The sequence below is a fragment of the Chiloscyllium plagiosum genome, unplaced genomic scaffold (assembly GCF_037043375.1).
Source record: "Chiloscyllium plagiosum isolate Xiang-an unplaced genomic scaffold, Cpla_swu_hap1 HiC_scaffold_48, whole genome shotgun sequence".
Classification (NCBI taxonomy): domain Eukaryota; kingdom Metazoa; phylum Chordata; class Chondrichthyes; order Orectolobiformes; family Hemiscylliidae; genus Chiloscyllium; species Chiloscyllium plagiosum.
Genome location: NW_028270186.1, coordinates 44,820,944 through 44,965,122, shown reverse-complemented (window position 1 = coordinate 44,965,122; position 144,179 = coordinate 44,820,944). Strand labels below are relative to the sequence as shown.

At 47.4% G+C, this 144,179-nt stretch overlaps 1 protein-coding gene across 1 annotated transcript; it reads right to left on the bottom strand.

Annotated features, from left to right (window-relative positions):
* Window positions 1–31,798: 31,798 nt before the first annotated feature.
* LOC148135899 (putative G protein-coupled receptor 139) lies at window positions 31,799–90,615 on the bottom strand. The gene is made up of 2 exons (XM_087984432.1): window positions 90,486–90,615; window positions 31,799–32,712 (listed from the first exon to the last, which is right to left on the bottom strand). The coding sequence occupies exons 1-2, from the start codon at window positions 90,613–90,615 to the stop codon at window positions 31,799–31,801; spliced, it is 1,044 nt and encodes a 347-aa protein (XP_087840558.1).
* Between the last annotated feature and the right edge of the window lie 53,564 nt (window positions 90,616–144,179).

Genomic DNA, 144,179 nt, shown 5'->3' with positions numbered 1-144,179 from the left:
TTTCCGTCCGCTCTATCTGACCCCATCTATTACCCACACTCTCCGTGCCCCTCTCTGTCTGTACCTTCTCTCTGCCCCCTCTCTCTCTGTCCCCGCACTCTGTCTCCTCTCTCTCTGTCCCTTCTCTCTGTCCCCCCTATCTCTGTCCCCCCTCTCTCTGCCCCCTCTCTCTCTCCCTCTCACTCTGCCTCCTCTCTCTCCCCCACTCTCTGTCCCCTCTCTCTGACCCCCACTCTCTGCCCACCACTCTCTTTCCCCCACTCTCTGTCCCCCTCTCTCTAACCCCCAATTTCTGTCCCCCACTCTCTGTCCCCTCCTCTCTCTGACCCCCTCTAACTCCCTCACTCTCTGTGACCCTCTCTCTGTCACCCACTCTCTGCCCCCTCTCTCTCTCTGTTCCCGCGTCCCTCTGTCCCCCTCTTTCTGTCCCACTCTCTCTGTCCCCCCTCTCTGTCCCCCTCTCTCTGTCCCCCCTCTCTGTCCCCCTCTCTCTGTCCGCCTCTCTCTCTGTCCCCCTCTCTCTCTGTCCCCCTCTCTCTCTGTCCCCATCTCTCTCTGTCCCCCTCTCTCTGTCCCCCTCTCTGTCAGCCCACTTTCTCTGTCCCACTCTCTCTATCCCCCCTCTCTGTCCCCCCTCTCTGTCCCTCTCTCTCTCTGTCCCTCTCTCTCTGTCTCCCTCTCTCTCTGTCCCCGTCTCTCTCTGTCCCTCCCTCTCTCTGTCCCCCTCTCTCTCTGTCCCCCTCTCTCTCTGTACCCATCTCTCTCTGTCCCTCCTTCTCGCTGTCCCCCTCTCTCTGTCCCACTCTCTCTGTTCACTCTCTCTCTCTGTCCCGGTGCTCTCTCTGTCCGCATCTCTTTCTGTCCCCCCTCTCTATCCCTCCTCTCTCTGTCCACTCCCTCTCCGTCCACCCCTGCTCCCCGTTCCCCACTCAGTCCATCCCCCTCTCTCTGTCCCCCAGTCTCTGTCCCCGGCTCACTGCCCCCTCTCCCTGACGGACTCTCTCTCCCCAACTCTGTACCCCTCTCTCAGTCCCCCACTCTCTGTCACCCCTCTCTCTGACCCATCTCTCTCTGTCTCCCCCCTCTCTGTCCCACTCTCTGCCCCCTCTCTGTCACCGTCACTCTGTCCCCGCTCACTCTGTCCCCCTCTTTCTGTCCCCGCGTCCCTCTGTCCCCCTCTTTCTGTCCCACTCTCTCTGTCTCCCCTCTCTCTGTCCCCCTCTCTCTGTCCCCCTATCTCTCTGTCCCCCTCTCTCTCTGTCCCCCAGTCTCTGTCCCCGGCTCTCTGTCCCCCTCTCTCTGACGGACTCTCTCTCCCCAAATCCGTACCCCTCTCTCAGTCCCCCACTCTCTGTCCCCCTCCCTCTATCCCGCTCTGTCTGTCCCCCCTCTCTCTGCCCCATCTCTCTTTGCCCCCACTCTCTGTCCCACTCTCTCTGCCCCCTCTCTGTCACCGTCTCTCTGTCCCCGCTCACTCTGTCCCCCTCTTTCTGTCCCCCTCTCTCTGTCCCCCTCTCTCTCTGTCCCCCTCTCTTTCCCCGCTCACTCTGTCCCCTTCTCTCTGTCCCCCTCTCTCTGTCACCCTCTTTCTGCCCCCTCTCTCTGTCCCCCCTCTCTCTGTCCCCCTCTCTCTGTCCCCCTCTCTCTGTCCCCCTCTCTCTCTGTCCCCCTCTCTCTCTGTCCCCTTCTCTCTGTCCCCCTCTCTCTTTCCCCTCTCTCTGTCCCACTCTCTCTGTAGCCCTCTCTCTCCTCCTCCCTCTCCCCCACTCTGTCCCCCACTCTCTGTGCCTCCACTCTCTTTCCCCCCCTCCCTATGACCCCCTCTGTCTCCCGCTCTCTCAGTCCCCCCCTCCCTCTGTCCCCATCTTTCTGCCCCCACTCCCTGTCCCAGTCTCTCTGTCCCCATGCTCTCTCTGTCCCCATCTCTTACTGTCCCCCCTCTCCCTCCACTCTCTGTCCTCTCCCCCTCTGTACCGCACGACCTCATCTGTCCCCCTCTCTCTGACCCTCTCTCTGTCCCCCTCTCTCTGTCCCCGCTCTCTGTCCCCCGCTCTCTGTCCCCCTCTCTCAGTTCCCCCTCTCTCTGTCCCCCCTCTCTCTGTCCCCCTCTCTCTTTCACCCTCTCTCTTTCACCCGATCTCTGTCCACCCCTCTCTGTCCCCCTCTCTCTGTCGCCCTCTCTGTCACCGTCTCTCTATCCTCCCTCGGTCTGTCCCCCTCCCTCTGTCCCCCTCTCTCTGTCGCCCTCTCTCTGTCCCCCTCTCTCTGCCCCTCCCAGTTACCATCTCTCTGTCCGCCCTCCCTCTGTCCCCCTCGCTCTGTCCCTCTCTCTCTGTCCCCCTCCATCTGTCCCCCTCTCTCTGAACCTCCCTCTCTGTCCCCCCTCTCTCTGTCCCCCCTCTCTCTGACCTCCTCTCTCTGTCCCCCTCTCTCTGACCCCTCTCTCTGTCCCATCTCTCTGTCCCCCTCTCTCTGTCGCCATATCTGTCACCGTCTCTCTGTCGCGCTCTCACTGTCCACCTCTCTCTCTGTTCCCATCTCTCTCTGTCCCCCCCTCTCTGTCCTCCCCTCTCTGTCCTCCCTCTCTGTCCCCATCTCTCTGTTCCCCCCTCTCTGTCTCCGCTCACAGTCCCCCTCTTTCTGTCCCCCCTCTCTCTGTCCCCCCCTCTGTCCCCCACTCTCTCTGTTCCCCCCTCTCTCTGACGTCCTCTCTCTGTCCCCCTCTCTCTGACCCCTCTCTCTGTCCCATCTCTCTGTCCCCCTCTCTCTGTCGCCATATCTGTCACCGTCTCTCTGTCGCTCTCTCTCTGTCCACCCCTCTCTCTGTTCCCATCTGTCTCTGTTCCTCCCTCTCTGTCCCCCCTCTCTGTCCCCCCTCTCTGTCCCTCTCTCTGTCCCCCCTCTCTGTCCCCCCTCTCTCTGCCCTCCTCTCTCTGCCCCCCTCTCTCTGCCCCGTCTCTCTCTGTCCTCCCTCTCTGTCCCACTCTCTCTGTCCGCCTCTCTCTCTGTCCCCCTCTCTCTCTGTCCCCCTCTCTCTCTGTCCCCATCTCTCTCTGTCCCCCTCTCTCTGTCCCCCCTCTCTGTCCCCCTCTCTCTGTCCGCCTCTCTCTCTGTCCCCCTCTCTCTCTGTCCCCCTCTCTCTCTGTCCCCATCTCTCTCTGTCCCCCTCTCTCTGTCCCCCTCTCTGTCAGCCCACTTTCTCTGTCCCACTCTCTCTATCCCCCCTCTCTGTCCCCCCTCTCTGTCCCTCTCTCTCTCTGTCCCTCTCTCTCTGTCTCCCTCTCTCTCTGTCCCCGTCTCTCTCTGTCCCTCCCTCTCTCTGTCCCCCTCTCTCTCTGTCCCCCTCTCTCTCTGTACCCATCTCTCTCTGTCCCTCCTTCTCGCTGTACCCCTCTCTCTGTCCCACTCTCTCTGTTCACTCTCTCTCTCTGTCCCGGTGCTCTCTCTGTCCGCATCTCTTTCTGTCCCCCCTCTCTATCCCTCCTCTCTCTGTCCACTCCCTCTCCGTCCATCCCTGCTCCCCGTTCCCCACTCAGTCCATCCCCCTCTCTCTGTCCCCCAGTCTCTGTCCCCGGCTCACTGCCCCCTCTCCCTGACGGACTCTCTCTCCCCAACTCTGTACCCCTCTCTCAGTCCCCCACTCTCTGTCACCCCTCTCTCTGACCCATCTCTCTCTGTCCCCCCTCTCTGTCCCACTCTCTGCCCCCTCTCTGTCACCGTCACTCTGTCCCCGCTCACTCTGTCCCCCTCTTTCTGTCCCCGCGTCCCTCTGTCCCCCTCTTTCTGTCCCACTCTCTCTGTCTCCCCTCTCTCTGTCCCCCTCTCTCTGTCCCCCTCTCTCTCTGTCCCCCTCTCTCTCTGTCCCCCAGTCTCTGTCCCCGGCTCTCTGTCCCCCTCTCTCTGACGGACTCTCTCCCCCCAAATCCGTACCCCTCTCTCAGTCCCCCACTCTCTGTCCCCCTCCCTCTATCCCGCTCTGTCTGTCCCCCCTCTCTCTGCCCCATCTCTCTTTGCCCCCACTCTCTGTCCCACTCTCTCTGCCCCCTCTCTGTCACCGTCTCTCTGTCCCCGCTCACTCTGTCCCCCTCTTTCTGTCCCCCTCTCTCTGTCCCCTCTCTCTCTGTCCCCCTCTCTTTCCCCGCTCACTCTGTCCCCTTCTCTCTGTCCCCCTCTCTCTGTCACCCTCTTTCTGCCCCCTCTCTCTGTCCCCCCTCTCTCTGTCCCCCTCTCTCTGTCCCCCTCTCTCTGTCCCCCTCTCTCTCTGTCCCCCTCTCTCTCTGTCCCCTTCTCTCTGTCCCCCTCTCTCTTTCCCCTCTCTCTGTCCCACTCTCTCTGTAGCCCTCTCTCTCCTCCTCCCTCTCCCCCACTCTGTCCCCCACTCTCTGTGCCTCCACTCTCTTTCCCCCCTCCCTATGACCCCCTCTGTCTCCCGCTCTCTCAGTCCCCCCCTCCCTCTGTCCCCATCTTTCTGCCCCCACTCCCTGTCCCAGTCTCTCTGTCCCCATGCTCTCTCTGTCCCCATCTCTTACTGTCCCCCCTCTCCCTCCACTCTCTGTCCTCTCCCCCTCTGTACCGCACGACCTCATCTGTCCCCCTCTCTCTGACCCTCTCTCTGTCCCCCTCTCTCTGTCCCCGCTCTCTGTCCCCCGCTCTCTGTCCCCCTCTCTCAGTTCCCCCTCTCTCTGTCCCCCCTCTCTCTGTCCCCCTCTCTCTTTCACCCTCTCTCTTTCACCCGATCTCTGTCCACCCCTCTCTGTCCCCCTCTCTCTGTCGCCCTCTCTGTCACCGTCTCTCTATCCTCCCTCGGTCTGTCCCCCTCCCTCTGTCCCCCTCTCTCTGTCGCCCTCTCTCTGTCCCCCTCACTCTGCCCCTCCCAGTTACCATCTCTCTGTCCGCCCTCCCTCTGTCCCCCTCGCTCTGTCCCTCTCTCTCTGTCCCCCTCCATCTGTCCCCCTCTCTCTGAACCTCCCTCTCTGTCCCCCCTCTCTCTGTCCCCCCTCTCTCTGACCTCCTCTCTCTGTCCCCCTCTCTCTGACCCCTCTCTCTGTCCCATCTCTCTGTCCCCCTCTCTCTGTCGCCATATCTGTCACCGTCTCTCTGTCGCGCTCTCACTGTCCACCTCTCTCTCTGTTCCCATCTCTCTCTGTCCCCCCCTCTCTGTCCTCACCTCTCTGTCCTCCCTCTCTGTCCCCATCTCTCTGTTCCCCCCTCTCTGTCTCCGCTCACTCAGTCCCCCTCTTTCTGTCCCCCCTCTCTCTGTCCCCCCCTCTGTCCCCCACTCTCTCTGTTCCCCCCTCTCTCTGACGTCCTCTCTCTGTCCCCCTCTCTCTGACCCCTCTCTCTGTCCCATCTCTCTGTCCCCCTCTCTCTGTCGCCATATCTGTCACCGTCTCTCTGTCGCTCTCTCTCTGTCCACCCCTCTCTCTGTTCCCATCTGTCTCTGTTCCTCCCTCTCTGTCCCCCCTCTCTGTCCCCCCTCTCTGTCCCTCTCTCTGTCCCCCCTCTCTGTCCCCCCTCTCTCTGCCCTCCTCTCTCTGCCCCCCTCTCTCTGCCCCGTCTCTCTCTGTCCTCCCTCTCTGTCCCACTCTCTCTGTCCGCCTCTCTCTCTGTCCCCCTCTCTCTCTGTCCCCCTCTCTCTCTGTCCCCATCTCTCTCTGTCCCCCTCTCTCTGTCCCCCCTCTCTGTCCCCCTCTCTCTGTCCGCCTCTCTCTCTGTCCCCCTCTCTCTCTGTCCCCCTCTCTCTCTGTCCCCATCTCTCTCTGTCCCCCTCTCTCTGTCCCCCTCTCTGTCAGCCCACTTTCTCTGTCCCACTCTCTCTATCCCCCCTCTCTGTCCCCCCTCTCTGTCCCTCTCTCTCTCTGTCCCTCTCTCTCTGTCTCCCTCTCTCTCTGTCCCCGTCTCTCTCTGTCCCTCCCTCTCTCTGTCCCCCTCTCTCTCTGTCCCCCTCTCTCTCTGTACCCATCTCTCTCTGTCCCTCCTTCTCGCTGTCCCCCTCTCTCTGTCCCACTCTCTCTGTTCACTCTCTCTCTCTGTCCCGGTGCTCTCTCTGTCCGCATCTCTTTCTGTCCCCCCTCTCTATCCCTCCTCTCTCTGTCCACTCCCTCTCCGTCCATCCCTGCTCCCCGTTCCCCACTCAGTCCATCCCCCTCTCTCTGTCCCCCAGTCTCTGTCCCCGGCTCACTGCCCCCTCTCCCTGACGGACTCTCTCTCCCCAACTCTGTACCCCTCTCTCAGTCCCCCACTCTCTGTCACCCCTCTCTCTGACCCATCTCTCTCTGTCCCCCCTCTCTGTCCCACTCTCTGCCCCCTCTCTGTCACCGTCACTCTGTCCCCGCTCACTCTGTCCCCCTCTTTCTGTCCCCGCGTCCCTCTGTCCCCCTCTTTCTGTCCCACTCTCTCTGTCTCCCCTCTCTCTGTCCCCCTCTCTCTGTCCCCCTCTCTCTCTGTCCCCCTCTCTCTCTGTCCCCCAGTCTCTGTCCCCGGCTCTCTGTCCCCCTCTCTCTGACGGACTCTCTCCCCCCAAATCCGTACCCCTCTCTCAGTCCCCCACTCTCTGTCCCCCTCCCTCTATCCCGCTCTGTCTGTCCCCCCTCTCTCTGCCCCATCTCTCTTTGCCCCCACTCTCTGTCCCACTCTCTCTGCCCCCTCTCTGTCACCGTCTCTCTGTCCCCGCTCACTCTGTCCCCCTCTTTCTGTCCCCCTCTCTCTGTCCCCCTCTCTCTCTGTCCCCCTCTCTTTCCCCGCTCACTCTGTCCCCTTCTCTCTGTCCCCCTCTCTCTGTCACCCTCTTTCTGCCCCCTCTCTCTGTCCCCCCTCTCTCTGTCCCCCTCTCTCTGTCCCCCTCTCTCTGTCCCCCTCTCTCTCTGTCCCCCTCTCTCTCTGTCCCCTTCTCTCTGTCCCCCTCTCTCTTTCCCCTCTCTCTGTCCCACTCTCTCTGTAGCCCTCTCTCTCCTCCTCCCTCTCCCCCACTCTGTCCCCCACTCTCTGTGCCTCCACTCTCTTTCCCCCCTCCCTATGACCCCCTCTGTCTCCCGCTCTCTCAGTCCCCCCCTCCCTCTGTCCCCATCTTTCTGCCCCCACTCCCTGTCCCAGTCTCTCTGTCCCCATGCTCTCTCTGTCCCCATCTCTTACTGTCCCCCCTCTCCCTCCACTCTCTGTCCTCTCCCCCTCTGTACCGCACGACCTCATCTGTCCCCCTCTCTCTGACCCTCTCTCTGTCCCCCTTTCTCTGTCCCCGCTCTCTGTCCCCCGCTCTCTGTCCCCCTCTCTCAGTTCCCCCTCTCTCTGTCCCCCCTCTCTCTGTCCCCCTCTCTCTTTCACCCTCTCTCTTTCACCCGATCTCTGTCCACCCCTCTCTGTCCCCCTCTCTCTGTCGCCCTCTCTGTCACCGTCTCTCTATCCTCCCTCGGTCTGTCCCCCTCCCTCTGTCCCCCTCTCTCTGTCGCCCTCTCTCTGTCCCCCTCTCTCTGCCCCTCCCAGTTACCATCTCTCTGTCCGCCCTCCCTCTGTCCCCCTCGCTCTGTCCCTCTCTCTCTGTCCCCCTCCATCTGTCCCCCTCTCTCTGAACCTCCCTCTCTGTCCCCCCTCTCTCTGTCCCCCCTCTCTCTGACCTCCTCTCTCTGTCCCCCTCTCTCTGACCCCTCTCTCTGTCCCATCTCTCTGTCCCCCTCTCTCTGTCGCCATATCTGTCACCGTCTCTCTGTCGCGCTCTCACTGTCCACCTCTCTCTCTGTTCCCATCTCTCTCTGTCCCCCCCTCTCTGTCCTCTCCTCTCTGTCCTCCCTCTCTGTCCCCATCTCTCTGTTCCCCCCTCTCTGTCTCCGCTCACTCAGTCCCCCTCTTTCTGTCCCCCCTCTCTCTGTCCCCCCCTCTGTCCCCCACTCTCTCTGTTCCCCCCTCTCTCTGACGTCCTCTCTCTGTCCCCCTCTCTCTGACCCCTCTCTCTGTCCCATCTCTCTGTCCCCCTCTCTCTGTCGCCATATCTGTCACCGTCTCTCTGTCGCTCTCTCTCTGTCCACCCCTCTCTCTGTTCCCATCTGTCTCTGTTCCTCCCTCTCTGTCCCCCCTCTCTGTCCCCCCTCTCTGTCCCTCTCTCTGTCCCCCCTCTCTGTCCCCCCTCTCTCTGCCCTCCTCTCTCTGCCCCCCTCTCTCTGCCCCGTCTCTCTCTGTCCTCCCTCTCTGTCCCACTGTCTCTGCCCCCTCTCTATCACCGTCTCTCTGTCCCCACTCACTCTGTCCCCTTCTCTCTGTCCCCGCGTCCCGCTGACCCCCTCTTTCTGTCCCACTCTCTCTGTCGCCCTCTTTCTGTCACACTCTCTCTGTCCCCCTCTCTCAGTCCCCCTCTCTCTGCCCCCTCTCTGTCCCCTCTCTCTGTCCCCCTCTCTCTGCCCCCCCTCTCCCACACTGTAACCCTCTCTGTCCCCCAATCTCTGTCGCCCCTCCCTCTGACCCCCTCTATCTCCCCCTCTCTCTGTCATGCTCTCTCTGTCCCGCTCTACCTCCCCCTCTTTCCGTCCCCACTATCTGACCCCATCTATTACCCACACTCTCTGTGCCTCTTTCTCTCTGTACCTTCTCTCTGCCCCCTCTCTCTGTCCTCGCACTCTTTCCCCTCTCTCTGTCCCCTCTCTCTGTCCCCCCCTCTCTCTGTCACCCTCTCTCTGCCCCCTTCTCTCTGTCCCTCTCTCTCGGCCCCCTCTCTCTCCCCCACTCTCTGTCCCACTCTCCCTGTTGCCCTCTCTCTGCCCACTCTGTCCCCCTCTCTCTGACCCCCACTCTCTGTCCACCACTCTCTGTCCCCCACGCTCTGTCCCCCTCTCTCTAACCCCCAATTTCTGTCCCCCACTCTCTGTCCCCTCCTCTCTCTTACCCCCTCTAACTCCCTCACTCTCTGTGACCCTCTCTCTGTCGCCCACTCTCTGCCCCCTCTCTCTCTGTCCCCGCGTCCCTCTGTCCCCCTCTTTCTGTCCCACTCTCTCTGTCCCCCTCTCTCTGTCCCCCTCTCTCTCTGTCCCCTTCTCTCTGTCCCCCTCTCTCTGTCCCCTCCTCTCTCTGTCCCCCTCTCTCTCTGTCCCCCTCTCTCTGTCCCCCTCTCTCTCTGTCCCCCTCTCTCTCTGTCCCCCTCTCTCTGTCCCCCCTCTCTCTGTCCCCCCCCCGTCCCCTCTCTCTGTCCCCCTCTCTCTCTGTCCCCGTCTCTCTGTCCCTCCTTCTCGCTGTACCCCTCTCTCTGTCCCACTCTCTCTATTCACTCTCTCTCTCTGTCCCGGTGCTCTCTCTGTCCGCATCTCTTTCTGTCCCCCCTCTCTATCCCTCCTCTCTCTGTCCACTCCCTCTCCGTCCACCCCTGCCCCCCGTTCCCCACTCAGTCCATCCCCCTCTCTCTGCCCCCCAGTCTCTGTCCCCGGCTCACTGTCCCCCTCTCTCTGACAGACTCTCTCTCCCCAACTCTGTACCCCTCTCTCAGTCCCCCACTCTCTGTCCCCCCTCCCTCTGTCCCGCTCTGTCTGTACCCCCTCTCTCTGCCCCATCTCTCTCTGTCCCCTCTCTCTGTCCCCGCTCACTCTGTACCCTTCTCTCTGTCCCCGCGTCCCTCTGTCCCCCTCTTTCTGTCCCACTCTCTCTGTCCCCCTCTCTCTGTCCCCCTCTCTCTCTGTCCCCTTCTCTCTGTCCCCCTCTCTCTGTCCCCTCCTCTCTCTGTCCCCCTCTCTCTCTGTCCCCCTCTCTCTGTCCCCCTCTCTCTCTGTCCCCCTCTCTCTCTGTCCCCCTCTCTCTGTCCCCCCTCTCTCTGTCCCCCCCCCGTCCCCTCTCTCTGTCCCCCTCTCTCTCTGTCCCCGTCTCTCTGTCCCTCCTTCTCGCTGTACCCCTCTCTCTGTCCCACTCTCTCTATTCACTCTCTCTCTCTGTCCCGGTGCTCTCTCTGTCCCCCTCTCTCTGTCCCCCTCTCTCTGTCCCCCGCTCTCTCTGTCCCCCTCTCTCTGTCCCCCTCTCTCTCTGTCCCCCTCTTTCTGCCCCCCGCTCTCTCTGTCCCCCCTCTCTCTGTCCCCCTCTCTCTCTGTCCCCCTCTCTCTGTCCCTCTCTCTCTGTCCCCTCTCTCTGTCCCACTCTCTCTGTAGCCATCCCTCTCCCCCTCCCTCTCCCCCACTCTGTCCCCCCTCACTATGACCCCCTCTATCTTCCGCTCTCTCGGTGCCCCCCTCCCTCTGTCCCCCTCTTTCTGCCCCCCTGTACCCGTCTCTCTGTCCCCATGCTCTCTCTGTCCCCATCTCTTACTGTCCCCCCTCTCCCTCCACTCTCTGTCCTCTCCCCCTCTGTACTGCATGACCCCATCTGTTCCCCTCTCTCTGACCCTCTCTCTGTCCCCCCCTCTCTCTGTCCCCCGCTCTCTGTCCCCCGCTCTCTAACCCCCAATTTCTGTCCCCCACTCTCTGTCCCCTCCTCTCTCTTACCCCCTCTAACTCCCTCACTCTCTGTGACCCTCTCTCTGTCGCCCACTCTCTGCCCCCTCTCTCTCTGTCCCCGCGTCCCTCTGTCCCCCTCTTTCTGTCCCACTCTCTCTGTCCCCCTCTCTCTGTCCCCCTCTCTCTCTGTCCCCTTCTCTCTGTCCCCCTCTCTCTGTCCCCTCCTCTCTCTGTCCCCCTCTCTCTCTGTCCCCCTCTCTCTGTCCCCCTCTCTCTCTGTCCCCCTCTCTCTCTGTCCCCCTCTCTCTGTCCCCCCTCTCTCTGTCCACCCCCCCGTCCCCTCTCTCTGTCCCCCTCTCTCTCTGTCCCCGTCTCTCTGTCCCTCCTTCTCGCTGTACCCCTCTCTCTGTCCCACTCACTCTGTTCACTCTCTCTCTCTGTCCCGGTGCTCTCTCTGTCCGCATCTCTTTCTGTCCCCCCTCTCTATCCCTCCTCTCTCTGTCCACTCCCTCTCCGTCCACACCTCCCCCGCCGTTCCCCACTCAGTCCATCCCCCTCTCTCTGCCCCCCAGTCTCTGTCCCCGGCTCACTGTCCCCCTCTCTCTGACAGACTCTCTCTCCCCAACTCTGTACCCCTCTCTCAGTCCCCCACTCTCTGTCCCCCCTCCCTCTGTCCCGCTCTGTCTGTACCCCCTCTCTCTGCCCCTTCTCTCTCTGTCCCCCTCTCTCTGTCCCCGCTCACTCTGTCCCCTTCTCTCTGTCCCCGCGTCCCTCTGTCCCCCTCTTTCTGTCCCACTCTTTCTGTCCCCCCTCTCTGTCCCCCTCTCTCTCTGTCCCCCTCTCTCTGTCCCCCTCTCTCTGTCCCCCGCTCTCTCTGTCCCCCCTCTCTCTGTCCCCCTCTCTCTCTGTCCCCCTCTCTCTGTCCTTCTCTCTCTGTCCCCTCTCTCTGTCCCACTCTCCCCCTCCCTCTCCCCCACTCTGTCCCCCCTCACTATGACCCCCTCTATCTTCCGCTCTCTCGGTGCCCCCCTCCCTCTGTCCCCCTCTTTCTGCCCCCCTGTCCCCGTCTCTCTGTCCCCATGCTCTCTCTGTCCCCATCTCTTACTGTCCCCCCTCTCCCTCCACTCTCTGTCCTCTCCCCCTCTGTACCGCATGACCCCATCTGTTCCCCTCTCTCTGACCCTCTCTCTGTCCCCCCCTCTCTCTGTCCCCCGCTCTCTGTCCCCCGCTCTCTATCCCCCTCTCTCTGCCCCCCCTCTCTCTGTCCCCCCTCTTTCTCCCTCTCTCTTTCACCCTATCTCTGTCCCCCTCTCTCTGTCACCGTCTCTCTGTCCTCCCTCTGTCTGTCCCCCTCTCTCTGCCCCCCTTTATCTGACACCCTCTCTTTCCCCCACTCTGTAACCCTCTCACTGTCACCCCCTCTCTGTCCCCCCATCTCTGTCCCCTTCTCTCTGTCCCCTTTCTGTCCCCCTCTCTCTCTGTCCCCCTCTCTTTCTCTGTCCCCCTCTCTCTGTCCTCCTCTCTCTGTCACCCTCTCTCTCTCTGTCACCCTCTCTCTGCTCCCTCTCTCTGCCCACTCTCTGTCCCCCTCTCTCTGCCCCCCTCTCTCTCTCCCACTCTGTACCCCTCTCTCTGTCCCCGACTCTCTGTCCCCCTCTCTCTGTACACCTCTCTCTCTGTCCCCCTCTCTCTCTGCCCCCCCCCCCCTTCCCCCCTCTCTCTGTCCCCGCCTCTCTCTGTCCCCCTCTCTCTGTCCCCCCCACCCCCCGGCCGCCTCTCTCTCTCTGTCCACCTCTCTCTGACCCCCTCTCTCTCTGTACCCCCTCTCTCTGTCCCTCCTCTCTCTGTCCCCCTCTCTCTGTCCCCCTCTCTCTGTCCCCCTCTCTCTGTCCCCCTCTCTCTGTCCCTGCTCTCTCTGCCCCCACTCTGTCACCATCTCTCTGTCCCCTCTCCCTCTGTTCCCTCTCGCTCTGTCCCCCTCTCTCTGCGCCCCCACTCTGGTCCCCCCGTCCCCCCTCTGTCCTCTCTCTCTCTGTCCCCCCTCTCTCTGTCCCCCTCTCTCTCTAACCCTCTCTCTCTCTGATCCTCTCTCTCTGCCCCCTCGCTCTGTTCCCCGCTCTCTGTTTCCCCATCTCCATCGCCCTCTCTCTGCCCCCTCTCAGTCTCCGTCTCTCGCCCCGCCGTCCACCCCTCTCTGTCACCCGCTCTCTGCCCCCTCTCTGTCATAGTTTCTCTGTACCCCTTCTCTCTGTCCCCCTCGTTCCCCCCTCTCACTGTTTCCCCCCTCACTGTCCCATCTCTGTCCACCCTCTGTCTGTGCCCCCATCACTGTCCCCTCTCAGTCACCGTCTCTCTGTTCGCCCCCCCGTCCCCCCTCTCTCTCCCCCCCCCCCTCACTGTCTCCTCTCTTTGTTGGCCTCTCTCTGCCCCTCTCTGTCACCGTCTATCTGCACCTTCTCTCTCTGCCCCCATCTCTCTCTGTCCCCTCTCTCTCTCTGTCCCCACTCTTTCTGCCCCCTCTCTCTATCCCCATCTCCCTGTTCCCTCTCTGGTCCCCCCCTCTGCCCCCCCCCCCCTCTGATCACCTCTCTCTCTGTACCCCCTCTCTCTCTGACCCCCTCTCTCTCTGACCCCCTCTCTCTCTGTCCCCCTCTCTCTCTGTACCCCCTCTCTCTCTGACCCCCTCTCTCTCTGTCCCCCTCTCTCTCTGCCCCTCTCTCTCTGTCCCTCTCTCTCTCTGCCCCCGTCTCTCTCTGCTTCCTCGCTCTGTTCCCCGCTCTCTGTCCTCCCATCTCTACCGCCCTCTCTCTGCCCCCTCTCTGACACTGTCTCTCTGTCCCCACGCTCTCTGCTCCCGTCTCTCTTCCCCCTCTCTCAGTCCATCCTCTCTGTCCCAAACCTCTGTCCCCCCCTCTCTGTAGCCCTCTCTCTGCCCCCTCTCAGTCACCATCTCTCTGTTCACCCCCGTCCACGCCTCTCTGTCGCCCGCTCTCTGCCCCCTCTCTGTCACAGTCTCTCTGTCCCCCCTCTCTCTGTCCCCCTCTCTCTGTCCCCCCTCTCTGTCTCCCCCTCTCTGTCCCCCCTCTCTGTAGCCCTCTCTCTGCCCCCTCTCAGTCACCATCTCTTTGTTCCCCCCCCGTCCACCCCTCTCTGTCCCCCTCTCTCTGTCGCCCTCTCTGTCCCCCTCTCTCTGTCCCCCCTCCCTCTGTCCCCCTCCTTCTGTCCCCCTCTCTCTGTCGCCCTCTTTCTGACCCCCTCTCTCTGTCCCCCTCTCTCTGTCCCCACTCTCTCTGTCGCCCTCTTTCTGACCACCTCTCTCTCTGTCCCCCCCTCTCTGTCCCCCTCTCTATGCCCCCTCCCAGTCACCATCTCTCTGTCCCCCCTCCCTCTGTCCCCCTCCCTCTGTCTCCCTCTCTCTGTCCCCCTCTCTCTGTCCCCCCCCTCTCTGCCCCCCCCTCTGTCCCCCTCTCTGTCCTCCTCTCTCTGTCCCCCTCTCTCTGTTGCCATATCTGTCACCGTCTCTCTGTCCCCCACTCTCTGTCCCCCTTCTCTCTGACCCCCTCTATCTCCCTCACTCTCTGTGGCCCTCTCTCTGTCGCCAACTCTCTGCCCCCTCTCCCTCCCCGCCTCTCTCTGTCCCCCTCTCTGTCCCCCTCTCTCTCTGTCCCCATCTCTCTCTGTCCCCCTCTCTCTCTGTCCCACCCACTCTGTCCCCCTCTCTCTGTCCCCCCTCTCTGTCCCCCTCTCTCTATGTCCCTCTCTCTGTCCCTCTCTCTGTTTTTTCCCTCTCTGTCCCTCTCTCTCTGTTTCCCTCTCTGTCCCCCATTTCTCTGTCCCCCTCTCTCTCCCACCTGCCTCTCTCTGTCCTCCTCTCTCTGCCCCCCTTTCTCTGACACCCTCTCTTTCCCCCACTCTGTAACCCTCTCTCTGTCCCCACTCCCTCTGACCCCCTCTATCTTCCCCACTCTCTGTGCCCCACTCTCTGTCCCGCGCTCTCTGTCCCTCGCTCTCTGTCCCCCACTCTCTGTCCCCCTCTCTCTGTCCCGCGCTCTCTGTCCCTCGCTCTCTGTCCCCCACTCTCTGTCCCCCAGCTCTCTGTCTCCCCCGCTCTCTGTCCCCTCTCTCTGTCTCTTTCCCACCCTCTCTCTGTCCCCCCTCTCTGTCCCCCTCTCTGTCTCTGGCCCCCTCTCTCTATCCCCCTCTCTCTCTGCCCCCTCTCTCTATTTCCCCCCACTCTCTGTCCCCCAGCTGTCTGTCTCCCCGCTCTCTGTCCCCTCTCTCTCTCTCTTTCCCGCCCTCTCTCTGTCCCCCCTTTCTTTCCCCCTCTCTCTCTGTCCCACTCTCTCTCTGTCCCCCTCTCTCTGTCCCCCTCTCTCTCTCTGTACCCCTCTCTCTGTCCACCTCTCTCTCTGTCCCCCTCTCTCTATCCCCCTCTCTCTCTGCCCCCTCTCTCTATTTCCCCCCACTCTCTGTCCCCCAGCTGTCTGTCTCCCCCGCTCTCTGTCCCCTCTCTCTCTCTCTTTCCCGCCCTCTCTCTGTCCCCACTCTCTTTCCCCCTCTCTCTCTGTCCCGCTCTCTCTCTGTCCCCCTCTCTCTGTCCCCCTCTCTCTCTGTGTACCCCTCTCTCTGTCCCCCTCTCTCTCTGTCCCCCTCTCTCTCTGCCCCCCTCTCTCTGCCCCCTCTCTCTGCCCCGGTCTCTGTCCCCCTCTCTCTGCCCTCTCTCTGCCCACTCTCTGTCCCCCTCTCTCTGCCCCCCTCACTCTCTCCCACTCTGTCCCCCTCTCTCTGTACCCCTCTCTCTCTGTCCCCAGTCTCTCTGCCCCCCCTCTCTTCCCACTCTCTCTGTCCCCCTCTCTCTCTGTCCCCCCTCTCTCTGTCCCCCTCTCTCTGTCCCCTCTCTCTGTCCCCTCTCTCTCTGTACCCCCTCTCTCTGTCCTTCTCTCTCTGTCCCCCTCTCTCTGTTCCCCTCTCTCTCTGTCCCCCTCTCTCTCTGTCCTTCTCTCTGTCCCTCCTCTCTCTGTCCCTCTCTCTCTGTCCCCCTCTCTCTGTCCCCCTCTCTCTCTGTCCCCCTCTCTCTGTCCCCCTCTCCCTCTGTCCTTCTCTCTATCCCTCCTCTCTCTGTCCCTCTCTCTCTGTCCCCCTCTCTCTGTCCCCCTCTCTCTCTGTCCCCCTCTCTCTGTCCCCCTCTCTCTGTCCCCCTCTCTCTCTGTCCCCCCTCTCTCTGTCCCCCTCTCTCTGTCCCCTCTCTCTGTCCCCTCTCTCTCTGTAACCCCTCTCTCTGTCCCCCTCTCTCTGTCCCCCTCTCTCTGTTGCCCTCTCTCTCTGTCCCCCTCTCTCTCTGTCCTTCTCTCTGTCCCTCCTCTCTCTGTCCCTCTCTCTCTGTCCCCGTCTCTCTGTCCCCCTCTCTCTCTGTCCCCCTCTCTCTGTCCCCCTCTCTCTCTGTCCTTCTCTCTGTCCCTCCTCTCTCTGTCCCTCTCTCTCTGTCCCCCTCTCTCTGTCCCCCTCTCTCTCTGTCCCCCTCTCTCTGTCCCCCTCTCTCTGTCCCTCCTCTCTCTGTCCCCCTCTCTCTGTCCCCCCTCTCTCTGTCCCCCTCTCTCTGTCCCCCTCTTTCTCTGTCCCCCTCTCTCTCTGTCCCCCTCTCTCTGCCCCCCTCTCTCTGTCCCCCTCTCTCTGTCCCCCTCTCTCTCTGTCCCCCTCTCTCTCTGTCCCCCCTCTCTCTGTCCCCCCCTCTCTGTCCCCTCTCTCTGTCCCCTATCTCTCTGTCCCTCCTCTCTCTGTCCCTCCTCTCTCTGTCCCCCTCTCTCTGTCCCCCTCTCTCCCTGTCCCCCTCTTTCTTTGTACCCCTCTCTCTCTGTTCTCCCTCTCTCTGTCCCTCCTCTCTCTGCCCCCTCTCCCTCTGTTACCTCTCGTTCTGTCCCCCTCTCTGGTCCCCCCCTCCCCCCTCTGTCCTCTATCTCTCTCTCCCTCTCTCTCTCTGTTCCCCCCTCTCTCTGCCCCCTCGCTCTGTTCCCCGCTCTCTGTTCCCCCATCTCTATCGCCCTCTCTCTGTCACCCCCCGCACCGTCTCTCTGCCCCCCTCTCAGTCACCGTCTCTCTGATCCCCCCCCGTCCACCCATCTCTGTCGCCCGCTCTCTGCCCCCTCTCTGTCACAGTTTCTCTGTACCCCCTCTCTCTGACCCCCTCGTCCCCCCCTCTCTCTGTCCCCCCCTCTCTGCCCCGTCTCTGTCACCGCCTCTCTGCCCTTCTCTCTCTGCCCCCCTCTTTCTGCCCCACTCTCTGTTCCCACTCTCTGACCCTCTCTATCTCCCCAACTCCCTGTCACCCTCTCTCTGCCCCTCTCTCTTTCCCCTCTCTCTCTGACCCCCTCTCTCTGTCCTCCTCTCTCTGTTCCTCTCTCTCTGCCCCCCTCACTCTGTCCCCATCTGTCTGCCCCCCACTGTCTGCTCCCATCGCTCTCTGCCCCTCTCTCTCTATCTCCCCCACTCTCTGTTCCCCCTCGCTCTCTGCCCCTCTCTCTGCCCCCCTGCCTCTGGCCTCCTCTCTCTTTGGCCCCCTCTCTCTCTGGCCCCCTCTCTCTGTCGCCTCTTTCTGCCCCTCTCTCTCTATCTCCCCCACTCTCTGTGCCCCCTCTCTCTGCCCCCTTTCTCTGGCCCCCACTCTGTGTCGACTGCTTCTGCCCCCTCTCTCTCTGCCCCACTCTCTCTGTCCTCCTCTCTCTGTCTCCTCTATCTCTCCCTCTCTCGCTCTGCCCCCTCACTGCCCCCCCCTCTCTCTGTCCCCCACTCTTTCCATCCACCCACTCTCTGTCCCCCTCTCTCTGACACCCCCTCTCTGACCCCCCCGTCTCCCTCACTCTGTACCCCTCTCTCTGTTCTCACACTCTGACCAACTCTAACTCCCCAACTCTCTGTCACCCTCTCTCTGCCATTCTCTCTTTCCACTCTCTCTCTGCCCCCCTCTCTCTGTCCCTCTCTCCCTGCCCCCCTCACCCTATCCCCCTCTGTCTGCCCCTATCCCTCTCTGCCCCACTCTCTCTGTCCCCCTCTCTCTGTTCCCCCCTCTCTCTGTCCCCCTCTCTCTCTGTCTCCCTCTCTCTGTCCCCCTCTCTCTCTGTCCCCCTCTCTCTGCCCCCCTCTCTCTGTCCCCCTCTCTCTGTCCCCCTCTCTCTCTGTCCCCCTCTCTCTCTGTCCCCCCTCTCTCTGTCCCCCCCTCTCTGTCCCCTCTCTCTGTCCCCTATCTCTCTGTCCCTCCTCTCTCTGTCCCTCCTCTCTCTGTCCCCCTCTCTCTGTCCCCCTCTCTCCCTGTCCCCCTCTTTCTTTGTACCCCTCTCTCTCTGTTCTCCCTCTCTCTGTCCCTCCTCTCTCTGCCCCCTCTCCCTCTGTTACCTCTCGTTCTGTCCCCCTCTCTGGTCCCCCCCTCCCCCCTCTGTCCTCTATCTCTCTCTCCCTCTCTCTCTCTGTTCCCCCCTCTCTCTGCCCCCTCGCTCTGTTCCCCGCTCTCTGTTCCCCCATCTCTATCGCCCTCTCTCTGTCACCCCCCGCACCGTCTCTCTGCCCCCTCTCAGTCACCGTCTCTCTGATCCCCCCCCGTCCACCCATCTCTGTCGCCCGCTCTCTGCCCCCTCTCTGTCACAGTTTCTCTGTACCCCCTCTCTCTGACCCCCTCGTCCCCCCCTCTCTCTGTCCCCCCCTCTCTGCCCCGTCTCTGTCACCGCCTCTCTGCCCCTTCTCTCTCTGCCCCCCTCTTTCTGCCCCCACTCTCTGTTCCCACTCTCTGACCCTCTCTATCTCCCCAACTCCCTGTCACCCTCTCTCTGCCCCTCTCTCTTTCCCCTCTCTCTCTGACCCCCTCTCTCTGTCCTCCTCTCTCTGTTCCTCTCTCTCTGCCCCCCTCACTCTGTCCCCATCTGTCTGCCCCCCACTGTCTGCTCCCATCGCTCTCTGCCCCTCTCTCTCTATTTCCCCCACTCTCTGTTCCCCCTCGCTCTCTGCCCCTCTCTCTGCCCCCCTGCCTCTGGCCTCCTCTCTCTTTGGCCCCCTCTCTCTCTGGCCCCCTCTCTCTGTCGCCTCTTTCTGCCCCTCTCTCTCTATCTCCCCCACTCTCTGTGCCCCCTCTCTCTGCCCCCTTTCTCTGGCCCCCACTCTGTGTCGACTGCTTCTGCCCCCTCTCTCTCTGCCCCACTCTCTCTGTCCTCCTCTCTCTGTCTCCTCTATCTCTCCCTCTCTCGCTCTGCCCCCTCACTGCCCCCCCTCTCTCTGTCCCCCACTCTTTCCATCCACCCACTCTCTGTCCCCCTCTCTCTGACACCCCCTCTCTGACCCCCCCGTCTCCCTCACTCTGTACCCCTCTCTCTGTTCTCACACTCTGACCAACTCTAACTCCCCAACTCTCTGTCACCCTCTCTCTGCCATTCTCTCTTTCCACTCTCTCTCTGCCCCCCTCTCTCTGTCCCTCTCTCCCTGCCCCCCTCACCCTATCCCCCTCTGTCTGCCCCTATCCCTCTCTGCCCCACTCTCTCTGTCCCCCTCTCTCTGTTCCCCCCTCTCTCTGTCCCCCTCTCTCTCTGTCTCCCTCTCTCTGTCCCCCTCTCTCTGTGAACCCCTCTCTCTGCCTCCCTCTCTCTGCCTCCCTCTCTCTGTCCCCCTCCCTCTGTCCCCCCTCTCTCTGTCTCCCTTTCTCTGTCCCCCCCTCTCTCTGAACCCTTCTCTCTGTCCTCCTCTCTCTCTGTCCCCCTCTCTCTGTCTCCTCTCTCTGCCCCCTTATCTCTCTGTCCCCTCTCTCTCACTGACCCCCACTCTCTCTGACCCCCTCTATTTCCCCCACTCTCTGTCCCCCTCTCTCTGTCGCCGTCTCTCTGTCACCCTCTCTCTCTGTCCCCTCTCTCTCTGTCCCCCTCTATCTGTCCCCTCTCTCTCCCACCCTCTCTGACCCCCTCTCTCCCCAGCTCTCTGACACCCTCTCTGTTGCCCTCTCTCTGCCCCCGCTCTCTCTGCCCCCCGACCACTCTCTCTGTTCCCCTCTCTCTGTTTCCCTCTCTCTGTTCCCCTCTCTCTGTTCCCCTCTCTCTGTCCCCCTCACTCCTGTCCCCCTCACTCTGTCCCCTCTCTCTCCTCGCTCTTTGAGCCCCTCTCTGTCGCCCTCTCTCTCTGCCCCCTCTCTCTGCCCCCTCTCTCTGTCCCCCTCTCTCTATCCCCCTCTCACTGCCCCCTCTCTCTCTCCCGCTCTCTGAACCCCTCTCTCTCACCCTTTCTCTCTGCCCCCTCTCTGTCCCCCCACTCTCTGTCCCCCTCTCTCTGACCCCCTCTCTCACCCCCACTCTGTACCCCTCTCTCTGTCTCCCTCTCTCTGCCCCCCTCTCTGTCACCGTGTTTCTATCCCCCCTTCTCTCTGTTCCCCCTTTCTCTGTTCCCCCTCTCTCTGTTCCCCCTCTCTCTGTCCCGCTCTCTTTGCCCTCCTCTCTCTCTGACCAGCTCTATCTCCCCCAGTCTCTGTACCCTGCTCTCTGTCGCCCTCTCTCTGTCCCCTATCTCTCTCTGACCCCCTCTCTCTCTGACCCCCTCTATCTCCCCCGCTTTCTGTCCCCCCTCTCTCTGCCGCCCTCTCTCTGACCCCCTCTCTGTCACCCTCTCTCCCTGCCCCCTCTCTCTCTGTCCCCCTCACTCTGTCCCCATGTCACTGCCCCCTCTCTCCCTGCCCCCTCTCTCTCTGCCCCCCTCTGTCTGAACCCCGTCCCCGTCTCTGTCCCCCTCTCTCTTTTCCCCTCTCTCTGTTCCACTCTCTCTGTCCCCCCTCACTCTGTCGCCCGCTCTCTGTCCCCTTCTCTCTGTCTCCCTCTCTCTATCTCCTCTCTCTGACCCCTCTCTTTCTCCCCCGCTCTTTGACCCCCTCTCTGTCGCCCTCTCTCTCTGCCCCTTCTCTCACTGCCACCTCTCACAGGCCCCTCTCTCTCCCGCTCTCTGACCACCTCTCTGTCACCCCCTCTCTCTGCCCCCTATCTCTCTGCCCCCTCTCTCTGTCCCCCTCTCTCTGTCCCCACGCTCTCTCCACCGCTCTCAGACGCCCTCTCTGTTGCCCTCTTTCTGCTCCCTATCTCTCTGCCCCTTTCTCTGTCCCCCTCTCTCTGTCCCCCTCTCTCTCTCTGACCCCCCTCTCTCTATCCCCTTCTCACTGTCCCCTCTCTCTCCCGCTCTCTGTCCCCCTCTCTCTGTCCTCCTCTCTCTGTACCCCCTCTCTCTGTCCCCCCTCTCTCTGTTCCGTCCTCTCTCTGTTCCCCCCTCTCTATCCTCCTCTCTCTGTACCCCCTCTCTCTCTCCCCCCTCTCTCTGTTCCCCCCTCTCTCTGTTCCCGCTCTCTCTGTCCCCCCTCTCTCTGCCCCCCCCCTCTCTGCACCTCCTCTCTGTCCCCCCCTCTCTGTCCCCCTCTCTCTGTGTACTCTCTCTCTCCCCGCTCTCTGACCCCTTCTCTGTCGCCCGCTCTCAATGTCGCCCCTCTCTCTGTTGCCGTCTCTCTGTCCCCCTCTCTCTCTCCGCCCCCTCTCTCTCTGTCGCTCTCTCTATGTCCCCGTCTCTCTGTCCCCTCTCTCTTCCCCGCTCTCTGACGCCCTCTCTGTCGCCCTCTCTCTGCCACCTCTCTCTCTGCCCCTCTCTCTGTCCCCCTCTCTCTCTGTCCCCCTCTCTCTCTCTATCCCCCACTCTCCATCCGCCCACTCTCTGTCCCCCTCGCTCTCTGTTCCCCCCTCTCTCCCCCACACTGTACCCCTCTCTCTCTCCCTCTGCCCCCTCTCTCTGTCACCGTCTCTCTATCCCCCCTTCTGTCTGTCCCACCTTTCTCTGTTCCCCCTCTCTTTGCCCCCCCTCTCTCTGCCCCCCCCTCTCTCTGTCCCCCCTCTCTCTGACCCCTTCTCTCTCTGTCTTCCTCTCTCTCTATCCCCCTCTCTCTGTCTCCTCTTTCTGTCCCCTTCTCTCTCTGTTCCCCTCTCTCTCACTGACACTCTCTCTGACCCCCTCTATCTCCACCACTATCTGTCCCCCTCTCTCTGTCGCCGTCTCTCTGTCCCCCTCTCTCTCTGTCCCCTCTCTCTCTGTCCCCCTCTATCTGTCCCCTCTCTCTCCCACGCTCTCTGACCCCCTCTCTCCACCGCTCTCTGACCCCCTCTCTGTTGCCCTCTCTCTGTCTCCACTCTCTCTGCCCCCCGACCCCTCTCTCTGTCCCCCTCTCTGTTTCCCTCTCTCTGTTCTCCTCTCTCTGTCCCCCTCTCTATGCCCCTTCCCAGTCACTATCTCTCTGATCACCCCTCTCTGTCCCCCCTCTCTGCCGTCCCCCGTCCCCCTCTCTCTGTCCTCCTCTCTCTGCCCCCCTCTCTCTGTTGCCATATCTGTCACCGTCTCTCTGTCCCCCACTCTCTGCCCACCTTCTCTCTGACCCACTCTATCTCCCTCACTCTCTGTGGCCCTCTCTCTGTCGCCAACTCTCTGCCCCCCTCTCCCTCCCCGCCTCTCTCTGTCCCCCTCTCTGTCCCCCTCTCTCTCTGTCCCTATCTCTCTCTGACCCCCTCTCTGTCCCTCTCTCTCTGTCCCCCACTCTGTCCCTCTCTCTCTGTCCCCCTCTCTGTCCCCCATTTCTCTGTCCCCCTCTCTCTCCCACCTGCCTCTCTCTGTCCTCCTCTCTCTGTCCCCCTTTCTCTGACACCCTCTCTTTCCCCCACTCTGTAACCCTCTCTCTGTCCCCACTCCCTCTGACCCCCTCTCTCTTCCCCGCTCTCTGTGCCCCACTCTCTGTCCCCCTCTCTCTATCCCCCTGTCACTGCCCCCCTCTCACTCTCCCGCTCTCTGACCCCCTCTCTCTCCCCCACTCTGTACCCCCCTCTCTGTCACCGTCTTTCTATCCCCGCTTCTCTCTGTTCCCCCTTTGTCTGTTCCCCCTCTCTGTCCCCTCTGTCTGTCCCCCCCCTCTCTCTGTAACCCCTCTCTATGTCCCCCCCTCTCTCTCTGACCCCCTCTATCTCCCCAACTCTCTGTCCACTGCTCTCTGTCGCCCTCTCTCTGACCCCCACTCTCTCTGTCCCCCCTCTCTCTCTGACCCCCTCTCTCTCTGACCCCCTCTATCTCCCCCGCTCTCTGTCCTCCTCTCTCTGTCTCCTCTATCTCTCCCTCTCTCGCTCTGCCCCCTCTCTGTCCCCTCTCTCTCTCTGTCCCCCACTCTCCATCCACCCACTCACTGTCCCCCTCTCTCTGACACTCGCTCTCTGACCCCCCCCCCCGTCTCCCTCACTCTTTACCCCTCTCTCTGTTCTCGTCTCTGACCCACTCTATCTCCCCAACTCTCTGTCACCCTCTCTCTGCCACTCTCTCTTTCCCTCTCTCTCTGCCCCCCTCTCTCTGGCCCCCTCTCTCTGTCCCTCTCTCCCTGCCCCCCTCACTCTGTCCCCCTCTGTCTGCCCCTATCCCTCTCTGCCCCACTCTCTCTGTCCCCCTCTCATTGTCCCCCTCTCTCTCTGTCCCCCTCTCTCTCTGTCTCCCTCTCTCTGTCCCCCTCTCTCTGTGAACCCCTCTCTCTGCCCCCATCTCTCTGTCCCCCTCTCTCTGTCCCCCCCTCTCTGTCCCCCCTCTCTCTGTCCCCCTCTCTCTGCCCCCTTCTCTCTCTGCCCCCTCTCTCTCACTGACACCCTCTCTCTATGAACCCCTCTATCTCCCCCACTCTCTGTCCCCCTCTCTCTGTCGCCGTCTCTCTGTCCCCCTCTCTCTGTCCCCTCTCTCTCTGACCCCCTCTATCTGTCCCCTCTCTCTCCCACCCTCTCTGACCCCCTCTCTCCCCCGCTCTCTGATCCCCTCTCTGTTGCCCTCTCTCTGCCCCCTTGCTCTCTCTGCCCCCCCGACCCCTCTCTCTGTCCCCCTCTCTCTGTTTCCCTCTCTCTGTTCCCCTCACTCTGTCCCCTCTCTCTCCCCCGCTCTTTGAGCCTCTCTCTGTCGCCCTCGCTCTGCCCCCTCTCTCTCTGCCCCCCTCTCTCTGTCACCCTCTCTCTATCCCCCTCTCACTGCCCCCTCTCTCTCTCTCCCGCTCTCTGACCCCCTCTCTCTCACCCTTTCTCTCTGCCCCCTCTCTCTCTGCCCCCACTCTCTCTGCCCCCCTCTCTGTTCCCCCACTCTCTGTCCCCCTCTCTCTGACCCCCTCTCTCACCCCCACTCTGTACCCCTCTCTCTGTCTCCCTCTCTCTGCCCCCCCTCTCTGTCACCGTCTTTCTATCCCACCTTCTCTCTGTTCCCCCTTTCTCTGTCCCGCTCTCTCTGTCCCCCACTCTGTCTGACCAGCTCTATCTCCCACACTCTCTGTCCCCTGCTCTCTGTCGCCCTCTCTCTGTCCCCTCTCTCTCTCTGACCCCCTCTATCTCCCCCGCTCTCTGTCCCCCCCTCTCTGTTGCCCTCTCTCGCTGTCGCCCTCTCTCTGTCGCCCTCTCTCTGACCCCCTCTCTCACACCAGCCTCTCCCTGGAACACCTCACTGTCCCCCTCTCTCGCTGTCGCCCCTCTCTCTGTCCCACTCTCTCTGTCCCACTCTCTCTGCGCCCCCCGAACCCTCTCTCTGTCCCTTCTCTCTCTCTGTTCCCCTCTCTCTATCCCCCTCTCTCTGTCCCCTCTCTCTCTCCCCCGCTCTTTGACCCCCTCTCTGTCACCCTCTCTCCCTGCCCCCTCTCTCTCTGTCCCCCTCTGTCTATCCCCATCTCACTGCCCCCTCTCTCTATCTCCCACTCGCTAACCCCTTATCTGTCATCCTCTCTTTCTGCCCTCTCTCTCTGCCCCCTCTCTCTCTGCCCCCCTCTCTCTGTCCCCCTCTCTCTATCCCCCTCTCTCTGCCCCCTCTCTCTCTCTCCCGCTCTCTTACCCCCTCTCTGTCACCCTTTCTCTCTGCCCCCTCTCTCTCTGCCCCCACTCTCTCTGCCCCCTCTCTGTCCCCCCACTCTCTTTCCCCCTCTCTCTGACCCCCTCTCTCTCCCCCACTCTGTACCCCTATCTCTGTCTCCCTCTCTCTGCACCCCCTCTCTGTCACCATCTTTCTCTCCCCCATTCTCTATGTTCCCCCTTTTGCTGTTCCCCCTCTCTCTGTACCCTTCTCTCTGTCCCCCCTCTCTCTGTCCCCCCTCTCTCTTCTCCCCCTCTCTCTGTCCCCCCTCTCTCTCTGATCCCCTCCATCTCCCACACTCTCTGTCCCCTGCTCTCTGTCTCCCTCTCTCTGACCACCACTCTCTCTGTCCCCCTGTCTCTCTCTGACCCCTCTCTCTCTCTGACCCCCTCTATCTCCCCCACTCCCTGTCCCCCCTCTCTCTGTTGCCCTCTCTCGCTGTCGCCCTCTCTCTGTCGCCCTCTCTCTGACCCCATCTCTCACACACGCCTCTCCCTGTACCGCCTCACTGTCCCCCTCTCTCGCTGTCGCCCCTCTCTCTGTCCCACTCTCTCTGTCCCACTCTCTCCGCCCCCCGACCCCTCTCTCTGTCCCTTCTCTCGCTCTGTTCCCCTCTCTCTATCCCCTTCTCTCTGTCCCCTCTCTCTCTCCCCCGCTCTTTGACCCCCTCTCTGTCACCCTCTCTCCCTGCCCCCTCTCTCTCTGTCCCCCTCTCTCTATCTTCCGCTCTCTAACCCCTTATCTGTCATCCTCTCTTTCTGCCCCCTCTCTCTGCCCCCTCTCTCTCTGCCCCCTCTCTCTCTGCCCCTCTCTGTCTGAACTCCGTCCCCGTCTCTGTGCCCCTCTCTCTCTGTCCCCCTCTCTCTGTTCCCCTCTCTCTGCCCCCCCTCTCTGTACCCCCTCTCTCTGCCCCTCCTCTCTGTCCCCCCTCTCTCTGTCCCCCTCTCTCTGTCCCCCTCTCTCTGTGTACTCTCTCTCCCCGCTCTCTGACCCTCTCTCTGTCGCCCCTCTCTCTGTTGCCGTCTCTCTGTCCCCCTCTCTCTGCCCCCGCTCTCTCTGCCCCCTCTCTCTCTCTGTCCCCCCTCTCTGACCCCCTCTCTCTCCCCCACTCTGTACCCCTCTCTCTGTCTCCCTCTCTCTGCCCCCCCCCTCTATGTCACCGTCTTTCTATCCCCCTTCTCTCTGTTCCCCCTTTTCTGTTCCCCCTCTCTCTTCCCCCCTCTCTCTGTCCCCCCTCTCCCTGTGTCCCCCTCTCTTTCCCCCCTCTCTCTCTGACCCCCTCTATCTCCCCGACTCTCTGTCCCCCGCTCTCTGTTGCCCTCTCTCTGACCCCCACTCTCTCTGTCCCCCTCTCTCTCTCTCTGACCCCCTCTATCTCCCCCGCTCCTGTCCCCCCTCTCTCTGTTACCCTCTCTCGCTTCCGCCCTCTCTCTGTCGTTCTCTCTCTGACCCCCACTCTCTCACACCCGCCTCCCCCTGTACCACCTCACTGTCCCCCTCTCTCTCTCTCCCCTCTCTCTCTGTCCCCTCTCTCTCTCCCCCGCTCTCGTACCCCTCTCTGTTGCCCTGTCTCTGCCCCCACTCACTCTGCCCCCGACCTCTCTCTCTGTCCTCCTCTCTCTCTCTGTCCCACTCTCTCTGTCTCCCTCTCTCTGCCCCCCCTCTGTCACCGTCTCTCTATCCCCCCCTTCTCTCTGTTCCCCCTTCTCTGTTCCCTCTCTCTCTGTCCCCGTCTCTCTGTCCCCCACTCTCTCTGTCACCCCCTGCCCCCTCTCTCTCTCTGCCCTCTCTCTCTGTCCTCCTCTCTCTCTGTCCCCCTCTCTCTCTGCCCTCTCTCTCTGACCGCCTCTGTCTCTGACCCCGTCTCTCTCTGCCCCCTCTCTCTGTACCCTCTCTTTCTGTCCCCCTCTCTCTCTGTAACCTCTCTCTGTCCCCCTCTCTCTCTGTACCCTCTCTCTCTGTCCCCCCCTCTCTCTTTGTCCCGCTCTCTCTGTTCCACCCCTCTCTGTCGCCCTCTCTCTGACCCCCCTCTCTCTGTCCCACTCTCTCTGTCCCCCTCTCTCTCTCTGTCCCCCTCTCTCTCTGTCCCTCTCTCTCTACACCGCTCTCTCTCTGTCCCCTCTCTCTCTGTCCCCTCTCTCTCTGTCCCCTCTCTCTCTGTCTCCTTCTCTCTCTGTCTCCCCTCTCTCTGTCTCCCCTCTCTCTGTCTCCCTCGCTCTCTTTCTCCCTCTTTCTGCCCCCTCTCTCTCTGTCCCACTCACTCTCTGTCCCCCTCTCTCTATCCCCCTCTCACAGTCCCCTCTCTCTCCAGCTCTCTGACCACCTCTCTGTCACCCCCTCTCTCTGCCCCCTCTCTCTCTGCCCCCCTCTCTCTGTCCCCCTCTCTCTGTCCCCTCTCTCTCCCCCGCTCTCTCTGTCCCCTCTCTGTTGCCTTCTTTCTGCCCCCTATCTCTGTGCCCCCTCTCTGTCCCCCATCTCTCTGTCCCCCTCTCTCTCTCTGTCGCCCTCTCTCTGTCCCCTTCTCACTGTCCCCTCTCTCCCGCTCCCTGTCCCCCTCTCTCTGTCCCCCTCTCTCTGTCCTCCTCTCTCTGTACCCCCTCTCTCTCTGTCCCCCCTCTCTCTGTTCCCCCCCTCTCTGTTCCCCGTCTCTGTCCCCCCTCTATCTGCCCCCTCTCTCTGTTCCCCCTCTCTCTGTCCCGCCTCTCTCTGCCCCCCATCTCTGTCCCCCCCTCTCTCTGCCCCCCTCTCTCTGTCCCCCCCTCTCTCTGTCCCCCTCTCTCTGTCCCCTCCCTCTCTGTCCCCCTCTCTCTCTTCCCGCTCTCTGACCCCCTCTCTGTCGCCCGCGCTCTCTGTCGCCCCTCTCTCTGTCGCCGTCTCTCTACCCCCTCTCTCTCTCTGCCCCCTCTCTCTCTGCCCCCTCTCTCTCTGCCCCCATCTCTCTGCCCCCTCTCTCGCTGTCGCCCCTCTCTCTGTCCCACTCTCTCTGTCCCACTCTCTCTGACCCCCCGACCCCTCTCTCTGTCCCTTCTCTCTCTCTGTTCCCCTCTCTCTGTCCCCCTCTCTCTGTCCCCTCTCTCTCTCTCCCGCTCTTTGACCCCCTCTCTGTCACCCACTCTCCCTTCCCCCCTCTCCCTCTGCCCACTTCTCTCTGTCCCCCTCACTCTATCCCTCTCTCACTGCCCCCGTCTCTCTCTCCCGCTCTCTGACCCCATCTCTGTCACCCTTTCTCTCTGCCCCCTCTCTCTCTGCCCCCACTCTCTCTGCCCCCCCACTCTCTGTCCCCCTCTCTCTGACCCCCTCTCTCTAGCCCACTCTATACCCCTCTCTCTGTCTCCCTCTCTCTGCCCCCCTCTGTCACCGTCTTACTATCCCCCCTTCTCTCTGTTCCCCCTTTCTCTGTTCCCCCTCTCTCTGTCCCCCTCACTCTGTCCCCCCCTCTCTCTGTCCCCCCTCTCTCTGTCCCCCCCTCTCTGTCCCCCCTCTCTCTCTGACTCCCTCTATCTCCCCCACTCTCTGTCCTCCGCTTTCTGTTGCCCTCTCTCTGACCCCCACTCTCTCTGCCCCCCCTCTCTCTCTGACACCCTCTATCTCCCCGCTCCCTGTTCCCCCTCTCTCTGTTACCCTCTCTCGCTGTCACCCTCTCTCTGTCGCCCTCTCTCTGTCGCCCTGTCTCTGACCCCCTCTCTCACACCCGCCTCTCCCTGTACCACCTCACTGTCCCCCTCTCTCGTTGTCGTCCATCTCTCTGTCACCGTCTCTCTGTCCCCCCCTCTCTCTGTCCCCCTCTCTCTCTGTCCCCCTCTCTCTCTCCCCTCTCTCTCTGTCCCCCTCTCTCTGTCCCCTCTCTCTCTCCCCCGCTCTCTGACCCCCTCTCTGTTGCCCTCTCTCTGCCCCCTCTCTCTCTGTACCCCCCCTCTCTGTCCCCCTCTCTCTCTGCCTCCCTCTCTCTGTCCCCTCTCTCTCTCTCGCCCGCTGTCTGACCCCCTCTCTGTCGCCATCTCTCTGCCCCCACTCTCTCTGCCACCCGACCCCTCTCTCTGTCCCCCTCTCTCTCTCTGTCCCCCTCTCTCTGTCTCCCTCTCTCTGCCCCCCCCTCTCTGTCACCGGCTCTCTATCCCCCCTTCTCTCTGTTCCTCCTTTCTCTGTTCCCCCTCTCTCTGTCCCCCCCTCTCTCTGTCCCCCTCTCTCTGTTGCCTCTTTCTGCCCCCTCTCTCTCTGTCCCCCTCTCTCTGTCCCTCCCTCTGGCTCCCTCTCTCTCTGCCCCTCTCTCTCTGTCCCCCTCTGTCTCTGCCCCTCTCTCTCTGACCCCCTCTGTCTCTGACCCCCCTCTTTCTGCCCCCCTCTCTCTCTGCCCCTCTCTTTCTGTCCCCCTCTCTCTCTGTACCCACTCTCTGTCCCCCTCTCTCTCTGTCCCCCTCTCTCTTTGTCCCGCTCTCTCTGTTCCACACCCTCTGTCGCCCTCTCTCTGACCCCCCTCTCTCTGTCCCACTCTCTCTGTCCCCCTCTCTCTCTCTCTGTCCCTCTCTCTCTACACCTCTCTCTCTCGGTCCCCTCTCTCTCTGTCCCCTCTCTCTCTGTCTCCCCCACTCTGTCCCCCTCTCTCTGTCACCCTCTTTCTGCCCCCTCTCTCTCTGTCCCCCTCACTCTCTGTCCTCCTTTCTCTGTCCCCCTCTCTCTGTTCCCCTCTCTCTGACCCCCTCTCCCTCCCAACTGCCTCTCTCTCTCCCCCGCTCTCTGCCCTCTCTCTCTGTCGCCCTCTTTCTATCCCCCTCTTTCTGACCCCGTCTCTCTCCCACCTGCCTCTCCCTCTGCCCCGCTCTCTGCCCCCTCTCTCTGTCGCCCTCTCTCTGTCCCTCTCTGTCTCCTACCCGCCTCTCTCTATCCCCCCTCTTTTTCACACTCTCTCTCTGTACCCCTCTCTCTGTTTCCTCTCTCTCTGTCCTTCTCTCTCTGCCATCCGCCTCTCTCTGACCCCCTCTCTCTCCCACCCGCCTCTCTCTCTCTGTCCCCCTCTTTCTCGCCGCCTCTCTCTCTGTACCCCTCTCTCTGCCTCCCCTCTCTCTGTTCCCCTTTCTCTCTGGCCCCCTCTCTGTCACCCTCTCTTTGCCCCCTTCTCTCTGCCCCCCCTCTGTCCCCCTCTCTCTCTGTCCCCCTCTCTCTCTCTGTCCCCCACTCTCTCCATCCCCCCACTCTCTGTCCCCCTCTCTCCCCCCACTCTGTACCCCTCTCTGTCCCCCTCTCTCTGTCCCCCTCTCTCTGTCCCCTCTATCTCCCCCTCTCTCTGTCCTCCTCTCTCTGTCCCCTATCTCTCTCCCCCGCTCTCTGTCCCCTCTATCTCCCCCTCTCTCTGTCCTCCTTTCTCTGTCCCCTATCTCTCTCCCCCGCTCTCTGACCCCCTCTCTGTTACCCTCTCTCTGCCCCCCTCTCTGTCCTCCTTTCTCTCTGTCCCCCACTCTCTCCATCCCCACACTCTCTGTCCCCCTCTCTCTGACCCCCTCTCCCCCCCACTCTGTACCCTCTCTGTCCCCCACTCTCTGTCCCCCTTTCTCTGTCCCCTCTATCTTCCCCTCTCTCTCTCCCCCTCTCTCTGTCCCCTCTATCTCCCCCTCTCTCTCTGTCCCCCTCTCTCTGTCCCCTCTCTCTCCCCCCCGCTGTCTGACCCCCACTCTGTCGCCCTCTCTCTGCCCCCAATCTCTGTCCCCCTCTCTCTGTCCCCCACTCTCTCTGTCCCCCAGTCTCTCCATCCCCACACTCTCTGTCCCCATCTCTCTGACCCCTCTCTCCCCCCCACTCTGTACCCTCTCTGTCCCCCACTCTCTGTCCCCCTCTCTCTGTCCCCTCTATCTTCCCCTCTCTCTGTCCCCCTCTCTCTGTCCCCCTCTCTCTGCCCCCTCTATCTCCCCCTCTCTCTCTGTCCCCCTCTCTCTGTCCCCTCTCTCTCCCCCCGCTGTCTGAACCCCACTCTGTCGCCCTCTCTCTGTCCCCTCTCTCTGTACCCCTCTCTCTGTCCCCCACTCTCTCCATCCCCCAACTCTCTGTCCCCCTCTCTCTTAACCCCTCTCTCTCCCACTCTGTACCCCTCTCTCTGTCCCCTTCTCTCTGTCACCATCTCTCTGTCACCATCTCTCTGTCCCCCCTTCTGTCTGTCCCCTCTCTCTCTCTCTCCCCCACTCTCTCTGTCCCCCTCTCTCTGTCCCGTCGATCTCTCCCCCGCTCTCTGCCCCCCTCTGTCGCCCTCTCCCTGCTCCCTCTCTCTCTGCCCCCTCTCTCTCTGTCCCCCCTCCCTCTCTGTCCCCCACTCTCTCCATCCCCCACTCTCTGTCCCCCTCTCTCTGACCCCCTCTCTCCCCCCCACTCTGTACCCCACTCTCTGTGCCCCTCTCTCTGTCGCACTCTCTATCTCTCCCCTTTTCTGTCCCCCTCTCTCTGTCCCCCTCTCTCTGTCCCCCCTCTCTCTGACCCCTCTCTCATTATGTCCTCCCCTATTTCTCTCTCTCCCTCCCTCACCTTATCTCTCCCTTCCCTCTCTCTCTCCCTCTGTCTCTCCCTGCTCCTTCGCTCTCTCTCCATCTTCTCCCACTCTCGATCCCCCTCCCTCGGTGTCTCTCTCTCTCCCCACCTCCCTCCGTTTCTCTCCGACTCAATCTCTCTCCCTCCTGTCCTGCCTTTCCTCTCTCTCTGACACACTCTGTCTCCCTGGTCCTTCACTCTCCCTCTAACCTAGAGACTGGGGGCTGGTGGTGAGGCTGCGTGTGGGGGGTGGGGGTGAGATGATCGAGAGATGTGGGAAGTGGGGAAATTGGGGTAGAGACGGAATTGTGGGAGGGAGACAGAGATGGCAGTAGAGAGAGAGTGAGGGTGAGGGGGAGAGAGAAGAATGGAGGCAGGTGGAGAAACTCATGTTGGGGGTGTGAGAGAGAGAGAGGGAGAGTGAGGCAGAAAGAATAGTGGAGGCAGGTGGAGAATCCGGGGTTGGGGGGGAGGGGTCTGAGAGGGGACCAGAGAGAGTGAAAGGGACAGGAGGTGAGAGAGAGACAGTGTGCAGAAAGAGAGAGAGGGAGAGAATTGAGGAGGAAGAATCGGGGAGAGGAAATGGGGAGGCCAGGTTGGAGTGGGGGAGGGGACAGAGGGAGTTAAACCCAGCTCCTGAGCTCAGGGCGCGGTGCCCTCCACTTCCCTGAGGACCAGGACTTGGAGCTGAGTCTGTCTCTCACCAGCTCTGCTTCTCCAACACAAAGACACCCAACAACATCAGTCATTCTGCTGCTCGGCACGCTTTAATCAACATTTTTATTGGTTACAAATGGAAGTGATGGATACAGTCAGTGGGATGGTGCCTTTTCTCACTGGCCCCTGAGTTGTGAGAAACATTGAAATGTTTCCCTGTAACCCCCCTGTGGGATAAGGATGGACAACCCAGCGCTACCCTCAGTCTGTTACCATAGCGACAGGCTGCCCCATCGCTGAAACACTGAACTGAAATGAGAAAATCCCGGATGGATTGATTAATGAGGGAATTTGATTGATGGATGGATCTGGGTGAAGGGATATTTCAGCACATTCTTCAGCTGCTGCCTGAACTTAGTCTGGGTCACGGCATAAATCGCGGTGTTTGTGCAGCAACTGAGGAGCTGCAGCATGAAGCCCAATTCCCCCACAAAGTCATGGAGAGACAGAGGGGTATCCACAATCCAATACATTCGCCTCCATATAGAATACAGCATTAACGTTGACCATAACAGGATGAAATTGGCCGAGATCACAAACAGTAAAATGATGGATATTTTTCGGTTTCTCATTTCAGTGTCAGACTGAGCGTCCCCATTGGTGTGAGCGCGGAGCCTCCTGCGGGCTCTGCTGGTCACTACAATGTGTCTGACGGTGAGAACATTGAGCAGGAGAACCAGGAGAAATGGGACACATGGGGTTAGAATGTGGTGGAGGAACTCGATTGTGACCCAGACACTGGAGAATCGAACAGCGTCTGTTACATCACAAAACCAGGGGTCGTTCACCAGGTAATACCGAGCCGTGAGCATAAAATACCAGGAAATGTTCTTTAAACAGCTCAACACAGTCACTGCTCCCAGAACCACAGCCGCCGTTTTCTCACTGCAATATTTAGTTTTCAGCTTCTGGCAACAAATGGCCACAAACCGATCAAAGGTGAAAGTGACGGTGAACCAGACAGAGCAGTCAGTGGCTGCATAAAGCAGGACGGCGTGGATATTACAAACGGGGACAGAGTCCCTCAGGAAATAAAACGGTTCCCGATAAACAATGGGAATGTGTCTCAGTATCAGGTCGAGGATAATGACCAGGAGATCTGCCGCTGCCATGGCCCCCAGGTAACGTCTGACACATGGAGACAATCCACAATCTTTATAAAGCAGGACGTAGATGGTCACTACGTTAACTGTGAGGAAGGAAAACATAGCTATTATCCATCAGCCTGGAGGCAAAGGGACCCGTTTGATCAGGGACCCAGTGAGATTTTCAAATGTGTCCTTGTATTCAGGGATTTATTAAAATAATTGGAGCTGGAGTAACAAATGGGAAGTTCTGAAATATTGACAAAAATGTCAGTTTTGGAATGTTGGGGACAGAACGTTCCGGGGAATGTCAGTTATAGAATGTTGGAGACAGAACGTTCTTGGGAATGTCAGTTATAGAATGTTGGAGACAGAACGTTCCAGGATCTCCTCCAACTGTCCATCACCTTTCCGCTCTATACACCCCACCAACATGATGTACTGTGCACCGGCTACATATCTGTCCAGCACGGGGAGCTGTGAAGACCACAGCAGGGCACTAATGTGTGAACCTGAAACAAATATCCATCCAGCATCAGGGGCTACACAAATCACATCATTGCATTATCCATAAACCTCAATCAGATAGTCTGACCAGCACAGCGACCTGTGCAGTGATCACTCGTGAATTAATCTGTAAACCAGGAGCAGTTACCCTCCCAACATGTAGGACTGTGTACACCACCCCAGTGCATTGATCTGTAAACCAGGAGCAGTTAACTTCCCAGCATTTAGGACTGTGTACCCTACCCCAGTGCATTGATCTGTAAACCAGGAGCAGTTACCCTCCCAGCATGTGGGACTGTATACACCACCCCAGTGCATTGATCTGTAAACCACGAGCAGATACCCTCCCAGCATGTAGGACTGTGTACACCAACCCACTGCATTCCTCAGTAACACTGTGTTAGATCCCTGCACAGTGTGGGGAAACTTGCAGCACGTGCTGGAAGTGACAGGATGTGGACATCCCACCCATTTCCAGCTCAATATCTCCATTGTACCATGACAAGGGGGTGTTGTGGGTGTCAACATCACTGCCAGAGCGAAATGGCGGGGGAATCAGTTTAAATACCACCACATGGGAGTGGTTTTGGATATAGACACAGAGGGGGAGACTGAGATACATTGTCATGGAAGGATGTGTTCCCAGGTTTCAGAATGCTGATATGTTGACACTTCGATAACATCCTGTAACATGAATCTGTCTTCCCAGGAAAGATGGAAAAAAAGGATATTGGTGTGAGGCCAGATGAGCATTTGTTCTGCATCTTTGTTACTGGAATTGCTTTCAACCCAATCTATGACTTATTGGGCAGATTCTAACAATAATTTTTCATTGTTTGATTTTCCTTGAGTGTGACAGAGGGATCGTCCGCACGAGGCTGAAATAGTTTCCTGGTGCTATCGTATCGGACTCACCTCATTAACTACCCAGCCCAGCCCATGATGTCTCTCTCATTCAATATCAGCCCGATTCTCCCACCCATCATGGCGGGTGGTACTCACCATCCCCCGGATGCCCCTGGGTATTCTGCGACCCCTGGCACTGGTGCCACATTTAAAAGGCCAATGGGCACACGGTTGAGCTTTCTCAGTTCGGATCTGCCCTGCACAGTTTACCTCGAGCATGGCAGATCATGGGCAATTACACTGCGGTTTGTCGACAGGGTCACGGAGGTGCTGGTGGATGAGCTAGTATAGAATGAGACCATTGTCTTTTCAGAGGAGGCCACACCACCAGACCCACCAGGCATTGTCTGAGTTCACCATCTACCTTAGTGCAGTATCTGTGGTCTGACGAAATGCCCAGCAATACATGACAAGCTTCAATAACCTTCCCCGCTCTTTCAGGATAAGGGTCACCATATTCTCTCTGCTCTCTCACACTCACTGTATATCTGTTATAGCACCAACCCCCGAACAAGGCTCATGCTCCACCACTCTCACTGCTGCATGTGGCACCTTCGCCCCTCCCTTCCCTCCACTTTACCCCACCCCCCTACACAAATAATGCTGCATGCATCCAACACTGTGGGACTGACTCCCTCCGGACACCTCACCATGACACCGTCCCCCACCTACACCAGCACTAACAGCAGGGCCACCCACTCCCACTCTCACTCCAGCCCTCCCTTTCTCCCATTCCAGGAGAAACAGCCTGGAATAGGAAAGAAAGGGCCAAGCCGGGTGGTGGAGTGCCCGATATCCGTTCCCTCACCCCCTCCCCCTGCCATGTGGGGAGGACCCTGGTACGAGCCGGAGAGGACAGGGACACCTCGTGTGGAGATTCTGAAACATCCACGTCCCACCGACCGAGTAAGGAACAATGTTCAGTGAAGGGCAATTCTCACTTTCAACCCATTGACAGCTCGGTTTCCCCCCGGCACAACTTAGAAGCCGTGGCCCTGATGCCATCTCCCTTTTGCGCCGAGCTGGAACAAATGTAATTCCCACGGTCTCGGTGGGCAGGCGGGTGGGCTCACAACACATCGTCACCACCACCTCCCATGAAGGGAGCACCGAGACTCCCTCCTACACCTCCCCCTGTAAACAGCTCAGATACTGAAACTAATCTGTGATAGTTACTGCTCTCCCCACTTGTCCTGACATCTTCAAAAATCTATGCTCATATACACCCAGCGCTCTCTGCTCCTGCACCACTTATTTAACGGTACGGCCTGTTTTATATTGTCTTTCCTACCAAAGTGCATCACCTCACACTGCTCTGCATTGATCCCCAGCTGCCATACACCTGAACACTACATCAACGTGTGATTGTACTGTTAGAGCTCCACACTGTCCTCCATAGACTTTACAATTCTTCCAGGTTTGATGCCATCTACAAACATTGAGATTGTTATAGCGTCACAGTTCCCATACAACAACTGAAATTCTGCAACACTCACTAGTGTGAGCAAGTGAAGTACCGCTATATTCCCACGGACACAATCGAATAATGACATGCTGTCATTGGAGCAACAAATATCCTGACACAAACCAGACGGAGTGAATGAAATATTGACAAACCATAGAGAAGAGAATTCCAGATTGGCTCCAAGTTTCTGTATTGACATCAGGGTATTAATGTCATTAAGTTGAAAGTGTGTATGTACTTTTAATAGAGAGGGAAAGCTGTTCTGAACTGAGAGCTTCCAAGCACCTGTGATATGAGAGGATGGCAGACCCAGAGTGTGAAGGACAACTGAAAATATGTCACATTTGGGTGTGAAATAGATCCCTGAGATGGTTGGTCCTTGGACAACAATTCTAATTTTACCAATCTGTTTAAATTATGCCACAGGATACTAAAAATAAATTAAGTTTGAACGTATTGGTTTTCGGAAGTTGGACCAATGAGATGGTCCGACATTGTACATATTAAAAATGCAGGCATTTAGAAAATTGCAGACAGAGTACATCTTACACCCGTGCTACCCTCAGTGCTTCCTCCAAGTGTTGATCAACATGGAGGAGTTCTGATTCATCAGTTGAAAAAGGCTGGTACATGCTAATCAGCAGGACGTTTCCTTTCCCATGTGTAAACTAATGCCATTAGACTTCATGGGATACGGAGTCACTGTTGAGGACTCCAAGAGCAATTCCCTTTCAACTGGCGCCACTTCTGCTGTATCCGTCCTGCTGATGAGACAGGAGATATCCGGGGAAGGTGATGGGAGTCTGGGACATCGTCTGAAATAGATCATCCACTCAGTACTGCTGACTGAAGATTGTTGCGAATAAATCAGCCTTATCTTATACACTAAAGTGCTGGGCTCTTCCAACATGGAGGAAGGGGTTATTTGTGGAATCTCTTCCTACAGTGAATTGTTTAATTGTCCCCAACGTTTCTTGACTAGATGTGGAAGGACTTATACCTTACAGAATCATACCTTACAGACAATGTCAGGCTGTAGCTTGACGAGTCTGTTTATTTCTATTCACTGTTTCCTGCCAGCTGTCCCATTCTAGAAACATGCCCATACACTAGCCCCAATCCACTAAGATTTGATTTTGCAAACTGGGCTTGGAGCTTTACCAAAACTTTTCTAAAAATCAAAATGTTTAACATCCATTGCTTCTCTTTCATTTGTCTCCCAGTCTGTTTCTCAAACATAATTCCCATTTCAAAAATTATGTTAGTGTTGTTTATGACCATGACTTTCAGCCCCAATAATTTCTCCTAAACCATTTACTTACTATGTTCTATGTTGCACGTACTCTACAATTTTCCCACACCAGACTTGGTTTTCCTTGTATTGTTTGAGATTTCTGTGAAGACAGAACGGAAGTAGTGGCTTCATAGTACTGCCATTTCCCTGTTCCCCATTCTCCATTCTCTTGTCTCAAACTGTAAGGAAACTGCACTTGTTTTCTCATATTTCTCACATTGTCATGATTTAACAAGTTATTACAGTTCACTCTTATAACCCTTGTGAATATACTCTTTAGAAGCTCATCAATTCTTGCCTTGATAATTGACCTTCCACACCATACACTCACAGGGGCATAGACTCTGTGCCCACAGAAGTACAGCACGATCTATATTAGTTCGACTTTCCTACAGCAGGCCCATAGCCTGGAATGTTATGACACTTCCACGTGCTCGTCCAAGTACCTTTTAATGATTGTGAGGTAACCGATGATGAATTCCCTCTCAGGAAGTAATCCCAGAACACAATTCCCTCTTGCTGAAAAGAAAATGTTTAAATCCTCTCTGAACCTCAAACGTTTCACTTTAAAAGTGTGCTCGCTTGTTCTTGACCCTCTGACTAAAATGAACATCTGCTGCCTATCCAACCTGTCTGTATCGCTCATAATCTTATCCTCCTGAATCACATCCCCCCGAGCCTTCTCTGCTCCAAAGTAAACAACCCGAGATTAGCCAGCCTCTCTCCATAGCTGATATGTACCATCCTAGGGGACATCCTGGTAAATCTACTCTGCAACCTCTCCAGTACAATCACATCCATCCTGTAATGTGGCTCCCAGAAATACATACAGTACTCCATCATGAACTAAACAAAGTCCTGTATAGCACTTATAATCTACGTCCGATTAGGAAACACAACACCCAAGGTCTAATTCTTAACTAGCCCATTACCCTGTCCAGCCACGTTCAGGGATGTGTGGAGAAGCACACTCTGAGGTTACCAGTGTGCTACCATTCATTGAGTCCCCTCCTGCCTGGTTCCTTCTCCCAAAGTGCATCACCTCATATATATCAGGATTACATTCTATCTACCATTGATCTGCCCATCTGACCATTCCATCTGCATCTTCCTGTAACTTAAGGCTTTCCTCCTCACTGCTAACCACCCAGCCAATCTTTATGTAAAAAATACACGTACTTATCACACCTCTCCCACTCGCCAGCTCGCCCCGTCCACATTCACATCTTTTTTTTATGAATAACACAAGCAATAAGGGACACAACACTGATCCTTGTGGTACACCAGGGGACACTGATCTACAGTCACACAAACAGCCTTCTCTCACCACACTCTGCGTCCTGCCACTAAGACAATTTTCGTTGTAACTTGTCAAGTTATCCTTCATATTGTGAGGTTTTACTTTATTTTTCAGTTTTCCAGGTGGAATTTTGTTCAAAGGCCTTCCTACAAAACAAAACAAGTGACCACCTCAAACTAATGCAATCAAACCCATTGGATGGGACGTCCTTCTGATAAAGTCATGATGATTATTCCTGAAATAACCTTGCGACTCTGATTGGAGTTCAATTTTCTCCTCCCCTCTTTTCTCCAGTATTTTCCTTAACAGTGATCGAATACTCGCTCGTCTGTAGTCACCCGGTCTATCTCTCCCGACATTACTGTGAAGTGGAATCGTATTAGCAGTTCTCCAGTCCTCTGGCACGTCCCTCATGGTCAGATTCTAATTAAAATATTCAGTCAGGGTCTTTCGTCCCTTGACCCCAACAGTCGACTGTGATACAACTCATTCAGACATGGAGAGTGGTCCAAATTTATACAGAACAAAACCTCAAATCCCTGCTCGTATTTTACATCAATCTGTTCAAGAGCTTCCTAGTCCATCTTCTTGAATTCTGTACCTGCTTCCTCCTTCTCCCAAGTAAAATAGACGGGAAGGTCTCATGTAACAAACCATCAATGTTCTCCAGCTTGACACACAGATTGCCCCTTTGGTTTCTAATGGACCCTAACTGTTTGCTGATTATTCTGTCCTACTTGTCCGTGTAGAATATCGTGGGATTCATCCTGATCTCGCCTACTTGTACTTCTCCATGTCCCTCTGTTATTCAGTCCCCGCTATGTTTCTAAGTTTCACTGCAATCACCTCTCATGTTTTGAAACTCGAGAACACAGGCTGAGTTTCCACATCAGAACATCTTGCCAATTTAGGGATTAATCTGGATGATACCTTTTGCAGTTATTTTATCGTCAGTGTATTCTTTCTGAGATTGGGACTCCGAACGATACACAATAGTCTAAGTTCATTCTCACCAACACTTGATACAACTGGTTCACTGCATCCTCTATATTCCAATTACATTCACAAGAATGTAAACCTATTTTTTACTTTCCATTTGCATATGTTCTTCCCACTACTTCTCACTTTAACATTTTTCTGAGCTTACACTGTGAGTTCTTAAAAAAAAGCTCCTAAATATCCAGCTCCACGTTATCCATTGGTTCTTCATTGCCTAAGTCGCCAAGAATCATCTTCAAACCATTCCAAAAATGTTTGCCACTCCTGGTTTTCCTTTCATCGGTACATTATCACACTCCCCAGTTATGTTATTACCTTCTAACTATCTAGTAGCATGTTCTTTGTTATCGAGTCCAACAGATACCTGACTGCGGATGACAAGATAACTGGTTTTCAGTTCACCATTCTCCATCTTCATCCTTTCATAAACTGTTGGATAATATTTATAACCTTTGCCTTATCCAGATTTCGGGAATGTGTCGGAAAAAAAAAGGGAAAATCCGCAATGCAATCAATATGACTATTGCTGCTTCCACTGAAATTCTTGTATGCAGTACATCTAGTCTGTCAGATTTATAAATACTCAATACAGCTTTTTTTTCAAAGATGACCTCAACACTGATAAGAATGACCTTAGACTTTACTTACAGAAGTCCCATGGTCACTTGGTATTTCTGGACGAAGTTCTGGACATTCTTCCATGAAGATAGACACAAAGAAACTGTTTCTTTTACCTGCGATTTCTCTGTTCTCTGTAATAAATTATCGTGAACGCACACCAACTGTTCCACATTTGATCTCGTTTTTATTTTTTTTTTCATACATTGATAGACGCTTTTTAGCAGTGTTTATGTTTTTCTTTCATTTGCACGCTTTTTCTCTTTTTGATTTTCTTCTCAGTTTCTTGGTCATCCTTTGCTGGGTCCTACATTTCTCTGAATCCACTGGCTTACTGCAACACTTGGCATTTTTCTAAGCTGCCTCCTTTCATCCAATAGGTAGATGAAGGTGTGGTTGAAAGTGATAGTCGGAGAGGAGGGTGGCCCAGATTGATTGGAAGGAAGGTGGACACATAGGAACATTTAAAAGGACGATGCAGTCTTGGAAGGTTGGAGTGGGATCAGGTGGGATTAGGGGAAATTGGGAAATGGGGAAATCCACTATGAATCCCTGTGGTTGGAGGGTCCAAAGGCAGAATAGGAGGCTTTCTTCCTCCAGGCCTCTGGTGGCTCGGGTTTGGCGATGGAGCAGGCTCGGGATCCTCAAGTCCTTGGCAGAGTGGGAATGGGAGTTAAAGTGCTCAGCCAAAAGGCGATGGAGTTGTTTAGTGTGGCTGTCCCAGAGATGTTCGCTGAAATGATCCACAAAAGTTGACCTCAATGCCTCGCCACAATGTAGAGAAGACCACATTGGGTTTAATGGATGCAGCAGATGAGGCGTTCTGTCTCCCTTAATCACCTATCACTTTCATCCCACCTTCATCTACCTATCGAAATCCCAGTTACCTCCCCCCGCCTCACCCCCTTCTCATTTATCTCTCAGCCCCCTTGGCCCATAAGCTTCATTCCTGATGAAGGGCGTATGCCCGAAACATTGATTTATCTGCTCTTAGTCTGCTGCCTGACTGTGCTTTTCCAGCACCACACTTTTCGACTCTCATCTCCAGCATCTGTAATCCCCACTTCCTCCTCACACTTTCATGTCTTGAATGACTCAGATTTCTAACGGTTTCTTCAAATAAAACAAACATTGTCGTGCACTCAAACAGCATAAAAGAAAACCAATACATTGTGGGCACTGTTCCCAAAAGGTCCTTTCCTGCAAAACTTTCAATTAGCTGTTCTGATCACTTAACACCAATTCCTAAATAACCGGATCTCCAGCTCAATGCTCGACATAATATTCATGTAAACCATCTGACACGTAGTCATGAATTCCATTTTTCCCAGCATTAGCATTCAATTGGGTTAACACAGTTTAGATATAACACAAACAGTAAATAATTACTGCAGTACCCACAAATGTGTATATATCATTTCCTGTTTTATAACATGTCCAGCAGTTGTATTGCAGCTTTCACTTTGATATGTAACCCCCATCAATGTTTGCTCCTCCTTGCTGTTTTTGCGCTCCACCTTACTAGATTCTGTGGAATCTGAGCGACGTGGGCTCTGGGGAGATTAATGGCAGAGACCATTTCACCACATCATTTATGATCTTCTCCAACTTTAATTTCTCCAGATCTCCCGTTATGCTGTGGAGTAGAGAAGGACAATGATCTTCCCCCAGAGAGCTGAGACTGCTCTAACGTGGGTGGGAACCTTACAGCAGGCTGGTAAAGTGTTGCTGCTGCTCTACAGGGTCTTCGCGAGATCACATCTTGAGTAGCGTGTACAGATTTAATCTCTTCAATGAAGAAAGGATGTTGTTATATTGGAAGCAGTTCAGAGATGATTCCTGCAATGAAGGTGCTAGCTTATCACGAAAGTATGATCAGGTTGACCCAGTAGACATTGGAGTTCACAAAACTTAAGGACGATCTTATTTCAACATAGATGACAGAATGAGTCAACAAGTGAAGCGAACTACACAGATAGTGGAGGAACCATTCCGTTCTCCAGTCTGTTACACAGGAACAACAGGAGGATATTCAGGCCTTCGAGCCTGTTTCACCAAAACAGGATGAGGCTATTCAGCCCCTGAAGTCTGATATACATTTACAGAAGGAGGCCAATCAGCCACTCGAGCCTATAACAGTAGGCCATGCTGCATCAGTATCCTGTTAAACAGCAACAGGATCAGTCCATTCAGCCTCCTCAAGTCTGTAATATAGGAACTGGAAGAGGTCACACAGTGACTGGAGATCGTTACACTGGGATAACAGGAGGCCATTCAGACTCACCAGGCCAATTGCAAGGGAATTGGATAAGGATAAAAACTATCTGAGACTTCTTTCATGAAAAAGGATGAGGTAATTTAGACACGTGTCTGTTGTATGGGTGCAAGAGAAGACCAATCAATCCCTCGGTCCCATCTCCGGCATACATGAGGAGACCATTCTGTATATCCACATGTTATGGAGAACTATGAGAAGACCCGTCAGCCTCTCAAAATGGTACACAGCAACAGGAAGATTCCATAGTCTCCCAATCCTCTAAAGCATCAACAGGAGGAGGTCATTCTGGCCTTGGAGATGGCAACATGGGAACACCAGAAAGACGTCAGCCTATCGAGTTTGTATACCAGCAGGATGATGAGTCCATTCAGCCACACATGGCTCTTACCGAATATTTCGAGCAGATTTCTTAAAAAAACGTTTGCTCATTAAATAGGAATTCAAAGAAAAGGTAAAGGCTTTTGAAAGGGAAGAACTTATAATAACGGTATACATTAGGGACTAAAGTGTAACAATAAACTATTGCAATTTAAGGCAAATTGTTAGAGTCTATAATTCAGGACATTTGCAAATTGAAAGCACAATCCGTCAGAGTCAACATGGTTATACGAACGCTAAATCGTGTTTCAATTGTTTGCTTGAGTTATTTGAAGATGTCACAAACAATATGGATAGTGGGAATCCTGGAGATGGAACATATCTGGTCTTCCTGAAGGCATTGGATATGTCGCTTCTCCAAAGAGTAAGTGGTAAGATCAGACAACATGGGTTTAGGAGTAATTTATTAGCTTGTATGGAGGATTGGTTATCCAAATAAATGCAGTCAGATGGAATAAATGTGTCATTTTCATTTGGCAAATGCAATTTGTGGGGTGCCATTGATTTCAGTTCTCATGCCTCAACCATTTGCAATCGATGGTATTACCCTAGTCGGGGTTGATGGGATAGAAAATACTATGCCACATTTTCAGATGGCACTAACATCGGTGGGAAATTACTTTGGAATGATGATGCAAGAGATTTTAAAACTATTTGGATAGGTTGGGTGAATGGGCCAACATTTGGCAAGGAAAATTAAAGTGAATAAATATGGGGCCATTCAAGTTGGCCAGTATATTAGAAAGACAAACTATTATCTAAATGGAGAGAAAGTTTAAAGTGCTTAGGTGCAGAGGGATCTCGGTGTCTGCTTGCATATCACAGAAAACCTGTCTGCGGGTACCGCTAGTAATGAGAAATGCAAGCATAATTTCAGTGTTTATTTATAAAAGGATAGAGTAGAAAGGTAGGGAGTGTTGGTGTAGCTATGTGAGGATGCAACTGGAGTACAGTTTGGATGTCCTGCAGAATGAGGTATTTGCATTGGAGGCAATTCAGTAGAACTTCATTAGAGTGATTCCATATTTGAATTGTTTGTTTTATGAAGAGTATTTGAGCAGTTTAGGCCTATACTCTCGAGTTTATAAGAATGAAAGGAGATTTCATTGAGGTCTGTAAAATGCTAAAAGCAATTGAATGTGCAGATGTGGAGTGGATTTTTTTTCATGTGGTGCAATCTACAACAAGAGACTAGAGTTTTAGGATGGAGAGATGGCAGGAAAGTGGAACAGAGGCCGCGTTGACATCAGCCTCATTGAGGGGTTGGATACCTCACAGGTGCTCACTGTTCTTATTCAACCCTTCGGCTGTGTTGCACAGGAATGGGGGAGGACGGGGTATCATACAGGAAGCAGGCACTCAGGATAAATCAATCTCAATCAGTTAGAGAGAACGTAACCTGTAAGGTCACACAGTGACCAGTGCAGGGCCCTCAACGATTTACAATCTATATCAATGATCAGGAGGATGGAACAGATATACAGATGCTGAGTTTGGTGATATCGCTGTGATAAGCAAGAGATTAAATTATCAAGAGAGGGTGGAGAGTCTGCAAATAGATTCAGAGAGGTAAAGGCAATAGATAATAGTTTGGCAGGTGAAATTTAACATGTTATAATCTGTTATTTCATTTACAAGAAGGCAGTACGTTACTGAAATGGAGAGGGATTACAGGACTTAATGATGCTGTTTACGGGGGCGTTCACTCAGACCCGTCCAGACATGGGAGGTTTTGCTCCATCCCTGGTCGTCTGCTCCTTGATGGTCCATTGCTTTCCGTACACATGGAAGACTTTGATGTGGTTGGTTGGTGGTGGGCATGGTGTTTTGAAACGTGCATCAAGAGGACGGCATCTTTCCAAGATATATTCATTGCTTTCTACGTGGAGACCCGATGACGATGGGAATGGCTGACTGCTTCTGAATGAAGAGGCCGTAACTGCTGCCAGGACAGTGGGTATTCACCAAAACGATGTACCGTGCATGGGTACACTGTAACATGAATAGAGAGAGAGAGAGAGCTCATACAGTTCCTCTATCTGTCCCCATTGACATGGGTACTCTGCAGATGCAATGGACATCATCGGGAATCCCATTATACTGGATACACACGGCAGTTCCCTGCTGTGGGGGAATCAATGTATTCACCTCATCCACCATATATATCCTCCATTACTGAATGGTGACATTGATGTTGAGATACTGGGAGATGATGGATATATCACCTAGTCCTGCCTGGAAAGTTCTGGATCATAGAAGCTGAATGAAACAGTGACCTTAACAGCCACTGGCAGCACCATTCTCCTCCTGGTGTGAAGCTGCAGGTCGTGTTGAAGGAGTTGACACCGTTCTGTGACCAGCTCCTTGTTCAATCAGTGTCCCTTCACACTCTACTCCAGGCTTAAGTGAAGCTTGGGAAGCTGTTCCTGGAAAACCCGGGGTGGATCCAGCAGATCCCTTTACCTACACACACTCTCTGCGTGGTTTCAGAGCTTCCCCTCTCTGCAGCCTCTGCTCCATTTGTTGTTCATGTTGCAGACCCAGATGCTGTAACTACAGTCCCCAGGCTCCATCCAGAGTTGGGTTACCACATCCTCAGGTCTCCCTGAATATCTGAGGCAGCTCACAGCACAACCTCCAGCAAACCATCCCCAGCCCCTTCATTAACTTTTCAATTACAGGAGTCAATCAGAAACCCCTCGGCTACAAGTGTTGTGGACCAGTCCAGATCCCCACAAAGTATTTTAAGAAGGCCGCTGAGACCAAACCTTTCCTTATTTTGAATATAGATGGGAAGTGTGCCTTACAGGTATGTTGTGGCTGGTCAAACCACTCGACATAAAGCAAAATATAATCTATTCAAATGCTTTAGTTAAAATACAATCAAAGAAAAGAATATTTTGGGATAATTTATATGTTGGAATACTTACAGAAACAATAGAAACACACACTCTAGAAACAATAGATACAAGCCTTTTTGGTTTACACCACTTGGCACAAAGATATATTCAAATACAGATCCTTCCAGCAGTTTTCCACTCCAGGTGGAAACAACATCAACAGAGATCTCAGAGAAAAGCAGCCGGGTATCCTGTAATAAAACTTCCAACCCTTTTGGGATCGCCAGCAGCTTTTGAATGCTGCAGCTAAAATCAAAATGAGGAAACCTGGTCTGGGAGAGCTGGCCACTGCCCTTCCATTGTTACCACCGTTTTAATGAAACTTAAAATCTCAGGTTTTTATTTAAACTGTTTTCAGACAGATGTTCTGCACCTCTGCCTTTAAAACCTCTCTTCAAAAAAAAGAGAAAATCACCTTTTTACAGTGATAGTATCTTCACAACTCCACCTTTAATATAATAATTCATCAAAATACTACAGTGGATTCATTTTAGACCTCCCAATCTTTCTCTATTAGTGGACTGAAATGTATACATATTACATTGACTCTGAGCATACAAATGTTCACAACTATTTCGATTTCTGTCATTTTACTCTTACCACAGAATGCCGTTGTCTTTCTTCATGCAAGTCTCCACAAAGTGTCAAAACTTAAGTTTTCTCGCCCTTTCACCTGTGTAGTTTCAAACTGAATGGCAGCAATAATAAGCTCAATTGAACCAGACTGGGATTTTTCTCCCTAAACTTCTCCAAAAACTTTAAGGGGTCGCGATCAAGGAAAAAATATTTTTCCCATGTATGTTATTGGCAATGTAAATCTGAAATGCTGTAACGCCAACACCAAGCTCAAGGCCTCCTTCCCCTTTGTGGAATAAATCTGTTGATGTTTCCACTGGACACTCCAACCACACGTTACATAATGGAACAATTCTCATCTTTCCAATCGTCCTTTTGAATGACATAGCTCCTCATGTCTCAGCATAAAATAATTACATGCTTCTGCAACTCTTCATGCTCTCATCTCTTTACCTGCTTCTCCTGGCCTATGCCAGTAAACCTTAAGAAGACCTCGTACATTCTTCTCCATCTCTCACAGAAACCAAACTTTGATTTCTGAACTCAATCATCATTATCAGCCATTTCAGCTTCTATTCTTGCAATGTTATCTCTCTGCTCTTCCACACGAGTTCTCACGACTGCAGGAAGTGAATTTTTGAACTTTTCCAAAATAAGAATCTCTTTAAGAGTGCCATAGGTTTGCTCAGTTTTTAATACCCTTCCCCATCATTCAAAATTACTTTGTTTGATCCTTTCAAACTCAATGTGCGTTTATCCAGGGACCCTTTTTTAGATTCCTGAAATTCTGTCTGTCGGCTTCTGACCCAAGCTCATATGTACTTCAGATGGCTTTCTTCACCTCCTCATACTCCCCAGACACCGCCTCCGATAGGGATGCAAATACCTATCAGCTTTGTTTGGATCAACTAAATCCACATGGTAACTGGTGTCTGCATTTGTTTCGCCACTTTCTCAAAGGAAATTCAAAAGGCTTCCCCATCCTTCTCATCAAATTTAGATAATGCCTGGATGCATTGAAACAGAACCCCATTAGACCATTGGTTACAATAGGGTTGTTCAACCTCACTATCCTCCTCATCCAGCCGACCGTCTACCTTCATCTCCGCCCTCTGTGTCAACTTTCTTCTCGAATTGCTAACTTTTTAAGTTGAAACTCTCTGTTTTTCTTCTGTCCTTTTCTCTCTTTCTTCTTCATTTCCCTTTCTTTTATTTCTACTTTTCATCATAATTCATACTGTTTCAATTCCTTCTCATGTTCAAAGTGCCACATTTGAAATTGAATTCCAGCCATTTCGAAAGCGTCTGATGGCGGTTCCACCAAATGTAATTCCCGAGCTATAGCTGTAATTATCTCTCATGTTCTCACAATTAACCACAACCCCAACTCCAGCTTGTCTGCCAATTTCTACAGCTTTGCCTTCATTCTCTTTTGTAAAACCCTCAACTTCACTTTTCCACACCCAGAGAACTCTTAGTGACTGAATCTTTATGCAGAAAACACTGTTTAAACCAAATGAATTCAACATCCGGAACAAAAGACACTAACAACTACCATACGTGACCTTTGAACCCAATAGCCTCCTGGTGCACTTTACTGCAGTGTCTGCGTGAGCTTATTCTGGATGATTTGGTATCTTCCAACAACCCAAAGATGTGCATATCAGGTGTATTGGCCATGATAAATTGTTCATAGTTTTCAGGGATGTATGGGTTCGTTGCCTTCGTCGGGGTAAATGTGTAGTAATAGGGTAGAGGAATGCGTCTGGGTGGGTAACTCCTCGGAGGGTTGGTGTGGACTTGTTGGGTCGAATGGCGTGTTTGCAAATTCTAAACCCAATTTGGAATTATCGATTTAGAACCGGACAAGAGTCCCCAGTTTGCTATAGACGAACCAGACTTCTTCAAACTATTTCAAGAAAGTAGATTGGATGCCAACCTTTCCTTATTTTTAAGGTAGATATGAAGTGTGTGTTCCAGATGTGATGCTACAATTCAAACCACTCACCATTAAGCAAAACACAATATATTTAAACACTCTAATGACAATCCATACAAAATGAAGAGGAATTTAGAATAACTCAACTATTGGAAATCTGAACCGAATAATGGATACAGTACCTTCTACAAATGAACTGTCCCAATATACCATCATCCCATAAACACACCCTTTGGCAAAAAGGAACATTCAGACATGCATTGTTGCATACAGTTCTCCAATCCAGGAGGAAACAGTATCAAGTGAGATTCCAGACAGAATAGCAGCTAGGGATAGTTTACTAAAACTTACAACCCTTCTGGGACTCCAAGCATCTGATGATTGTTATAGCTACAATAAAATAAACGAGAAAGCCTGGTCTGTGCGAGCTGGCCATTGTTATTACTATTTATTTTAAAAACCCTAAAAGCTCCGTAAGTTATTTACTTGATCCGTTTTCAGTAGGAAGTTTGGCCTTTAAGACCTCTTACTAAAAAAAGGAGAAAATAACCTTTTATTAAAAAGGTGACAGCATTGTCAGGCAATTTAGATGCCTGGTCCTTTACTCAGTGGGCTTGCTCGTGTTACTGATCGCAAGGTCACCTGAGAGGGACAGCCACAGGTACAGACCATGTTACAACGATGTTTCTCATAACATCTGAAACACACGTGTCCATGGACCATCACATGGGACATACCAGGAAGTGAACAACAGCTTGACACACTCCATTTCATTATTTCTGAGCTACACAATTCCAGCATTCGATACACAAGGGAGCCAAAACCCAAGGCCAGGGAAAGATACTAAGGGACAGAGATTCACATTAAAGACAGAAACAGACAGTTAATTAACTGAAAAGATGTTGTAGAAAAATGGGGAAAAAGACAGGGCAGTGGGACTAACAGGAGAAGTGAGATCTTCGAGATTAAATTTACAAGAATCAGAACATTGAATAAAGGCATTGCCAGATCAGCTGAAATGGTTTGTTATATCAAATTCACAATCTGCTTCACAGAACACCACAAACAGCATAAACTGGGACAAGGTGACAGCCCAGGATGGAGAGCTGTGCAGACCATGCTAGTGTATTGCTCTGTAAACTACACTATCTGCCCAGCATGAGAATATTGCAAACTTTACTATCATATGCTATCTATACTCGCATCAGATTACTGCCTACAATGGGAAGGTTTGCTGTGTGTGTGTGTGTGTGTGTGTGTGTTCATCAGAGACCAGAGACTGAGCGAGTGTGTGTGCGCGCGCGTGATTGGGTGGTTGAATGCAAAACTCTTTGTTTGAGAAGGAACGCACATGGAGGAAACAATTTTAAATACGAACAACTGGCAGGCTTTTTGTTAATCAACAGAGAGAACGAGGGAAGTTTCATGGACAGATGAGGTAAAGTGTTTGAGATTGCTAAAATAAAGGCATTGCCAGACACAACAGCAATATATATCGCCATTCACATGAATGACAGATGGATGGGAGTTTGGTGTGAGTTCGAATCAGATTTGCTTGGGCAGGTTTGATGCTGGGAGCGCCAGCAGCAGATTATTGACTTCATTAAGACTGTACTTCATAGCTCAAGATTAAAACAGCAGATGGAATAAACCAGTGAGATATGTTCTGGAGTGGTGAGTATTTCAAGTTAGAAACGGTCAGGGAATGGTGCAAGAATCAGCTCATTGTCAAGGGGATCTCCCACAGTTGTGACTTGTCTGCTTCAGCCGCAGATATTGGCCAGGGATGGGATGGAAACAGTGGAAGGAAGTGGAGTTTGTAACCAGAACAGTAAACAGTGACCTCCATGCTCTTAACAGCAAAGGCAATGATACGATGCATTGTGATTCTCACCTGAAACTGCATAGTTCAACATAGAGATCTGTGAGTAACACTGCCAGAGCAGAGAGGGAGACAGTAATTGAACGACTTAATTGATGCAGTTAGCAGTGGTCTGTAGACTGAATATCTGGATTGAGAGATTGGATTGGATTGGAACAATAATAGTGGCAGGAAGTGTAGACTCTACGAAATAACAATAATACAGTCATAACTGGTTTATAGAAAACAAAATCTGGAAAGTGACACTCACCAGGAACACCAACGAAAGCCAGGAAGGGATAATAAAAGTATTGAATAATGAGAAGAGCGTAATAGATCTGCGATGATAATGACAACCATTAAAATGCAGAAAGATACCAAACATAATCGGATAAGCTCCTGTCTATTGTTGGAATATTCCTGTCTAATGTTCCCAGGTTCTGCTCTCTCCTCCCCCTCTCTCTGGATCTGCTGATCCCTGTCAGTGCTGTCGGTGATGCTCCGCTCATGTTATGGGTTTACACATTGAACGGCGCCCATTTATCATTAAAAGATGGAAACTCTCCACTGGGATAATTAGAATCCATGTCGATTGGCATTAATCGCAGTCACTGAACAAATAGACTCAGTTAACCAATTCAATACATCAGTTTTCATTTACTGGTTTTGGATGGAATGGATGAGGGTTGCTGAGGGATGGGCCATAAATCTTTCAATATTTTATATCTTGTTTTCCTTGTATATGAGAGTATTAACAGAACACTGCAGGTGTCTATATATGTTCCACTCTGTTTATGAAAGGAGGCAGTTATAAAATAACAGATCGGCTGCACAAAAAAGGGGAGTGGACAATGTTCTCGATTCCTGAACACAAAGTACGGTACGTATTGACCAGTGTGTGGCCACTCCTGGTTTTAATGCCCTGTTGTCAAATCCTTTCATAACCTTGAGACAGGGCATTGGGACTGCTGCTCAGGAACAGGCCAAAGGAATTCTCTCCCTATGGGCCTCTTACAGAGGGATAAGAGAAGACCATTCAGCTCATATTAGCCTGTTGCTACTTGAAAAGGTGGAAAGCTGGAATATTGGCATATTTTCTCAACAGAATCATTCAAAACAAAGAGATATGTTGCTGCAGCTGCATAAAGTGTAACTGAGAGGGCACCTTTGGTACATTGTGTTGTTTGTGTTTCTGTATCTGAGAAGGGATGAATCTCCATCAGATACAGTTTAAAGGCTGCTCATAATCCACGGGTTGCTGTGTCTCGGATCTGTTACACAGGGACAGGAGGAGGCCATGCAGCCTCTCGAGTGTGTTATAGAAGAACTGGAGGAGGCCATTAAGTCTCTTGCGTCTATTACAGAGGGACAGGAGGAGCCTATTCAGACTTTCGAGCCGTATTGGAGGGGAAGGAAGTGTTGATTTAATTTTCAAGTCTGTTATGCATAAATCTTAGTTTTAAATTAGTTATGGAATAGGAAATAGCTGATGTCAACATTACAGTTCTAACTTCGAATGAGGCCAATTTTGAAAATGTTAGGCGAGCCCTATGAAAGGCTGATTGGGATACCCTATTCACAGGTAAAGGGATAGTTGGAAAATGCAAGGCCATCAAAACGTGGTTTCAGAGAGTCCAGAGCCAACGTGTTCCTATTAGTGAGACGGGCAAGGCTGGTGCGTGCAGGGAGTACTGGATGGCTAGATATATTGATGCTCTGGTCAAGGTAAGGAAGGAGGCATATGTCAGGTAAACAGAGCTGAGATCAAGTGAATCACGAGAGGAGTATAAGGGCAGAAAGTCTATTGTCATCCGGGAAATCGTGCCAGAAAAATGTGGACATGAGATGGCTTTAGAAATTGGGTTAATGAGGGATTGAAGAAATTCTACAAATCCTTTATTGGCAAAAGATTAACTAGGGAGAGAACAGGGCCCCTTAAAGGTCAATAAGGCTACTTATGTGTGGAACCATAGCAGATTGGATGGATGCTAAACAAGTATTTCTCCTCAGTATTTAATGTGGAGGAGGTTACAAGAGCGAGAGAATGAAGAAATATACAGTGATACCTTGAAAAGTACCTATATTACAAGGAAGTGTTGGACACTTTGAAACACATAAAGGTGAACAAATCCCTGGGACCTAATCAGTTGTATCCCAGTAGTTTGTGGGAAGCTAGGAAATAGATTGCTCAGCATTTTGCTGATATATTTGTACATTGATTTCCACAGGTGATGTGACAAAAGACAGGAAGGCTGCTAACATAGTGTCATTATTTACGTAAGGGAAAAACAGGTAACTATAGACTGGTGAGCCTGACGTCAATGGTGACTAAATAGTTGGAGGGGATTTCGAGGAAAAGGATCGATATGCATTTGGAAAGACAGGGATGGAAGAGAGCTTTGTACATTGGAGATCACGTCTCACTGACTCGGTGGATTTTTTTGAGGAAGTGATGAAGATGATTGATGAAGGTATGACAGTGGATGTTGTTTTTATGGAATTCAGTAAGAAAACCAAAATGTTCTACATGGTAGACTGGTTGGCAAGGTTAGACTGCCTGGGATCCAGGGAGAGCTCGCCATTTAGATCCAAAATTTTCTTTAATATTGGAGACAGGGCATGACAGTGGATATTTGTTCATTAAACATGGAGACCTGTCACCAGTGGCGTGCCGCAAAGATCAACAGTGGGTCCACTGCATTTTGTCACTTATAGAAAGCATTTGCATTTGAGTATATAAAGTATAGTCAGTAAGTTTGTAGATAATTCCAAATTTGTTGGTGTAGTCGACAGTGAACAATAATATCTCAGACTATAATGGGACTTTGCTTAGGTAAGCCGAGGAGTGGCAGATGGAGTTTGTTTTAGTTAAATGTGAGGTGTTGCATTTTGGCAAGACTAACCAAGGCAAAACATGTAGATATGGTGCTGTCGAAAACTTCCAATCAAGGAGAACTCCATAGAAATTATTGAAACCCTGCAGTGAGGAAACAGCCTATTCGGCCCATCGAGGCCACACCGAACCTCTAAACAGTATCCCACTGGACAAACCCCGACCCTATCCTTCTGAGCCTGCATTTCCCATGGTTAATCCACCTCGCCTACACATCCCTGGTTACTTTACGCAATTTAGCATGGCCAATCTACCCTTACCTGTATATCTTTATACTGTCGGAGGAAAACATAATATCCGGAGGAAACTCATGCAGACACAGGGAGAATGTGTAAACACCACACAGGCAGTCATTCAAGGATGGAATTAAACCCAGATCGCTATGCTCTCAAGCAGCAATGCTAGTCACTGAGCTACTGTGTCACCTTGTGGTGCAGGTTCTCCGTTCCTTGAAAGTGCCGGCACAGGTAGACAGCGCAGTGAAGAAGGCACTTGGTGACCTGCCCTTTATTGGAACGTGCTTTGACTCTAAACATTTTCTCGACATGTTGCATCTGTACAGGACATTGGTTTGGCCACTTTTGTAATACTGCCTTTAATTCTGGTCTCCCTGCTGTCGGAAAGACGTTGTCAAACTTGAAATGGTACAGAAGAGATTTATAAGAATGTTACAGGTGTTTGAGGGTTAGAGTTACAGGGAGAGTTTGAATAGGCTGGGGCTATTTCCAAGTGTTGAGGCTGAGGGGTGACCTTAAAGAGGATTATAAAATCATGAGTGGCATAGATAAGGTAAACAGTCAACGTCTTTTCCCAGCATAGGCGAGTTCAAAATTAGAAGACAAAGGTTTTAGATGAGAGGGGAAAGATTTAAATAGGGTCATGAGGGACAACATTTTCACACAGAGACTGTTGCGTGTATGGATTGAACAGCCAAAAGCAGTGGTGGAGGCAGGTACAATTACACTATTTAAAAGGCATTTGGATGGATCCATGCATGGGAGGTATTTAGAGGGAGATGGGCCAAGTGCTAGCAAGGGGGACGAGATTTATTTTGGATATTTGGTCGGCGTGGACGACCGGACTGAAGGATCTTTTTCTGTGCTGTACGTCTCTGAGACTCTATTGCCACTTGAGTGTATAACACAGGCACAGGAGGCTATTCAGCTTCTGAATTCTGTCAGTCGGCTTGTTTGCTCAATTACTGAGAGTAAAATACAGAAATGCATCATTCAAATTTTGATGGTGATCTACAGAAGCAGGAGAATGGTTTTTAGTTAAGAGAAGCTGTAAGGAATGAGAAAAGGCCATTCTGTCCCTCAATTCCATTCCCCAGGCGCAGCAGGTAAGCACAGAGCTATTGGAGCCTGTCAGAAGGAACAGGGGGAGGACATCTACTAACGCAAACCTTGGATCAGGAGGCAGTCATCCAACGCCTTGAGACTGGGACACTGGAACAGGAGGCATTCATTCAACTGCTCAAGGCTGGGACACTGGAACCGGAGGCAGTCACTCAACTGCTCTAGGCTGGGACATTGGAACAGGAGGGAGGCACTCAACTGCTTGAGACTGGGACACAGGAACAGGAGGCAGTCGTTCAACTGCTCGAGGCTGGGACACTGGAACAGGAGTCAGTCACATAACCATTCGAAACTGGGCCACAGGGAACCTGTAGGCTAGTGAGGCCCCAGGGTCCAGTTAAGCAGGAACAGGAGGAGGTGCCTCACTTCCCACCAGTAGGGGACACTGGGAGAGAATGGGAGTTTGCTTGGAACAACATAAATACATGAATAAGTTGCATTCGTGGTCCATTCAATCCTGTCCTACCATTCACTAAAACCACGGCTGATCTGATGGTGATTCCCTCATTCCATTTTATGGAGACTGTCCTCTCTGCAGCCTCTGCTCCAGTTGTTGGTCATGTTGCAGACCCTGATGCTGTAACAACAGTCACCATCACTCATCCAGAGGGATGGGTCTAAGGATGAGTCAGGATTTGAAGGGTCCAATGACAAAAATGAAAACACAAAATAAAGGCATTGTCAGATGTTTAAATCTCTCACATTCGCAATCAAACTCACATAACCAGCCCGTCCATTGTACATTCAGGATGAAGCACTGTGTCGATATGGCTATCGTACTGCTGAATGCAATATCCAGAATGGAACTCTGTGCAGCCCACACCAATACTTGACCTATAATGCTGGGATAAATGTCCAGCGTGGGGAGCTGTGCAAACCGCACTGGTTCATTCATATATAAACACAGGCTCTTCCATTTTTCGGTAACACTGTGTTAGATCACTGCCCAATGTGGGGAAACTTGCAGCCCATGCAAGAAGTAACAGGATGTGCAACCCCCATCCAGTTAGAGCTCCATATCTCCACTGTACCTTGACAAGTTTTGCTGCAGATGTGAAAATCATTGCAAGGGAGAGATGTAAATGGAAACAGTTGAAATACCAATAGGTCTGATTAAGGCGAGTATCACACAAGTATTTGAAGATGAAATAACTGAGAGAATATCCGTTTAGATTTTGTGAATGGTGCAAGGAAGTAAGGGGGAATGGTGATGTTATAGTGGTTGCACTATAAGCCTCCAAATCATCAATGGGATTTGGAGAAACAAATATGCAAGGAAACTGGTGAGAGTAGCAGGAGCATTAGGATTGTCATAATAAGTGATTTAAATTTTCCTAACATAGACTGGGACATCCAGATGGTTAAGAACTTCGATGGAACGTAATTTCTTAAGTTTGTTCAGGAAGGTTTCCCCAAGCAGTATATAAAGGGTCCTTCACGGGAAGGGACAAACTCGACCTACTGTTGGGAAATAGGGATGGATAGGTGACGGTGGTAAAGTGGGGAAGTATTTTGGGAAAAGTGACTAACGTTATATTAAGTTTAAAATAGTTATGGGAGGGACAGAATTGGTCCACAGATTCAAGTTTTAAATATGGGCAAGGCATATTTTGTTGGAATTAGACAGGGGATTGCAGGGGTTAATTGGAGTAGTTTGTTTTCATGTAAAATGATGTCGGGTACGAGGGAGGGCTGTAAAAGTGAGATAGCTCGAGTTCAAGGTTTACATGTTCCTGTGAGGGTGAAGGGAAAGTGAAGTTGGAAGAGAACACCCTGGATAACAAAAGATATTGAGGCTCTGACCAGCAAAAAGGAGGCGTCGCTTAAGTACAGCCAGCTGGGATCAAGGGATTCCATGGAGGTACACAGGGGATACAGGAGATTACTGAGGAAGGAAATCAGCAGGGCGAAAAGGGGGTATGAGATAGCCTTGGCTGAGAAGATTAGGGTGAATCCAAATTCACTACAGTAAAGAAAAAAAACAAGTGGAAAGAGAATAGGACGCCTTAAAATCCAAAATAGCCATGCATGTGTAAAACCTCAAGAGATGGGTGAGGTCTTCAATTTCCCCTCTGTATTGACCATGAAGAAAGACATGAAGACCTGTGACCTTTGGGAGATTAGTTGTGATATCTTGGAACAGTCCATATCAGAGTAGAGGTGCTGTTGGACATATTAGAATGCACAAAGTCAGATACATCTCTTAGGTCTGACCAAATATATCCAAGAGCACTGCAAGAGGCGAGAGCAGACAGTTCAGGGCCAAGGTGCCGGAAGACTGGCGGTAGCAAATGTACTGCCCTTCTTCAAGGAGGGTTGCAAAGAAATACCTGGGAAATATAGACCAGTAAGCTTCACATCTGTTTTCGGTAAACCACTTGAGAAGGTTCGGAGATATAAGATATGCATGCATTTGGAAAGACAGAGTTTGACTTGGAGCAGTCAGCATAGCTTTGTGCGAGGCAGATCATGCCTTACAAATTTTGTTAGAGGTTTTTTGAGGAAGTGACCAGGAACGTTGAAGAGGGCAGGGTGGCGGATATAGTCTATATGGATTTCAGTAAGGCCTTTTGTAAGATTCCACATGGAAGGCCGCTCGAGAATGTTAAATCGAATGGATTCCAAGTAAACTGGCAATTTGGCGACACAATTCGTTTGATATTATGAAGCAAGTGGCTATGGTGTAGGTATGCTTGTTGGACTGGAGGCCTGTGACGAGTGGATTGCCTCAGGATTCGGTACTGTCCCCATTGCTATTTGTTATCTATATCAATGATTTGGACCAGAGTGCACAACGCAAGGTTAGTAAGTTTGCAAATGACACTAAAATAGGAGGCATCGTTTACAGTGAGGAACTTTATCATAAATTGCAGCAGTACCGTGCTCAGCTGGGGAAGTGGGCTGAGAAATAGCAAACGGAGTTTAATATAAATAAGTGTGACGTCTTGCATTTTGGAAAGTCAAGTTCAGGTGGGAGTTTAACGGTGAATGAGAGGGCCTTAAGGAGTATAGTGGAACAATAGGATGTTGGAAATCAGGTGCACGGTTGTCTGAATTTGAGTCGCAGATATACAGGACAGTAAAGAAGGCTGTTGGCACACTGGCATTGAGTATAAACGTTGGGACGTTATGTTGCAGTTGTACAGGATGTTGGTAAGGCTACAGTGGGAGTATTGTGCTCAGTTTTGTTCATCTTGCCCTAGAAAGAATATTATTGAACTAGAAAGAATGTAGAAGAAATTTACAAAGATGTTTCCTGAGCTATAGGGTCTGAGTTATAGGGAGAAGTTGGACAGGTTAGAACATATTTCTTTACAGCGTAGAAAGCTGAGGGGGTTTATATAGAAGTGTAGCTCTTATCAAATCATGAGAGCCATGTACAGGGGTGAATATTTGAAATTTTTTTGCAAGGTTGTGGAACCAAAAACTAGTAGATATCTGTTATGGTTTGGAGAGGACAAAAATAAAAAGGAACCTGATGGGTCACCTTTTTTACACAGAGTGTGCTTTGCATATGGACTGAGCTGCCAGTGGAAGTGGTTGAGGTGGGCACAATAACAACATTGAAAAGGTATTTGGATAAATACATCGATAGGAAAGGAGCAAGGGCAGGGAAATGGGGTGAGTGTGGATGTACATTTTGGTCGGCATGGACCAGCTGGGCCGAAGGGCCTGTTTCCATGCAATAGAAACGTATGACTGTAAATACGTGTGTTTTGGAATAGAGACAGAGAGGGACAGACTGAGAAAAAATGTCATGGAATGATATGTTCGCAGGTTTCAGAATTCTGTAATAAAGACATTTCGATAGTATCATGCAACACGGGTCAGTATTATGAAGAATTATGAGTGAATAGAATATTGCTGTGAATTCAGGCGATGGCGACAGTTGACTGAGCATTTGTTCTGCAGCTTTGTAACTAGGAGTGAGGACAACAGAATCTTCGGCTCATTGAACTGCATAAAACTGTAATTTGTCTCAGTGTCATTTTCATTGAGTGTGACAGAGGGATTGTCTGCACGAGGCTGAGCTCGTTTCTTATCGAACTCACCTCATTAAATACCCCCCACCCGCCCACCTCTCATTGAATGCCAGCCCAATTCTCCGATCCATCATGATTGGAGGTACTCACAGTCGCCCGGATGCCCCTAGATATTCCGTGTTCCCTGCCACTGGTGCCATCGTTAAAAGGCCAAGGGGCACATGGCTGAGCTTTCTCAGTTTGGAGCTGCCCTGTAGATTTTACCCCAAGCATGGCAGATAAGGGGCAATTATACCACAGTTTGTTGACAGTGCATGGTGTGCATAGTGGATGGACTAGTACAGAGGGGGACCATTCCCTTCCCAGAGGGGGCCATACCACCAGACCCACTGAGCATGGTCTGTGCACACCACCCAGCTCAGTACAGCATCTGTGGCCTGAAGAAATGTCCAGCAATACAGGACAAGCATCAAAAACGTTCTCCGCTCTGTCAGGGTAAGAGTCACTGTATTCTCTCCGCTCCTTCACACTCACTGTATATCTGTTATAGCACGAACAAGGCTCCTGCTCCACCACTTTCACTGCCGCATGCAGCAGTTTCTCTCTCTCTCTCTCTCTCTCTCTGCCCCCATACAGTTAGAGAATATTCTGGAGAATACCAATTATGGAATGCTCCAGATAGTGTTCCAAATAATGCCCAGTTTCAGGAAAATGGCAGTGCCCCAGTGTGTAACACATAAGAGGAAGGAGTAGAGAGAACGTTTTCCAAATCACACACATTTCAAACCATGTTGAGGCCATTCAGCCCGTCAAACGTGCTGATCTGATGCTTTCCTCGGCTGATCTGATGCTTTTCTCAGCTCCATATTACAGGAACTTTCAGTCATTCAACCCCCTGGGTTCCTGTCACTGTCCAGACGGCACTCAGGCACATTTACCCCAGTTTTCTTCAAGCGCCTGTTTTAGGGCATTTCCCATGGAACGCGCTCTCATAACAGTAAATTCCATCAACTATATACTTTCATGCAATGGTCAGCATGCTTTACACAGACCAAACAAAAATCTACGCATATTTTATGGTTACAGATCACACTTAGTAATTCTGGTTAATTCACTTGACTCAACGTAATGATATTAAACCAAAATAAGCTTCTAAACACGTCTTGTTATAAAATACAATTTCGAGCAGAGAACGTTTTTACCCTCAGCCGTTATCTTGACCGTTTTCTGAATTGTACCACTTTCCTTGTTATGAATGATTCTCTTGCCCTTTTTCTGTGGCTGTTTCTGTCTGTAACAGTTACACAGTCTCCCAATCAGTTGGGGGGACGGCTGGTTTGTGATGTAGAGGGAGGCCAAAAGCGCAGATTCAGTTCCTCACACTGACAGAGGTTACCATGAAGGAGACGCTCTCTCGACCTCACCCCATCACCTGAGGTGTGGTGATCCTCAGGATAATCCACAATGAGTGGTCTCTCTCATGAGAGTTCTTGCGGACTCTATTCTAACAATGTTAACATTTCAATATTTTAAAAAATTTCTTTATTGTAAAAAAGATTTTTAATATTATAATAACACAACTCAAATAACTGATCAAGATTACATCCATGTGCATGTACATACAAAACAAGTTAAAAACACTAAACGGACAGAAGAAAAACAAAAATAAACAAGAAATATTGAATAAATAATGCAGTTCAGCGTAACAAAATGATAGCTCTCGTTCTTCAAGGGCATTAATGATATCCATTTTTATGTTCATTATTCTTCCTCTTTGGATATACGATTCATTAGATAATATCGTCAGGGCTGTATGAAAGCCCTTCTGAGAGATGCAGATAAGTCTGTATCATGGTAATCCAAAAAGGTCTGCCATGTCTTATATAAATCTCTGTTTTTTGATGCACCATGCTAGTGAGAAAATCCAAAGGTATATTCTCCATGAAGAGCTTACGACGACCCAACAGACCCGGGGTGGTGGTCGTGGTGGGGGGGGGGGGGGGGGGGGGGAGGGGGGGGGGGGAGGTGTTGGTGGGGATGGTTTCAGACATCCAACACAACAGAATGCTTTTCCTAGCACAGAAAGTTAGGATATATTTTCACATGTGCATCTGTGTAAAGTACCTTGGGCAGGCTCAGGAAAAGAGAAACCAGGTCCGTGTCCAATTCATTCCCCTAGACCTACTCTATCACACCTGACACAGTGCTCCAATATAGATGAAGCCTGCATCAGGACCACAAGCAATGAGTAAGTGTGTCTGTAGTCATTCTGCATTTCGAAGATAATCCCACTTTGAATTTTGGGAGATAATCTGGGGTCAGATAGATCATATGAAGAGTTTTCAACTGCATAGAATGGGTCCTATTACAGATAAAAATCCTTCGAGCATTTTCAAAAATGTCCTCCCATCTCTCCGAGGTGTTCTGAACCCTCAACACTCTCTCACAGACATCACAAAGTTGCACAGTCTCGTCTGAGGGGACACACTCCAACTAATGATAAAGGGTACTGACAGAGACTGTATTCTAAGCAATAAACACCTACTTCTCTCTATCGGATCTGTAAGAGTCTGTTAAAAGTGTGTTTTTTTTTTAAATAAAAGCTCTGATCTGGAAAAAACACAGAAGATTTCTCTACTAGGTAGTCCATACTTATGAGTTATTTTAGGAGGGCACAGATAGGAGGTTTTGTGGGAACGAGAGAGACTCACGTTTGGTATGTTGCCTCCCAGGTGCAAGGGTACGTGATGTCTCTGATCGTGTTTTCCGGGTACTTAAGGGGGAGGGGGAGCAGCCCGAAGTCGTGGTCCACATTGGCACCAATGACATAGGTAGGAGGAGCGCTGAGGATGTTAGGCAGGTTTTCAGGGAGCTAGGTTGGAAGCTCAGAGTTAGAACGAACAGAGTTGTTGTCTCTGGTTTGTTACTCGTGCCACGTGATAGAGAGTCGAGAAATAGGGAGAGAGAACAGTTAAATGCGTGGCTACAGGGATGGTGCAGGCGGGAGGGATTCCGGTATTTGGATAACTGGGGTTCTTTCTGGGGAAGGTGGAACCTCTATGAACAGGATGGTCTACACCTAACCTGAGGGGCACCAGTATCCTTGGTGGGAGGTTTGCTAGTGCTCTTGGGGGAGGGGGGGGGGGGTTTAAACTAACTCTGCAGGGGCATGGGAACCCAGACTGTAGCTTTAGGGTGCAGGACCTGGAGTGTAGGTAGGTTAGGAACATGGCATCAATTTCAAAGGAGGGTGCCTGTAAACAGGAAAGTGGTTTGAAGTGTGTATACTTCAATGCAAGAAGTATACGAAATAAGGTAGGTGAACTTGCAGCGTGGGTTGGTACCTGGGACTTCGATGTTGTGGCTATTACGGAGACATGGGTAGAACAGGGACAGGATTGGCTGTTGCAGGTTCCAGGGTTTAAATGTTTTAGTAGGGTCAGAGGTGGGGGTAAAAGAGGGGGAGGTGTGGCATTGCTTGTCAAAGATAGTATTACAGCTGTGGAAAGGACGATGGATGAAGACTCGCCATCTGAGGTAGTTTGGGCTGAGGTTAGGAATAGGAAAGGTGAGGTCACCCTGTTAGGAGTTTTTTACAGGCCTCCTAATAGTCCTAGAATCATTGAAGAAAGGATTGCGAGGATGATTCAAGAGAAGAGTGAAAGTAATAGGGTGGTTGTTATGGGGGACTTTAACTTTCCTGATATTAATTGGGAAAGCTATAGCTCAAGTTCGTTAGATGGGTTCGTGTTTGTCCAATGTGTGCAGGAGGGTTTCCTGACACAATATGTAGATAGGCCAACAAGAGGTGAGGCCATACTGGATTTGGTTCTGGGTAATGAACCAGGCCAGGTGTTAGAATTAGAAGTAGGTGAGCACTTTGGGGACAGTGACCACAATTCGGTGACCTTTACTCTAGTGATGGAGAGGGATAAGTGTGCACTACAGGGAAAGAGTTATAGATGGGGGCAGGGAAATGATGATGCTGTGAGGCATGACTTAGGATGTGTGGCCTGGAAAAGTAAGCTTCAAGGCAAGGGTGTAATTGATATGTGGAGCTTGTTCAAGGAGCAACTATTGAGTGTCCTTGATAAGTATGTGCCCGTCAGACAGGGAGGAAAGGGTCGTGTGAGGGAGCCGTGGTTTAATAAGGAATTGGAATCCCTTGTTAAATGGAAGAGGGCGGCCTATGTAAAGATGAGGCGTGAAGGTTCAATTGGGGCGATTGAGAGTTATAGGGTAGCCAGGAAGGACCTGAAGAGAGAGCTAAGAGCAGCAAGGAGGGGACATGAAAGGTCCTTAGTTGGTAGGATTAGGGAAAACCCTAAGGCTTTCTATAGGTATGTCAGGAATAAAAGAATGACTAGGGTAGGAATAGGTCCAGTCAAGGATAGTAGTGGGAAGTTGCGTGTGGAGGCTGAAGAGATTGGGGAGACACTGAATGAATACTTTTCGTCAGTATTCAATCAGGAACAGGACATTGTTGTCAATGTGAGTACTGAGTCACAATTAAGTAGAATGGATGGCTTTGAGGTATGTAGAGAAGAGGTGTTGGAAATTCTGGAAAGGGTGAAAATTGATAAGTCCTCTGGGCCTGATGGCATTTATCCTAGGATTCTCTGGGAAGCAAGGGAGGAGATTGCAGAGCCATTGGCCTTAATTTTTATGTCCTCATTGTCTACAGGAGTAGTGCCAGAAGATTTGAGGCTAGCAAATGTGGTTCCCTTGTTCAAGAAGGGGAGTAGGGATAACCCTAGTAACTATAGGCCGGTGAGTCTCACTTCTGTTGTGGGCAAAATCTTAGAGAGAATTGTAAGGGATAGGATTTATGAACATCTGGATAGGAATAATGTGATCAAGGATAGTCAGCATGGTTTTGTGAAGGGCAGGTCGTGCCTCACAAACCTTATTGAATTCTTTGAGAAGGTGACTAAGGAGGTGGACGAGGGGAAAGCAGTAGATGTGGTGTATATGGATTTTAGTAAGGTGTTTGATAAGGATCCCCATGGTAGACTACTGCAAAAAATACGGAGGTATGGCATTGAGGGTGAGTTGGAGGTTTGGATTAAGAGTTGGCTGGCTGGAAGAAGACAGAGGGTAGTAGTTGATGGCAAAGGTTCATCTTGGAGTGCCGTCACTAGCGGTGTTCTGCAAGGATCTGTTTTGGGACCATTGCTGTTTGTCATTTTTATAAATGACCTGGAGGAGGGGTTAGAAAGTTGGGTGAGCAAGTTTGCGGATGATACGAAAGTCGGAGGAGTTGTAGACAGTGTGGAAGGATGTGGCAGGTTACAGCGGGATATAGATAAGCTGCAGAACTGGGCAGAAAGGTGGCAAATGGAGTTCAATGTAGCTAAGTGTGAGGTGATTCACTTTGGTAAGAGTAAAAAAAGATGGGGTACTGGGCTAACGGTCGGATACTTGGTAGTGTGGATGAGCAGAGGGATCTTGGTGTCCATGTACACAAATCTTTGAAAGTTGCCACCCAGGTAAATAGTGCGGTGAAGAAGGCATATGGCGTACTGGCTTTTATTGGTCGAGGAATTGAGTTCCGGAGTACTGAGGTCATGTTGCAGTTGTATATGACTCTGGTGCGGCCACATCTGGAGTATTGTGTGCAGTTTTGGTCGCCATACTATAGGAAGGATGTGGAGGCACTGGAACGGCTGCAGAGGAGGTTTACCAGGATGTTGCCTAGTATGGTAGAAAGATCGTATGAGGAAAGGCCGAGGCACTTGGGGTTGTTTTCATTGGAGAAAAGAAGGTTTAGGGGTGACTTGATAGAGGTGTATAAGATGATTAGGGGTTTAGATAGGGTCGACAGTGAGAATCCTTTTCCTCGTATGGAGTCAGCTATTACAAGGGGGCATAGCTTTAAATTAAGAGGGGGTAGGTATAGGACAGATGTTAGGGGTAGGTTCTTTACTCAGCGAGTCGTGAGTTCATGGAATGCCCTGCCAGTAGCAGTGGTGGACTCTCCCTCATTATGGGCATTTTAGCGGGCATTGGATAGGCATATGGAGGATAGTGGGCTAGTGTAGGTTAGGTGGGCTTGGATCGGCGCAACATCGAGGGCCGAAGGGCCTGTACTGCGCTGTATTCTTCTATGTTCTATGTTCTATAAATGATGTCATTCTCTCTCCCTGAAATAACACGTGATGGCTCAGTAGATAGCACTGTGGCCTCACAGCACCAGGATCCAAAGATGTGCAGGTTAGATGAATTGGCTATTGATAATAAATCTTTGAGGAGAAAGTGAGGTCTGCAGATGCTGGAGATCAGAGATGGAAATGTGTTGCTGAAAAAGCGCAGCAGGTCAGGCAGCATCTAGGGAACAGAGAATCGACGTTTCGGGCATTAGCCCTTCTTCAGGAATGAGGAAAGTTGGTCCAGCAGGCTAAGATAAAAGATAGGGAGGAGGGACTTGGGGGAGGGGCGTCGGAAATGTGATAGGTGGAAAGAGGTCAAGGTGAGGGTGATAGGTCAGACTGGGGTGGGGGCGGAGAGGTCGGGAAGAAGATTGCAGGTTAGGAAGGCGGTGCTGAATTTGATGGATTTGACTGAGATTGGCTGGGGGGAGGGGAAATGAGGAAACTGGTGAAATCCGAGTTCATCCCTTGTGGTTGGAGGGTTCCTAGCCGGAAGATGAGGCGTTCTTCCTCCAACCGTCGTTTCGCTGTGGTCTGACGATGGAGGAGTCCAAAGACCTGCATATCCTTGGTGGAGTGGGAGGGGGAATTGAAATGTTGAGCTACAGGGTGGTTGGGTTGGTTGGTCCGGGTGTCCCAGAGGTGTTCTCTGAAACGCTCCGCAAGTAGGCGGCCTGTCTCCCCAATATAGAAGAGGCCACATCGGGTGCAAAGGATGCAATAGATGATATGTGTGGAGGTACAGGTGAATCTGTGGCGGATATGGAACCATCCCAACCAACCCAACCACCGTGTAGCTCAACATTTCAATTCCCCCTCCCACTTCACCAAGGATATGCAGGTCTTTGGACTCCTCCATCGTCAGACCACAGTGAAACGACGGTTGGAGGAAGAACGCCTCATCTTCCGGCTAGGAACCCTCCAACCACAAGGGATGAACTCGGATTTCACCAGTTTCCTCATTTCCCCTCCCCCCAGCCTGTCTCAGTCAAATCCATCAAATTCAGCACCGCCTTCCTAACCTGCATTCTTCTTCCCGACCTCTCCGCCCCCACCTCAGTCTGACCTATCACCCTCACCTTGACCTCTTTCCACCTATCACATTTCCGACGCCCTTCCCCCAAGTCCCTCCTCCCTATCTTTTATCTTAGCCTGCTGGACCAACTTTCCTCATTCCTGAAGAAGGGCTAATGCCCGAAACGACGATTCTCCTGTTCCCTAGATGCTGCCTGACCTGCTGCGCTTTTTCAGCAACACATTTCCATCTATTGATAATAAATCACCCATAGTGTTCAGGGAAGTGTCGGTTGGAGCATTAGTCAGGGTAAATATAGGATGGTAGGGGAATGGGTCTGGATGGGTTACTCTTCAAACGGTCGAAGCGGACTTGCTGGGCCCATGTGCTTGTATCGACACTGTAGAGACTCTACTAATTCTAAATCACTCAAGCAAGGCACACCCCTCGTTGCCCCCAGTTTAAATCTGGAATCCATTATCCCCGGTTGACAACCCGGTATACCAATTACAGGGGTAAGAGACATGTTTTGGCTGAATTGCCCTCGATCTGAGGCAATGTCATTCATGCTTTAACAATATTGATAATTATTAGGTTATGGCAATACTCCATAAATGTTGTTATTTTGTCTAAGACCAGCAGACTAGTCAGGGTTCACTTTGTCTGAGAGGGTTCAATATCTAACCGTATTGACACCGAGTCCTCAGTGGCCCAGACACTAACATAAGATAATAAAGAGCTTAATTGATAGCTTTTAATCTGGGAGATCTCGTCCCCACAATCTGTAGAGTAGTTGCAGTTTGATAAAGAGTCGCTGACGGTACCAAATAAAAGAGCTAAACCAGCCATTAAGTCCCCTAACTATATGTCTGGGAAACATCAAAGGAAACATTCACACGGGGTATAGCAAATAAGGAAGGACATTCATTTAAAGAACAGTTGTCTGATCTTGCCAGGATGTTGGAAGTGCCTCCCATCTTTGAAGGTCTTGTTTAATTTTGTCAAACAAATGGACATAGTTCACGTTAAATAAATGATCAAAGAGTGATGTAATGAATATACAGAAATAGGGAAACCACCCCCGTGACCATCTGAAAGAAAACCAGGATTTGCCTTCAACATCAGGTATTTCCCTAACACCTCCAATAGGCATGACCACAAACTTTGTAAAAGTAATCTTATAGCCAGAAAAGGCGCTAAGACAACAAATGCATTGCATAACGTGAGCTGCCGAAACTGTGGGATTTGAAAAAAAAATAAGACCCTCATCTGCATAGAACATAATCTTATGTTACTTCTATTTTTCTTCTGGTGCAGGTATGTTGGGGTAATATTCCCAATTGTGTAGGATACCACCGTATCTAAGATTGTTGCAGAGATGAGTAAGAGATCAACCCTCGTGTGGCATTTGTGCGGGTTAAAGAAGAAAATAAAATCCCTACTTGTGAGGTAGATCTGCCTCCAGACATCCACCAACTCTAGTTCTGCACACAAATCCACTAATTGCTTACATTATAACAAGGGTATTGGGGGACATTTGGACATTCTGTCCACTGTGGGTCCATAAGACAGTTGAAATCTCTTTCTACAATAATTTGCCACGATGACAGATAACTTAATTTGGAAAATGCATCTGCCAGGATTTTAAGAGGGTGCGCCGGTGGGCAATAAGCATTCAAAATACTGTATTATTTCCCATAGTTCAAGACTTTGGGGATAATGATCCTTCCGTGTGTGTCTAATACAATCTAGTAATTTAAAAGGAAGATTCTTCTTCGCTAGTATGGCTTCTCCCCTACTCCTAGTCTTAAAAGACAGAAAATAAACCCGGTCAAACTCGCCCTGCTGTAACGTCAAATGTTCCTTGTCATCAAGGTGCATCTCCTGCAATAGGACAACATCCACCCTCCCTTTTTGAAGACTAGAAAGTACACTTTTCCTCTTTACTGGCAGATGGCTCCCCTTAATGTTCCAGGTACAACATTTAAGCCCATCATTATCCATAACACACTGTAGCAACATTTCAACTCTAGAGTTTCACATCGAATTACATATCGCTGATCATTAATGAAAAAAAGACTCATTGAGCCTAAAAACTGTACAAGCTAAAACTACTACAACTAACAAGCTCTCAAAACTTTCCAAAGCTAAACATATAAAAAAAACAAAGAATGAAATATAATACAAAACGCCAAAGATACTCGATTGGGGAATTTACCCCCACCGCCCACTGGGGACGCTTACATATCTCAAAACTTTATCTTGTGCCCGCTACCAATATGGAATCCAGGGTAATTAACAAAAAAGATCGGGCTTGAACTGCCCTTTGGTCGGCACCTAGTCATTACAACTACCTTCGTAACTCCCTCCAGCTTGAGCTGCACCCCAGACACAAGCAAAGAAAAAGAAAAAGAGTAGTAATACCAATTAAGAAGTTAAAAATGAGTACTCTACCCATTCCCGGCTATAATGTAATGCTGGTTAAGATCAGAAAAATCCAACAAAATGTCTTTAGGAGAAACTGGATTATCTAAATATCCAGCTTACTTTAAAATGTCCACAAAGTTTTCGCTTTCTCTGCAGACTCAGACGAGTTCGTGGATCCATTGAAAGCAATACAGAGCGCCGCTGGGTACCGTAAGGAATACTGAATCCAGAGTTCCCTTACTCTTTTTTTGATCTCATCAAAAGATTTTCTTTCCTGAATCACCGTCACTGAAAAGTCCTGAAAGAGCATAATCCTGGAGTTCTCGTGAATTAAACCCATCGGAGCTTTCCCCTGGGTTCTGAAAGCTTCCATCAGTCTTTGTTTGTCCCCATCGGGATTAGTAAAGATTCTATCGCTCTTGAATTTTAAGTAAATGGCTGGGATGGGGTGGTTAGAGAACCACTTTGCCCGTGTGTTGATGCAGAGCCCAGCAAAGCAGACCTTCTGAATCGCCGCCATCTTGTATTCCCCTTAACATTTTAACGATATTATCATTTCATTTTGCATTATATTCCTGGAGGTTCTGAAGCCGTGTTATTTGATACCACTGTCTACATTTCCCTCCACACTGCGCATTTCTGCCCATTCCTCGATAATCCTTGACTCTGTTGTTATTTATGAACCACCCAACTGTGCCTTTAACAGGTTACTCTTGGAATGAGAATTAAACATACAAGACCTTGATCAGAGTGGATGAGGTAAATACCCACTGGGTGTTTGTATAGTCCAAATTTAATGTCATTGTCATAGAACCTCTACAGTGTGGAGGCAGGACATTCCGTCCATTAAGTCCACACTGACCCAACAAACAGCATCCCACTTGGACGTGCCCCCAGTCTTATCCATGTAAACCTGCAATTCCCATAATTAACCCATCTAACCTACACATCCCTGGGCACTATGGGCAATCCACTTTAAACTGCACATATTTGGACTGTAGTAGGAAACTGGGAGGAAACCCATACAGGCATGGGGAGAATGTTCAAACTCTACATAGAAAGTCGCCCGAGGTTAGAAGTGAACCCAGCTCCTTGGTGATCTGAGGCAACAGTGCTACCCACAGATCCAACATACTCCTCCGTTAGTTCTGTTAGTAACTTGTGGCTGACTAAAGAAATAAGCCTGACTTGTTCTTATCACTGAACCTGACCCAGTCTGAGACCTTTATCACCGGCCATATCACCAACATGTTTACATTGAAAATTTGTTGTGAGCAGTGGAGGAGTGGGACGAGAAAAGGAAAGAATGACACCCTCCATCTTCAGTCACAACTGGAGTGAGAAAAAAAATCACAAAGTGGGAATTCATTCAAGTGGGAATTCTCTTCCCAGAAGTTTGGGATGGCTGAATCTTTATATTATATCGAGGCTGGCTTCGTCTGATTTTCCATAGACAGGTGAATCTGGGATAATGGTGTATGGAGAGAAAAGTGCAGCTGGGACCACAATGAGATGAGCCACGACTTTATTTACTGTGAAGTAGTATCAAATGGCCGAATGACCCACTCGTGTCCCTCAGCCCTATGTTCTGATGTTCCATTCAGCCCTTTGGACCTGCTACACAGGGGCAGATCAAGACCACTCTGATGGTTAGGTGCAGGTTTGGAAATGTACTTGGAAAATCCAGGCTGGGTTAGGAAGTGACAGTAACCCCTAATCTCTGTTTCCAGGCTTCCCCTCTCCACAACGTCTGCTCCAAATGTGAGTGGTGTTACAGACCCAGATTTACTGTGAATACAGCCCCCATATCGTCTGCGTTAACTCAAACAAATACTCTGCTCTCCGAGTGTAGCATTACATAACACTACTTCCGGGAAAATAAGCAGTTACTTTGAAAAAGCATAAATGTGAAATTAATAAATAGGATGAAGAGTAGGGTATTCGGCCCCTCAAACTTGCCCTGTCATTTAATACGAACATGGCTGATCTACTCCAGGGCTCGACTCCACTTTCTTGCCGACTTTTTGTATCCCTCCCCACTTCTCTGGGTTAGGGAATTCCAGACATTCACTACCTCCGAGAGAAGACATCACTTTGCATTTCAGATAGAAATCTATGTTCTATATTCTGTATCCATGTCCTCGAGTTCGAGACTCCACTCAGGAATGGTAACAACTTCTCGACATCTACCTTCTCAAGTCCCTTCTGTGTCTTGTATTTTTCAGCAGTATCACTCCTCATTCATTTAAACCCCAATGAATAATCGCCTCACCATTTTACAGATTCTGAATAACACAATCCTTTCATCCCTGGAAGCCGGCTAATGAACCAACCTAGTTACTTGCTGCACCAGCATGCTGACTTTATATTTCATACATAGGAACACTCCAATCCCTTTGTACTGTTCTTTTTCTGGAAGTCCTCTCCATTAAATAACAGCCTGCCTTTTGATTCTCAGTGTCATCCTCAAACTCGGATGTATATTCAGCTCCCTCCTTCAGACTATCAGTATAGATTGTAAATAACTAATGCCATTGGACTGATAGCTGTGGTCCTCCAGCAGATACACCTTTATCATGAAGATCCATTAATCCTGACTCTCAGATTTCTATATGTTAAGCAATCATCATCCCATGTTAATACAGTCTCCATCATCCTAGGAGCTTCTGTATTGTGTAAGAACTTTTATTTTGTAATACCTTTTGGAATAACTCTGGAAAGCCTGGTATCTAATAAGTCCCCTTTATCAAGTCCGCTTGTTACATTCTCAGGCATCTCCAGAAGTACTTTGCATGATTTTACAGGGCAAAATATAATTTCCCTTTCACACAACCACACTGAATCTGCGTGAAGCTTTTCTAAATGTCCATGCTGGCCAGGTTTTCCAAATTAAGCTAGTCCCATCTGCTTTCATATGGCCCATATGGCTAAATATTTCCCATCTTGTTGGCCCTAGTAAGCGTTTCATGCTGCCTTAGTATTGTAATAGGAGGGAAAAACAAATCACAGTACGAAGTTTGGGCTGAGTATTGTTTACCTGCCATTGTTTGTCCAAATTACTTTTAAATGGTTTCGCTGAACATGCATCTACCACTCTTTCTCTGGCAGCTCATTCCATGCCCACGCCACACAATGTGTACACACACTGCCCCTGCATCCCTTGTATATTTTCCCTCTTTCACCTTAAATCTATGTCTTCTACGTCTGAACACCCCCATCCAGTGGAAAAGACCTTGGCTATTCACCCTATCCATACCTCTCATGATTTTAGAAACTTCTATCATGTCATCGCTCAACCTTCTACACTCCATCCAATACTAACTTCAAGAACAAACATTTAAAGATAAATACTGCAAATTTGAAACTATAGTAAACATGACAGGTAAACAATACTCAGCCGAAACTTCATACTGTGATTTGTTTTCCCCCCCTATCACAATACTAAGGCAGCATGAAACGCTTACTAGTGCCAATAAGAAGTCAAGCACCTGATATCCTTTGTCCAAAGGAGGTGATGATCTCAACGGTGAAATCACATTTATGGCCAGATCTTTATAATGCCACATACTCAACATTTTCCCTCCTGGCCTCCCTATGACTAGTGTGGTTGTGTCTTCTTTATCGTGCACTCAATGGAGAGAACCCCTTTCTCCATTTACATCTTAATTTAAACCCATTTTATATCATCTTCTCGTTCACCACTGCTAAAAGCCGGTTTATCTTTGCCACGCCCTCTTTTCCCTGTCACCTATCTCCCACCTCTGGCAAACTATTAAAAAGCCAAGCTTCCAATGCTTTTCAGTTGTGAAGAATTGTCACACTGGGCTTGAAATGCTAACGCTGTTTCTCTGTCTTTGCAGATACTGATGACCTGCTGAGTTTCCCCAGAAAAGAATAGGCACAGAACAAATTTTCACAACACAAATAACTATGGATACTGGTAATAAAAATACCAAAATTGCTTGAGAAACTGGGAGCTTTGTAGAGTGTCACTGGACCTGAAAGTTTAACACTGCATTCATTCCAGAAGACGCTGCAGCATATTCAGCAATTTCTGTTTTTGGACAATTTCCAAAGAAGTATGTTAAAGATGCTCAAACATCCTGTCCAGCATAGAATGCCGTGTACTGGGAACTGAACAATAATGCAAGGTGCACAAGTTCCTTGACTCTCAAACTTCGTAAGTCTGGCATCACTGACACTACAGAGCTCTTAATCATGGTCATGGAGAAAAACAGAGGGAAACACATTCACTTCAAATACAGAAGGTGACATTGTGGAAGAGAAACGATTTAGATCATTACTATAAATGGATTGAGTTAAAGTAACAAATTAGAGGCGTGACACCAGGGAGAGGCCCTCAGCAGAATGAGAATATGACAATGCAAGTGTTACCGCATCAGAAATAAAGTACAGAATAGAGGGCTGATGGGTGAAAGGGTCTCGGTGTGAACTGGGGGACAGTCAGTAGAATTGAATTGTAGATATTGAAACTCAAACTGGGTTATCATTTGATGCTGTAGACCACAGTAGCAGCAGAAACAGAATTGTATTGAACGACAATCTGCAACATTTTCCGGACGATAATTCATCAGTCTACCATTACCATCAAGCCGATTCATGGTTTAGTGATGAGTGTGGGTGAACATGCCAGGGTCTGAATCACATGGACCTAAACCTGTTGACAACCCATTAAAGCTACCACACTTAACTGGTTACATTCCGACCAGCAGAACTAATGTCTGATGGAGAGGGGAAATGATCCCATGACTAACAGATTAGACCTAAGCTCCGTCATCCTGCCAAATCCAAACAACAATGTCGATGGACTATTAAGCAATTTACTGGAGGAGAGGACTCCACAAATATCCTCATCCTAAATATCGGAACAGCTCTGTACGTCAGTGAAAAAAGTTAAGGATGTGGAGTCTGCACTATCCTCAGCCAGACGTGTTGAATGGATGATCCACCTCACACTCATCATAATTCCCACAGAATCACAGGCGCCAGTCTTCAAGCAATTCGATTTGCTGTACGGTCATGAGGAAACAGCTGAACACTATAGATACGACAAAGGCAATAGGCCCTGACACCATTCCTGCAATAGGACTGAAGACTTTTGCTGCACAACAAGCCGTTCCCATGGGGAAGACGTTTCATTCCAGTTCGAACTCTGACATCTCCCTGGCAATGAGGAAAATTCCTCAACTATATCCAGTCCTTGAATAGGAGAATAATTACAATCTGACCAATTACCACACCCTCAGCCCCATCTCGACAGTCAAATTGGTGGGAATTCTTTTCTTTCGAGCTGTCAAGTAGCACTGAAGTAATCAGATCAGTGTGGATTCCGATAGGTCCCCGTGTGTAGATGGTGCTGTAGTGGACATATCATTGGATTACGAATCCAGACCAGGCCAATGCTCTGGCAGCTGGTGGAAGTTAAAAATAATTAATAAAATATCGAGACCTAAAATCTGGTGTCAGTAACAGTGATCATGTGTCCAATGTTGATTGTAAACATCGATCTCCTTCCCCAATGTATTTTCAGGAAGTGAATCTCCCGAGATTTCTTGGCCTAAAAGTGACTCCAGACACACAGGCATGGTCTCTGAATCGGCCAAGTGAGACACTCAATAGTATCAAACTACTTTGAGGTGTTAAAGGATAAAACCTGACAGAACATCCGGCATCAACCTCGTTATCAGAAAATGGAGTGGGAAACACAGTCCTGTTGACCCTGCATAGACATCCTTCCTAACATTTGAGAGCTTGTGACAACATTTACAGAGCTTTCCCACAGACTGCACAGAAACATCGGGAGAGGAGGAGGTCATTCAGCACATTGAGCTTTCCCCATGTTAGTTCATGGCCCAATATCTCCTCGATGCAGTTTCCCCACACAATGTTCATATCCCAAAATATGTTTAAACATTATGAAATATAGTGCCTTCGGCCCATCAATATATAGGGAGTTATCTGATAACGCTTGTTTATTAAGTATGATTTGACTGCAATACGATTCGTGAACCATTTTCTACAAAGTGAAATATCATCTCTGCTTCCAATCTGTCACACCCTGTCAGAGTTTTATATATCTCACTGAGATCTCCACCCATTTTCCTAAAGCCCATGGAATACAGGCCGAGTCACCCCAAACTCTGCTCCCACAATTAACTGTCATCCCAGAGATCAATCTGTCATCCTTCACTGCACTCCCTCAATGTCAGATTTGCCCTTTATTAGGTAAGGACACCAAAACTGCACACAACACAGCACAATGTTCGAGATAGGGTCCCACAAAGGCCTGTACAGTTGCAGTAAATGACCCTTACTCTTGTATTCTAAATCCCCTGAAATGAAGGTGAATAAACCATTTATCTTCCTAGCTGCTTTCTGCTCCTGCAATATTGCTTTCAGTGACTGGTATGCAGGGAGATCCAGATTCTTTTCAATGTTATACCTCCCAACTTGCTGAGTCTATGAACACTGTATACAGCGTGCCAATGCCATTCCCAGTGTTGACTTCCGTGTTCAGAACTCACTACCTTACATGGACTCGGAAGGCTGTGCATAAATAAACAAAAATGCAGCTTAAGTTCATTTATTTATCAATTTTTTTTCAACCAATCACTTTTCAAATGATAGGCTGTCATTCAACTGATCCCATCAAAGTATACAACCTGTCATCTCTGCCATTGCTTTCCATCTGCCAGGTATTTGCCCAGTCACTCCACTTGTCTCAATCACTTTGGAACCATTTTTACATCTTCCTCATTCACTCACAAGCTGACATCATTTAGTGCTGTCAGCAGACTTGGGAATATTGCAATTGAGCCCCTCAACCAAAAATATGATGTGTATTAGGAATAGCTGGATGCCAAATAACGATCCTTGTTATATCCTCCAAGCCTTCCATTCAAAAAACATCGTTTTGTTCCTACTCTCTATTTCCTGCCAGCTCTCCCATTCTAAAACCATGACCATATATTAGCGCCAGTCCCATAGGATTCAAATTTGCACAATAGGCTTGGGGCTTTATCAAAAACTCTTTCTGAAATTCCAATCGTATTGCGTTGATACCTTCTCCATAATTTTGCTCAAATATGCTTCCTATTTCATAAACCTCTGTTGACTTTGTCTATGCTTATTAATTTCAGTCCAAGATTTTTAGTTGCTAATTTCATTCTATTCCCTTTTTCTCACCAGACTGAAGTTCCCTAGTATTGCGAGGAAACTTTTTTTATTTATTTTTTATTCTGTGAAGGCATAACTGAAGTATTTACTCCATTGATCTGCTATTTCCCTGTCCTCAGTATTCTGGTATCAGACTGTAAGGAAGCTGCACCGTTTTCTCTTAATTTTGCCATTGATGTATTTTCAGAAGATATTACAAGTTCACTCATATACTTTGATAAGATATTCTTCAGACACCCATCAATTCCTATCTTAAGCTATTGAATGATTGATCCTCCACAGCCATACAATCACAGAAGCACAGATTCTGTACTATCAGAAATACAGCACGGTCTACATTAGCTCCACGTTCCAACACAAAACCCGTCGCTGTGAATCTTATGGCATTTCAAATGCATAACCATGTATTTCTAATGTTTATGAGGTTACCATGACAATTCCCCTCTAACAAAGTGCATCCCAGACCCCAGCACACTTTGGGTGAAAAACAGTCCTCAAATCCTCACTAAGCCTCAAACCCTTTACTTTAAGAGTGTGTCCCTTTGATTAAAAGCACCAACTGTTATCTATCCACCCCGTCCATGTCCCTCGTAATCTTATCCTCCTGATTCAAGTCCCCCTTAGCCTTCTCTGCTCCAAACTAAACAACCCGAGCTTATCCTGTCTCTCTCCGTCGCTGATATGCTCCATCACAGGGAACATCCTGGTGAATCTCCTCTGCACCCCCTCCACTACAATCACATCCTTCCTGTCATGTAGCTCCCAGAACTACACACAGTATTCCATTTTGGCCTAACAAAAGTTCCGCATAGCTCTTATAATCTATACTTCGATGTCCGAAGGCTGTGTTTACGCTCCCATACGCTTTCCCAAATTGTGTGTTACCCTGTCCAGCCACATTCAGGGATGTGTGGAGAAGCACCCTCTGAGCTTCCTCCTGTGCTGCCATTCATTGAGTCCTCCCCTGCCTGGTTCGTCTTCCAAAGTCCATGACCTCATAGTTATCAGGGTTATATTCCATCTGCCATTGATGTAACCATCTGACTATTCCATCTGTATCTTCCTGTAACATAAGGCCTTCCTCCTCACTGCCAACGAACCGGCCAATTTTTGTATCAAACACAAACTTACTTATGAAACTCCCACCCCTCGTCCATATTCACAGCTGCATCCTTTATGATAATGTTTAAAATCACAAAAAATCAGCTAATTTATTTGGAGGCTAGTGTCCAATGGTGTACCACGGGGATCAGTGCTGTGTCTCTGAATATTTGTGATTCGGTGGTGTTGGTGTTGGACTGGGGTGGACAACGTTAAAAATTGCATAACACCAGGTTATTCTCCAAAAAGGTTCATTTGGAGGCACGAGCTTTCGAAGCGCTGCTTCTTCATCAGGTGGTTGTGCGCTTTGATGAAGTGCTTCGAAAGCTTGTGCCACCGAATACACCTTTTGGAGAATAACCTGGTGTTATGCAATTTTTAACCTTGTCCACCACAGTCCAACACCAACACGTCCGAATCACAAATAGTAAGAGACACAGCACTGATCCCCATGGTACACCACTGGACACTAGCCTCCAAACACAAACAACCTTCTACCACCACCCTCTGTCTCCTACCACTAAGGTTGATTTGGTTGCAACCTGGCAAATCCCTCATGAGTCCTACCTGTTCCCTGGTTATTCTGTTCCGCTGGATACTCTTGTAGAATATCTGGAGATTCTCACTAATCTTGCCTGCCAGTAGGCTTCCGTGCCCCTGTGTTAATTAGTGCCCTCCAAGTGATGAATTTCCTCTTTATTGCAGATTTAACTGGCCTGTCCCAGATCCTGCCATTATTTGCCGTTTTTTAAATAGATATTTTATTAGAAATTTAACATTTTTACAAGTTTACAAAAATAAACAAAACTCTCAAATATAAACATTGATATACAATTAAATCAAATATACAATAGCCAAAATTGAACAAAAGAAAAAAAAATACCGAAAAAGAAAAACTAAAACAAAATTCAACCATCTACTAATCTAACCTATAACTAACCAGAGTGTATATTTAAGTCTCTTACATGCTCGGAATGTGTTAACATCACATGTAATAAAACTGGTATTCGTGCGGGATTCCTCTCCTAAGGGGCCGCGGACCAGCCATGTTTGTAATCTCAATTAAATAAAAGCCCTTGTTAGGATAGCCGAGATATCTGTATTTATGTAATTCAAGAAGTGCTGCCATATTTTATAAAATAATTCGGTCTTTCGGTGCACCATATTTGTAAGGAAGTCAAGGGGAATACATTCCATAATTAATCTGTGCCAATTTGAAAGTCCAGGGGGTCCCTCAGCCACCAAGTTCACCAAAATAGTTTTCCTTGCACAGAAAGAAAGAATAGAAAATAGTCTCTTCCCATACACATCCAGGGAGGAAAAGTTCGAAAAGCCCAAAAGGAGAGATACAGGATCCACTTTAATTTCCGTTCCTAAAATTTCTGTCAGGGTACTTGCTACTTTAGTCCAATATCTACGGATCTTATGACAGGTCCATAGGCAATGTACAAGAGTGTCCACCTCTATTTTGCATTTGGGACACATTGGAGATGCTCCTGCCTTAAATTTTGCAGTCGAACCGGTGCTATATGGGCCCTATGAAGTATTTCCAGCTGGATAGCCTGGGTTCTCTTACAGATAGTAATTCTTCTAGCGTTTTCCCAAATATCATTCCACGTTTCTATAGAGATTTCTAGTCCCAAATCCTGATCCCATGTTTTAAGCAGATTATCCATATCTCCTGATACTTCATCATGTAGTACATGATAAGTAGTACCGACGGAAGATACCCCCACTGGTCGTAGGACACTACATTCTCTATCTGATTTATAAAGACTATCTAATAAAGTAGTCTTCTTCTGTATATAATCTCGAATTTGGAAGTATCGAAAGAGGTCTCCATTAGGTAAACCGAATTTCTGACGCAGCTGTTCAAAAGACATCAGGACCCCATCCTTAAATAGATCCCCTAGACATGAGATACCCCTGGATCTCCAGAGTTTAAAAGTGGCATATGTAAACCCCCGTTGGAATCCACATGCTCCCACTATCGGTGCATAGGGGGATGTTTTATGTGAATTGCCCTCATTTTGCCGCATTATATTCCAAGCCTTAATTGTGTTTAGTATTATAGTGTTTTTACAGTGATCTGGAATGATTTTCCTCTTGTCTGAAAATAAAAGGTTAATAAGTGGGTATTTTACTTGAGAGGCCTCGATGTCCAACCAGATTGATTGTGGATCAGACAAGACCCAATCAGCTATGTAACTTAATAGGGAACTTAACTGATATTTCCTTAAGTCTGGGAAGTCCAATCCTCCCCTTGTCTGTGGAAGCTGTAGCTTCTTCAGCTTAATGAGGGGCCGTCTATGATTCCAGATAAAGGAACACAGCCAGCCATATAATTTACGTAGAGCCATCCTCGGCAGCATCACCGGAAGCATTCTCATAGGATATAGGAGACGGGGCAGGACTTTAATTTTGATTAGTGCTATTCAACCCAACTAGGAAATTGGAAGGTCTCCCCATCGATAAGGAGGTCCTGCCTTATCCTTTGCAGTAAATGCACAAAATTAGCCTTATACAACTGACCAAATACTGGAGTAATGAAAATGCCTGAATATAAGAAGCTCTCCAGGGACCAACGAAAGGGAAAAAGGGATCCGTCCCCTAAGTGGGGTGGCATTGCAAGGCCACCCATTGGCATAGCCTACGATTTTGAAAAAATAATTTTATAGCCTGAGAATGCGCTAAATGTATTAATAACTTGATTAAGCGAGATACGGGCATCAGAGGATTACTGAGGAATAGAAGAACATCATCTGCATAAAGGGTAATTTTATGTTTACCTGTACCAATCCTCGGGGCCGTTATATTAGGGTCAGCTCGTATAGCTTCTGCTAGTGGTTCAATTATTAGCGTAAATAACAATGGCGAGAGGGGACATCCCTGACGGCATTCCCTACCCACACTGAAGCTATCCGAACCTAATCCATTGGTAACCACAACTGCTTTGGGATCACTATACAATGTTGAGACCCATTTTGTAAACACTTTTCCAACGCCAAACCTTTCCAATGTGTAAAACAAATATGACCATTCAACCCTATCAAATGTCTTTTCCGTGTCTAATGAAAATACTACTCCTGGTATCTTTCCCTGATGGCAGGCTTGAATCATATTCAAAACCCTTCTAATATTATTGGATGATCTACGGCCCTTAATAACCCCCGACTGATCCTCCTTTATAATATGTGGCAGTACCCTTTCTAGTCTCAGTGCTAACGTTTTAGAAAGGATTTTAAAATCTACATTTAGCAAAGATATTGGTCTATAAGATGTACAATCTTCTGGATCCTTTCCTTTGTTAAGGATAATAGAGAGATTTGCCTCTTTCAGCGAAGGCGGGAGACAGCCCTGACTATATGCATAGTTTTTCATGGCCATAAGTGGACCAGCCAATATTTCTGTAAATTCTTTATAGAATTCAGCTTGAAAACCATCTGGGCCCGGTGCCTTACCACTCTGAAGTTGCCTAATTGCATCAAGTATTTCTTGGACTGTTAGAGGAGCATTTGGGACCGATACCTGTTCCGGAGTTAGGCCTGGAAAGGTCAATTTTTTTAAAAAATGACTGCATCCTCCTCGTCCTATCTTCACAATCCTGCGATTTATATAACTGACAATAAAATTATCTAAAGATCGCATTAATTCTTTTATGATCATGAGTCAGAAAACCCGTACTTTCCTTGATAGACGTAATAGTCTGAGGGACCTTTTTTTCCTTTGCAAGAAATGCTAAGTATCTACCCGGTTTGTTGTTGTGTTTCTGTTCGCCGAGTTGGAAATTTTTGTTGCAAACGTTTCGTCCCCTGTCGTGGTGACATCCTCAGTGCTTGGGAGCCTCCTGTGAAGCGCTTCTGTGGTGTTTCCTCTGGCATTTCTAGTGGCCCATCCCTGCCGCTTCCGGGTGTCAGTTTCAGCTGTCCGCTGTAGTGGCCGGTATATTGGGTCCAGGTCGATGTGTTTGTTGATGGAGATTGTGGATGAGTGCCATGCTTCTAGGAATTCCCTGGCTGTTCTTTGTTTGGCTTGCCCTATAATGGTAGTGTTGTCCCAGTCGAATTCATGTTGCTTGTCGTCTGCGTGTGTGGCTACTAAGGATAGCTGGTCGTGACGTTTCGTGGCTAGTTGACGTTCATGGATGCAGATCGTTAGCTGTCTTCCTGTTTGCCCTATATAGTGTTTTGTGCAGTCCTTGCATGGGATTTTGTACATTACATTAGTTTTGCTCATGCTGGGTATCGGGTCCTTCGAAGGGCACTGCTGGAAGAATGCTATAATCTGGCCTTCCTCTTCCCGTTCGGGAAGGCCCAGCAAACGAATATTTTGTCGATGATCTCGATTATCGAGATCGTCAATGTAATTTTCTAAGGTCCGGACTCGCTGTTCGAGCGTCCGGACCGATCCACAGCCGATTGCGCTGTAGTTTCGGAGGTCGCGGCCTTTAACTCCGCGCCTCCGACTCGGCGCTCGATTTCCTGGATGTCTCGGTCGTGCTTCTGCACCGCCGCCGAGATTGAGTCCAATCGACTTCGGGACTCCTCGATAAAAGCATCGATCTTCGCGTCCAGCTGGAGATCATCTCCACAAGGCTTGTCACTGTAGATAAGTCCCCCGGGGCGGCTGCGGACGCCTCTGCTGCAGCTGGAGGGGGGGGGGGGGGGAGTTCCTGCTTGCTGAGAGCTGCGGGCTCCCTTCCCTTTGGTCATTTTTTACTAAATATTAGACTGTTTGAATGTAATACTAAGCAACTAATTAAATTAAACAGCTATTATGAATGATTTGGTGAGTGTGGTGGGGGTGGGTGTCCCAGTTTACCCAAGTGTTGGGAAGAGCACTATAGACTCAAACTTGCTGGGTCTCCGCCATCTTGGATCCCTCATTATTTGCCTTTAATGTGGAATAGAAAGCGAGGGAAGAGTTCTGTTCATTTCCAACTTGTGATATAATTTGTGAATTTTCGAAATTTCACTGTAGCCCACCTCTCATTTTTGAATCTCTAGAGAACACAGGCCGAGTTTCCTCGTCAGGTAGTCTCACCATCGGAGGGATTAATCTGGAGAATGCTCATTGCACTTCCTCTGTGGTCAGTATATTCTTTCTGAGATTCGGTCTCCAAAACTGTACACAATACTCCAGGTACAGTCCCACCAACACGCTGTGAAACTGCTTCAACATGTCTTGACATCAGTGTTCTGACTCTCTTAAATGAAGGCAAAACAAACTGTAACTTTCCACTTACATATGTTCCTCCTTCACATTCATTGCATTTACGGACTTACTGAGATCTTATAGAAACCCTTCCGAAAATCCAATATCTGCAACTTCTACTGGTTCCCCATTATCTATGTTGTAAGAAACAACTTCAAACAATTCCGAAGTTTATCAAGTATGCTTTCTCTACCAGAAACGCATGCTGATTCTCTGCATTGTTGCTGTTAATTTCTAAATATCAAAAACGTAATCTTGTGTAATAGATTCCAACAGTTTCCCGACAGATGTCTATTAATTGGTCTGCAGTTCTCCACACTATTCTTCTTCCTTTTGTAGCTGTTTCGATCCCTTCCATTCATCTATAGTGCTTGGTTCATGTTTATCCACAATAGTTTCTGGCCTCTGCAGAATGTACAGGAAAATAAAACACAGTCATCGACAGTGCAATTAATGCTACTATTGGTGATTTATTTCCGACATTTTGATAGGCAGTACATCTGTTTCGTTAGACTTAGCAATGCTCAATCCAGCTACATGTTCAAGTACTACCTTGTTACTGATATGAATTGACTTTATGTCTTTAGCTCCACAAGGCCGATATGGTCACTTGGAATTACTGAGTGATTTCCTGGATATTACTCCATGAAGACACATGCAAAGTAACTGGTTATTTTCTTGGACATTTCCCTGTTCTCCACAATAACCTCTCCTCTCCCAATTACAAATTTCCATATTTGACCTTGCTTTTATTTGGTTTCGTTTGAAATATAGATCGTAGATTTATGCAGACTTTGTGTTCCTGTTTATTAGCAGGCACGCTCTCTTTTTGATTTCCTTATCAGTTTCATGGCCTTCCTTTTCTGGATCGTAAACTTCTGAGAATTCACAGGTTTCCACAATATCTGGAATTCTTCTGAAGTCACTTCCTATGATTAATACATTTTCTAATTTGTGATGATAATCATCATTGAGTGACTTTCTCACGTTTTGGTGTTTGTACCTGAAATAAATAGACGTATTCTTCAGACTTTGCATGATAGTTCCTGACCAGATATATTCAGGAACACTGCAGGAGGATAGATAAAAAATTGCGGGAGCCCTGGTTGGTTCTTTTCCATCATCGCTGGTCAGGTCCCAGACGACTGGAGGGTAGCGAATGCTGTGCCCTTATTCAAGAAAGGCTACAAAGGTAAATCTGGGAACTAAAGACCAGCTAACCTAAAATCTAGTGAGTAAGTTACTTGAGAAGATTCGGAGAGATTGTATATACTTGCATTTGGAAAGACAGGATGTGATTCGGTGTATGATTAGAATGTTGCTGGAAAAGCAGAGGGGGTCAGGCAGCATCCGAGGAGCAGGAAAATCGATGTTTCGGGCAAAAGGCCTTCATGAAATTCAGCACGTCATTGTGTATGGAAGATCATGACTCGTAAATTGGTTGGAGTTCTTTGATGAAGTGACCAGCAACGTTGAGGATGGCAGGGTGGTATACATAGTCTATATGGATTCCAGTAAGGCCTCAATAAGGTTCCACATGTGTCCGCTGCTCTGGAAGGTTATATCACATGGAATTGAGGGGGAGCTGGCAAATTAGGTACAAAAGTGGCTTCGTGGCAGGAAACAGAGGGTGATACTGGAAGAATGCTGGTCAGACTGGAGGCCTGTGACTAGTGGAATGCCTCAGGGGTTGGTGCTGGGACCACTGTATATTACATATGTCTATGATTTAGATGAGAATGTACAGACATGATTTGTAATTTTGAAGACGACGCAAAAATAGGCAGCATCATGGCGAGTGAGGAAGGTTTACATAAATTTCAGAAATTGCAGCAGTACTTTGATCAGCTGCGGAAGCGGGCTGAGAAATGACAAATGGATTTTAATAAAGTCTAAGTTCTTGCATTTATTGAAATTTAAATCAAGGTTGGAGTTTCATGGTGAATGTTTGGGTCCTTAGGAGTGTAGTGGAATAGAGGGACCTCGGAATTCAGGTGGATGGTTCTCTGGAAGTTGATTCAGAGGTAGACAGTGCAGTGAAGAAAGTTTTTGGCACATTGGCCTTAATCAGTGCATTTCACTGAGTATCAAAATTCGGGACGTATGTTGCAGTTATATAGGACGCTACTGAGGCCATATTGCTAGCGTTATGTTCAGTTTTATTCAATTTGCTATAGGACGGATGTTATTAAACTGGAAAGAATGCAGAAAAAAAATATAAGGATGTTGCCAAGGACTCGATGGACTGAGTTACAGGGACAGGTTGGACAAGCTAGGACATTTTAATTTTGCGTGTGTGTGTGAGACTGAGTGAGGATCATACTGAAGACTGTAAGATCATGACAGACATGGACAGAGTTAATGTACCCTGTCTTTTTTTGCCCCAAGGGTGGGCAATCACAGATCAGTTTAAATTCAGAGGAGAAAGAATAAAAGGGAAACTGAGGAACAACCTTTTTACACACAGGGGCTGGTACGCATATGGGATGAGCTGCCAGGGGAAGTGATTGATTAACAACATTGAAAAGGCATTTGGACAAATACACGGATAGGAAAGGAATAGAAGGTTATGGGGCAGGGAAATGGGGTTAGCGTGGATGGGCATTTTGTTCAGAATGGACAGTTTGGGCTGAAGGGCCTGTCTCCGTGCTTTCGGACTCTATGACTCTAACAACCATTGCTTGTCTCCCACTGAATGTTATTTTGTACTTTGCAAATTCACTGGAGCTATCTTAACCCTCTAGCCTCCAGTCTTCCATGATGTTTAACTAGAAAGTTCAAGCATTCTCTATTGTGCGCAGACGCCTTGTAAAATGCACTTTATTAATGTCATTATTCCTTAAACGCTGCTTCATTACAAGATAATTAATTCGTCATTCGGACCAGACAATACCAAGTCCAAAGTAACCTGCTCTCTAGTTTTCTTCACAACATACTCTTCAACCCACCTCATATAAACTTATGGAATTTATTTTTCACAACATGAGCAGTCACTTAGTTAACGCAGTCCAGATACAATTTGAGACCATCCAATAAGATTGCAGTATCCACAATACTTGCATATCTAATTTCCAGAGCATAGGATGCTCAGATTTTCTTCTAGCGTTTTGGTTTGGTATATAACACACCAATATTTGCTTCTCTTTGCTATCTGTAAGCTCTACCTAAACTGATTCTGTGGAAGCTTATGGACAGGTCTGTGACGTTATTAGTGACAAACTTGGACAATACATTCAGGGAGACTCACCTCGACGCTGAGATAATCTGAAGAAATGTCCTGCAATACAGGATAAGCATCGATATCCTCCCCGCTCTGTCAGGATAAGAGTTACCATATACTCTCTGCTCGCTCACACTCACTATATATCTGTAATAGCACCTACCCCCGAACAAGGTTCACGCTCTATCTCCAAATAAGGCTCAGGCACTACCACTCTCACTATTGAATTCAGTAACTTTCTTCCTCACTTTCTCTCTCACCTACGCAATATGCCCCACACTAATAATACTTTATGGATTCAAAACTGTCGACTGACTAATTCCAGACACCTCACAATTCCCCCCAACTACACCAGCACTAACAGCAGGGTCACCCATTCCCACACTCCCTCCAACCCTCCCTTTCTCCCATTCCAGGAGGAAGAGCCTGGAATAGGGCAGAAAGGCAAAGCCGTGTGTTGGAGTGCCCGATATCCATTTCCTCACCCCTCCCCTTGCCATGTGGGTAAGACACTGGTACGAGCCAGAGAGGACAGGGACGCCTCGTGTGGAGATTCTGAAACATCCATGTCCCACCGACCGATTAAGGAGCAATGTTCAGTGAAAGACAATTCTCACTTTAAACCCATTGGCAGTTCCAACGACAGTCCTTTCACTTCAAAAAAAAAAGGACACAGATACCTCACTACACAGAGTCGCAGACACACATGTGCACAGAACTATTGGTAAACACCCCAATATGCGAACACGCACAATACTTACAAGGAGATAGGCATGCACACAGGTAGAAACACACAGAGACATATGCAGTCACATACAAATAGACACAAAGACAGTTAAGAAACACACAGGCTGATACACAGACAGACAGACATACACACACAAACACACAGATAACAAGCACATAGACATGCACACACATACGCACACGTACACACATGCAGACGCAAACACACAAACACACGCAGTCACAGAGGAACAGAAACTAGTGTCATTAAGACGCAAATCGATATGCTTTGGATTTGTAAGGATATCAAGGATTCTAAGGAGAAGGCAGAAGAATAAGATTGTGGTACATTTAAAAATAATTTAATGGAATCTTAGAGTCGATGGGTCGAATGGCCTCATTATGCTCCTTGCTTTAATGTTCTTGTGGTGTAATGCTATCAGGTACTCTCTACCTGAGACAGCAACAGAGGCTTGGTTTGATACATATTTGATTGGAAATGGTCAGCGGGAATGTGGGACAGATTTGAAGTCCAGAATGCTTTATGTTTATTCCTAATTATTGTGTCCTTTTGTTAGAAAAGAAGTGGTGATTTGTTAAAAGGTTAACACGGTTTAAAATAAAGGGTCCCACAATGAAATAAGGACGTACCTTTCACTTTACTGTTGTACTACCTGTGGTGTACTCATCCTCAGGGAGCAGTGAATACTCGGTTATTTAAGATGTTCAACGCTGAGCTTGACTGATCTTTGCTGGACAGGAGAGTCAATGTTTATTGGGAACAGACCAGATACGGATAGTCAGACACAATCGGATTAATTATGAGCATTCTGAATGGTGTATCCAAAAGGCCAACTGCTGCCCCGTCCCATGCGCAGTGCCCTCAATCTACACTTGAGTCTGTTACAGAGATGTACTTCGGCCCCTATCCCTTGTGTTGTTCCCTCTATCCACCCCTCAAAGCTATCACAGAAATGTACTACTGCCCTACCCCTTGTGTTGTTCCCTCAATCCACACCTCGCGGCTCTTACAGAGGTATACTGCTGCATCTATCCTATGTGTTTTCGCTCAATCCACCCCTCGATGCTGTTACAAGGTAGGGGACCAGCTCTTCCAGTCAGGCAGGATCGTTACAATGAGATGGTAGAAGACCATTCTGCCCCTCGAAGAGTTACACAGGAATAGAAAATGAAGTAATTCAGCTCGTTGAGTACATTACAAAGGCCAGGAGGAGACGATTCAACCACCATAGGTGCTACACACGAACGGGGAAGCTGTCGCTAACAGGAAATAGAGAGTAGAGGTAAATATTTATTTTCAGGTTGCAAAGCTGTAACTAATGTAGTTCTCTAGAGTTCACTGTGGGATCATCAATGACAAATAATCTGTATCAAAAATCTGGAGGAAGGGAACTGAATGGTGCAAAGCTCAATTGGCGCATCACAAAGATGATTGTTCAAGATGTTGTCAAGTGGAGGTACTGAGTCTGCAATGTGATACAGACAGGGAAGGTTAGTGAGCAAACTTTCAGCAGAAAGAACATAAGTTTGATTGTCTACTGTGGCAGGAAGGATAAAACAATGGCGAACAATTTAAATGGAGACAGATTGCAGAACTCTGTGATACAGCCCGTTTCCATGTTCCTGGGACATGAATGATATGAAGTCAGTCTGCAGATGCAGCAGAAGGTAAGTGGAAGGTAAGTGGAATGATGTTGTTTCTGGCAAAGGTTATCACGTAAAATGAGAAATGTTTTACTGCATCTGAACGGGGCATTGCTGAGACCACATCGGATACACTGTGTGCAGTTTTGATCACCTAAACTTTAAAAAAAAGATATAATTCTTTCATAAGATTTTCATAGATGTTTCCCTTCACACATTCCTGGAAGGAAGGTCTTTTGTTATGGGGGATTATCAGTTTTGATCTGAGATGAGAAATCTTCTTGAACCATACATGACTTTCTGAAAGGTGTTTCAGCTGGATGCATATTTCCTCTTGTTAAGGAGTTTAAAGCTAGAGAACAATTTTAAGAATAAGATGTATTGATATCAACACACGCATTATATAGATATCGACCAATACTCACAAATTACACAGACACATATAAACATGTCATCAAATGATAAAGCAAGGACTTTTTTTTTCTATTGAAAGACACTGTGTACAACAACAGCGATGACGCACCTGCATATCGTCCATTATCATCCGTTCCAGAGAATGCTCCAGGAGAGCACACATGGCCCAGTTTGATGTTCAGTTGACATTATTGTATGGTCCAACACAGAGAGGGAGAAATATGTTCCCTGCCTGAGAAGCAGCAGCTGATTGATTCCTCTCTCTTACTTTGTCCACCGGATAGCAAAATGTGAGATCATAAAATCCCTGCGTAATCTACACCACTTGTGAAGGATTCCTAGTGAGGACTGAATGGAATTGCTCCACTGCTGGAAGCAAAGGGAGTTCAGCCAAATCCAACTGTTCCTCAAATAATACCCATTACCAGCAGCTTGTGTGAGCAGAATAATTTCAAAGGCAGAAGAACATTTGGGACACTCTATCTTTTACCATTTGTTGTGAGTTCAAATTCCTGCATTTCATATTTTTCTCAAAAATGACCCAGTCTGAGTCCTATACAATTGGCCATATCACTAAACTGGCTACATTTAAAATCTGTTGTAACCAGTGGAGGAGTGGGACTGGAAAAGGACACAGTGACCCTCTAACATTTGTCGGAACACAAATGAGAAATTTTTATTGGACTGTTCAAGTGGGAATTCCCTTTATCAAACGTTTGTGGTGCCTGGATGTTTGCATTTGTTCAAAGTTGTGCTGTATTCAAACATTTGACAGACAAGTGCATGTGGGAAAATTGTATGCAGACAGAAAAGTGCTGCTGAAACCACAATCAGAGCAGCTACGATCTTAGTGCCTTGTGGAGCAGTGACAACATATCTAATGACCCACTCCTGCTCCTCAGTCCTATGTTCCTATGTTCAATTCAGCCCCTCAAACCTCCTGCACTGGTGCTGACGGGGGCATCTTTCTCCAAATACCAGGTCCACAGTAACACACGATCTCATTCATTCCCTCCAGGCTGTCACACATAGTTTGCTGTGGGTTACTTCACAATCCAGGCTGGGTTCAAAAGACATCTCTGGTCTCTTTACAGAGTGTCTCCTCTCTGAAACTTGTGCTTCATTTTTTGGTCATGGTATAGACCCAGATTCACTGTGAATTCAGCCCCCAGCCCTCACTAAGTGATGACTCATAAAGTACATTGCTCTCTCTGATTGGAACGTTCAAGAACAGAACGTGCAGGAAATTTACAACCATTAACTTTGTAATTACAGAATATGAGAACATAAGGAACAGGATCAGGTCGTTCGGATAATAAAGGCATTGTATACGGTCATGGCCGATCTACTGTACGTATTAACTCATTTTTCATGTCCAATCCTTCACATCCTGTCAGCTCTCTGGCAGATCAAAAATCCATCTATCACCTTTTTTAAATACTTTCAGTTATGTAGCTCCCCTCGCTCTCGAGACAAGATAATTCCTGACATTCACTACCCTCTGTGAGAGGAAAATGCTCCCCGCACAGACACCATCACCTATTGATATGAACAAGAGGTGAACACAGGGGCTCAGCAAAGAGTGGATAGCCTTGATATCAGGGCAGTATTTGACTGAGAATGCCTGAGAATTTGACTGGAAGCGCCATATTATTTGAGCTTAATGGGAATCAGGTGTCCCCTTCCCACTGGCTGGGGTATTTCAGAGCACAAAGGAAGATGCCTGTGGGTGGGGCCCGAAATATTCTCTGTCCCGGGAAATTTATTCAGGTGATCCTCAAGGTAGCTTACTCAGCACAACATCTTCAGCTGCTTCATCAATGTCTTTCCCCATCATAAGACCGGAGATGGGGATGGTCATCGAGGGTTACACAATGTTCAGAACATTTTGTCTCCCATCAGCTCCTGATGCGGCCTGTGTCCGTGTTCAGTAAGACCCGGACAGCATTCAAGCTTTGCTGTTAAAGTGTCGGTAACACTCATGTAACAGTGCTGTCAGACACAGTTAAAAGAGGAGCGCATTCAACATCACAAGCTGGATTTTGAATAACGTGATGTTCAGTGTAGGATCACGCACCAATTGCACTATATTCAAGGTCTGACTCTCTCTCTCTCTCTCTCTCTCTCTCTCCCTCCCTGTCTCGATATCGGGAGTGGGGGTGGGGTGCGGGGAACGTCCTAAGAGGCTCTTGTAACTTGAGTAAAAACAAGCCATCTATTTTATCACCGTATCAATGTCTGTTTAGAACATCATGAGAGACTGTCCATTCCCCTTAAGTTTCAATGCAATCATCTTTTATTCTCTCACAGCGCTAAAGATTAATCTTCATTCACTCCTCATTTTACCACCATCCCAGGGATTAGTCTGGTGAAAAACCTTTGCACTCTCTCTGTGGCAGGGCGATTATTTCTTCTAAAGGAAAGAAAAATTGTCCACAATGTCCCAAAGACTGCCTCACCAACACTCTTAGGTTTGATCATAATAATTCCTTTTTCTCACTGAGACATCTCTGTTTCTTTCGTATGGCGTAAAAAACATTTTCTTCTCGCTACACTGCGTCTGACGTGGAATTTAAAAGCTCCTTACATCTATATGTGAGCATCAACAAAGCCAACAGCAGAGATGCTACGGGAGATGAACATCACACTCAGGGAAATACTAAGAAAGAATGCACTTGAAATAAGGAATGGTCACCACATGAATGGAAATGAGCTGTAGAAATATGGGAAACAGGCAGAGGAAGGGAGCTATCTTTCCTTTTGTTCTTCCCTCACAGGTCAGGCCATCCTGTTATGCCTATCTTGAACTGAGTGGCTGGTTCAGCTGATCCACAGGACAGTAAAAAATAAAACACATTGCTGTGGGTTTGCAGTCACACAGAGACCTGATCAGGGAAGGATGACCCATTGCCTTCACTAAAGGGCATGAGGCAAGCAGATGGGATTTTTATACTTAATGAAGGTGGTTTCACTTCAATGCCACCAATTTCCTTCATATTCACAGATTATTATTCTGTGGCTCTAGATCATGAGTCAATGACTTGAGCACCATGCATTATGTTGCCGTCAGACCGTTTCTGTGCAGAGATCAAGTTAAACATTTCAAGTGCAATTATTTTGTGATTGACATGTGGTTAGAAGGGGCTTGAAACAGGTGATTCCGGATTTAACAGAGGGTCAAATGATGGTTTAATCAGAAGGTGCACTGTGGCTGACGATGAGACGGGGATATCACGATGGTAATATTGGACAGATTTAGCGAGTGGGGAAGATATGGAGATGTAGATCTAGCAGGGCTAGAAGGATTATGGAGTTTTAGAGTTTCTCCTCGCATATTGGTGAGTCATTTGAAAGTAGTAATTTGCTCATTATAATTTCTAAAGAAAGGAATTTTTAATTGGAGCCGAAAGCAATGACTTCCACCTTTCCTAATTTTAATAACATGAACAACAATTCAGTTTAACCTGCTTTAATAGACAGTTAGCATAACTTCCCAGGAACACCAACTATAGCGAGGATGGGATAGTAACCAGCTTGAATAACAATCAGTACATCATAGATCCCCCATACTAATGATATCCAAGGTTGGTAAAGCCAGTAAAGACTACTGGATATACTCCTGTCCATTGCTGGATCATTCCAGTCTAATGTTCTCAGATTCTGCTATCTCCTCCCTGTCTCTCTGGCTCTTCTGATCCCTGTTAGTACTGTCGGCGATGCTCCTATTCATACTATGGGATAACACATTGAACTGAATACTTAATTAATAAAAGAGGCAAGCCCTCCAGTGACACATTTAGGATCCACGGAGACTGACATTAATCACAGTCACTGAACAAATAGCTGCAATAAAGCCTTTCAATACAATACTGTTTTATTAAAATTCAAAATAATGATTAACATTTACAAAGTCTGGATTGGATATGCGAGGGTGACTGAGGGAACGAATGTTGAGTCTGGTAGATTAATTGTGTGCAACCATTCAGTCTGCATTGATTATGGAAGTAATGCCAGCGGTTTATCGGAACACCAACATGCTTCTCTGCTTATAAATGGAAATATAGACCCTGTAACTACTGCTGAAGCATGACAATGTCAGTAAGAGATTGAGAGAACTTTTATAGGCCATGATCTGGAGAGAATATATATCTAATACAGCGTGGGGTTATAACAGACAGACAGCATTGATATGTTAACAGGGAATTGTACCTAAGAGACAATGGGGACTCCAGATGTTGGAGAATTAAGTGTAAATAAAGCATGATAGTGGAGAAGGCACAATAGGTCAGGCAGCATCCGAGGAGCAAGAGAGTCAACGTTTCAGGCAGGACCCTTCTTCAGAACTGCGAAGGCTGACGAATAATTGGGTGGTAGGGGTACGGGTGGGGGAAAGGTTGGTGATAGGTGGACAAAAGCTAGAAGGTGATAGTGAGAGGTCGGGGGGGAGTTGGAGCGGATCGGTAGAAAGGAAGGTGGACAGGTAGGTTTCCACGAGAGGGAGGATCTGAGTCGGAGGGTCGGATCTGGGATCTGGGTCGTCGAGGGGAGATTTGCAAATTAGTCGGTTCAGTGTTCATGCCGTGTGTTTGTCGGCTCCCGAGGCAGAAGATGAGATGTTCCTGGCGACATCCTGGTATATCTCTTCTGAACCCTCTTCAACTTAATAATCTCCTTCCAATAATATAACTGCACACAGCACTGCAGTAGAGGCTTCATTAATGTCCTGCACAATCTCCGCATGACTTCTCAACTTCTAACCACAAAAGTCTGAGCAAAGAAGTAACCTTAAACACCTTGTCTATAAGTGCCACAAAATTCTGTGAATGCGATCTGCACCTGTGGGTCCCTCTTTTCTACAACACCACCAACGCACCACTATTAATTGTATAAACCCCCCCCCCCGCTTTTTATTTTACCAAAATGCAATACCTCACATTTATCAAAGTTAAACTTTTATTGAACTGCCACACCTGAGCCCAGTGAGTGATATCACTGCCCCTTCACCCTCCTGCGTCTGGTTTAAAAGACCCTCCCCCTCCAGAAGGCCGACAAATACAGGCCATGAGTTTCCCAAAGACCAAGAGCTTGATTTGCTTTGTGGAAGCAGAGGGAGGAGAGGGTAAGAAGAGGCTGGAAAGTAAACCAATGCCTTGTATCACTTAATAATTTTAGGAATGTGAGAGATTGGAAATAGTGGCTCGTTCTTTTTGGCCAGAAATTGTGCTCTTTCCTCATCTCTGGTGTACGTATTGATATCTGTTCGAGATCCCTCACAGTGCAGAGTGTTTCTGCAAGATTTCTTGCCCTAATATTGCAGATTACAGATAATAGCTATTGAAGCTGGAAATCATAGCCAAGCAATTAAAGTAGTTCATTATTCATCTCGATGGCAGAGCACATGCACTCATCATCCTATAGTTGACGCTAATATCTTTTAGTTATTTAATAAAGAGAACTGTTGCCTGTGTTTTTCAGTAATGTTAATCAGAATTTAATAAATCCATATAGAGCTGAAAACTGACACTTAAAATATGACTCAAATTCTGGGCATGGTTTAAGCCTTGTGTCGTAGGTCACACACGTACCCCACGGTCAGAGCTCTGGATTCGATTCCCATCCATGAACTTGTGGTAGTGTCACTATCTCTGGAACAGATGATCTCGATTCTGTTGTGGGGGTGATTCAGAGTATGTTCAAAGAAAGCTGATGAACAAACACACAGGAGAATCATGTTGCAGCTTTAGGGGCTATTGTTAAGTGGTGGTAGTGCCCGACATCTGAGCCTAAAGGTTCACATCCCACAGAGATGTTTCATTATAATTGTGAGCACGTGGATTAAAATGATTTTTGAAATGTGACTTGATGGTTTCCATGCAACAACTGGAATTGTGCTCCAGGGTTGTATGTGTGTTTCTGTGTATAATCTGTTTAATGGCAGGAGGCAGTGTGGTCATGGATGACTGTGTGTGTGTGTTTCTGTGTATATCTGTTTAATCACAGGAGACAAGGTGGTCACGGAGTATTTTGTGTGTGTGTTTCTGTTATATTTGTTTCATGGCAGGAGACAGGAAGGTGGTTTAGAGTTTTGTGTGTGTTTCTGCGTATATCTGTTTATTGACCGTAGGCAGGGTGTTAGTGGATGGTTTTGTGTGTGTGTGTTTCTGTGTATATCTGTTTAATTGCAGGAGACAGGTTCGTGATGGACGGTTGGGTGTGTGTGTGTGTTTCAGCGCATATCTGTTAAATGACGGGGACAGGGTGGTGGTGCAGCGTGTTGTGTGCGTGTTTCTGTGTATATCTATTTAATCTTAGAAGACAGGGTGGTGATGGATTTTTGTGTGTGTTTGTGTTCCTGTGTATATCTGTTTAATGACAGGAGACAGGGTGGTGCTGGTGGGTTGTCTGTATGTTTCTGTAAATTCTGTTTAATAGCAGTAGACATTGTGGTGGTGGAGAATGGTGAGTGTGTGTTTCTGTGTATAAGTGTTTAATGGCCGGAGACAGGGTGGTGCTGGAGTTTTGTTTGTGTATTTCTGTATGTATCTGTTTCATTGCAAGAGACAGGGTGGTCGTGGAGGATTGTGTGTGTGTTTCTGTGTATATCTGCTTAATGACAAGTATCAAATCTGATGTCAAGGGTTGTGTGTGTGTGTGTTCCTGTTTATATCTGTTTAATGACAGAAAACAATATGGTGGTGGAGGGTTGTGTGTGCGTTTCTGTGTGTGTCTGTTTAATGGCAGGAGACAGAGTGATGGTGTCGAAATGGGTGTGTGTTTCTAATTATACGTGCTTAATCACCGGAGAGTGGGTGATGGTGGACGTGTGTGTGTATCTGCGTAATGGAAGGAGACGGAGGTGTTTAGTTTTGTGTGTGTTTCTGTATGTATCTCTTTATTGACAGGTGGCAGGGTGTTAGTGAAGGGTTGTGCGTGTGTGTGTGTGTTTCTGTGTACATCTGCTTAATAGCGGCAGACGACGTGGTGGTTGAGGGTTGTGTGTTTGTGCTTCAATCTATATCTGATTAATCGCAGGAAACAGGGTGTGGTGGAGGGTTTTGTGTGTGTATGTTTCTGTGTATATCTGTTTAATGGAAGGTGACAGCGAGATGGTGGAGGGATGTGTGTGTGTTTCTGCATATTTGTTTTATGGCAGGATGCAAGGTGGTCATGGACTGTTTTGTGGGTGTGTTTCTGTCTATATCAGTTTAATAACAGGAGACAGGTATTGGTGCAGGTTGGTGTGTATGTGTTTCTGGGAGGTAGGGCGGTGGTGGAGGGTTGTGTGTGTGTGTGTGTGTGTTTCTGTGTATATCTGTTTAATGGCAGGATACAAGGTGGTCATGGAGTGTTTTGTGTGTGAGTTTCTGTTATATTTGTTTCATGGCAGGAGACAGGAAGGTGGTTCAGAGTTTTTGTGTGTGTTTCCCAGTATATTTGTTTATTGACCGTAGGCAGGGTGTTAGTGGAGGTTTGTGTGTGTGTGTGTGTGCACGCGTGTGTGTATTTCTGTGTATATCTGTTTAATAGCAGAAGACAATGTGGTGGTGGAGGGTTGTGTTGTGTATTTCAGTGTAGAGCTGAAAAATGCGTTGCTGGAAAAACGCAGCAGGTCAGGCAGCAGCCGAGAAGCAGGAGAATCGACGTTTCGGGCATAATCCCTTCTTCAGGAATGAGGGGGGTTTTCCAAGCAGGCTAAGATAAAAGATAGGGAGGAGGGACTTGGGGGAGGGTCGTGGGAAATGCGATAGGTGGAAGGAGGTTTAGGTGAGGGTGATAGGCCGGAGAGGTCGGGAAGAAGATTGCGGATCAAAAAGGTGGTGCTGAGTCCGAGGTTTGGGACTGAGATAAGGTGGAGGAAGGGGAAATGAGAAAGATGGAGAAATCTGCATTCATGCCTTGTGGTATATCTGATTAATGGCAGGAAACATGGTTTTGGTGGAGACTTGCGTGTGGGTGGGTGTTTCTGTGTATATCTATTTAATTGAAGGAGAAAGCGTGCTGATGGAGGTTTGGGTGTGTGTGTTTCTGCATATATCTGTTTAATGACAGGAGACATGGTGGTGGTGGAGGGTTGTCTGTATGTTTCTGTAAATTTCTGTTTAATATCAGGAGACAGCCTGGTGATGGAGAATGGTGAATGTGTGTTTCTCTGTATAACTGTTTAATGGCCGGAGACAGGGTGGTGCTGGAATTTTGTGTGTGTATTTCTGTATGTATCTGTTTAATTGGAAGAGACATGGTGGTCGTGGAGGGTTGTGTATGCGTTCCTGTGTATATCTGTTTAATGGCAGCAAACAATATGGTGGTGAAGGGTTGTGTGTGTGTGTTTCTGTGTATGTCTGTTTAATGGCAGGAGACAGGGGGATGGTGACGAGATGTTTGTGTGTTTCTGTTTATACCTGTTTAATTGCCAGAGAGTGTGTGATTGTGGACCATTGTGTATGTGAATGTGTGTGTGTGTTTCTGTTTATATCTGTTCAATGGCAGGAGGCAGTGTGTGTTTCTGTGCATATCTGTTTAATTGAAGGAGATAAGATGGTCATGGAGTGTTTTGTGTGTGTGTTTCGTTATATTTGTTTCATGGCAGGAAACAGAAAGGTGGTTTAGAGTTTTGTGTGTGTTTCTGCATATATCTCTTTAATGGCCGTAGGCAGGGTGTTAGTGGAGGGTTGTGTGTGCGCGTGTATGTGTGTTTCTGTGTATATCTGCTTAATAGCGGGAGACAACGTGGTGGTGGAGGGTTGTGTTGTGTGTTTCAGTGTATATCTGATTAATAGCAGGAAACATGGTTTGGTGGAGGGTTGTGTGTGTGTGTTTCCATGTATATCTATTTAATTGAAGGAGACAGCGTGCTGATGGAGGGTTGGGTGTGTGTGTATCTGCCAATATTTGTTTAATGGCAGGAGACAGGGTGGTGGTGGAAGGTTGTGCGCGTGTGTTTCTGACTATAACTGTTTAATAACAGGAGACTGGTATTGGTGCAGGTTTGTATATGGGTTTGTGTGTATCCCTGTTGAATGACAGGCAACAGGGTGGCGATGGATGATTGTGTGCATTTGTGTTTTATTTATAACCCTCCACGACCATCCTGTCTCCTGCCATTACACAGATCTACACAGAAACACACACACCCAACCTCCACGACCACCCTGTCTCCTGCAATTAATCAGATATGCACAGAAAAACACACACAACCTTCCACCGTCGCCCTGCCTCCCACCATTAAACTGGGATATGCAAAAACACATACACACCAACAAGCACGAAAACCTGTCTCCAGTTATTAAACAGATATAGGCAGAAACACAAGCACACAACCTTCCACCACCACCCTGTCTCCTGCCATTAAATAAATATATGCAGAAACACACACACACAACCCTCCACCATCACGCAGTCACCTTCCATTAAATAGATATACACAGAAACGCACACACAAAACTCTCCACCACACCCTGTTTCCTGCGATTAATCAGATATACATTGAAACACAGAAACACACAGACTCAACAGCATATATACACAGAAACACACAGACTCAACCCTCCACTAACACCCTGCCTCCTGTCAATAAAGAGATATACACAGAAACACACACAAAACTAAACCACCTCCGTCTCCTGCCATTACACAGATATACACAGAAACACACACAAACGCAACCCTCCACTAACACCCTGCCTCCCGCCAATAAAGAGATATACACAGAAACACAGACAAAACTAAACCACCTCCGTCTCCAGTCATTAAACAGATATACAAGGAAACACGCACACATAAGCCTCCACGAACATCCTGTCTGCTGCCATTACACAGATACACACACTCTTCCACCATCACAAACTCTCCGGCAATTAAGCAGGTATAAACAGACACACACATCTCGACTCCATTACCCTGATCCCTGCCATTGAGCAGATTTACACAGAAATGCACACACAATCCTCGACGACCACCCTGTCTCCTGTCATTAAATAGATATGCACAGAACCAAACACACACAAACTCACGACCACCACCCTGACTCCTGCCATTAAACAGATATACACAGAAACACACATACAACCTTCCACGTACACCCTGCCTACTGCCCTTAAACAGATATTCACAGAAATGCTCATACATACACAACCCTCCAACACCATCCTGTCTCCTGTCAGTAAGCACATAGACACAGAAACATAGACACTCTACATTCTACCACCACACTGTCTCTTGCCATTAAATAGATATACGCCGAAACACACACAGATACCACCCTCCTCCACCATTGTGTCCTGCAATTAAACTGATACATACAGAAACATACACTTATATCTCCAGCACCACCCTGTCTCCTGTCATTAAACAGTTATAGCTGAAAATGTGTTGCTGGAAAAGCGCAGCAGGTCAGGCAGCATCCAAGGAGCAGGAGAATCGACGTTGCGGGCATGAGACCTTCTTCAGGAAAGTGATTGCTGCTCATGCCCGAAACGTCGATTCTCCTGCTCCTGAGATGCTGCCTGACCTGATGCGCTTTTCCAGCAACACATTTTCAGCTCTGATCTCCAGCATCTGCAGTCCACACTTTCTCCATTAAACAGCTATACACAGAAACACGCACACAAACTACCCTCCACCTCCACTCTGTGCCCAGCCCTTAAATAGATGTATACAAAAACACGCACACACAACACTCCACGAACACCCTGCCTCCTGCCATTAAACAGGTACACACAGAAATACACACACAACCCTACATCACCACGCTGTCTCCTGGCATTAAACAGTTATGCACAGAAACACACACAAAGCCCCTCACCACCACGCTGTTCTCCTGCCAATGAGCAGATATACACAGAAATACGCACACAAAACTATCGACCACCACCCTGTCTCCTGCCCTGAAACAGATATACACAGAAACACACACACAGACAGAACCCTCCACCACCATCCTGTTTGCTGCCATTAATCAGACATACACATGAACACTCACACATGAACACACATGAACAGCAATTTGTTTCCTGTCATTTAGCAATTAAACAGATATTAACAGAAACATACAGTCAACCCTCCATCACCATCCGGTCTCCTGTCATTAAACAGATATACACAAAAACACGCACACCCATTCCTCCAACACCACACTGTCTCCTGCAATTAAACATATATACACACAAACACGCACACAACATTCTCCTCCACCACCCTGTCTCCTGCAATTAAACAGATATATACAGAAACATATACGCATATCTTCAGCACCACCCTGTCTCCTGCCATTAAACAGACATACACAGAAACACACACACACAACCCTTCACTACCACATTGTTTTCTGCCATTAAACAGATATACACAGAAACACACACGCATAATCATTGACCACCAATTTGTTCCCTGGCATTAGACAGATATACACAGGAACACACGCACAACCCTCCACGACCACTCTTTCTACATTCATTAAACAGTTATACACAGAAACACACACTCACCAACCTCCAAAACGACCCTGTCTCCTGCAATTAAACATATATTTACAGAAACATCCAGACTAGCCTCCACCACCACCCTGTCTCCTGTCATTAAACAGATATACAGAAAAACACACACACACCACCCTCCACCACAACCCTGTCTCCTGCCATTAAACAGATATACATAGAAATACACACACAACCGTGCACCACCACTTTTTTTCTGCCATTAAGCAGATATGCACAGATACAGACGCACAACCATCAACCGCCACCATGTCTCCTGCCATGAAACAGACGTACTCAGAAACAAACACATACCAACTTCCACCACCAACCTGTCTCCTACAATTAAACAGATATACACAGAAACAGACACATAGAGAACCCTCCACCACGACCCTGCTTGCTGCCATAAAACAGATATACACAGAAACACACACACAACCTTCCACTACCATCCTGTCTCCTGCCATTAAACAGCGATACACAGAAACACACACACACGACACTACACCAACAAGTTGTTTTCTGCCATTGATCACATGTACACCGAAACGCACACACAACCCTCCACTATCACCCTTGCAATTCAATAGATAGAAACAGAAACACACACACAAACCTCCACTACCTCCCTGTCTCCTGAAATTCAATAGATATATACAGAAACACAGACTGAACCCTCCACTACCACCCTGTCACCCGCCATTAAACTGATGTATGCAGAAGCGCACACACACAACCCTCCACCACCACCTTGTCTCCTGCCACTAAACAGATTTACACAGAAAGACACACACATACAGAACCCTCCACCACCACCCTGTTTGCTGCCATTAATCAGATATACATATAAACACACACACAACCCTCCACCATCACACACTTTCCAGCGATTAAACAGATATAAACAGAAACACAAACACATCTCAACACCATCACCCTGTCTCCTGCCTTTAAACAGATATACACAGAAACACACACACAACCCTCCACCACAACCCTATCTCCTGCCATTAAACAGATATACGTAGAAATACACAAACACACAACTGTTAACCACCACATTGTTTTCTGCCATTAAACAGATATACACAGAAACACACACACAGACACAAAACCCCCGAACAACATCTTGTTGCCTGCCATTAAGCAGATATACACAGACACACACGCACAACCTTCAACCGGCACCATGTCTCCTGCTATGAAACAGATATAATAGAAACAAACACATACCATCCTCCACCACCACCCTGTCTCCTGCAATTAAACAGATATATACAGAAACACACACACAAACCTCCACCACCAGCCTGTCTCCTGCAATTAAACAGATATACACAGAAACATACACACACACCACCCACGACCACCACCCTATCTCCTGCCAGTAAACAGATATACACAGAAACACACATACAACCTTCCACGAATACCCTGCCTACTGACTTTAAACAGATATACACAGAAACACACATACATGCACAACCCTCCACCACCATCCTTTCTCCTGCTGGTAAGCACATAGACACAGAAACACAGACGCTCTACCCTCCAACACCACTCTGTCTCCTGCCATTGAATAGATATACGCAGAAACACACACACAACCCTCCATGACCACCCTGTCTCCTGCCCTTAAACAGGTATATACACAGAAACACACACACACCACCATGTCTCCTGCCATTAAGCACATATTCACAGAAACACAAACACAACCCTCCACCACTAACATGCCGCCTGCCAGTAAACAGTTATACACAGAAACATACACACAGCACCGTCCACCACCACTCTGTCTAGCCCTTAAATAGATATACACAGAAACACACACGCACACACAACCCACCACAACCGAAATGCCTCCTGACATTAAACAGATAGACACAAAAACCAACTCACAACCCTGTACCACCACCGTCTCCTGACATTAAACAGATATACACACAAACACATACGCACATCCCTCTACCACCACCCTGTTTCCTGCTGTTAATCAGATATACACAGAAACACACACACAACCCTCCACCAACGCCCTGTTTCCTGCAATTAATCGAATATACACGGAAACACACAGGCACACAACCCTCCATCACCACCAGTCTGTCTCCTGTCATTAAGCAGATATGTACAGAAAAACACACGCAACCCTGCACCCCCATTCTATCATCTACCATTAAACAGACATACACAGAAAATAAAACACACACACAGGCACCACCCGCCCCCATCACCACCACGCTGTCTCCTGTCATTAAACAGATATACACAGAAACACACACACACACACACATGCACACAGCCCTTAACCATCGTCCTGTCCCCTACCAGTAGGCACACAGACACAGAAACACAGACAATCTACCCTCCACCAACATCCTGTCTCCTGCCATGAAATAGATATATGCAGAAACTCACATACACATACACACACACAAACACACACACAAGCACACACAACACTCCATGAACACCCTGCCTCCTGCCATTGGACAGACATACAAAAAAACACACACATACCAAACTGTCTCGTGCCATCAACCACATATACACAGAAACATTCACACACACACTCACACACTCAAAACTCCTTGACCACCCTGACTCCTGTCATCAAACAGTTATACACGGAAATACACACACACACAACCTTCCACGAAATTTACAGCTGGGGTAACTGCAGTTACGATGCAATTAGGCAAGGTTTAGGAAGCATAGGATGGGGACGGAACCTGCAGGGGATGGGCATATTAGGAATGTGAAGCTTATTCAAGGAAAAGCTCCTGAGTGTCCTAGATATGTGTGTACCTGTGAGCAGGGAGGACGCTGTAGAGCGCGGGAGCCGTGGTTTACGATGGAAGTAGAATCTCTGGTCAAGAGGAAGAGGGAGACTTATGTTAGGATGAGATGTGAAGGCTCGGTTAGTGCGCTTGAACGTTATAAGGTAGCCAGGAAAGACGGAAAGCGAGAGCTCAGAAGAGCCAGGAGGAGACATGAGAAGTTGTTGGCGGATAGGATCAGGGTAAACGCTAAGGCTTTCTATAGGTATATACGGAATAAAAAAAATGACAAGAGTAAGATTAGGGCCAATCCAGGATATTAATGAGAAGTTGTATCAGGAGTCAAAGGACATAGTGGAAGCACTAAATGAATATTTTTCGCCGGTATTCACTCTAGAAAACGACAATGTTGTCGAGGAGAATACTGAGATACAGGCAAACAAACTAGGAGGGATTGAGGTTCACAAGGAAGAGGTATTAGAAATCCTGCAGAGTGTGAAAATAAATAAGTCCCCTGGGCCGGATGGGATTTATTCTAGGAACCTCTGCGAAGCCAGGGAGGAGATGGCCGAGCCTTTGGCATTGATATTTAAATCGTTATTGTCTACAGGATTCGTGCCAGAAGACTGGAGGATAGCAAATGTAGTTCTCCGTTCAAGAATGGGAGTAGAGACAACCCTGGTAATTATAGACCAGTGAGTCTTACTTCAATTGTTTGTAAAGTGTTGGAAAAGGTTATAAGAGATAGGATTTATAACCATCTGGAAAAGAATAATTTGATTATGGATAGTCAGCACGGTTTTGTGAAGGTTAGGTCGTGCCTCACAAACCGTATTGAGTTCTTTGAGAAGCTGAGAGTAAACCGGTGATGTGGTGTATATGGATTTCAGCAACGCGTTTGATAAGGTTCAACACAATAGGCTACTGTACAAAATGCGGAGGAATGGGATTGTGGGAGTTATAGCAGTTTGGATCAATAATTGGCTTGCTGAAAGAAGACAGAGGGTGGTGTTTGATGGAAAATGTTCATGCTGGAGTCCAGTTACTAGTGGTGTGCTGCAAGGGTCGGTGTTGGGTCCACTGCTATTCGTCATTTTTACAAACGACTTGGATGAGGGCGTAGAAGGGTGGGTTAGTAAATTTGCAGACGGCACTAAGGTCCGTGTGCATGGTGACGAAAGATGTTGTAGGTTACAGGCAGACATAGATAAGCTGCAGAGTTGGGCTGAGAGGTGGCAAATGGAGTTTACTGCGGACATGTGTGAGGCGATTCACTTTGGTCAGAGTAATCGGAACGCAAAGTACTGGGCTAACGGTAAGATGCTTGGGAGTGTAGATGAGCAGAGAGATCTCGGTGTCCAGGTACACAGATCCTTGAAAGTTGCCACCCAGGTTGACTGTGTTGTTAAGACGGCATACAATGTTTTAGCTTTTATTAATATAGGGATCGAGTTCTGGAACCATGAGGTTATGCTTCAGCTGTACAAAACTCTGGTGCGGCCGCACTTGGAGTATTGAGTACAGTTCTGGTCACCGCACTATAAGAAGGATGTGGGAGCTTTGGAAAGGATACAGAGGAGATTTACTAGGATGTTTCCTGGTATGGAGGGAAGGTCTTACGAGGAACGTTTGAGGGACTTGAGGCTGTTTTCGTTGGAGAGAAGAACGTTAAGAGGTGACTTAATAGCGACATATAAGATAATCAGAGGGTTAGATAGGGTGGACAGGGAGAGCCTTTTTACAAGTATGGTGACGGCGACCACGAGGGGGAATAGCTTTAAACTGAGGGTTGACAGATACAGGACAGATGTCAGAGGTAGTTTCTTTACTCAGAGAGTAGTAAGAGTATGGAATGCTTTGCCTGCAACGGTAGTAGATTCGCCAACTTTAAGTTCATTTAAGTCGTCATTGGACAAGCATATGGGCATACATGGAATAGTGTATGTTAGATGGGCATCAGATTGGTGTGACAGGGCGGCGCAACATCGAGGACCGAAGGGCCTGTACTGCGCTGTAATGATATATGTTCTATGAACACCCTGCCTACTGACCTTAAACAGATATACGCACATGCATACACAAGCCTCCACCACCACCGTGTCTACTGCCAGTAAGCACAAAGACACAGAAACGCAGACACTATAACCTCCACCACCACCTGTCTCCTGCTATTAAACAGATATATACACAAACACACATCCCTCGACCACCACCCTGTTTCCTGCCGTTAATCAAATATACACAGAAACACACATGCACAACCCTCCATCACCACACTGTCTCCAGCCCTTAAAACAGATACATACAGAAACACGCCCACAAACCTCTACCACCACCCCGTCTCCTGCCCTTAAACAGATATACACAGAAACACACATGCATGCAGAACGCTCCACCGCCACCCGGTTTCCTGCAATTAATCAGATATACATAGAAACAGACACACACATAACCCTCCATCAACACCAGTCTGCCTCCTGTCATTGAGCAGATAAATACAGAAAAACATACACATCCCTTCACCACCATGCTAATACCAGCATTAAACACAGACTCAGAAAAAAAACACACAGACAATGACACACACACACCAAACTGTCTCGTGCCATTAAGCACATATGCACAGAAACGCACACGCGCACTCACTCAATCCTCCTTCACCACCCTGTCTCCTGTCATCAAACAGTTATACACGGAAACACACACACACACACAACCTTCCACGAACGCACATACATGCACAACCCCACACTACCACCCTGTCTCCTGCCATTAAATAGATATACGCAGAAACACACACACACGCACAATATTCCATGAACAACGTGCCTCCTGACATTAATCAGATATACGCAGGAACACACAGACAACCGTCCATGACCACCCTGTCTCCTGCCATTGAACAGATATACACAGAAACGCACACACCACCACCCTGTCTCCTGCCATTAGGCACATATACACAGAAACACACATACAACCCTCCACTACCACCCTGTTCTCCTGCCATTGAGCAGATATACACAGAAATACACACGCACAACCCTCTGCCACCACCCTGTCTCCAGCCCTTAAATAGATATACACAGGATCACATATACCCTCCACGATAACCCTATCTCCTGTCATTAAACAGAGATACACAGAAACACACACACACAACCCTCCACCACCACCCTATCCTCCTTCCATTGAGGAGATATGCATAGAAATACACACACAACCTTCGACCACCACCAGTCAGTCTCCTGTCATTAAACAGATATATACAGAAAACACACAGAACGCTGCACCACCATCCGATCATCGACGATTAATTAGACATACACAACAACCCTCCATCAACACTCTGTTTCCAGGCATTAAACAGGTATATACAGAATTGGCTGGCTGACAGAAAGCAGAGAGTGTCTGTAGATGGAATGTATTCTGCCTGGACGACAGGGTTAAGTGGGATCTCTGTACTTAGGCCTCTGTTCTTTATAGCATTTATAAATGACTTGGATGAAGAGGTTGAGAGGTGGGTTTGTAAATTGGCAGATGACACAACGTTTGGAGGTGTCGTTGATAGTATAGAGGGCTATGCAGGCTGCAGCGTGACATGGAATGCAGAGCTGGGCTGAGAAATGGCAGATTGAGTTCAACCTGGATCAATGCGAAGTGATGCATTTTGAATGGTGGAACTCAAATGCTGAATATAGGATTAAAGACAGGATTCTTGACAGTGTGGAGCAACAGAGGGATCTTGGTGTGCAAGTCCATATGTTGCTCAAAGTTTCCACACAAGTGGATAGGGTTGTTAAGAAAGCATATGGTGTTTTGGCCTTCATTAACAGGGAGATAGAATTTAAGAGCCATGAGGTTTTGCTACAGCTCTACAAGTCCCTGGTGAGGCAATACTTGGAATATTGTGTCCAGTTGTGGACACCCTACTATAGGAAAGATACAGATGCTTGGGAGAGGGTGCAAAGAAGGTTACCAGGATTCTGCTCTGACTGGAGAGATTGCTTTATGTAGAATGGTTGAATAGGCTCGGACGTTTCTCTCTGGAGAGGAGGAGGAAGAGAGGTGACCAGACAGAGGTGTACAAAATAATGAGAGGAACAGATAGAGTCAATAGCCAGAGAATTTTCCCCACGGCAGGAATGATTGGTATTAGAACTCATTGTTTGAAAACATTATCAGGAAGGTATAAAGGAGATGTCAGAGCTAGTCTTTTTTTACACAGAGAGTTGTGAATGCAAGGAATGCGTTATCACTGGTGTTGGTGGAAGCAGAGTCATTGGGGACATTTAAGCGACTGCTGGACATGCACATGCATTGCAGTGAGTTGAGGGGTGCGTAGGTTGTTACTATATTTTACATTAGGATTAAATCTCGGCACAAAATCGTGGGTCACAGGGACTGTTCGGTGCTGTGTTCTATGTTCTATGTTTTCTGACAAGTGTGAGTTGACCTCGGACACAATAATGCCAACTGCAAAAGATGTTTAAAACTTCATTGAGTTGCAAAGGTGTCAGCACGAGAAGTATGTTTTGGTCATTGTTGTTTTTTTCCATGATGGGTTGAAGCTTACCACACTTCCAACGCTACTGCTAAAATTGTTGTAAATATTTTACTCAAGGAGATTATTACCTGCTTTGGTATTGGTTTTTGTCTACGTTCTGACAATGCCCCACATTTTATTGGAGATATTAATGAGCAATTATGCTGTCATTTTGGGATCCACTACTAACTTCATTGTGCTTATTGCCCACAGGCTGTAGGGCTCGTGGACCATGGTGACCAGAGTCTGAAAACTAAACTTACCAAATGGACTTCTGAGACAGGTCTTTCCTGGGTTAGGGTGGAGCCTCTGGTATTGTTCCACCGACAAGAAACCCCTGTGGGGAAAACTCGCTTGTCCCCAGCCGAAATCATCCGAGGTCGAGCTGTCCTCTCGCCTTGGAATGATGCCTCCTCCCCTATTCCTTTCAAACACATGACTGAGGATATGTCCTCCTGTGTTCTTTCTTTGACGAAAGTTTTGGGAGATCTTCACTCTAAGGACTGTGCTGCTCCCCTCCCTCAACAATATCCCAACTGTTGAATTTCCCAACTCTTTTATTCTCATCATGATTTGGACAAACGGCAGCCTCCAACCTCAATCGCAAGGGCCCTTCCAGTGTCTCCACACCAGCCTGACTGCTGTAAAGGTCGCCGGCCATTCCGCCTGGGTTCACCTTTATCAATCCAAGGTCATTGGATGAGCCCCTACCGGGGTGGTGTGGTTGTGGTGGTGGTGATGATGATGGAGCTGGAGACGATGGGAACTGGAAGACGAACCGGAATCAGTTGAAAACAAACCAGACTACTATGATGCATGTTTCGAATCATAATTCTTCTAATGTTTTACATACCATAATCCTTAATGCAGAGCGACCATTAAGCTGAAGATCGAACTTACCCTGTTATGTGGACTCTTTGTCGCAGGCATTAGTATTGAAGAGGGGGCTGTTTACTTGTGTGATCCTGAGCAACCAGAAACTGCGTCCCGATTAAGCTGAAAATATCTCCTTACGTGCCCGAGAAACTGATTCCTTCGATGCATGGAATGTTACCAAGAATGACTGCCGCAATGGTCAACTGCACCAAGAAAATCGGACAGTTCATTTACAGAATATGTCTCAATGGTCTTCACCCTGTCAAGGTGTTTTGTGCCAGTTTGATTTCAGTTGTGCTGTCAGTGTTTCTGGTAAGCGTTGCCTCTACTGAAAGAGGCCTAAATCGGCACGTCGCAAAAGAGAAAGGGGGAGATGTCGTCCTTCACTAACAATTTGCTTTTGCAAAGTCATCATAAAATATTCAGCCAGCATGAAGTGGTGCGTTACATCCTCACATCAGCAAATGACTCTTTGACCCCTTTCCCCCTCCTGAATCCCAACTACGGAGTATGGAATACCTGTTAGGCATTTATCAGATATAATCTTTCATTTGATTATTACTTATCCCCACCTGCTAGCCTGTGGAATTCCTATAATAAGTCCAGGGAAGTCTATCCAATTTGTTACAACTGTACAGGATGGGGATGCACTTGAGTGAATGTGACTATGTTTATTCCATGTGGCTTGGTCCAATGTTCCAACTGCTACTGCGTGCCTGTGTTCCCTCGCATCTCATGCATAAGCCTACTGGAGGACTGTGTCTCTGTTATTGTGGATATTCAGGCTCTTTGTGGTATTGGTAATGGCACACACCTTACTATGAGACCCCTAATAGCACCTCCATCTTCTCTATTGTGGGATGGAATGAACCAATTTGGGACAATAATCACACCTCTGACTGAAAGACTCACCACTTTTTATTGAACAGCTTTCACCCTAAGAGCCCAGTGTGACAATATTTTGCAGCTACGGACTACCCATCTTTTCAGGGGAGTCACAAAGACAGGCCTGCTTCATATTGGAAAGCCCCCTTCATTATCTAAACTAAACCCGGATATTATTTTTGTCAGCCAAGACAAAGCGACTAACTTCATTGTTCTTAATGAAATAGGTAAGCCCTGTGCTGTAGCTTTAGGGGCAGTTTTCATAACTACTGTTCCCTGTCCAACTACCTGGGAATGGAGCTGGGGTTTCCCTACTAAAGTTTCAGTTTGACCTGTATTCTGCGCGCATTGGAGGGGTGATAAGGCTTTGGGTAACAGTAAAGCCCAGTTTCTTGCTTACACATTTCTCAGTACCTTTTCCTGAGCAGGATCTGCAGGAATTGTTAGCCATGAAAATTGAAACTATCTTATTTATGGTCTAACCCGCTTGGGCCATGAGACTGCTTGGACTTAGCAGGAGGTAAGGACATGCTCTTAGAATTACATCTATCTCCTCAGCAAAACCGGTATGCCCTCGACTACCCACACGGCAAAGAGGGTCGGGCTTGTTCCATAGTAAAGGGCAAGTGTATGATGGGGATTACTGACGTCATAGAGAACATTACCAAGCAGGTAGATAACATCTGCAACTTTGACAATCAAATGATAGAAGCCACTGCATGGCGAGATGTTGTGGGCTGCTCTATCCACGAGTGTCCCCCGAGAGTAATATGGTGTGGGATGGTATAGCCCAGAGTGTTCCCTTGACAGTGACATGGTGTGAGCTGATGTAGCCCAGAGTGCCCCCTGACAGTGACGTGGTGTGGGCTGGTGTCAGCCGGAGTGTCACTGTGTCACTGACTTAAACGGAGTGACATTGAGTCACAGAGTGATCGAGCATGGGAACTGACCCTTCGGCCCAAACTGGTCCGTGCTGACCATGCTGCCCACTCAACTAATTCCAATTGCCCACATTTGAACCATATCGCTCTCAACCCTTCCCATCTATGTAGCAATTCATTTTTTACATGTTGCTTTTGTATCTGCCTCAACCACTTTTTCTGGCAGCCCATTCCATTTCAAAAACATTCTCTGCATAATGAAGTTGGCCCTCTGGTCCTTCTTAAATCCTTCTCCTCTCACCTTAAAAAATGCCCTGTAGTTTTCAGTCCGTCATCTCTGGGAAAATGACTCTATGCATTCATCCTATCTATGGCCTGCGTAATATTATGCATCTCCATAAAAACACCCCCTCATTCTCCTACATTTCAAGGGATGATATCCGAACCTGGCCCATCCCTCCTTATAACGTTGGCCTATTAGTTCTGACAACATCCTTGTCAAAATTCTTTGCACTCGTTTCAGTTTAACAGGATGACCAAGACTGTACACAATACTCCAAGTGTGGCCTCACCAACGACTTACAGAATTGCAGCATAATGTCCCAACTCCTGTATTCAATGCTTTGAACGATAAAAGGCCAGCATGCTAAATGCCTTCTTTACCAACCTGTCTAACCGTGATGCCTCTTCCAGTGAAATATGGACTTGTGATCCGAGGTCCCTCTGTTCCACAACACTCCTCAGAACCTGACCATTTACTGTATAAGTTCTATCTTTGTTTTACTTTCCAAAGTGTAACACCTCCGACTTATTTGTATTTAATTGCAGTTGCCAATCCTCAGCTCACTTCCCCATCAGATTAAAATCCCTCTGTTATTTCTGATAATGTTCATCGCTATCAACGATAGCTCCTAATTGTATCATCCATAAATGTAGTAACCTTCTTGGGAGTACTTGGAGTATGTTGTGCAGTTTTAGGCCCCGTATCTCAGAAGAGATGTACTGGCCTTGGAATGTGGTCAGAGGAGATCCACGAGAATGATCCCAGGAATGAAAAGCTTGACATATGAGGAAATTTTGAGGACTCTGGATCTTTACTCAATGGATTTTAGAATGATGAGAGGAGATCTAATTGCAATATACCGAATACTGAATAGTCTGGACAGAAGAGATGTTGTGAAGATGTTTCCATTGGTAGAATAGACTAGGACCGGAGGGCACAGCCTGAGAGTAAATGGAACAGCTTTTAGAACGGAGATAAAGAGAAACTTCTTCAGCCAGAGAGTGATTAGTCCATGGAATTCAATGCCACAGAAGGCTGTGGAGGCCAGGTTCATGAGTATATATAAGACTGAGATAGACAGGTTCTTGATTGTCAAGGGGATCAAGGGTTATGGCGAGACAGCAGAAGAATGGGGTTAAGAAACTTATGAACCATGAATGAATAGTGGAGCAGACTCGATGGGCTGAATATTTCAATTTCTGTTCCTATGTCTTATGGCCCTCATCATGCCTTGTATATTCACATTCAGAACACTTATGTAAATAAAAGATAACAAAGGTCTCAGCACTGACACCTGTGGCACTAGTTATAGACCTCCAGTCTGAGAAACAATCTTCAAACATCAGCCTCTGCTTCTTATCATCGAGCCAATTTTGAATCCAATTACATAGCTCTCTCTGGATCACATGTCACCTAAACTCACTGGCAAACCTGCCGTATGGGACCTTGTCAATCGTCTTACTAAAGTCCGTATACAGATAATCCATTGTCCTACCCTTATCTATTCTCTTTGAAACAATTTAAAACAATTGTCAGACATGATTTCCCGCACACTAATCCACGCTGACGATTTCTAATCAGACCTTGAATTTCCAAATGTTGGTTCATCCTGTCTCTCATTATTGTCTCCAACAACTTCCTAACACTGATATACCACTCACTGACTAAGAGCTCCCTGGCTTGTCTTTGCTAACTTTCTTAAACAATGGAACCACTCCAGTGGCAAACGATGAAGCAAAAATCTGAGCAAGAGCCTCTGCAATTTTTTCTCTAGCATCCCATAACATCCGAGGATGGACATGTTCTTGCCCAGGGGATTTATTCATCTTATTGTACTTAAAGGTAGCAAATGCCTCCTCTCTTGTAATATGCATGCAGACCAAAACATTCCCACTTGCTTTCCTTTTTTCCTTAGGAAGCATCATTTGCTCCTGATTAAACATGGAGAAGAAATATTCATTAACAATTCCCCCCATCTCCTGGTGATTCCACACAAGGACATCCATGCTCATCAGTAAGGAGACCTATTCTATCCTGAGTCACGCTTCTACTCTTAATATGGCTAGAGAACCTCTTAGGATTATCTTTCACCTTTTCTGAGAGATCCATGTCATATCCTTCTTTTTGGGATTCTGATTCCCGTCTTAAGGGTGCTTCTACACTTTGTGTAGTTATCTAAGGATTGACTTAAGCCCGATATCTTAAACACAATGTATGTCTTCTTTAATGTCCTTATCAGAACCTCAATATCCCTCGCAATCCAAGGATCAGGTTCCCCCTCAACCACCATCTATCTAATGAAAGTAAGCCCAATTTGTTCAATCTCTCTTCATGGCTGGCACCCTACATACCAGGCAACATCCTGGTGAACCTCCTCTGCACCCTCTCCAAAGCATCCACATCGTTTTGCTAGTGTGGCGACCAGACTTTATGCAGTATTCCAAATGTGGCTAAACTAAAGTCTTATACAACTGTAACAAGACCTGCAAACTCTTATATTCAGTACCCGGTCCAATGAAAGAAACCATGCCGTACACCTCCTTCACCATTCGACTGATCTGCCTTGCCACCTTCAGGGAACAATGGACCTGAACACCTAGATGTCTCTGTACATCAATTTTCCCCAATACTTTTCTATTTACTGTATATTTCGCACTTGGATTGGATTATACAAAATGCATCGCCTCACATTTGTCCAAATTGAACTCCATCTGTCATTTCTCTTCCCATCTCCCCAATCTATCTATATTCTGCTGTATTCTCGAACAGTCCCCTTCACTGTCTGCTACTCCACCAATCCTAGTGTCATCTGCAAACTTGCTAATGAAACAAGCTACACCTTTCTCCAAATCATTTATGTATACCACAAAAACCAATGTCCCAGCAAGGGCCCCTGTGGGACACCACTGGTCACAGATCTCCATTTTGAGAAGCTCCCTTCCATTATTACTCTTTGTCTCCTGTTGCCTAACCAGTTCTCTATCCATCTAGCTAGAACACCCATGCAATTCACCTTCTTCATCAGCTTACCATGGGGAAATTTATCGAACGCCTTACTAAAGTCCATCTGTATGACATCTATATCCCTTCCCTCATCAATCAACATTGTCACCTCTTCCAACAATTCTATTAAGTTTGTAAGCCATTACCTTACCTGCAGAAAACCATGCTACCTAGCACTGAGAAGTCATTGCATTCTAAATGGATATATATCCATACCCTCAGTATCTTCCCCAGTAGCTTCCCTACCACTGACATCAGGCTCACAGGTCTGTAATTTCCTGGATTATTCCTTAAACAAGGAGACACCCTTAGCATATGTCCATTCTCCAGGTACCTCCCCCGTGTTCAAGGACGGTGCAACAATATCTGTTAAAGCCTCAGCTATTTCCTCTCTCGATTCCCTCAGTAACCTTGGGTGGATCCCATCCAGACCTGGGGACTTGTCCTTCTTGATGTCTTTTGGAAATCACATCACTTCCACCCTCTTTACGCAGACTTGACCAAGAGTAATCAAAGATCTTTCCCTAATCTCAACATCCACCAAGCCCCTCTCCTTGGTGAATATCGATGCAAAGTACTCATTGAGAATCTCTCCCGATTTCTCTGCCTCCAAGCATATCTTTCCTGCTTTGTCCTTGAGTGTGACCAAAGAGCTTTAAGGTTTTCCTTAATTCTGCTGGCTAAGGATATCTCATGACCACTTTTCGCCCTCTTAATTCCTCACTTCAGATTGGTCCGACATTCGCAATATTCGTCCAAGGTTTCCGATATCTACATTCACCGAGATATTATGTACACATTCTTTTTCGTTTTAGCTAGTCTCACAATATCACTTGTCATCCATGGTTTCCTAACCTTACCTATCTATCCATAATTTTCACAGGAACATATCTCTCCTGAACACTAATTAACCTCTCCTCAAAAGCCTTCCATATATCATTTGCGGATTTCCCTTCAAACAGTTGTTCCCAATTCTCGTTCCCCAGCTCTTTCCGAATTTTGCTATAGTGGGCCTTCCCCCAGTTTAGCACTCTTCCTTTAGGACCACTCTCATCTTTCTCCATGACAATTGTAAAACTAAAGGAATTGTGATCATTATTTCCAAAGTAATCCCCCACTGTAACTTCCACTACCTGGGTGGGCTCAGTTCCCAACAGCAGGTCTGGCATGGCCGCTTCCCGAGTTGAACTATTTCTACAACGCTCTAGAAAATGCACCTGGAGGGTCCTTACAAATTCTGCTCCATCTAGACCTCTAACACTAAGTGAATCCCAGTCAATGTTGGGAAAATTAAAATTAAAATCACCACCATCCTGTTGTTCCCACATCTTTCTATGATCTATCTACATTTTTGTACCTCGATCAGTGTCGGGAGGCCTGTAGTACAATCCCAGCATTGTTACTGCACCCTTTCTCTTTCTGAGCTCTGCCCATATTGCCTCACTGCTCGAATCTTTCAAAGTGCACTCCGTCAGCACTGCTGTGATATCTTCTTTGATCAGTGATGTTTGTCATCCACCCCTTTTACCTTCCTCTCTAACTCGCCTGAAGCATTAATGTCCTGGGATATTTAGTTGCCAATCACGCCATTCCCTCAACCAAGTCTCAGTAACATCAATAACACTATATTCCCAAGTACTGTTCCAAGCCCTAAGTTCATCTGCCTTACCTACTATACATCTTGCATTAAAACTACAAGTCCCTCTGTGTTCATCCTCTGCTTCCTGCCTCCTCTTCCCCTCAGTCATGCTGATTTCGTTATCTAGTTACTTAGGCTTTAGTTACTACCTCCTTTCAGTTCAGCAAACAGATTTGTTACGCAATCCCCTGCCACATTAGTTTAAACCCTTCCCAACAGCGTTAGCAAATGCACTCCATCGAACACTGGCTCCAGTCCAAACCAGATGTAGACCGTCCAATTAGTAATGGTCTCACCTCCCCCAGAACCGGTCCCAATATCCCAAAAATCGGAACCCCTCCCTCCTGCACCATCTTTCAAGCCACACATTCTTCCTGATTATTCGATCATTCCTACGATGACTAGCATTTGACAATGGTCGCAGTCCTCCGAGGTCCTACTTTGTTAAGTTGGTTCCTAACTCCCTAACGTTTTCTTGTAGGATCTCGTGCCGACGGCACATTAATGTGGGGAGCAATCATTCAGGCCCATAGAGTATTAGGGATACTATATTAGACTGATGAATGGACTCTGTCACTCCAAATATTGATGATCTTGTTCATGTTGATCGTGTTTTTGAATGTCCTGCGCGTTGTAAACTGCACGCCTTACTCTGTCCAAGTTTATTTTTCACCCTATGATCTGTGTATCCTTGCTTACTGTCATCTGTCTGTACTGCTCGCAAATAAAGCTTTCACTGGACTTAGGCACATGTGACAATAAATTTAATAAATTAATTATTTCTCACCCTAACTTTGTCTCTTTTAGAAATATGTGATAGTCGTTAACCCTCACGTTTCAGCGCAATCATCTCTGTTTGTCTCCTAGCACGACAGATTAAATACTCAGTTCCATCACTGTCTCCTCATGGAGTCATCATCTCATGGATTAAACTGTTGTTACTTGTTTGAGCTGCGCCTGTGCTAATGAGATCGTGCCTTACAAAGGAGATCATACCTCTTTACAGTGCCGCAAATACTCTCTCATCAAGGCCCTACAAATACAGGAAAACGGCTTTACTTATGCACTTGAATCATATTACAATGAAGGGCAGCATGTTGTATAAGATGCTCAATACTTACGGCCTTGGGTGTGCTATTTTTGGTGACTCATGATCAAGGACATTCAGGTCCTTTTGAAAAACAACACTTCTCAACCTTGTACTATTTAATCAATACAAAATGAGTTGCATGCTGTTTATTTCTCACATCCAAATCATTTCTATGCCTTGAAACTTATTGTGGTTCAAACACTGAAACTTGTGATATCCCATGGACTGCCTTCAGTCCATACAAGTGCAAGAAGCTCAGCATTGCTTCCACTGACCAATTCTCAACAATGTTAGCAACAATGTAAAAAAAAAGTATTCTGCAAATTCAAATATATCACTCCCACTCTTTCTCTCTTGTGGATGTATCAACTAACACAAACTCCACAGGTTTCTCAACGATGATTTCCGGTTTCTAAATCTAAGCTGACTGTACCAAGTCACATCATGGTTTCCCAAGTGTCGTGTTATAAAATTTCTCATAAAAGGTTCTAATATTTTCCTCAGACCTAACATCAAGGTACCCTTTTATTTGTTTTACCTCCCACGCCGGTTTTAAATATTTAGGATTACAATAACTACTTTCCAGTCTGCAGGAACGATAAATTCCAGAGTCTAAAGAAATTTGTAGGGTAATCAATACTTCTTTCTTGTCGTTACAACGTTTAAAAGACATTTGGATAAAGACATGAATAGGAAAGGTTTGGACGGATATGGGACAAACGCGGGCAGGTGATACTAAGTTAGTTTGGAATTGGAATAGTCAGCATGGACTGGTTGGACCGAAGCGTCTGTTTCTGTCCTGTATGACTCTATAACTCATTCACTGGCTGCAATGCCACTTCCCTGAAAACTCGGATGGAACTCATTTGGTGCAGTAACTTGCCACCCTTCAATTAAATTAGTTTTTGAGTTAGTTCATTTCATTAATTCTAATCATGTTCTTATTTTCACCAGTCAATCTGTCCCATATTATTTCTCGAAGATTTTCGGTACCTTCCATTATGGAGACAGTACGAAGGTATTACCCTCAGCAGCAGGCAGAGATGGATTCCGTCACTATGTGAATACATCGGAACACTGCAATTGGGAGATGATGGACGTGACACCCACTCCTGCTCAGAAAGTTCTAGAATCAAGACAGTTCAATTAAACTGTCACTTCCTGGACACTGACAGCATAGTCCTCTCCCTCGTGTGAGGTTACAGGTTATACTGAAACTCATTTTAGCATCAAACTGACGTCAAACTTTGAACCTGGCATAAGTCCAAGTCGAGGTAAGAAAAAGCTTGTGATCAAAATATGCGTAACGAGAAGAGTTGCCAGAAGAGAATTGTAACTGGAAAGGTCGGAATGATGGTTTATTCAGAAACAGTGTTGAGGCAGAAGTGAAGACTGGGATATCGTGAAGGTGGGAGTGGACAGGTTTTGTGGTTGACAGAATATTGAGATATAAATCAGCTCAGGATATAATGGGATAATCGTGGTTATGAACACTTTCGTTTCTACTCAGATGCTTGTAAGTGAGGGATATGAAATTCATGGTATAGAAATGGAGATTGTGATTAAAAGTGAAGACAATAGTTTGGATCTTTGACAAATATACACTACAGAGAAAACTATGATATTCACAACGGGTTAGAGAATTAGTAAGTGGGCAGAGATAGACTCACCAGGAACACCAACAATAGCGAGGACGGGATAGTAACCTGCCTGAATAGTCATCATTACATACCGTCAATCGAGATGTTGTTACTACACTGAAGTCTCCTCCACCACAACAACTTCCAGTATAAAAACTGCTTCTGGGCAAGACTGCCCTGAACATACACAAGAAATACGGATTTCCCTGGATTTTACTCTCACAGCTCTTACCAGTTAATTGTTTATCGTTAACACAATGCAATTCTATAATCTGTTTGTAAAGATGCAAACATCATATTGCACAATTTGTATGCCTTTTCTTTTTGAGACTTTTTGTAGCCTTAGCGCAAAAGTAAGTGTTCTATTTAAAATTGACCTGTTTATTAGGATTCAAGGGTCAGACACAGCACGTATATTCACGGGTTAATAAACAGAAAGGAATAGAAGACAGTGGCTGTGGAGACTGATGAGGAGCAAAGTGACATCCCCACCAGTCCCCAATGTCTTTTTGACAGAGAGAATAAAATAAAATGCAGTGAAAGAAACAGAATATATTCGGAAGAAGAAATGGCAAGTGACAATGTAAACAAAACAGAATCATTTCAAATGGAATGGCTGAACAGCGATTGGTGTGTGTGTGTGTGTGTGTGTGTGTGTGTGTGTATCTGTATGTCTGTGTGTGTGTGTATATATGTGTCTGTGTGTGTGTCTCTGTGTGTGTGTGAGAGTGTGCAGATAGATAAGATTGTTCATATGTGTGCACCATATTCAGAATGAACAAGAGAGACATGCTTAACAAACATGATGCATGTGATGTACAAAATTTATAAAATATTAATATGTTATTTACTCTTCAGTTGAGATGTTATGTTCCCCTTCTCTCAACGTACCGTCTGCCTCCTGCCCCTTTCTGGAATTCCCTGATCTAATCTTTCATTCTTATTGGATGGATGTTATACATTCCTGCTTCTGGAGTTCCAACTTGTTTCAGTTAATCCATTTTCTACCAGGAAACATATGCTGGGTTCGGTCAACAGTTGGTGCCTGTCATATTGATGGAGATAAAAGTTCTGGCATCAAATCCAGGATTTCAATACATTAATCTGTTGCACATATACTGTATAAAGGACCACTGCACACAGGAATTGTCAAACCAAATAGGGAAGCACATCTAATTCTATCAATCATGTAGACGTCTCTATTTTTACATCTCCACGTCTATATTCTCTCTCTCTGCCACTGTCTTTTCATCTGGTTAATAAATCCTCCAGTCGTTCTTCGTGTCCCATGTCTCAAACTTCCCTCCTTCAGTTTACATCTAATGCTCACTTTTGGATGAGATGGCTTATAATTGAGTAATGTAACTAAAAAGACATGAGGGTGGCGTTGGCCAGAGTTAGTTGGAAGGGGAGCTGAGCACGGGAATATGGCGAAGCAGCAATGACAGAAGTTTCTGGAGATAATTCAGCAGCACATCAGAAATTCATCCCAAGTAAGAAGAAAGATATTCAGCGGAAGACAAGGCAGCCGTGCGTGATAATGAACTCAGGGACAGCATAAAAGCAAAAGAAAATGTGCACAATGTGGTGAAGATTATTGGGAATCTAGATGATTACGAAGCCTATAGATTCCAGCACGGATAACTAAGAACAGCAAATGGGCGGAGAGGGAGAAATTTGATATTACGCTTGTTAAACGTGTAAAACAACATTGAAAGAGATTTTTAGATATATAACAAGGAAGATAGGGAGTAAAGAACAAACAAAGGAATGTTGGAAAATAAAGCTTGAATAGTTACGGGAAGCAATGGAATGGCAGAGGAATTGAATACATTGAAACAATCTTCACGGTGGAAGACACCAGCAAAATGTCAGAACTTCAAGACAGTCAGAGAGTAGAGGTGAGTATAGTGCCAACCCGTAAGGAGAAGGAACTGGGGAAAATGAAGTTGGATCAGTCAGCGAGACCAGATGGAGAACACCCCTTAGTTATAAATAGATGCCGAAGGTGATTGTGGAGGCATTGCTGGTGATCTTTCAGGATATTTTGGAGTGAGGGAGGTCTGGTAAATGTAAGGAGAGATGGACACAGAAGACAGGAAATTACAAATGGCCAGGCAAGTTGAAACTGTTGTATAGAAGGACTTAATGGATCCTTACGTTTATGAATAAATGCGTGGAGTATAAGAACAAGGAAGTTCTAAAGTATATTGGACGTGGTGTCATTAAGCTTCAGCATAACAAGAGTTACATTTACAATGCTATTGCGAACAGCAGACTTGAAAGTACGGTTGAAACAAAGGAAATTATTTCGAAGCGGACAGGAGCATTCATGACAAAGAGACTGTTTCCTTGACCCTGTAGTTGGAATGTTGAGATAGGCTTGACAGTAAACAGCTAAAATAAAATAAAATGTATAGAATGCACAACAAAATGTGTTACTGCGGATATAGCAATACATCGGAAGCTGAAAAAGCACAGCAGGTCAGACAGCATCCTAGGAACAGGAAAGTCAACGTTTCAGGCTAAACGACTTCATCAGGATTGTGCCGGTGAAGAGGAGCCAGGAAGTAAATAAAGGGAGGGGCGTGGGGCTGAGGGAAGCGTAGATGGGATGACGAAAAGGTATGCAAATAGGGGGATATTGTGATTGGTCAGTGGGAAGAGTACAGCGGATATGCGAACAGGAAGATGGACAGCTGAGGTCAGGTCAGGGAAGGGGAACATGAAATAGGCTGTGGGTGGAGAGATTTTGAAGCCAGTGAAGTAAATATTGAGACCAGTGAAGAGTAAGCTCTCAAGCTGAAAGATCAGGTTATGTTCCCTAGATTCTATTTGGCCTCACTCTGGCAGTGGAGGAGGCCAAAGATGGACCTGTCGCTGGATGAGCAAGGGGGGCGGGGGGCGGTGTGAGCGAGCAATTGAAATGAATAGCAACTGGAATGTTGGGTTGGTTAAAGTGTGCAGAGAGCAGATGCTCCATGACTATGTCGCTGAAACTCCCTTTGGTCTCCCTGACAGAGAGGAGACCACATCGGGAGTTGGAGACGTGCTTAGTGGGGCAGGACCAGGCTCTGTTTGGAGCACCAGTGCTCTGAACACAACAACCAACCCGACTTTCCAGTTACCTTCCATTTTAATTCCCCCTCCAACTCATCCGGGGACATGCCCATCCATAGCTTGTCCACTGTCAGAGGAACACCACCTGAGAGTCTACCTTTGAAGCTGATAGCCCAATGGCCTCAATATTGACTGCAGAAGATTCAAAATCCCTCCATACGCAGCCTTATCCCAAGTCCGTTCTCCGTGACCATTCCCAACTGTCCATCTTCTCACTCACATATCCGCTCCACCCTTCCACTGACCAATCACAGTAACCTCATACCTGCATGTATACATCACCATCATGCCAACCATTCGCCATTCCATATCCCTCCACTCCATTTCTGGGCTCCCCTCCACCTCACCAGTCCTGACGAAATGTCCAATATCAAAATATTGCCTTTTTGCTCCTCTGATTCTGTCTGGTCTTCTGTGTTTCTCCAGCTGCAAGTTTATTAACTCTGGCCTCTCGCACCTGTAGTACTTACTCTCTCCAAGTTGTGGAACTATGTAGTCTACATATAAGAGGAAATACATTTGGACATTTGAGAAGATCGCTAACTTTTTCCTCGTTTCTTAACAACCCAACACACACCTTCCAGAAGAAACAGCATTTCACTTGTAAGCTTTCAATCCAATCTGCTGTCATTGCTGCTCACAATTCAGTCTCCTTTAAATTGGGAAGACCAAACAGAGACTGCATTGAGGAACACTCCCACTCTGTCTGTAGGAAGAGCCCTGACCCACTCATTGTTTCCCATTTCAATAACCTACCTTGCTCTCATGCTAACATTTCAGTCCTGGACAGCTGCAATGTTCCAATGAAGCACAACCCAGGCTCGAGTAACACCTCACTTTTCACTTTGGTACGTTACAGTCTGTAGGAGTAGGTATTCAATTCCATAACTTCACAGCATGACGCCTTTATGGCTGTTCTTAAATCTTCATACATTCCTTCTCTTGGTCTCCCAATGAACTTGTCCTGTTTATGAATCGTTTGTCTTGCACTCAATTAAGGAACCCAATCCCCCCCCCCCCCCCCCCCCCCCCCTTTACAATCTAATGTATACTCATTTTACATTTGATTCTCTTTTACCACAAACAAAAGTCCATTCGTCAGTGGCATTGCGCCTCCACACCGTCTGTTTCCCGTCACGCCTCCACTACCTCTGGCAAGGGATTAAAAAGCCCTTTTTCCAATCCTTTTCTGTTCTGAAGAAGTGTCACAGTGGACTTGAAACGCTAACTCTGTTTCTCTGTCTCTGGAGATGCTGGAGATCTGCTGTGTTTCTCCAGAAATGAACAAAACACATTTTCAATAAAACAAAAACTGTTGATACCGGAAATCTAAAACCAGAACAAAACAAAATCTGTGAGCCTTGACGAACGATCACTGGAACCAATGATCAACTCTACTTTCAATCCACAGATGCTGCCAGACCTGGTTAACTTCCCCAGGAATTTCTGTTTTTCAACACGTTTCAAAGATGTGTGTCAACGTTGCTCAAACCCTCTGTCCAACCTGGAGCACTATATACCGGGAAGTGAAAGATAACACAAAAGATGCACAAATTCGTTGGTTCTGAAACTATGTAAGGCTGGCATCACTGACACTCCAGAGCTCTTACTCTTAGGGAGAGAAACAGCGGGAGTTGTAGCACATACTGGAAGGTAGCACATACTGGAAGGGAAAGCATTCAGATGAATATATTAAAGCGTGATGAGGAATAAGACAAACTGTAAGTGTGACACCATCGAGAGACCCTCAGTGGAATGAGAATATAAAATTGGGCGTGTACCACATCAGAAACCATAGTAGGTCACTGAGTACGTGGCTGATGGGTGAATGGGTCTCGGTGTGAACTGGGGAACAGGCAGCAGAACTGTATGAGAGATATTGCAGTTCAAACCGTGTATTCCATGTGGTTATGTAGACCACAGCAACGGTCGAAGCAGAATTATATAAAACTATAATCTGTAACTTTTTGCCCCGGTTAATCCCTCAGTCTACAATTACCATCAAGCTGATCTATGGTTCAGTGACGAATGTGGGTAAACATGACAGGGTCAGAACCATGTGCCCCTAAAACTGATGAGAACCCGTTAATGCGACCACACTTGACTGGTTACATTCTAAACAGCAGAACTAACATCTGATAGAGAGGGCGCAATGATACAAAGACTTACAGATCAGATCGAAGTTTAGCAGTCCTGCCACACCCAGTCATAAATGGATTAATCAACTCACTGCAGGACACATGTCCCCATCCTAAATAATGGAACAGCCCTGCACATCAGGGCAATAGACAAGGATTTGTATCTACACCATACTCAGCCAGAAGTGTTGAGTTTATGATTCAACTCACTTTGTCAGGATGCCCACAGAATCACAAATGGCAGGTTTCAAACAATTTGATTCGCTCTATGTGACATGAAGAAACATCTGAACACAGTAGGTACGACATAGGCAATGTACAACAAGCCCTGTCCCTGGGGAAGCTATTTCATTCCATTTACAATTCTGACATCTATCTGACAATGTGGAAAATTACTATGACAAGCCACTTAAGAGGAAAATAATTACAGTATGACAAATATCACCCCCTCAACTCCATTACGACAGTCAAATGGGTGGGAGGTCTTTTTGACAGAGCCGTGAAGCAGCACAAAAATTACCTGCTCAGTGTGGTTTCCGATCGGTCCCCATGTGGAACTGGCCCTGTTGTAGAAATGTCTCTGGATTACTAACCCAGACCAAACAAATGCTCTAGCAGCTGGAGGAAGTTAAAAGCAACTAATAAAATGTCGAGGTCTAACATTTGGTGTCAGTAACAATGACCGTGAAGCCAATGTCGATTGTAACCACCAATTTGCTTCTCCAATGTACTTTCAGGAAGTGAATCTCCCGTGCTTTCCTGGTCTTGCCTAAACCTGACGCCAGACACACAGACATGTGATAAACTCTTCAATGGTCTCTGAAACAGCCAAGCAAGACACTGAATTGTATCAAACTGCTCCGAGGTCTTAAAGGATAACCCGGACATAACACCCAGCACCAGCCTCGATATCGAAAAGGGAATGGGAAGCACAGTCCTGTCGACCCTGCAGAGGCCTCCTTCCTAACATCTGAGTTCTTGTGACAATATTTACAGAGCATTCCCATAGATTGCACAGAAACCTCAGGAAAGGAGCATGTCATTCAACACAGTGAGCCTCCACGTTCTCATCATGGCCGAGGATCTCCTCAATGCATTTCTCCAATAGCAGACTGAGATATCTTACAATTGATTCCGTCAACCAAATGTTTGAGATGTTTGCAAATAGCTAGGACCCAAGGACATATTCCTGAGATACCCCACGAGCCTTCGTCTTCAATAAAATGATCTATTTATTTCTGGTCCAAGGGCTGCTTTCCTGGAGCTAGTGCACTCTTACATGCTTCCTTTTTTCTTATTTTCTCCCCCACTTTTATCTCTGTAACTTACTGACCTCAAGCTGGAACCAGGGTTTGGACCTCAAGCCGAGCGCAGTGCGGAGGAGAGTGAGTCCTTACTTACTTTTCCGGAGCAAGCACAGGACCTGGAATTGACAGCTGCTAGATCAGCAGAGACTACGTGGGTGAGATAGGGCCCAGCAGCAAACGGTGTTTCCTGAGGATTAGAGACTTGTCTGCTGATTGGGTCCTGCACTGGTGGTGATGAAGCGGATAGTGGAAGGCCATCATGGTAACATCAATGATGTGGGTCTAGCAGTAAGAGACATGTCTCTAACATTGGAACGGTCTGTCACAGGGGGCAACAAGCCGGTGATGGAGGAGTATCTGCCCAGTGGCAAAGATGATGCCTCAGGATCAGCATCTTCAATGTTGCTGGGGTCTGGTGTAGATGGTGATGTAGCTGTCATGGAGGGATTGGTTTGCAGCTGTGGTCGATGGTGAGGAGTTGGCTCACAATTCATCAGCTCTCTTCAAGCTGTATCCTTTTTTTATTCCGTTTTCTTCAATTGTTCAAAATGGCACCACTTTGTGGCAACACGTGGACGCTTTTCACTGTATTTTATTATATTTATCCTGTAAAATACACATGGTCATAAAATCAAAATCAAAGAACTTTTACTCACTCTTTCCTGCCAGCTGTCCCTTTCTGAAACCATGTCCAAACATTCGCCACAATCCCATTAGATTTGATTTTGCACACTGGGCTTAGGACTTCAGTAAAAACCATTCTGAAAATCGCCCTCGTAATAATACCCTTCCCAATCACCTCTCCCTCAGCATTCTGTGCTCCAAAGTAAACCAACCAAAGCTTACCCCGCCTCGCTCCATAGCTGATATGCTCCATTCCAGGGAAAATCCTGGTGAATCTCCTCTGCACCCCTCCAATACAATTACATCCTTCCTGTAATAAGGTTTCCAGAACTACACACAATATTCCATCTTGGCCTAAGCATAGACTTTATAGCTCTGACAATGTATATATTGATGAATGAAGGCTGCGCCAACGGTCCCCGCTGCCTTCTTAACTAATCTATTAACCTCAGTCAAAATGTGTGTTGCTGGAAAAGCACAGCAGATCAGCCAGCATCCGAGAAGCAGGAAAGTCGATGTTTCGAGAATAAGCTCTTCATCAGGAATGTGACCCATCATTCCTGATGAAAAGCTGAGATTCGAAACGTCGGTTCCCCTGCTCCTTGGATGCTGCCTGACCGACTGCTTTTCCAGAACTACACTTCGTGATTCTGATCTGAAACAGCTGAAGTCCTCAGTTTTTCCCTAACTTGCTAACCTGTGCAGTCACATTCAGGGATCTGTGGAGAAACACCCTCTGAGCTTCCTAATGAACTGCCATTCATTGTATATTCCGATTTTTGGTTCCTTCTTCAAAAGTACATCACCTCATATTTATCAGGGTTACTATCCATCTGACCACCTGACCATTCCATGTGTATCTTCCTGCAACATAAGGCCTTCCTCCTCACTGCCAACCATCCGGCCAATCTTTGTGTCAAATACAAACTTTACTATCACACTCCTCCATCCCCCTACACATTCACATCTAGATCATTTATGAATGCTATAAATAATAAGGGACACAGCACTGATCCCTGTGGTACACCAGGGGACACTTGTCTCCAGTCACACAAACAGCCTTTTGCCTCCACCCTCTCTCTCCTGCCAATAAGACAATGTTTGATATCACTCACTAAGTTGCCCTTGATATCATGACTTTTTTAAAATCAGTTTCCAATATGGCCTTTGTCAAAGGCCTTACTGAAAAACCATATAAACAACAAGTTCGAAAATATACAATAACATTCATTTGGTATGACTTCCCTCTGATGATGTCATGCAGACTATCATTAATTAAACCTTGCCTCCCTAAATAGAGATCAATTTTCTCCTTTCCTATTTTCTCCAGTACTTGCCCTAACACTGATATAATACTTACTGGTTTACAGTTCTCCGTTCTATTTCCACCATCCTTCCTGTAATGTGGGACCACATTAGTTGTTCTCCAGTCATCTGGCAGCTCCAACATCCCTGTGGCCAGATTCCACTTAAAAATGGAAGTCAGGGCCTTTTGTGCTTTGTGTCTAACAGCAGCCTGTGATACAACTCATCCAGACCTGGCAATCAGTACAATTTTGTACCAGCCAAAGCCTCTTATCTCTGCTCACATTTTATATCAGACTGTTTAAGAGCTTCCCAATCCATCTTCTTGTATTCTGTCCCTACAATCTCCTTTTCCGAAGTAAAACTGATATAGAGCTCTCATGTTGCAATCGATCATTATTCTCCAGCTTCACGCATAGAGTGCTCCCTTGGTCTCTAATGGGCCTTAGTTGTTTTCTGGTTATTCTGTTCTGATTGATGTACGTGGAGAACATCTTGGGATTCTCCAAAACCTTTCCTGGCAACACATCTCCCTGTCCCTGTGTCAGTCCGTCTCTCCGTGCGAACTTTCTAAGCTTCACTGCGTTCTCCTTTCATTTTGGCAATCACTGGAGAATACAAACTGAGTTTCTCCATCAGTTAATCTTGCCTCTAATAAGATAGGCATGAAAGTAACTATTTAGTTTCACTGTAATTTCCTAGTTCTCTGCAAGAAATTATCTTGTGTGGATATTCACCATTCCACACGTGTCCTTTTCTTCACTTTCCCAGAGAAGCGTTTGATCATCCTTATGCTTCTTGTTCGTTTGCATTCTTTTTTAAAAATTTCCTTATCAGTTCATTGGTCCTCAAATGTCTCTGAATCCATGACTTACAACAATATCTGGTATTTTTCTGAGCTGCTTCCTTTGATCTAATGCAATCTTTAATTTATTTTGTTAACTATTGTTAAGTCACCTTACCCCTTTGCTGTTTGAACTGTGGTGAACATGTCTATATTGTACATTTTATGGTGTTTATTGAAACAACAGCCATTACCTGTCTTCCAATAAATCTTTTCCATGTACTTCTCCAATTCAATGAAGCTGATTTGCGCTTCATATTTTCGTGATTTGCATGACTCAGGTTTATGACCACAATTAAAAAATAACTGTTTTGTATTCAGACGTCATATAAAATTCAATAAATTGTAATTACTATTCCCAAAGCCTCCTTTTCAGCAGGGTTTTCAATTACCACTTCCGATCACATAACACCAATGTCAAAATAGCCTGACCTCCACCTCAGTGCTCAACACACTGTTAAATAAAACCATCTCAAATACGCTCATGAAATCCATTTACCCTGCATTATTAGTCACGTGGGTTAAAGCAGTTTAGATGTAGCTTGAAACTGTTCATTATTACTGTGGTACGCATAAACCTGGGTATCTAATTTCCTGTTTTGTAACATAGCTGAAAATGTGTTGTTGGAAAAGCACAGCAGGTCAGGCAGCATCCAAGGAGCAGGAGAATCGACGTTTCGGGCATGAGCCCTTCTTCAGGAAGTTTCAGCTCTGATCTCCAGCATCTGCAGTCCTCACTTTCTCCTCGATGTTTTATCACATACATAACTTTTGTATTGCAACTTTCACTTTGATATATAACTCCCATCAATCTTTGCTTCTCCTTGCTGTTTCTAAGCTTCACGTTACCAGATTCTGTGGCATTTGACTGATGTGGCCTCTGGGGAGATTAATGGTAGGTTCACATGAAATATTTGGTGAAGCCTATTTGGACGTTGAGATAATCTCGTCACGTTATCATTCTTCCCAAGTGTTATTATGACATTTTCACCAGATCTCCCGTTATGCTGGTGGGATAGAGAAGGACAATGATCTTTCAACAATGCTATACATTCCCCCAGACAGTTCAGACTGCTCTAACATGGGCGGGAACTTTATATCATGTTGGTAAAGTGTTGCTGATGTTGTACAGGATCATAATCAGATCACATCTGGAGTAGTGTGTACATACTTCATTTCCTCATTGAAGAAAGGATATTGTTTTGTTGGAAGCAGCTAAGAGATGGTTCCCTCAACTGATTCCTGCAATCAAGGGGTTAACTTATAAGGAAAGGATGATCAGTTTGATCCAATATGAATTAGAGTTTACAAAATGAAAGATGATCTTTTTTCTTGGATAGAACACCGGAAAGAGTCTGCAACTGAAACCAATTACACAGCCAATTCCATTTCTCCAGCCTGAGAGTTGTGACAAGCAAAGTAGACAATAGAGATCCTGGAGAAGCAAAGTACCTGAGCTTTGAAAAGGGACTGATTAAACGATGCACAAAATATTAAGATGTAAAATAAGAGGACATGGGTTTGGGAGGAGGTCATTCGCCTAGATAGAGGGCTGGTGAGCCAACAAAATGCAGAGAGATTGAATAGTTGTTTCGTTAATGATTGGTAACTTTTGGGGTTCCATAGAGTTCAGACCACATGACCCGAAAATTTACCATTTATTGTATCATTTGGATGAGAGTTGAAAGGTGTGGCGCTGGAAAGGCGCAGCAGGCCAGGCAACATCCGACGAGCAGGAGAATCGACGTTTCGGGAAAGTAGATTTCTCCAGCTTCCTTATTTCCCCTCCTCCCACCTTATCTCTGTCCCAACCCCCGGATGCAGCACCGCACTCTTGATCTGCAATCTTCTTCCCGATATCTCCGCCCCACCCCCTCTCCGGCCTATCACCCTCACCCTCACCTCCTTCCACCTATCGTATTCCCAGCGCCCCTGCCCCAACCCCCCCCCCCTACCTTTTATCTCAGCCCGCTTGGCACAGCAGCCTAATTCCTGAAGAAGTGCTTATGCCCGAAAAGTCGATTCTCCTGCTCCTCGGATGATGCCTGGCCAGCTGGCCTTTCCAGCAACACACTTTTCGACCCTGGTCTCCAGCATCTGCAGTCCTCACTTCCTCACTTGGATGAGAGGAGAGAAAACACTAAAGCCACATTTTCAGCTCACACGAAAGCAAGTGGAAAGGTAGGGTGATATAATGAAGATGTAGAACATTTACAAATGGACTTGAACAATTTAGATGAGTGTGCCAACTCTGGTAACTAAACTTTAACGTGGATAATATGGGATTAACTATTTTGGTCAGAGGAATCGAGCATGTTATGGACATGGAGAGAAACTTCAGAGTGCTTATGTGAAGAGGCATCTGTGTGTCCTTGTGCATACCACAGAAAACTTACATGGAGGTACAGCAGGGAATGAGAAAGGCAAGTGCAATTTCAGCATTTACTTGTAAAAGAATAGAGTATAAAGGGAAGGAAGAATTACTGCAATTCTGCAAGATACTAGGGAGACTGTAACTGACATACTGTGTTCAGGTTTGCTGCCCTGACTGCAGAAGGTATGTAGTTACGATGAATTTACTGATCAATTAATTAGATTGATTCCAGAGATGAATTTTTCTTTTAAAGAGAATTTGAGCAGTTCAGACCTATACTCTCTGGAGTTTAGAAGAATGAGACGAGACCTCATTGAGGTCTGGAGGATGTTAAAGGTGATTGACAATGTCGGCGTGTAGTGGATATTTCCTATTGTGGGGAAAACTAGAACAAGAGATCATAGTTTTAGAATTAGGCAGATCAGATTTAAAACAGGGGTGAGGAGAATTACTTATCTCAAAGGGTTGTGACTCTGTGCAATTCACTACCCCAGATTGCAGGGGATGCTGGGACATTGAGTAAATAAAGGGGTATGGAGAGTGGGCAGGAACGTTTGACTGAGACCGTGATGATGTCAACCATGATTGTATTCAATGGCGGAACAGACTCACGGGGCTGGATTGCTGACTGATGCTCCTCGTTCTTATTCAGACCTTCGACGTTATTACACAGGAATGGGGAGGACTGGTTATCAGACAGGAAGCAGGCACTCCGGATAAATCTGTCATAATGAGTTCCACAGAACGTGACCAGTGTTGATACACAGTGACCAGTGCAGGGTCCTCAACTGTTTACAATAGATATCAATGATCAAAATGATAGAACCGATGTGCTGCTAATAAGTTTGGTGATGACACTAAGATAAGCAAGACATTAAGTTATCAAGAGAATGTGGAGAGTCTGCAATTGATATGAAAGCTAAAGTCAATAAATAATACTTTGTCAAGTGGAATATAACGGAATATATAACCTGCCAGCTTTTTCAGGAAGAATGGAAGGCAATGTGATTACACGACATAGTGGTACAATGTGTTCTGGAGAGTTCACTCTGACCCATTCAGATATGGGAAGTGTTGCTCCATCTCCCTGACGGTCTGATCCCTGGCATTCCCAGTGGACCCATTGCTCTCAGTACACAAGGGATAGTTTGATGTGGTTAGTTGGCGGTGGGGAGTGGTCAGGGGGAGGGTGTTTTGAGCCGTGTACCAAGGAGACAGCCGTTATCCGAAAGGCTATCCTTTCTTTCCGAATGGAGACTCAAAGACGATGGGAATGGCTGACTGTTTCTGAATGAAGAGGCAGTGGCTGCTACCAGGACAGTGGTATTCACCAACATGCTGTACTGTGCATGGGCACACTGTAACATTAATGAGGTTAGAGTTCCTTCAGTTCCTGTAGCTCTCCTCATTAACATTGGGACCCCACAGCGCCATGTACGTCTTCGGGAATCCTGCTATACAGAGAAAACACGGATACACCCAGCAATTCTCTGTTGAGAGAGAAAACACTCACCTCATCCAGCATATATATCCTTCGTCACCAAATGATGACAATGATGCTGAGATATTGGGAGATGATGGCTATGTCCCAGTCCTGCCTGGAAAGTTCTGGATCTTAGAAGCTGACTGAAACTGTGACCATAACAGCCACGGGCAGTACCATCCTCCCCCTGGTGTGAAGCTGCAGGTCGTGTTGAAGGCGGTGACACCCCGATCTGTGCCAAGCACCTTGTTCAGTCAGGGACTCCTCACACTCTGCTCCAGGGTTAAGTGGAGCATGGGAAGCTGTTCCTGGAAAACACCTGGTGGACCAAGCAGACCCCTTTCCCCACACACACTAACTCCGTAGTTTCAGAGCTTCCCGTCTCTGCAGCCTCTGCTTCATTTGTTGTTCATGTTACACACCCAGATGCTGTAACTACAGTCCCCAGGCTCCACACAGGGTTGGTTCACCAAATCCTCAGGTCTCCCTGAATATCTCAGACAGCTCCAGCAAACCATCCCCAGCCCCTCCACTAACGTTTCAATAACAGGAGACAATCAGACGCCCCGCAGCTACAAGTGTTATGGACTAGGCCAGACCACCTCAAAATATTTTAAACTGGCAGCCTCGACCTTAACCTTTGCTTATTTTAAGTGTAGATGTGAACTGTATGTTCCAGATGTGTTGCAACTGGTCACTCACTCTATGTGAAGCAAAATGCAATCCATTCAAAGGTTCCAATTAAGACACAATCAAAGAGAAGAAAAATTTGGGATAACTTCTCTACTGGACTCCTATGCAAACAATAAATACGGTGCCTTCTACTAATTAACTGTGCTAATACAGGAACATCCCGTAAACAAACCGCCGGCATAAAGGTAAATTCAAATACAAAATCGTATGTGCAGTTTTCCAATCCAGGAGGAAGCAACTATAAGAGAGTTTTCAGAGAGAATAGCAGCTGGTGATCATGTATTGAAACTTCGACCCCTTCTGGGATACCAAGCAGCTTCTGAATGCTGTAGCTCATAAGAAAACGAGAAACTGACAAGTAAATAAAGTTGGGTTTGATGGTGATATGTCGGAGAGGAGAATGGAGCCGATAGGTGGGAATGAAGATGGACAGGTAGGACAGTTCATGGGGGCGGTGCTGAGTTGGAAGGTTTGATCTGGGATAACATGTGGGGAAGGAAAATGAGGAAACTGGTGAAATCCACACGGATCCCATGTGATTTCAGGGTCCCAAGGCAGAAGATGAGTCTATCTTCCTCCAGGCGTCGGGTTGTTAAGGTTTGGTGATGGAGGACGCCCAGGACCTGCATGTCTATGGCGAAGTGGGAGGGGGATTCAAAGTGTTGAGCCACGGGGTGGTGGGGATGGTTGGTGCGGGTACACCAGCAATGTTCTCTGAGGTGTTCCACACATTGGCATCCTGTCTCCCCAATGTAGAGGAGACAACATCCGGAGCAATCGATGCAGTAGGTGACTTGTGTAAGTGCAGATAAAAGTCTGATGGATGTGGAAGGATCCTTTGGGGCTCGGATGGAAGTGAGGGGGAGGTGAGGATGCTGGTTTTCCAATTCTTGCGGTGGCAGGGGAAGGTGCCAGGATTCGAGGATGGACTGGTGGGTGGCGTGGACCTGACAAGGGAGTCGTGCCGGGAATGTTCTTTACAGAATACAGGTAAGGACAGGGAAGGAAATATATCCCTGTTGGTGGAGTCTGATTGTAGGTGGTACAAATGGGGGAGGATAATGCGTTGTATCTGGAGGTTTCGGTTTGGTTTTATTTGAGGAAGAGGGGCACTCTTTTCCCTGTTGCGTTTGGAGGGGTGGGATTCGAATGCAGAGGTGTGGGAAGTGGATGAGATGCTCTGGATGGCATCATTGACTATGTGGGAGGGGAAATTGCTGTCGTGAAGAAGGAGGCAATCTGGGATATACACTGGGTTCAGAGTGTGGTGCTGGAAAAGCACTGCAGGTCAACCAGCATCCGAGGAGCACCACACTCTTGACACTAATCTCCAGCATCTGCAATGCTCACTGTCGCCTACACGCTACGTTCAGCCATTTCTGCAATAGAATCATTAATTCTGCTCTCATTGCTATAGGAAAAAGATGTTGTTGTATTACAGGCTGGGCTGTTTTCCCTGGAGCGCCGAAGGCTGAGGGTTGACCTTATAGAGGTTTACAAAATTATGAGAGGCATGGATAGGATACATAGACAACGTATTTTCCCTTGGGTAGGGGAGTCCAGAACTAGACGGTATAGTCATAGGGTGAAAGGGGAATGATATAAAAGAGACCTAAGCAGCAGCTTTTTCACGCAGCGGGTGGTGTGTGTATGGAATGATCTGCCAGAGGAAGTGGTGGAGGTTCGTACAATTGCAACATTTAAGAGGCATTTGGATGAGTACATGAATAGGAAGAGTTTGGAGGGATATGGGTCGCGTGCTGGCTGGTGGGACTAGATTGGGTTGTGATATCTGGTCGGATGGACAGGTTGGACCGAAGAGTTTGTTTCCATGTTGTAAATCTCTATGACTCTATAAGTATGTTGACGGTTTTGGAGGCCTCGATGGTTGATGTTGAGCTACAGAGATAGTATGAATAGGCTGAGCCTATATTACCTTGACCGTTGACTTTGAGAAATGACCTTACTGAGTTTTATAGAGGTGAATCCCGATGCTCCAATTTGAGCAATGCCAAAGGACAGGGAAACAGACAGAACAGTTATTCACATTAAAACTGGACAATTACTCATGGTACAAGTTACGAAACTATGGAGTTAGACTGAAGAATGGGACTGGTTGGAGGAGATAGAATTTGGAGGGTCCAATCACATGATTGAGAACAAAAATAAAGGCATTGCCATATCCACTGAAATGGTTCGTTATATCACATTCTCAAACCACCTCATAGAGCCAGACCAGACACCATAAACCCAGATGAGTATGTGTTCATCATGGAGCACTGTGCAGACCAGGATGGTGCCCTGTGCAATACAACCCACAATCTACCGAGAGTGGAAAGGTATGCAGACCACAGCAGTGCATTCATGTATAAACCCAGATGAGATATGTGACCCGGGTGTGTAACTGTGTCCATCACCCCAGTACATTTCTCAGAACACTGCGATAGATCGCTGCCCAGTGTGGGTTAACTTGTAGCCCATGCTGGAAGTGACAGGATGTGCATCTCCCGTCCATTTCCAGCTCCATATTTACACTGTGCCATGATAAGGGGTGCTGTGGGTGTGAGAATCATGGCCAGAGAGAGATCGCCGGGGAATCGGTTCAAATATCCCTAAATAGGAGGGATTTGGTGTTTAGACAGAGTCCGCGAGATTCAAAGACAATGTCATGGAAGGATGTGCTCACAGATTCCAGAATGTTGAAATGTAGATATGCCAATAGTTTTTGCAGCATAAGCCAATGTTTCCAGGAATTACGGGAGAATGGGATATTGCTGTGAGGTCAGATGGTGGAGAGTTTTGGATGAGCTTTTTGTTCTGCAGCTTTGTAACTGGGAGTAGGACCAGCAAAGTCATCGACTCATTGGGCTGAATCTAACAATAATTTGTCTCAGTGACACTTTCTTTGAATGTGACAGGGATCGTCTGCACGAGGCCGAACTAATTTCCTGGTGCTATCTTATCGAACTCGTCTCATTTCATGGTTACCCCCCATCAATGCCAGACCGATTCTCCCACCCATCATGACTGTAGATAATCACTATTGCCCGAATGCCCCTGGATATTCCACGATCCCTGGCACTGGTGCCAGCTTTAAAAGGCCAATGGCACATAGTTGAGTTTTTTCAGTTCAGAGCGACCCCGCACAGTTTACCCCGAGCATGACAGACAAGGGGCAATTACACCACGTTTTGTCGACAGGGGCACGGAGGTCCTGGTGGATGGGCCAGTACAGAGGGGGGTCATTCTCTTCCCAGAATGGGCCACACCACCAGACCCACCGAGCATGGTCTACCTCCCCTCCCCCCAGCTCAGTGCAGTATCTGCGGTCTGATGAAATGTCCAGCAACACAGGACAAGCATCAATAACCTTCCCTGCTCTGTCAGGATAAGGGTCAGCGTATTCTGTCTGCTCCCTCCCACTCACTGTGTATCTGTTATAGCACCTATACCGAACAAGGCTGATGCTCCATCACTTTTACTCCGATATGCAGCACCTTCCCCGCTCCCAACTCTCTCTCTCTGTCTCTGTCTCTCTCTCTCTACACTCCACCCCCTACATTAATAACACTGCATGGATACAACACTGTGGACCAACTACCTCTGGATACCTCACCATTCAGCCCCATCCACCAGTACTAACAACTGAGCCACCCACTCCTGCCATCACCCCTTCAGTCCCTTCCTCCCATTCCAGGAGAAACAGCCTGAAATCGGACAGAAAGGGCCAAGCTGCGTGGTGGAGTGCCCGATATCCAATCCCTCAGCAACCTTTCTGCTGCCATGTGGGAAGGACGCTGGTATGAGCTGGAGAGACGGGGACGATTCGAGTGGGAGATTCTGAAACATCCACGTCCCACCGACCGAGTAAGGAGCAATATTCAGTGAAGTGCAAATCTCATTTTAAACCCACTGGCAGTTCCGTTCCTTTGCCCCCGGCACAACGTAGAAGCCGTGGCCCTGTTACCATCTCCCTTTTTTGTCGAGCTGGTACAAATGGAATCCCCACGGTCTTTGTGAGCAGGAGGATGGGCTCACAACACATCGTCACCACCACCTCCCAGGAATGGAGCACGGAGGCTCCCTCCTACACCTCCTCCTGTAAACAGTTCAGATACTGAAACTAATCTATGAGATTTATTGTTCTCCCCACTTGTCCCGACATTTTTAATAATCTGTGCTCATTTACACCCAGGGCCTTCTGTTCCTGAACCCCCTTTATAACCGTACAGCCTGTTTTATACTGTATTTCAATGTCCTTCCTACCGAAGTGCATCACCTCACACTGCTCTGCATTAATCCTCATCTGCAATAAACCTGAAAACTACACCAATGTGTCACTGTCCTGTTGGAGTTCCACACTGTCCATCACAAACTTTATAATTCTTCCAGGTTTGGTATCTGCATATTTTGAAATTGTCCTACAGTCACACGCCACACAGAAATACTGATTCACTCACAATTGTGAGCAAGTGCAATATTCACACACTCCCTGAGGACAGACTTAAATACTGACACCCACCAGACAAAGCAAGTGAAATGTTGACAAGGTCACCCTGGCGCAAGAAAAATACAGACAGACATTCCATGTCTGTATTAGTTTCTGCGTATTAATGAGTTTCTCTCGATTTCTGTATCAGTGTGTGTGTGCATCTGTGTGTGTCAGTGTGGGATGAGTCTGGCAGTCACTACGGTGCTTACAGTGATGTAATATCCACCTGACAAGAGTTCTGAGGAAGGGTCACTCGACCTAAAACATTAACTTTCATTTCTGTCCACAGATGTTGCCATACCTGCTGAGCTTTATTTTGCTGTCAGTCTCTGCTGGTCTACCCATACCACTCTACAGCTTGGAGTGGAGGGTAAAAATCATCAGGGACTCAGTTTACGAGGGACAGAGGGAGAGCATCAGCGCACAGCATGATCAACAAACACACAGACACACACACACTCGGAGAAATAGACACATAACATGTGCAGAGAGATAGATACACACAGAGGGGCACACAGATATACATATAAACACACACAAATAGACAAGCGCAGACAGAAATGCGCAGATACATGCTTGGACATACAAACACACTTGGAGTCAGAGAAATACACTGAGTGTTTGTAAACAGACCTATCGGCCCATACAGTTCATGCGGATGATAATCTCAAACTAAACCAGTCCCACCTGCATGCGCTTGGACCATATTTTCCTAAACCTTCCCTTATACTTGCACTGAATCAAATGTCTTTTAAACGTTGTAACTTTACCCACATCCATCACTTCTCAGGACGTTCGTTCCATACACGAACCAAATGATGTGTAATCACAACGCACTTCATGGGCACTGATCAGGTGTACATGAGAACTCAGTGGGAAGCTTGGGAAGTAAGTGCTGGGAATCTTGATGACATGTACTTATCATCAACAGCCGCAGGTGAGGTGCAGGAAGACATGAGGCTGATTAACGTGGTGCTATTATTCAACGAACTAGGATGGAAAAGGCAGGGAACAACAGACTGGTGAGCATGACATTGGTGGTGGGCAAGATGTTGCAGAGAATCCTGAGGGACAGGATGTACATGTATTTGGAAAGGCAAGGACTGATTAGAAATAGTCAACATGGCTTTGTCCGTGCGAAACCATGTTTCACAAACGTTATTATGTTTGCTTGAAGAAGTAATGAAAACGATTAATGAGGGCAGAGCAGTGCACGTGATCTGTATGGACTTCAGTAAGGCTCCGACAAAGTTGCCCATGGTAGACTGGTTAGCAAGGTTAGATCTCATAGAATACAAAGATATCGAGCGATTTGGATACAGGGCTGGCTCGAAGATATAAGACAGGAGGTGGTAGTGGTGGGTTGCTTTTCATACTGGAGGCCTCTGACCAATGGAGTGCCACAAAGGTGGGTGCTGGGTCCACTGGTATTTGTCATTTATATAAATGATTTGGATATGAACATAGGAGGTATGATTAGTAAGTTTATAGATGACACCAAAATTGAAGGTGCAGTGGACAGAGAAAAAGGTTACCTCAGAGTACAACGGGATCTTGATCAGATTAACCAATGGGCTGAGTGGCAGGTGGAGTTTAATTTAGATAAAGGTGAAGTGCTGTATTTTGGAAAGCATAATCAAGGCTTGGTTTATACAGTTAATGTTAAGTCCCTGTGGAATGTTGCTCAACAAGGAGACCTTGGGGTGCAGGTTCATAGTATTTTGAAAGTGGAGTCGCAGGTTATAGGATAGTGAAGAAAGTGTTTGATATGCTTGCCGTTGTTGGTCAGTGCATTGAATATAAGAATTGGGAGGTCATATTGCGGCTGTAGAGAACATTGGTTAGGTCACTATTGAATACTTCGTGCAATTACCGTCTCGATATAGAATGTATGAAACCTGAAAGGATTCAGAAAAGATTTACAGACATATTGCCAGGGTTGGAGGTTTTTAGATTTATGGAGAGGCTGAATAGGCCGGGTTTTTTTTTCCCCTGGAGCACCAGCAGTTGAGAGGTGATCTTAGAGTAGTACGTTCCAAAGCTGGAGGGCATAGGTTGAATGTGAGAGGGGAAAGAATTAAAAGGGATCTAATGGGTAATGGTTTCAAATAGAGGGTACTGTGTATGTAACGAGCTGCCAAAGGAAGTTGTGGAGGCTGGCACAATTACAACATTTAAAAGGCATCTGCATGGCCACATGAATAAGAAGGGTTTAGGGGATATGGGCCATATGCTAGCAAATGAAATGGCGTTAATTAAGGACATCTGGTCAGTCGGGACGAGTTGGATAGAAGAGTCTGTTTCCATGCTGGACAGCTCTGTGACACTATATATTCTGTAAACCTTTCTCCTGTCATCTTCAAATTACCCGCTAACCTTGAAATCCACCACCCTAAGGGAAGGACACCTACCATTCAACATTATCTATACCCCTCATTGTTTTATAAACCTCTATAAGGTTGATAAGATTTCAAATTTCTACACTGTAGTGGAAAAGTTCCCAGTTCAACAAGACGGTCCTTATAACTTAAACACTCCATTCCCAGCAATAGCCTGGTAAATCCTTTTTGAACCCTCTCCAGTTTAATAATGTCCAAAATGTAACTTGGTGACCAGAACTACACACAGGACTTCAGCAGAATATCCTGCACAACCTGAAGATAATGTTCCACCTGCTCTACGCAAAGGTCTGAGAAATGAAGGTCAGCAATGTAATCACCCTGCATACACATGATGCAAACTTCAAATAAATATACAAGAAACCTAGATCTCTCTGTTCTATTACGCTATCAATGGCCCAACATTTAATTGTAGATGTCCTCTCCTTGTTTGTTGACCAAATTGCGATACATTGCATTCATTGAAATTAAAATCCATCTACTACTCCTCAGCACAGTGAGTGATAGTACTGGGGAGGAAGGGTTGGATAGTAATCAGCTGCCTTGGATCATTTCGTGGTTTTAAGAAGAGGGCAGTCACACATTAGAGACGGAAATGAGTGATTGGTTGATCCAGAAAGTATCTTCTTTCTTCGTCTCTGGTGTTCAGTAATAAAGCTCTATAGTGCAGAGTGCAGAGTGTGTCTGCAGGATGTCTTTCCCTCATATTGCAGATATCAGATAATGGCCACTTAAGATGGAAATCATAGCCAAGCAATTAACCATCTTCATATTTTATCTCGAACGCAGAGCACATAAACTCAACATCCTATATTTGAGATGAGTAACTTTCATCGGTTTAACAATGCAATTATTTTAACTATGTAATTCAGGAAAAATGAACCAAATTTTAATGAATCCACACAGAACTGAAAGCTGACATTTAAAATGTGGCCCAAAATCTGGGCATGGTTTAAGTCTTGTGCAGTGAGTAACACCAATGACTTTGAACCAGAGCTCTGTGTTATATTCCAATACCTGAACTTGCATGGTAATGTCTCTTATTCTGGACCAGAAGGTCTGGATTCAAGCCGTGCCTGTCACGGAGGTATGTCACGTATTTCAAACCTGGCTGATGAACAAATACACAGGAGAATAATTTTGCAGCCTTAGCAATTATTGCCAAGTGGTGGTAGTGTGCCTACCACTGAGCCCAAAAGTCTAGATAAAAATCCCACACAGGTGTTTCATAATGTGGCTGAACAAGTTGTTAACATGATTTTAGAATTATGATGTGATGAATAATGAAGAGGAGTCTGTATTGACTTTCAGAATATAGGTCCGGAATGACTGAGAACAGACATTCGTGTCGATTGGAGTCACATTTACACATTCTAGCGGATTATGAAATTATGAAGACCGTGGAAAGGGTGAATAGTCAGAGTCTTTACCCCAGGGTAGGGAAGTCCATAAATAGAGGACGTAGATTTAAGGTGAGATGGACAAGATTTAAAATGGAGCTAAGGGGACCATTTTCACACAGAGGGTGGTATGCGTATGCAATGAGCTCCCAGACGAAGTTGTGGAGGATGGTGCAATTGCAACATTCAGAAGTCATCTGGATGGGGACATGAATTTGAAGAGCTTAGAGGGATATGGTACAAATGCTGGAAAATGAAACTAAATGAATTCACGACATCGGGTTGCAACAAATGATTTTGACCAAAGGGTCCGTTTCTGTGCTGTACATTTCTATGTTTCATTGATCCAATTAATCATGATCTCTTCGTAATTTTATGTAACCTTCTTCACCTTCCACTGCATATATCTAATCTTGGTTTCATCTGTAAACTTGCTCACTATGCTTTGTATAATTTTCATCTCAGTCATGAATATAAATGACAAACAAAAGTGGATCCAGCACCAATCCCTGTGGAACGCCACTGGTCACAGGCCTCCAGTCCAAAAGAAAACCTTCCTCCACCACACTCTGCCTCCTGCCAATAAGCTGAAACATACACACACGCATACAGACATACAGAGACACAGACACAGTTCTGTCTTTAAGACAGAGATAAAGCGTTTTGATTGATAAGGGGATCAAAGTTACAATGAAAACACTGGAGAATTTTGTAGAGAAACATGTCAGCCATGATTGAACAGCAGATCAGACTTGTTGAACCAAACAGTCTAGTTCTGCACCAATTCCATACGCTCTATGGTTTACACTGCCTGAAATGGCTAACCAAGAGAGCAGTGGAGGCTGCGTTTGATAAATAATTTACTGAACGGAGTCAATGGAAATGTGGGATAGGTTTGAGGGGCTGAATGGTCTATGTCTTTCCTATTGGTTGTGCCCTCATTTTCCAAAAAAAAGAGAAGCTGACCTGCTGTGAGGTTCATACACTTTTTAATTTAGAGGTTCTACAATTTAAGATTGAGATAAGGATGTTTCTATCTCCTTGGGGCTTTGCTGTCTGTGGTATTCTCATCCCCAGGGAACAGTGTGCATAGTGTCATAGAGTCAAAGAGATGTACAGCAGGGAACAGACCTTTCAGTCCAACTCATCCATGCCGACCTAGTATTCCAAAACAATCTAGTCCCACCTGCCATATCCCTCTAAACCCCTCCGATTTATGTGCCCTTCCAGATGCCTTTTAAATGTTGCAATTGTACCAGCATCTACCACATCCTTTGGCAGCTTATTCCATACACGTACCATCCTCTGCATGAAAAAGTTGCCCCTTAGGTCTCTTTTATATCTTTCTCCTCTCACACTAAACTTATGCCCTCTAGATCTGGACTCCCTTACCCCAGGGAAAAGACCTTGCCTATTTCACCTATCAATGCCCCTCCTGAATTTATAAACCTCTATAAGGTCATCTCTTAAAGACAATCGCTTATTTTAATGTGTGGTGACTGCGGCAATTTTTCAACACAACAGCCAAAAATGAAATTAATGATGAAGGTTATTAGTTGTGTTGTTAAGGGGAAGCATTTTCATCAGGCTAATAGGAACTCTCCCCCCTCCTCAGTGTTTGAAGGTCAAAACTGATCACATGCCTGATATTGCAAATGGTTCTATCGCTGCATCTGAAAAATCGCATTTTTGACCGTGCAGTAACCCCCCAAATGTTAGTCTATATTCTGTGCTCACCTTTCAAACTCTCAGGGACCAGGATCATTGACAGTACGAACTCCATCTGATCATCTGACAACAAATGGCCCGAATGAAGGATCGCAGAGATCAGATACAAATCGACCATCAGCTACACAGTATAGCAGGAGGCCATGCAACCTTTCTTGGCTGTTAAACAGTTTACAATCTCGGTTAATGATTTTTATGAAGAGGCTGTATGGATTGGTGCTCAGTTTGCTCATACAACCAGGATAGTCATTCCATAAGATTTCAAGTGGAGGCAGAGCGTCTATAATGGGATATAGACAGGGGAGAGCAGTGAGTAAACTTTCGCCAAAAAAAACCCAGTACAATGTGAGTAATGCGAAGTTTGTATTTTGGAGGAAACATAAAACAACCGTAAAGTATACAGCTGGAGGCAGAATGCAGAACTCAGTGGTACAAAGGGATTCCTGTGTCCTGGCACATAAATCGCATCAAGTTAGTCTGTACAGGCAGCACATGATTCGAAAATTAAATGAAATGATACTTTTTCTTGCAAAGAGTATTCGGTCTGATCTTAAGGATGGTTTACTGAATCTGCACAGGCCGTTGTGGAGTGTACATCTGACATACTGTATGTGGTTGTAACTCCACTGACGTGAAAAACAAGTTGCTTTTGAAACTTTTCAAAAATGTTTCCCTTTACTCGTTCTTGGGATGAAGACATTATGTTATGAACTATTAGCAGTTTAGGCCTGAGAATGAGAAATGTTCTTATTGACCATATACGATTTTGAGCTGGTGAATACCTGATGAATATTTTATCTTTTATGGGAGAATAAGACTGACGTTCTAATTTAAGAATAAGATGGATTCATTGAAATGCAGATATTGTGAAGATACTACAAGTTGTATTCTAAAAGTATGCGGGAACATATAAACACATCTTCAAATCTAGTGGCACTATTTGTTCCGAAAGAAATGGTTGGGTGTCCAACAGCAGCAGCGATGTACCGACATGGAGCAGGGAATGTGCTGGAGTCGTACAATTCAGTTACTGTTCAAAGAGTAACTGAATTGGTCTTTTTGGTTTTTCATTTGGTCCAGTTTGGGGCCGTATAATGTTATTGCGTGATTCAACTCAGAGAGGGAGAAATTGTAGTCTTCATGAGAAGGGACGGCCTATTGCTCCCTCTCCCTCCCCGTTCCTCCTCTCAGCAACGCGTGTAAACTGAGAACTCCTCACTCATGTTTTCTTTTGTCACGGGTTCAATTAATATCTAGTCAAAGTTCTTTCAAGTTAACGCTCTGCAGAGATTTTATTTTTCAGTTCGTCATCGAATGTGTGCATTTGTCAATATTTTTCGAAAGGGAAACATCGGTGCACAGCTTTACAATATCCAAACTGTGTCATTTATCTTTCCGTTGTTGTTTGAGTAGCTTTGTTTGCGTCATAGACTTGCTAATTTTAGTAGACTAAAGGATCCTGCCTGACTTGTTCCGAACACTGACCCAGTCTGAGACCTATATTATTGGTCATATCACCAACCTGGGTCTATTAACATTTGCAGTGAGCAGCGGAAGCATGGAACGAGGAAAGGGAATAATCTCCTGAATTATAGATCAGTGAGCCTGTCGTCATTGGTGGGCATGTTTCTGGAGAGCATTGAGAGTGGTAGGATTTACATGCATTTGCAAATGCAACACCTGAAGAAGGATAGTCAACATGGCTTTGTGCATGGGAAATTATTTCTAACAAAGTTGATTGAGTTTTGTAGAGGTGACAAGGACGATGGTGATGGCAGTGTGGTAGATGCTGTCCATATAGACTTCAGCAAAGCATTCTACAGGATTCCGCATGGCAGACAAGTTAGTAAGGTTGGGTCATTAATAGATCCAAGATAAACTAGCCAATTCACTACAAACTTAGAGTGAAGGTAGGAGACAGAGAGTGGTAGAGGACTGCTTTTCAGACTGGAGGCCTATGACCAGTGTTGTGCCACAAGGAGCAGTGCTGAATTCACTCATTTTCATTATTTATATAAATGATTTGAATGTGAATATTTGCCTATTTATTGTTTACAGATTACATTAAAATTGGAGGTGCAGTGGTCTGCAAAATTTACCTCAGAATGCAATGAGACCTTGACCAGATGGGCCAAGGAGTGGCAGATGAAGTTAAATTTAGGTAAATGTGAGGTGTTGCATTTTGGTAGGGTAAAACAGGGGAGGACTTATACAATTAATGGTGGGGCCCTGGGGAGTATTGTTGAACAAAAGTGTGCAGGCTCACAGTTCCTTAAAAGTGGAGTCACAGGTAGACAGGGTGGTGAAGAAGGGGTTTGGTTTGCTTGCTTTTATTGATCAGTGCATTGAATATGCGCGTTGGGAGATCATGTAACGACTCGGCAAGATGTTGGTGAGGACACATTTAGAACACTGTGTTTAATTCAGTTCGCTCTGCTTCAGGAAGGATGTTACGCTTGAGAGGGTGCAGAAAAGCTTTACAAGGATATTGCCGGGCATGGAAGTGTTGAGCTACAAGGAGAGGCTGCATAGACGGGGGATTGTTTGCTCTGGAGCAGCGGAGGCCGAGGCCTAACATTATAGAGGTTTAGAAAATCATGAGGAACATGGATAATCTGAATAGCCAAGTTTTTTTTTTCCCCAGGATAGGGGGTTCCAAAACTATAGGACAAAGGCTTAAGGTTAGAGGAGAAAGTTAGTAAAGGGACAAAATTTTCACGCAGATTGTGATGTGTATATGGAATGAGCTGTCAGAGAAAGTGATGGAGTCTGGTATTTTTACAACATTTAAGAGGAATCTGGATGTGAATATTAATAGGAAGAGTTCAGAGGGATATGGGCCTAATGCTGGCACATGTGTTGAGATCAGATTGAGATGTCTGTTTTATATGGACAGGCTTCACTGCTCTACGACACTGTAAGACAGATGGGGAGAAATTCTGAAAGGGCCATTTGAATGGGAATTCTCTTCCTCAGAGGTATGTATTGCCTCTTTGTTCACATTTAATTCAAATTGAGTACGTTAAATATTTGACTGAGATGGAGTCATGAAAAATGGGATACAGACAGGAGAGTCGAGCTGATACCATTACCTGATCATCCACAATCTTAGTGCCTGGTGTAGAAGGTTCATAGCGTCTAATGATCTAACCCTGCTCCTGACTCCGATGTTCTGATGTTCCATTCAGACCCTCCAACTTGCTAGACAGAAGCAGTTGGAGGCCACATACTGCTATAGCTCCTCTGACTCTTTGGAATAGAGAATTCCTAACATTCATTACCTTCTGTTGAAGAACAGGCCTGCTCCTACACCATAGCACATTGATATGAGCGACAGAGGTGAATAAAAGAGCTTAGTGAAGAGCGACTGGCTCTGATATCAAGGCAGTATTTAACTGAGAATGGCATCAAGGAGCCTGAGCAAAATTGCACTTCATCAGAATCCATTGCGATCTCTCCGCTGTTTGGAGTCATTCACAGCACAAGGGAACATGTTTATCATCCGTGGATTCAATCATCTCAGCTGTGGCACACATCTTCAAGAGATCCTCAGGGTAGCTCCCTCAGCCCAGGCATCCCCAGTTTGTCAGCGTGGAATCCCTGCTGTGAGGACGCAGACCATTAATCCCATTGAATCCACATCGATTAGAAGTGGAAAATATTTACTGTATGTTACACAATATTCAGAAAGCTTCATCATCGCTGACCTCCTGATGCAGCCTGTGTCCATGTGCAACAAGACTGAGGCAACGTTCAAGCCCGTGCAGTTAAACTGTCGGTAACATTCTTGAAACAGCGCTGCACATTTCCACAGTAAACGGAGGAGTTCACTAAGTACTTCAATCTGGCTTCACAGGAATATGGGAAAGGCATTCAGCCCATCCAAATTACAGGACAAGAAGAAGGACAGCACATTCAGTCACCCCTGCCGTTATACAGGAATACAAGGAATCTGTTCACTCCCATATGTCACTTACACAGAATCAGAAAGTGACCATTTCCCACCCCAAGTGACTTACAAAGGAACAGGAAAAGGTCATTCAGCTTCTCAAGTCACTAACGCTGGAGCAGGAAGGTGTCAGAGATGCTCCAACATTGCAAACAAATGGAGCAGGGACTGCACAGATGGACTGTTCCATGTTATTCCTCGTGGCTTCATTATTCGTAGTCCCTCCGTCTTATGC

What these genes read in the sequence shown, in the direction of transcription:
- LOC148135899 (XM_087984432.1), bottom strand. Translation starts at nt 90,615, where the DNA reads ATGGACAGGAGTATATCCAGTAGTCTTTACTGGCTTTACCAACCTTGG. An exon ending in CCTCGCTATAGTTGGTGTTC is followed by an intron (nt 32,713 to 90,485) that starts CTGGGAAGTTAT and finishes TTTCCTTCCTCA; the next exon opens with CAGTTAACGTAGTGACCATC.